The sequence below is a fragment of the Dermacentor silvarum genome, chromosome 2 (assembly GCF_013339745.2).
Source record: "Dermacentor silvarum isolate Dsil-2018 chromosome 2, BIME_Dsil_1.4, whole genome shotgun sequence".
NCBI lineage: Eukaryota > Metazoa > Arthropoda > Arachnida > Ixodida > Ixodidae > Dermacentor > Dermacentor silvarum.
In genome coordinates, this window is record NC_051155.1 from 73642686 (window position 1) to 73778263 (window position 135578).

The 135578-nt window shown below is 46.0% G+C and overlaps 5 protein-coding genes across 13 annotated transcripts; 3 read left to right on the forward strand and 2 right to left on the reverse strand.

Moving 5' to 3' along the window:
* The first annotated feature begins 8188 nt into the window (after positions 1–8188).
* Positions 8189–33915, forward strand: LOC125943064 (neuropeptide-like protein 31). Of its 7 annotated transcripts, none has more exons than XM_049661405.1 (3): positions 8189–8264; positions 23678–23927; positions 33756–33915. In XM_049661405.1, the coding sequence occupies exons 1-3, from the start codon at positions 8253–8255 to the stop codon at positions 33854–33856; spliced, it is 363 nt and encodes a 120-aa protein (XP_049517362.1). In that variant the 5' UTR covers positions 8189–8252; the 3' UTR covers positions 33857–33915. The 7 variants fall into 7 exon arrangements, with proteins under 7 accessions (XP_049517362.1, XP_049517367.1, XP_049517364.1 ...); XM_049661410.1 differs by having other exon boundaries at positions 23678–23900; XM_049661407.1 differs by having other exon boundaries at positions 23678–23759; positions 33606–33915.
* An 8071-nt stretch (positions 33916–41986) lies between these two features.
* Positions 41987–101430, forward strand: LOC119441564 (neuropeptide-like protein 31). 3 transcript variants are annotated; one of them, XM_049661403.1, is made up of 4 exons: positions 41987–42106; positions 67555–67681; positions 67715–67756; positions 101174–101430. In XM_049661403.1, exons 1-4 carry the CDS (start codon positions 42095–42097, stop codon positions 101389–101391), a joined length of 399 nt encoding a protein of 132 aa, XP_049517360.1. In that variant the 5' UTR covers positions 41987–42094; the 3' UTR covers positions 101392–101430. The 3 variants fall into 3 exon arrangements, with proteins under 3 accessions (XP_049517360.1, XP_049517359.1, XP_049517361.1); XM_049661402.1 differs by having other exon boundaries at positions 67555–67768; positions 101192–101430; XM_049661404.1 differs by lacking the exons at positions 41987–42106; positions 67555–67681; positions 67715–67756 and adding an exon at positions 99575–99656 and having other exon boundaries at positions 101068–101430.
* On the reverse strand, positions 57965–58815 carry LOC119440172 (neuropeptide-like protein 31). The gene is made up of 2 exons (XM_037705106.2): positions 58740–58815; positions 57965–58321 (listed from the first exon to the last, which is right to left on the reverse strand). Exons 1-2 carry the CDS (start codon positions 58749–58751, stop codon positions 58028–58030), a joined length of 306 nt encoding a protein of 101 aa, XP_037561034.1. The 5' UTR covers positions 58752–58815; the 3' UTR covers positions 57965–58027.
* LOC119441565 (shematrin-like protein 2) lies at positions 83065–89268 on the forward strand. Its single transcript, XM_037706174.2, has 2 exons — positions 83065–83250; positions 88981–89268. The coding sequence occupies exons 1-2, from the start codon at positions 83239–83241 to the stop codon at positions 89218–89220; spliced, it is 252 nt and encodes an 83-aa protein (XP_037562102.1). The 5' UTR covers positions 83065–83238; the 3' UTR covers positions 89221–89268.
* A 25079-nt stretch (positions 101431–126509) lies between the features above and the next one.
* Positions 126510–128401, reverse strand: LOC125943460 (uncharacterized). The gene is made up of 3 exons (XM_049662787.1): positions 128274–128401; positions 126889–127275; positions 126510–126776 (listed from the first exon to the last, which is right to left on the reverse strand). Exons 1-3 carry the CDS (start codon positions 128283–128285, stop codon positions 126510–126512), a joined length of 666 nt encoding a protein of 221 aa, XP_049518744.1. The 5' UTR covers positions 128286–128401.
* Between the last annotated feature and the right edge of the window lie 7177 nt (positions 128402–135578).

The following is a 135578-nucleotide window of genomic DNA, read 5'->3' on the forward strand; positions in this document are numbered from 1 at the left end:
CGGCACGAAGCTCAATTTCACTCGCTGCTGCGGCGCCGCGCTGACGCCCCAGTGTTTTGACTGCGAGCTTCCGCGCCTTCGAGTGAGATGCGCGTTCATGTTTGCTTGTGCGCGCGTTACACCATACTTGTTATTTAGTTAGTGGGCCTATGTTTACAAGTTTATACGGCCGATAAAGCTACTATTCTTACTATGTATAGCTGTTCACTAATTTGCTATCGCCATCGATGCTTCGCCTTTCGGGCGAAACAGCACCTTTGACTGTGCTGAACTCGAAGCATGTGAACTGCCACGAGTGCGGAGGTACAGAGACCTTCGTCAGGCTTTATTGCCTTTAGCTCTTGCCCATGCATGAGCTTGTAAATTGCTTACTTTAAATAAAGTACTTATTAAAAATAAACACCTGTTATAACGACGCAAACAAGATGCACGTTAACTTCTTTAGAAAATGTAATTAATTTCAACTTTCGATACAGAGTCAGCAAACTACGGTGTATTCAAATAAACCGCGGGGGCGTGAGGGGGGGGGGAGGAGGGCTAGAACTTTGGAACACGTGTATGCTTGTCACGTAGAAAGGTTCAAAATTTAAGCCGTCGCTGAACTTTCTCAAAATCGCCTGCATGAACTTGTGTGGCTGTATTATTCCACAAACTGGACGACATATACTGATATCGAATTCAAAAGACAAAACGCTTCATTTTCAGCAGTTTCTCTGTTTAGTAGATAACATCAACCGCGTCTGAACAAGGGACGCCTTAGCCCAGACCGAACTTTCCGACAAAGTAATTTTCCTGGGGTCGAAAATTCCGCTCCCTACCAATACATCGCTTATTCGCGCACTGGTGCTAAATTGAAGCCTCCGCCGTCTTGCTACTCCGTTGCCTCGTTTAAATTTCGTGGAGTGTAATTTTGCTGAGGATGATTGCTATTCGAGGTGAGCTGTATCGAACTATTCTTACGAAAAATTATCCGTGGGGTTTTATGTGCAAAAACCACGATCTGATAATGAGGCACGCCGTAGTGGGAGACTCCGGATAAGTTTTGACCACTTGTGGTTCTGAATCGCGCAACTAAATCTATATACACGAGATTGTACGCCTTTCGCCCCCATCAAAATGCTGCCGCCACGACCGGGATGGAAGCCGCGGCCAAGAACGTAGCAGCGCAAAAGCATTGAGCTACCGCGGAGGGTCGTTGAACGGCTTTAAGTTTTTCTCATTAAGAATAGAAGATAGCTCGCCGTTCCTTTGTCTATGCCACGTATCAGCTAGGACTAGCTGGGCGCCTGTCCACGAAATGAAAAGATCCACCGCAAACCTTAAAGAGCAAGTCACTGACGTTCGTGTGCTACACTCTGAGCGAAGGCTACAAAATTGTTGGAACCAGGTAGTGGTTTGGTCTTAACTGCGCAGGTAAATTGAAATGTTAAAATCCCTAGCATGAGAGCAGTTAAACTTGAAAGCAGTTAGCATAAAAGCAGATAGCTCTACTACTCCACGTACAAACCCGGAAAACGCCTGGTTCCGTAAATCTGACTTTCAAGCTGAGCCAAGGTCAAATTGGGACTTAGCCTGCCTAATGCGTTTTGGACACGCGTGCACCACGGGATAACAGCAAACAATTAATAAAATAATTGAAAAGAGGTCCTATGACCTTTATATTTTGATATAAGACGGCTCATATTGCCCCTAAAATGTCTTCACAGCAATGCATTTGTGTTTAAAAGTGAGGCTGACTATAAGGGAATAGGTGTAAGCTTGGTCTTTGTAAGCTCGCTTTCCCACATTGTGTATTGCCGTGAAGCATACTTCTAAAGCAAAATGCTATGCGAACGGGAAACGATAACGCTGTCGCGTTCCACTCTTAAAGGCGAAGCCTCAGCGTCTTTTAATTACCACATATTTGTAGACTATGGCAAACGAGGAAGACGTGTTGAAAAACACCTTTGAGCTAAAACAGCGACTCGGGCATGTTCTCGACGTTCAGGATTTCGACGATTCCCCATGAATAGCTTCCTTCGCGCTGAAGCGAGATGATAAACAACTCATTGTTTCACACAGTGCGAACGCTGTCTAACGCACAGTTTGCGTGCATTGCTGGTGTTCTAGAAGGCGCGGAGGAGAGTAACTGATTTATTTTTGTAACAGCTGATGCCGAAGACGCAACGCAGCCAGAGGACAAGCACACCACTACAGACAGCGGAGTCAACGGAGCAGGAGCCGGGGAAGACGAGGCAGTGGGCGAGGACGATCGCGAGCAGCGAGTCATTCCAGTTAGGAGGCAGGAGCTGGTGGACATCGTGTCGCACGCCAAGATCACCCGCGTCATCATCGGCGAGCAGGTCGCGGTTCCAGTCGTAAAGCGCCGCCGAACTCTGGTTCACCAAAAGCGCCCGCGTGGTCGTGAACGCAACCATGTGCACATTCTTGCGGAAAGTGCATAAGCCGCCAGAATGTCCAGTGAAGTAGACGAGAAATAAATGAACAACTAATTTGACGAAAAATAAAACTAAACAAAAAGAAAACAGCGACGTTGCCGTTAGGAGAGCAAGTGGACCGACCCTTTCTTACTTTCTATACTGTGTTGACAGACAACACCACGCCTAGACAATGATACAGAATGAGAAACTGTGTTATTGTTTCAACGTTAATGTAAATTCGCTAAACGAAAAACAAATGCATCAGAAGAGGCGAGCCTGCCAACAGCGCTACAAAATCTCGAGCTGTTGATCTCATCGACAAGTATTTCCGCTCGGCGAACACGTTCTTCAGTGCTGCTCGTTGCCCACCGCTGTGGTTCATTGGCTACGGCGTTGTGGTGCAAATAACCAAGTTGAGAGTTCAGCTCTCAGATACCGCAGCCGCATTCATTAGGCAGGATTGGTAACATGCCTGAAATATGTCAGTTTATAATAGGTTTTCGCCTGACTGCCGCGAAGTGTTCAAAATAAAGCCAGCTCGTCTCCTGAAAGAAAGCAATCGCTGCAACTGATGAAACATTCGTCCTGTTCGCGAAACTGAATCCGAAACTAAGTGACAGGCGCGGTCCTTCTGCAATGAATACGTGTACCAGGAGCTCAGCAGGCGGCAATGTGAGAAATATTTAATCGACATGTTCAAGCGAGAACGGATTAAATTTATTTAATTAACCAGATCATTTGTCTGGAAATTCGCATAACTAGAAATCCGCGACGAATTCGTAAATATAACCAGCTTTCCAATTATTTCACCTCGCACCTTCATCTGCTAGCCAATTGGCCCCTTCAGTTAGTAGAGCACTTGGACCCGCGAAGTGGAGGTCCTGGGTTCTATTTCATACAAGGGTTGAATTATAACCAGCGTTTGTTTTTCGAGGAAGTTAAGTTATTCCCAATGCGGCGCTCCGTCATCTCCAAGTACAACCTCGTATTTTGAGCCGCAGTCAGTTGCGTATACGAGCTCAAGCGCGTGTTCTGTCATTGGAATATCGAAGCTATTTGACTCAGTACGCACTTCGAGCACACGGAAGTCATAAGCCCGTTAAACAGGCGATGAGAAATATAACTCCTTACTTTAGACATAAACATGGAAGGCCGAATTCAGAAAGGTTATCGTTCATAATGTAGTGAGGAAGAACAACACTTTTGTGCTTTCTCTGTCTTACTATCCCCTTGCATAAGTTCTGTTCGCCAGTGGCAGTGAATGAAAGCGCGCGTGGGTGCGAGTGAAAGTGAAAGCGAAGTGTGCGAGTGAAGCGCGCGTGGGACGCGCGCTATCACGGAGAGCGAGCGCACGGCGGAAAGCAAACGCGACTTCCGTGGCGCGAAACGCCGTGGTGGTGTAGGAGGGAGGGAGGGGGGGGGGGGGGGGGGGGCGACGCTTTGCTGCGGCACCAAATGCGTATCTTGCATCCGAGCGCAAAGGGAACTGGCGACGCAATCTCCCACGGGAAAGGCGCTAAGCGAGAAGGCAGCGCCGAAGGGCGGGGGGGTCGGCTTTTCTACTCTGCCAACAAATGCGTTCATGTACTTTGCGCTTTGCGCTTGGTTCTTTATTATGTTTGCGCTAGGACGGGTTGCCGGTGTTGTCGCGCGCGCCGTATCTTGCAAGCGATCGCCACACGGCTCTGACATTTGTATGCGCTGCGCATTCGGCCGCTCAATTTCAGTTGAAGCGATAGACCACACGAACCTTCGCTCGCTGCGGCGGCTGCGCTTGCTGCCAGCGTTTTGACAGAGGTTGTCTGCGGTCGTCGAGTGTGATGTATTCATGTGTGCTTGTGCGCGCTGACATCACGCTTGTTAATTCAGTTAGTAAGTGAATGTGTCCAACTTTATGCAGCCGATAAAACTACTATCCCTACTCCGAATAGCTCTCTTATCTTATCGTCCTTATCGTTCAGCTGGGTTATTCGATGAGGCAGACATTATTATCACGAGAAATCGAAACACATACTCAACTAATTGACAAAAGTTCACTGTATAAAAAACGGTATAAAAACAGATTGCTGCCAGGCAATGACAAATAGCACTTACAAACGAAAAACGTTTTTGAATTCACCCTTTGAACATTTAGAATTTTTTTAATGCGCACGTAGCGAAAAAAATTTTAATATATTCATACAAACTTGTAGGTTTGAGAACGTTGGAAGAGTAGCTATCAGTAACATAGTGCGCAGCTTTAACGGAGGTGATATGCACGGGACGACGATATCTGCTGGAGGGCGTACTCCAGCAATGAGGTCATTCGCAGGCTGCCGAAGGAAAGCGTTTGTGTCGTTTCGCCTTCTTCGAAGGGTCGCGAGAGCTACAGAGAGCTTAGCGAGAAACATTTACTGTGGAAAGTATGCATTCAGTGGCTTTGAGAAGTACTTCTGTGACGGTGAGAAAGCTCAATGCCTGATCGCGCGCAGCCGAAGTGCTTTCTCTATCAAAAAAGACCACCAAATTCAAATGAAAATCTCATTAAAATTGTGCAACGGTAACTCACAAGCAAAATTTTGTCATACGCAAAGAGACTATGAAGTTATTTCCTTCGAACTCCGTCCAGTTAGCCCTGGAAGTAAGCGAAAATGGCAGTCACAGTCGTGATGCGCTCTTTCGCTTTGTATACTTAGCAGTCATCTCCGCCATTTCATTTACAAACATCAATATCTATTCTGTATATCCAAGGCCACATTATTAGAACGAGATCGAAGAGATTCATGGACACGTTTTGCGGGACTGTCGTCGATACAGCGTACACAGACGATAGCTCGGGACTGTCTGAGTTCGCGTTGGTGGTAGAGCATTGCCGGAACAAACCATTTCGGAATATCGACCTGAGAAGCTGTCGCAGCAAAGAACTACGGAAACATTGTCACAATTCTTGAGGACACAAGCCTGCACAAGCGATGGACTTTAGCATTGACTAGTGTTAACTTTTTTTCTGTGTTGTGAAAGGCTGACATCGTATGTCTGTGCTACCCCATCTGCACCTTCCTCCTCCGTTTCCCAGTGCAGCGTAGTTAACCGGAGCTTTCTGCCGGATAGCCTCCCTGCATTTGTCCTTTCATTTGCTTTTCTCTACGTTTGCCTTTTACCCTTTAAAAGCACGATTATTGCTTTGCGTATTGAAGATCACGCCCATCACACTTGCACAGTGAAGTTACGTTGACAAATATTACGTTGACGTAATATTTGCTATCTGTAGGGCCAATTTGTTGGCTGCTAAACAAACACCGACATCAGGTCCCGAACTAAAAATTACATAAATACAAAAAATTATTTGATCTCTCGCGTTATCTCAAGTTATGTTGTTCGTCCCGTAATGCACAACCTCTCGCATCGTTTGCGAAACCATTTTGTAAAAGAAATGGGAACACTAAAATGTTGTCAGTGGAATTAAAGCTGCCGTACGGATTTTATAGAATTCATAATCATCGGAAACGCCCTGTGTAAACATACCTTAGTAGTGCAAAAACCCGTAAAAGAAAGGCTAGCAGTGAGAGGGACTAGAGGAAAGAAAGGGCGAGTGCTATATATATATATATATATATATATATATATATATATATATATATATATATATATATATATATATATACTGACTAGCCCTCGTCTTTCCTTTCGTTCCTCTCACTGTTATCTTTCTTTTATGGGGTTTTTGCACTACTACGATCTCGCTAAGCAAACACCAACTCACCCAAGAACATGTAATTCTGAATTACATCCCTTTGTAAACATTCATGTGCGAAAGGAAAACTTGCTGACGTGTTCTTGCTATAAGAACTGAGGTCATTTACGGATGCACCCTTCTATAACGATTCTGTACCTCGTGCTCGCTATGTTTCGAAGTCACACACGCACACACTGAGAAGGAGAAGGGTAAGGAAAGAAAGGGTATGTAATGATGGTCAAGCCTGGTTGGCTGTAATTATGCTCGAGGAAGCAGAAAGAAAGGTAAGAAAGAAGGAGACGGTATCTGAGACACTGGCCCTGGCTTCTGAAACCATATCGGATCTTGGGTACCCTGGCCGAAGTGCTCTTACTTGCAGAAGGTCAATGAAGCGCTGATGCACTTCTTCGAGATAGACAACTAGGCGGTATGACCGTTCGTGACTATGTGACTGAATGTTCCTCTGCGAAATCATAAGGAGTCAGAACAGGCCAGAGACCGCCAGCGACAAAAGGCTGAAGCAATGTGTGTGATAGGCTTGTACTTGTGTTCATCTCTCATGTCAGTCCTCTGTCCGCTGGTACAGTGTTATATTGTATTGTAATAGAAGGCACCTTGTTTCGGTCACCCTTTAATTCGTTAAAAGTGCTGCTCAAAAATGTCGAGGCATATACGAAGGGCAACCTCACTTTATGCTAAGCCTGACTTGATATAATAGATGCCGTCATCTCGCTACTGTACACGCAAGTTAGTCAAATCAAGTGCGAGCGTCTTGTTAATCAGTGGTATACGTGTACTTTGATCATGCCCCCATACTGTGAGTGTCCGTCACCTCGGTTTTGTATCTCTTCTAACGATATTACTTAATGGAGTACGAACTTGCACATATTGTAGACGTTGTTGGACCTCTACCACACGCTTGTTGCGTTTAGAAGGATGACACATAGCCATTTTAAAGGTTGGGAAACACTTGTAAAGTATTAGTAATTTGATACCAAACTTGGTCTTGAATTACGGACCTGGGAATATCGACACTTTCTTGCGTCCTGACACAGAACACAATTTTCTCACGTCATGTAACAATAACGCAAGGTTTGAAGACGTTGCTCGTAAGTACAATAAGCGAAGAATGCTGCGCGCGTTTCTTTTAACTGCACTCGCATGCTGGCAACAGCCGTGATCGAAATTATGCAGTGAGCCAGTGCATGATTGCTTCATGACGCATCTAACTACTCGGCAACGAGATTGGACTGGTTCGTATGAACAAGTATTATAAGTAAATTACTGAGAGCACTCCTGACGCTTGCCAGCATATTTTAAGGGTTCAAAACCTTGAACCTTAATTCATTCAAAGAAAAGATAAAACACAAGCATTGAATCATTGAAATTTGTAACCATGCTAACTTGTGCAATATTTTGTTAAAGCCTACTCCTCTATGTAGTGTCTTCGGTCTTGAAAGTAGATAAATGAAATGAAGTGAAGTCGAAAATGTCACACCGATACTTCTCTAATGCGAATACATCCGGACATCTGTGGTCATTTACAAAGGTTTTGCTTTTGCAAGCTGCTCGCCTCATACCATTGTATAAGGGACAACTGTTTGAAAATAACTGAAAAGGCGTGCGCACCATTTCCCAAACAGGCCATCGCTGTGCCATTGGCCCCGTTGCAGAAGATATTTGATCGGTGGCCGTGAGGGGCAGTACTCTATAGGTTGAATGACGACGGTAACGCCAGCGGAAGTTAGAACGACGCCTGCTGATTTCTCGCCTTTCGCCACTTTCCTCTTTTTTTTTCTTAAACACGACAACAAGGCGTTTCCCGGGGCCTATGGGAACGAACAAAACAGCAAATAACAGTAAAGAGGGCAACGTATACGTGCCAGAGTGCTTTCGTCGTATGCTCCTTTCCCCTGAAACGTCTGTGAGCTGGCCTTTCTTCTCGGATTGCCGAGTGAGAGAGGGTATTCGGGCGTGGAAAGACTTGACACTAGCTCCACAAGCTGGCTTATATATAAGGGCTTTACAGCCTTCTTGAGTCAAGACATCGTCTCCACGCTGACAGCTGTGCAAGCCCCGTACTCGGATACCCCGCACCGCAGAGTGACAACGGAAACATGAAGGCCATCGTAGGGAACGCTGTTTGCGATTTGAACTTGACGCGCACGTCATATGAGATCCATAGTGGTCTAACAAGGGATGTCCAAGACTGAAGCCACTGTTTTGACAAGGAGACTTCTCATTGTTAGGAGTTGACGAATACAAGTCCTCTTGTCAAAACGTTGATTCCAGCCTGGACATTCCTTCTTTTGCCAGTTTTGAGCACTTCAAGTCTTCATACTTCCGTGAATCTTTGTCTGGTTCGCACGTCATATACCAGTAATTTGACTTGACAAGACGAGCGTTGCTGTCGTACTGGCGTCGTTCTTTGTGAACGTCGTCACTTCGAATCTACAGTTACTGATACTTTATACTGCTATGTATGTGCATATACACAAATCATTCAGACAAGAACAGCACTCGCACTTCGATGTGCAACGCAGGCGTAATTGTTTGTCCGTAGATGGTATGAAGTAGTTGTAATAATGAGTTACATCTAAAAAATTTGTGCTGTGACGTTTAGGATTTTAATTGAGTATTTCCGCCTTTGTTTTCAGTTGTCACTGCTGATTCTATCCGTCGCCATTGCTGTTGTGGCGGCTGGCTACGGCTATGGGCATGGCTATGGTGGCTACGGAGGTTATGGAGGTTACGGTGGCTACGGCGGATACGGCGGCTATGGTGGCTACGGCGGATATGGCGGCTACGGCGGCTACGGGGGATATGGCGGCTATGGTCATGGTGGCTATGGTGGATACGGCGGCTACGGCGGTTATGGAGGATACGGAGGCTATGGTGGTTATGGAGGATACGGTCACGGGGGCTACGGGCATGGATACAAAGTCATCAGCTACGGACACGGACATGGTTACCACGGATAAATATTTCAAAGAAGTGTATTTATTGATTGTATATATAAATAAAGGTAACTAGCAATGATTGCAGTTCGGCTCGCCTTCTTTTTTGCTAGTGCGAAATGAATTCACAGCAGCACCATTCCCAGACTCCACATTGTGAAGAAGTTAAAGAAAAATGCTGTCGAAATTGCCAAATATTAAATCATACCATCAAATCCTTGCCAAAGTGTTGCCACTGAGAGCACCGAGCACCCATTACATGAAAACCCTAATTTAGACAAGCATATTTCAGAATAAATTGATCTCAGCCCCGTGGGCATTATAAAATTGATCGCGAGTACATCATTAGATATTAACTTTAAAATTTTTGCCAATTCGTTTAATGACTTTATCGTCGGAAACATTACAAATGATAAGTACGTTTACTTTTCATTGAACAGGTGTCGCTGTACAGGTGTCGGGCAGTAGCACAAAGCTGTCATTAACTTTGGTGATTACACGTGCGGCGGTAGTGTCTGCTTTCTTTTTCTAAAAAAAAAAAAGATGTGTGCTAGGATATGAAGTCATCATTTTCCTTTGTCTTCGTCCATGCGTAACAGGTAACACGGCCTTCGGGATCGGTCTAGTACACTTCCTGAAATAGTGCAAAAGACGGATAGGAATTGGACTGCATAAAAGGCATTTGATTGAAAATGTGCAGTCTATATTTATTGCGAGCATAATTTTGGTTGCTACTAGCACCGCCAACGGTGTGCTCTCATCGCTTAAAGGTGTTCAAGTCCCGAAACGCCAAAGGTTGCGTGTTTGGTTTAACATACTCACCCGTTCTCCCGGTATCCTGCTAGTGGCTTCCCGGCACGTGGTTCTGCATACTATTCTGGTGCCGGGCTCTTGGGTTAGCGTGAACTTCATGGACCTGCGGCTAAGCCTCTTGAGGAAATACGACGTCCTCAAATATCGCACTACCACGAATTGAGTGAGGCGTCTAACTTAGAGCAAGGAAATCACATGACGACGTTTAGGTAAGACGATACTACGCGTTTATCTGAGCATTGTGACGTAGTGAAAGAAAAAAAGATTGCGAAGTTTAGTGAAAAAATAAATGCACCCACATGGTTCCTACAAGCTTTCAGTTTTACCAAACTGGCTGTTTTGTGACGCTTCGGTTTAAGACACACGTGCTGGTATTAGTGGCAGAACCTCTCCTCTTTGCACATAAAGTATTACACGCCAATGGGACTCCTTCTTCAACCGCCAATGGGGCTTTTGAGAGACAAGTAAAGAAAACAAGGTCGCCATGGGGCCATGGATGTTTGGAACACCACAGAGATTAAGAGATATATAGATAACGTTAAAATATAAAAGTAGCTTATTTTTTTCTACACTGAAAATGTCGTCCTGCACCGGAAAGCGCTTAAATCAAGGCGGAGCAGGAAAATCATGGACCTTATTTACAAAACTTGAATTTTAACTCTAGACATTTTTATGGCTTCTTCTATGGAATTAATCGTGATGTTGGACATACTATTAGCATAGGTGGCCAGCCAATAGCAAATAGCTCTTACGAAAAAATCTCGTGTGCTCGAGACATGCGTTATCATGACTTTAATTTCCTTCTAACATAAAGACTCTTCTCACCTCTAAGATCAATTTGCTATTGGCAGGCTGCATGCGCTAATAGTTCGCCCACCATCACGATCAGCTTCTAACTTCTCTTCTGAACAGTTCGCAATGCACTTGTGGTCACGCGGATGAGGATATACAGGGTCTTCTATTATAATATTCGCGACACAACACTGAGAAACAGCGCTTATTACATGATTTATTGACATTATACCCAAAGCCTTTCAGCCTCAGAAAGGTCAAAGATCAATGCCCCAAATATTCATCTCAAACAGGATCCTTCAGGGCCTTCCAGAGACCTCTGGAAGCGAGGAACGTCTTAGGTAAATATTCAGTGAGGTTCTTTTAATCTATTGTAAATATACGGTGTATTGGCAGCATACGTAAAAGCACGTGTTTTATGTGGCCTGAATTGTTCCACTTTGCGCCTCCCTTCATGTGCCTGCCTGCGAACTTATTCAAGCGAAGCTTGTTACAAGTCACAGATTTCGGTTATCATCATTAGCATTGGCTTTAGCGTCGTCATCATCTTTTCTGCAGCTGGCTCGTGGGCGCCCCTCGGTTTGCACTCGTGCTCGACACGCGCTCGTGCCCCTGCTGCCACGTTCATCGTCATCGTCGTCTGCTTCCACAGCAGGCTGCGTTGCCGCTAATCATTCAATCGTAGAATTTCACTTGTGTTCTGTCGTCGTAGTGGGGAAGCCGTGTTTACGGGGGTATTAGCTATTGCTTACGGGGGTATGAGTCATTGATTGTCTTACGCAGCGGACATGTTTAATTTTGAAGCTATTTTATGGAAATCAATCCAGAATGAACATGCTCGGCAATGGGCTCGTCGTCGACTTCCGATTCTAGCGTGAGGGCTTCCGAAGCCTAGGCCAAACGTCGGCGAAGAGCCGCCGACCCCGAGCTGCAGGAGCGCGATGTTGAGGCCAAACGTCAGCGTAGTCTTGCCCTCCAGGGACCCGACAACGGTGGTGAACGCTTCGGCAACGCTAGCGCCAATTTCCCCGGTGCCATGGCCAGGTTTCAGCGCGATTTTCTCAACCGAAATTTCGGAGCCAGCTGCAGTGCGTGGGACCACTTGTGGTTCGGCTAATTTATGTGAGCTGACTTTAATATTAAGTGTGTTTGACCTATTTATGTGAGTTGACTTGAGGCTTCAGTGCGTCTTTATGTAATTTTTGTCTACTTCTGTTGCCATCATTATGTGTATTCCTATGAAGGAGTAGTCACCTGCGTTTAAAGACGCCAACATCTACTGAACATTATATATTCAAAAAAACAGTTCACATGTAAGCAATTTTATGTGAATACAGGCCCTGACATCTTCAGGGGATAATCTTAATTGTGCTTTTTCCATTGACTCTGCATGTCACTATTCTGTTTTCTGCTTAAATTTCACCGCAGTTTAAGGACACTCTGTGCAGACCAGTCGTGCAGGCCGACGCTCGCTGTATTTCACTTGTTTTTCGGCATGTTTTTAGCATTTTATCTTGATGATTTCTCGTTTAGCGTTCTTGCCGTAGACTGATATGACATGCAGATTTTTGTATATCTTATGTACTAGCCGGGTTTCTTTTAAATGATTTGACTGTGATGATATGTATGGCCCTCGTGCTGCCAATAAAAGTTAGCTGAGAACAATATCTGCTCGCGTCTTTCATTCTCTCGAGTCCTTACTTGTGCTGCTACTTTTCAATCTACTTCACCAAAACAGAATGACGTTTAGCACGATGCCTCCATCACTCGCTAAAGGCGGTACAGATATATAAAAAACGCAAAGATTAGGTTATATTTAACACCATTGAAGCCTTCAAAATTTTCAAAAAAGGGGGTGAGCAAAGCAAACGTATACGATCGGTAATGTATGGTGAAACCCTACGCCGCCTGAAATTGTAATTTGTGGTTCTGCGCATGTTGATTGCGTCACCTAGTCACGGTTTATTCTGTCAACTGTAAATTGGTGACATAAGTACGTCAGACGAAATGGCATCAGAACTTTGCGAGAAAATGTGACGTGCACGTAATTTGTCGCTCGCTGAACAACGGTAACAGGAAACTTATGCTTCGGCCAGTTCAGGAAAAAAAAAATAATTATAACACATGCAGCTGCGTGCACCCGAAAAGCAGTTTCACGCGACAGTGTGCGAGTATTTACAGGCCTGTATAACATTTCACCGCATTCTGAATTGTCATTCTGCATTGAAGATAGCCTTGACAAGTGTAACGTGATTCCGTTCTAGACACAGGCGGGCGCGTGATTATAGTTTTTTTTTTTTTTAGCTCTACCTCTTGTTTATTTTCATGCCACATTTATTTACTGGGACGATGTAGTGCACACTTGCCGTATACGGCGCGATTTTAAATTACCCTGGCGCCGTCTACAGCCAGCACCCGAGTGACGTGTAAAGCTAGATCACGTGCGGCGCCTCTGCTACGGCGGCGGCGGAAGGTTTAACGTTTCGCATAGCATGGGCGCGCAACTTTGGCCGATTGTATCGAGTATTCTACGCACGAGGGCAATTTGCCTTGATTCGACTGTTTTGTATGCTATATGAGAAAACCCTGCCCTTTTCAATGACATTTTTTGTAAAATTTACTGCGAATGCCGCCAGCACGGCTACGGTACTCTGCGGTAATGGGCAGACACGCTGGCTCTCACCAACCTGAGTGTTTTTCAGACCCAGATGACTCATTTTAAAGCAAACAACTATATGCACAACGTCAATGTCACCAGGTCTTATTAAAAGCTTTAACATCAGGATTTTTTTTAATAAGGGCGAAAGCTCTTAGCTAGAGTCGTTTGTAAGAGCAAATTCCAGCCCATCCCGCTGCTAATCATGTTGTATTTAAACGAAGGCTGCCAGGGAATGACAAATAGCACTGACAAATGAAAAAAATTTACGAATTTACCCTTTCAAAATTTCTAAAATTGTTTTTACACGCGCACGTAGCGAAAAAAAGTATATTCATGCAAACTTTTAGGTTTGAGAACGTTGCAAAAAGTAGCTATCAGTAATAAAGAGCGCAGCTTTAACGCAGGTGATATGCACGGGTTGACGATATCGGCTGGAGGGCGTATTCCAGAAATGAGTAAAAAAGAATCTGGGGTTTTACGTTCCAAAATTACGATCTGATTATGAGTCACGCCGTAGTGGGGGACTCCGGAAATTTGGACCACCTGGGGTTCTTCGACGTACACCTAAATCTACAGAAATAAGGTCATGTGCAGGCTGCCGAAGGAAAGCGTTTGTGTCGTGTCACTCTCTTCGAAGGATAGCGATAGCAACACAAAGCATAGTGAGAAACATTTACTGCGGAAATTATGGATTGAGTGGCTTTGCGAAGTACTGCTGTGAAAGTGAGAAAGCTCAAAACTTGATCGCGCGTAGCCGAAGTGCTTTATCTATCGGAAAAGACCACCATATTCAAAAGCAAATCTCGTGAAAATTAAGTAACGGTAACTCAGAAGCAAATTTTTGTCATATGCAAAGAGACCGCGAAGATATTTCCTTCGAACTCCGTCCAGTTAGCCCTGGAAGTAAGCGAAAATGGCAGTCACAGTCGTGATGCGCTCTTTCGCTTTGTATACTTAGCAGTCATCTCCGCCATTTCATTTACAAACATCAATATCTATTCTGTATATCCAAGGCCACATTATTAGAACGAGATCAAAGAGATCCAGGGACACGTTTTGCGGGACTGTCGTCGATACAGCGTACACAGACGATAGCTCGGGACTGTCTGAGTTCGCGTTGGTGGTAGAGCATTGCCGGAACAAACCATTTCGGAATACCGACCTGAGAAGCTGTCGCAGCAAAGAACTACGGAAACATTGTCACAATTCTTGAGGACACAAGCCTCCACAAGCGATGGACTTTAGCATTGACTAGTGTTAACTTTTTTTTCCGTGTTGTGAAAGGCTGACATCGTATGTCTGTGCTACCCCATCTGCACCTTCCTCCTCTATTGCCCAGTGTAGTGTAGCTAACCGGAGCTTTGTGCCGGATAGCCTCCCTGCATTTATAATTTCATTTGCTTTTCTCTACATTTGCCTTTTACGCCTTAAAAGCACGATTATTGTTTTGCGTATTGAAGATCACGCTCATCATCACACTTACACAGTGACGTTACGTTGACAAATATTCCGTTGACGTAATATTTGCTATCTCTAGGGCCAATTTGTTGGCTGCTAAAAAAACACCGACATCAGGTCCCCAACTAAAAATTACATAATTACAAAAAATTGTTTGATCTCTCGCGTTATCTCAAATTATGTTGTTCGTCCCGTAATAGACAACCTCTCGCATCCTTTGCGAAAACATTTTGTAAAAGAAATGGGAACACTAAAATGTTGTCAGTGGAATTAAAGCTGCCGTACGGACTTCATAGAATTCATAATCATCGGAAACTCCCTCCTGTGTAAACATAACCTTAGTAGTGAAAAAGCCAGTAAAAGAAAGGTAGCAATTAGAGGGACTAGAGGAAAGGAAGGACGAGTGCTTTATATATATATATATATATATATATATATATATATATATATATATATATATACACACAGACTAGCCCTCGCCTTTCCTTTCGTACCTCTCACTGTTATCTTTCTTTCTTTTACGGGTTTTTGCACTACTACGATCTCGTTAAGCGAACACCAACTCACCCAAGAACATGTAATTCTGAATTACATCCCTTTGTAAACATTCATCTGCGAAAGGAAAACTTGCTAACGTGTTCTTGCTATAAGAACTGAGGTCATTTACGGATGCACCCTTCTATAACGACTCTGTACCTCGTGCTCGCTATGTTTGAAGTCACACACGCACACGCTGAGAAGGAGAAGGGTAAGGAAAGAAAGGGTATGTAATGATGGTCAAGCCTGGTTGGCTGTAATTATGCTCGAGGAAGCAGAAAGAAAGGTAAGAAAGAAGGAGACGGTATCTGAGACACTGGCCCTGCCTTCTGAAACCATATCGGATCTTCGGTACCCTGGCCGAAGTGCTCTTACTTGCAGAAGGTCAATAAAGCGCTGATGCACTTCTTCAAGACAGACAACTAGGCTGTATGACCGTTCGTGACTATGTGACTGAATGTTCCTCTGCGAAACCATAAGGAGTCAGAACAGGTGAGAGACCGCCAGCGACAGAAGGCTGAAGTAATGTGTGTGATAGGCTTGTACTTGTGTTCATCTCTCATGTCAGTCCTCTGTCCGCTGGTACACTGTTATATTGTATTGTAATAGAAGACACCTTGTTTGGTCACCCATTGCTTCGTTCAAAGTGCCGCTCAAAAATGTCGAGGCATATACGAAGGGCAACCTCACTTTATGCTAAGCCTGACTTGATATAATAGATGCCGTCATCTCGCTACTGTACACGCAAGTTAGTCAAATCAAGTGCGAGCGTCGTGTTAATCAGTGGTATGCGTGTACTTTGATCATGCCCCAATACTGTGAGTGTCCGTCACCTCGGTTTTGTATCTCTTCTAACGATATTACTTAATGGAGTACCGACTTGCACATATTGTAGACATTGTAGGACCTCTACCACACGCTTGTCGCGTTTAGAAGGATGACACGAAGCCATTATAAAGGTTGGGAAACACTTGTAAAGTATTAGTAATTTGATACCAAACTTGGTCTTGAAATTGCGGACCTGGGAATATCGACACTTTCTTGCGTCCTGACATAGAACACAATTTTCTCACGTCATGTAACAATAATGCAAGGTTTGAAGACGTTGCTCGTAAGTACAATATGCGAAGAGTGCTGCGTGCGTTTCTTTTAGCTGCACTCGCATGTGGCAGCAGCCGTGATCGAAATTATGCAGTGAGCCAGTGCCTGATTGCTTCATGACGCATCTAACTACTCGGAAACGAGATTGGACTGGTTCGTATGAACAAGTATTATAAATAAATTACTGAGAGCACTACTGACGCTTGCCAGCATATTTTAAGGGTTCAAAACCTTGAACCTTAATTCATTCAAAGTAAAGATAGAAACACAAGCATTGAATCATTGAAATTTGTAACCATGATAACTTGTGCAATATTTTGTTAAAGCCTACTCCTCTATGTAGTGTCTTCGGTCTTGAAAGTAGATAAATGAAATGAAGTGAAAGTCGAAAATGTCACACCGATACTTCTCTAATGCGAATACATCCGGACATCTGTGGTCATTTACAAAGGTTTTGCTTTTGCAAGCTGCTCGCCTCATACTATTGTATAAGGGACAACTGTTTGAAAATAACTGAAAAGGCGTGCGCACCATTTCCCAAACAGGCCATCGCTGTGCCATTGGCCCCGTTGCAGCAGATATTTGATCCGTGGCCGTGAGGGGCGGTACTCTATTGGTTGAATGGCTACGGTAACGCCAGCGGAAGTTGAACGACGCTTGCTGATTTCTCGCCTTTCGCCACTTTCCTATTTTTTTTTCTTAAACACGACAACAAGGCGTTTCCCGGGGCCTATGGAAACGAACAAAACCGCAAATAACACTAAAGAGGGCAACGTATACGTGCCAGAGTGCTTTCGTCGTATGCTCCTTTCCTCTGAAACGTCTGTGAGCTGGCCTTTCTTCGGCGGACGTGGGAACTTCGGCTCCCGCTTCTTGACATGTTTTCGACCGGATATTTTGCTCACAGCGTCAAAAAGTTGGTGTCACTCGACGCCTAACGTTCTCAGGATCACGCTGATACCAAGTTTGCTACGGTGGGTGGACTTTTCCCCATTTTCAAGAGGACTGTCAGTGTGACCACGACGCGGGCGCGCTAAGCCTAGCGCTCTCCGGCGGATCCGCGCTCGGCGTCGTCACGATGGCGACGGCCATGCAAATCACCGTGGAAGGGGAGGACATCTCCTCCGATGAGTTTGAAAACAGCGTCGGATGGACTACGGCGGTCAGCAAGCGCAAGTCTGCTACGAAGAACGCGCCCAGGCAAGGTGACCGCGCCTCGCATGCATCACGTGGCGAGAAACGAAGCCGTACTCCGGCTAGTGTGAAGAAACGTATCACTACTGCTTCGAGGCTGCCCCACTTGCCAAGGGAGCACATTCGAGTCATTGTTCGCCCCCGCGGAGGCCTGGACATCAAGAAGGTGGGACATCTTAGGGTCGCCCAAGCCCTAACCGTCGCCGCAAACCTACAAGCGATTGATATCACGGAGGACATCATATGCCCCAACATGATGCAAAACATCATGATCGTGAGCACCCCCTTGAGAAGTAACGCCATGGCGTACGCAGGGGTGGAGGCAATCACCATTGGCGAAGCCAACTACGAGCTTAATGCTTACTTCGCCGCCCCCGAGAACTCATGCAAGGGGGTCATCCACGGCGTCGATCCCGCCATAGAGCAGGAAGAATTACAGCGCCTCATCATCCAGCCCAAGAACCCAAGCGCTCTCGAGGTGCGGCGAATTAAGAACACAAGCACCGTCATCATTCTCTTCGACGGCCTTAAAGTGCCCGATTACATCAAATGCGGCCCAAGCCTGATGAAATGCTCACTCTACCGCCGCCAAACCGACATCTGTTACGTCTGTGGTAGACTAGGTCATCGAGCCGATGTCTGTCCGGCACCGGAAAATGTCATCTGCAGGGGGTGCGGTATGAACAACCCCGAAGATAATCACATATGTTCTCCCAAATGCACCCTCTGTGGAGGGCCTCACATCACGGCAGACAAGGCCTGCAAGCAACGCTACCAGATGCCCTACGTAGTCCGTCGACGCCGTAGAAGACGACGACAAAACAAGCAAACAGTCCGGCTGACGAATTCGCCGGCTCCCTTGAAGTCAGCGCTAATCGGAGGTTCCACGTCACGGAGTCGTTCACGTGACCGCGTCTGCACCTGCGGCGGATCCCGCGGGCGCTCGGCGGAGCGCTCGACTTCCCGGAGACGCACGGCTTCGCGAACCAGATCCGGCTCCAGAGGGCGGTCTCGCTCTCGCGTTCGGGCGCACACCAGCAGCAGCAGCGGCGGCGGCAGTCCGGGATCCAGCTGGGCCGACCGAGTCAGGAACCCGCCGCCCCCACCGAAAAAGGTAACGGGGGGTCCATCTCCAGAGCATAATAGAATCACACAACTAGAAAAGGAAAACAGATTACTAAAGCAGGCACTTGACCAGCTCCGGTCTGAAGTAGCCGCACTCAAAAAAGACGATCGGAAGACGGGAGAAGAGTGCACGAGTCAATCTGCGCTGCCGCCTACCCCTGTGGTCGAGGATACCATAGAAGTTCAAGTAGCAGAACCGGTGATTCCAGTAGAAGTTCCAGTCGCAGAACCTGTGGTTAATGGTCAAACCAAAAAGAGAGCACTATCTCTGGCGGGCGGACAGTCGAAAAGCGCCCTCTCCAACCGCTTGACAAATTCGAAAACGCCACCAACAGCCGTTTAGACAAGCTTGAGGCTGTATTAGACAAGGTTGTAGAGGCAATACATACCCTAGTGGCCAGGTGCGACAAGCTGGAGACGGCAGTCTCGAACATGTGCCTGATGCAAGGACACCAGACTGGTGTCAACACTAACACACAACATGGCGGTACACCAAAATAATATGGAAATATGGCAATGGAACTGCAGAGGCTTCCAACCAAAAGGAATGTCCTCCAACAGTTCATTCGGTCCACAGTAAAAAAGCCACACGTCATTCTACTACAGGAAACTCTCATAAACACGGTGTCAATACCCGGCTATACAGCACACACATGTCAGGAGGTAGGAAAACGAGGCGTCAGTACCCTGGTAGCCAATCAATTCACTTTTATCATACACGACATTGGCTGTAACTCCAACAAGGTCGAGCATTTGCTCATTGAAATTATTCCTGGGAGGTACCTCAAAGAGAGCATCTTCATCCTCAACATGTACAGCTCGCCCAACGACCATAAACAGAGATTTACCAACATCATCAATAAGGCAGTGAGCCGGGCCAAGGCGTGTCCGTTACTGGTGGCAGGGGACTGCAACGCCCCGCACCAAGCGTGGGGCTATCCCCAGTCCCGCCTCAAAGGGATAGACTTGTGGCAGGTCACAACCAACCACAACCTCCTCCTTCTCACAGATCCGGCGTTCCCCACAAGAACCGGAAACTCCTGTACGCGCGACACTACTCCCGACCTGTGCTTCGTCAGGGGCTTCAAATCGGCCTCCTGGACCAATCTCAACGAGAATCTAGGAAGTGATCATAACATTCTGGTCACAACCCTAGAGGTTGGATGTAAACCTCTACGTGAATTTGTGTTTAATGACTGGGAAGCCTTTAGAAAAATCCGGAAAACGCGCTGCCAGCAAGAGCACCAGAGCACGATAGTTAACCTGGATCAATGGACCGAGCAGCTCAGGGCAGATATTAAAGCGGCGACTAGGAAGATAAAGACCAACCTCGAAGTCGACCGGGTGGATAGTCGGCTGGCACACCTACTCGAAGCAAAAACATCGCTACTGAACAGGTGGAAAGGGCAAAGGCTAAATCGGCGGCTTAGAAAAAAGATCGCAGAGCTTAACAAAGCCATTGAGGAGCACTGTCGGGTACTAAGCCAACAGCAGTGGGATGAAATATGCAATTCGGTTGACGGACAAATGAGAGTGGGCGCCAAGTGGAATCTCCTCAAGCACCTCCTAGACGCAACCAATGCTAGATCCAACCAAAGTAAAGTACTAGAGAGAATCGTACATGAGACCACTCGCCAAGAAGACGTGTCGAAAACCCTGGATAACCTCGCTTGCCGGTACCTCCCCCTGGGCTTGGCCAACCCAGACGACTACCCAACGTATAGGGGCGGTTCGTGCCCAGAGTTGGACGCCCCCTTCAAAGTCTACGAGGTCAGGGAGGCCCTACACTGCCTCAATGCCAGGTCCGCGCCAGGGCCTGATCAAATCACCAATAAGGCTCTTAGAAACCTTGACGACGACTCCATAGCGTGGCTTACAGAAGAAATCAACAAGGCCTGGCAAACAGGTGAAGTCCCACGAGGTTGGAAAGAGGCTCTGGTAATCCTCATTCCGAAGCCCGGCAAAGCTCCAAACCTATCCAACCTCAGACCGATTTCCCTTACATCCTGCGTAGGAAAGGTAGCGGAACACGTAATTCACAATCGGATTTCTAAGCATGTCGAACGGAGCGGTCTCCTTCCCTACAACATGGTGGGCTTCCGACCAGGCCTCTCGACACAAGATGCAATGAAATTAATCAAGACTCAAATCATAGACCAAGATACGAGAGACGTGCGGGGAATTCTCGGGCTTGACCTAGAGAAGGCATTCGACAACATATCACACCGACATATTCTGGAATCCATCTCGGATCTTAACTTAGGACAAGCCTTTCACGGTTACGTAAGATCATTCCTGGAGAACCGCAAAGCCACGTTAAAGCTTGGAGACCAGAAATCAGAAGAGTATTCACTCGGACCGAAAGGCACGCCTCAGGGAGCAGTGCTATCGCCCCTGTTGTTCAACCTAGCCCTCAGGCAACTGTCGGTATCCTTGTCGGGAATCGAAAGAGTTCACCACACGATATACGCCGATGACATCACTATCTGGTGCACCGGCGGCAGCGAAGGGCAAGTGGAATCCAGCCTACAAGAAGCAGTCGACCGTACTGAAACCTTCCTCGATGGCACAGGCCTACGATGCTCGACAACGAAGTCTGAACTACTACTCTACAGACCGGTCCGCAAAGGTCCTAAACCCAGGGGTTGGAAGCCCCTGGACGAAGTTGACATAGAACTACACACCAAAAGCGGGGCGAGCATTCCTAGGGTCGACACCCTAAAGGTGCTGGGAATGTTCATCGAGTCCACCGGAGGTAACATCACGACGCTCAGAAAAATCACGACCAAGACGGAGTGCATGATTGGATTAATCAATAGAATCTCCAACAAGAGGGGCGGTATAAAGGAGGACAATCTCCTACGGCTATTCCACGCATTCTTAATGAGTCACATAATTTACGTGGCTGCAATGCACAAGTGGTACGCTTCTGAAAGGCACAAGCTGGACACACTCATCCGTAAAAGCATCAAAAAAGTGATAGGAGTACCAATAAACGCCAGCACGGACCGCCTTCTTCAACTAGGTGTACATAATACACTCGATGAAATCATCGAAGCTCAGGAAACGGCTCAAGTATCACGACTCTCTAGCACCCCTGCTGGGAGGGAGATTCTCGCGATCTTAGGAATCGGCTCCACTGTAGCGATGGAACGCACATGTGAAATGCCAGATTACCTACGGGACAACATTACGGTTGCTCCTTTTCCCAAAAACGTGCATCCACAACACAATGCGAGCAGGCGCAAAGCTAGGGCTGTGGCATTGCTCCGGAGCATAAAAGCCTCGCCTCACACGGTCACTTTCGTTGACGCGGCCCAGTACGAGCACACATCGGACTTCGTCGCAACGGTGGTCAATCACGACGGGCACGTCACTTGTGCGGCCTCCATCAGAGACAGCACCCCGGCTAGGGCAGAGCAGGCTGCGGTCGCTCTTGCACTTCTCGACGATGAGAGAGCTGAAATATTTACTGACTCGAGGGCGGCGGTTCGGGCATTTGCCTCTGGTGCCATCGCCAAGGAAGCTCATCGAATTCTCCAAGGCAAAGTCATCCAGCCACATACAATCACGTGGTTCCCGGCCCATCTCGAACCCCAACTCGACTCCCTCCGCAACCTCAATGACATCGCACACGTCCAAGCGCGCGAACTAACCCTCCGTGCGGACGCCACTGCAAGTCGAGGTTCCGTCGATTCTGGGCTCGTCGAGTTCCGTGACACTCTCTCCACCTTCAACGAGGTTACCAAACACTACTACCTTGGTAGAAGACTATACCCTCCCCCACACGGGACACTAACCAGACCTCAAGCTGTCACACTACGCATGCTTCAGACGGGATCATATCCCAACCTGAATTTATTCCACTACATCAATCCAGACTGCTTTAGTCCAGACTGCCCTAGCTGCGGACAATGTAGTACTTTGGAACACATGCTCTGGGGATGCCCCTCGTTACAGAGGGGCCCGCATCGATGCACTGCAGAGGAGTGGAGCTCTGCTCTTCGGAGCTCCGACCATTCACGCCAATTTTGGGCTGTCCAGAGAGCCCACGATGCGGCGCTGGAGCTTGGTCTCCCCGTCCCGACGTGGGTGCGGCCCGCGGCTTCGTCGCCTCCCTGAGAGGGGGCAACAGAGCTTCTCAGGACCTCCATTAAAGTTCTTTGTCTGTCTGTCTGGCCTTTCTTCTCGGATTGCCGAGTGAGAGAGGGTATTCGGGCGTGGAAATACTTGACACTAGCTCCACAAGCTGGGGTATATATATAAGGGCTTTACAGCCTCCTTGAGTCAGGAGTTCATCTGGAAATCGACAGCTGTGCAGGCCCCGTACTTGGATACCCCGCACCCCCACCGTGACAGCGGAAACATGAAGGCCGTCGTAGGGAACACTGTTTGCGATTTGAACTTGACGCGCACGTCATATGAGATATATACGGGTCTAACAAGGCATGTCCAAGGCTGAAGCCAATGTTTCGACAAGGGGACTTCTCATTGTCAGGAGCTGACGAATACAAGTCCTCTTGTCAAAACGTTGGCTCCAGCCTGGACATTCCTTCTTTTGCCAGTTTTGAGCACTTCAAGTCTTCATACTTCCGTGAATCTTTGTCTGGTTCGCACGTCATATACCAGTAATTTGACTTGACAAGACGAGCGTTACTGTCGTACTGGCGCCGTTCTTTGTGAACGTCGTCGCTTCGAATCTACAGTTAGTGATACTTTATACTGCTATGTATGTGCATATACACAAATAATTCAGACAAGAACAGCACTCGCACTTCGATGTGCAACGCAGGCGTAATTGTTTGTCCGTAGATGGCATGAAGTAGTTGTAATAATGAGTTATATCTCAAAAATTTGTGCTGTGACGTTTAGGATTTTAATTGAGTATTTCCGCCTTTTTTTTCAGTTGTCACTGCTGATTCTATCAGTCGCCATTGCTGTTGTGGCGGCTGGCTACGGCTATGGGCATGGCTATGGTGGCTACGGAGGTTATGGAGGTTACGGCGGATACGGCGGCTATGGCGGCTACGGCGGATATGGCGGCTACGGCGGTTATGGCGGCTACGGCGGCTACGGGGGATATGGCGGCTATGGTCATGGTGGCTATGGTGGATACGGCGGCTACGGCGGTTATGGAGGATACGGAGGCTATGGTGGTTATGGAGGATACGGTCACGGGGGCTACGGGCATGGGTACAAAGTCATCAGCTACGGACACGGACATGGTTACCACGGATAAATATTTCAAAGAAGTGTATTTATTGATTGTATATATAAATAAAGGTATCTAGCAATGACTGCAGTTCGGCTCGCCTTGTTTTTGCTAGTGCGAAATGAATTCACAGCAGAACCATTCCCAGACTCCACAGTGTGAAGAATTTATAGAAAAATGCTGCCGAAATTGCCAATTATTAAATTGTATCATTAAATCCTTGCCAAAGTGTACCCACTGAGAGCACCGAGCACCCATTACATAAGAGCCCTAATTCACACGTACATATTTCAGAATAAATTGATCTCAGCCCCGTGGGCTATTTAAAATATATCGCGAGTACATCATTGGATATTAACTTAAAAATCTTTGCCAATTCGTTTAATGAATTTGTCGTCGGAAACATTACAAATGATAAGTCCGTTTATTTTTCACTGAAAAGGTGTCGCTACCCACCTACTTGCAATTTAGGCAGCAGCACAGCGCAGTCATTGGCTTTCGTGAGAACACGTGCGGCGGTAGTGTCTCCTTTCTTTTTCTAAAACAAAAAGTGTGCTAGAATATGAAGTCATCATCTTCCTTTGTCTTCGTCCGTGCGTAACAGGTAACACGGCCTTCGGGATCGGTCTAGTACACTTCCTGAAATAGTGCAAAAGACGGATAGGAATTGGACTGCATAAAAGGCATTTGATTGAAAATGTTCAGTCTATATTTATTGCGAGCATAATTTTGGTTGCTACTAGCACCGCCAACGGTGAGCTCTCATCGCTTAAAGGTGTTCAAGTCACGAAACGCCAAATAGGTTGCGTGTTTGGTTCAACATACTCACCCGTTCTCCCGTTATCCTGCTAGTGGCTTCCCGGCACGTGGTTCTGCATACTATTCTGGTGCCGGGCTCTTGGGTTAGCGTGAACTTCATTGACCTGCGGCTAAGCCTCTTGAGGAAATACGACGTCCTCAAATATCACACTACCACGAATTGAGTGAGGCGTCTAACTTAGAGCAAGGAAATCACATGACGACGTTTACGTAAGACGATACTACGCGTTTATCTGAGCATTGTGACGTAGTGAAAAGAAAAAAAAAGGTTGCGAAGTTTAGTGAAAAAATAAATGCACCCACATGGTTCGTACAAGCTTTCAATACCAAACTGGCTGTTTTGTAAGGCTTCGGTTTAAGACACACGCGCTGGTATTAGTGGCAGAACCTCTCCTCTTTGCACATGAAGTATTACACGCCAATATACAGCATATACCGTGTATTCTATTATAATATTCGCGGCACGACACTGAGAAACAGCGCTTATTACATGATTTATTGACATTGTACCCAAAGCCTTTCCGCCTCAGAAAGGTCCCAGATCAATGCCCAAATATTCATCTCAAACAGGATCCTTAAGGGCCCTCCAGAGACCTCTGGAAGTGAGGGACGTCTTAGGTAAATATTCAGTGAGGTTCTTTTAATCTATTGTAAATATACGGTGTATTGGCAGCATACGTAAGACCATGTGTTTTATGGGACCTGAATCGTTCCATTTTGTGCCTCCCTTCATGTGCCTGCCTGCGAACTTATTCAAGCGAAGCTTGTTACAAGTCACAGATTTCGGATATCGTCATCAGCAATGGCTTGAGCGTCGTCGTCATCTTCTGCAGCTGGCTCGTTGGCGCCCCTCGGTTTGCACTCGTGCTCGACACGCGCTCGTGCCCCTGCTGCCGCGTTCGTCGTCATCGTCGTCTGCTTCCGAAGCAGGCTGCGTTGCCGCTAATCATTCCATCGTAGAATTTCACTTGTGTTCTGTCGTCGTAGTGGGGAAGCCGTGTTTACGGGGGTATTAGCTATTGCTTAAGGGGGTATGAGTCATTGATAGGATAGGATAGGAATAAAATTTATTTGTCCAGCGGTTAAGGCTGTTGGTGCCCGGGGCTAGGCTGCCAGGGGTCCATCGCCGGAGAAAAATCTTTCGAGATCCTCGGCAATGGCCCTGGCCCGCTGGACGGCCCACTCCTGTGTCTTACGCAACGGACAGATTTAATTTTGAAGCTACTTTATGGAAATCAATCCAGAATGAACATGCTCGGGAAAGGGCTCGTCGTCGACTTCCGATTCTAGCGTGAGGGCTTCCGAAGCCTAGGCCAAACGTCGCCGAAGAGCCGCCGACCCCGAGCTGCAGGAGCGCGATGTTGAGGCCAAACGTCAGCGTAGTCTTGCCCTCCAGGAACCCGACAACGGTGGTGAATGCCTCTGCAACGCTAGCGCCAACTTCCTCGGTGCCACGGCCAGGTTTCAACGCGATTTTCTCAACCGAAACTTCGAAGCCAGCTGCAGTACGTGTGACCACTTGTTGTTCGAGCACAACATGGTACTCACCAGTGCAATTCGTTCGGAGGAACACCGAAGAAATACACAATCTTCGCTGATCCCCATTTCTCTACAGGGGAAGGGCTACTAATTTTTCTGTATTTTCTTCTGTGACCAGACTGTTAGTGTAGTTGTATGATATGACATTGTGTTTTAGTGGTTTCACTGTTTTGTTTTTATGACTCGCTTTTCGCGAGGTGTTTCTTGTGTAATTACGTGACTTGACTTTCGGAGTCATTCTTGTTAAGTTATTTATGTAACCTGACTTTAATATTAAGTCTGTTTGACCTATTTATGTGAGTTGACTTGAGGTTTCAGTGCATCTTTATGTAATTGTTTCTACATCTGTTGCCATCATTGTGAATTCCTATGAAGGAGTAGTCGCCTCCATTTAAAGGCGCTAACATCTACTGAACATTATATATATTTAAAAAAACAGGTCTAATGTAAGCAATTTTATGTGAACACAGGCCCTGACATCTTCAGAGGATAATCTTAATTGTGCTTTTTCCATTGACTGTGCATGTCACTATTCTGTTTTCTGCTTAAATTTCACCGCAGTTTAAGGACACTCTGTGCAGACCAGTCGTGCAGGCAGACGCTCGCTGTATATCACTTGTTTTTCGGCATGTTTTTAGCATTTACTTGATGATTTATCGTTTAGCGTTCTTGCCGTAGACTGATATTCATGCAGATTTTTGTATACCTTATGTACTATCCGGGTTTCTTTTAAATGATTTGACTGTGATGATATGTATGGCCCTCGTGCTGCCAATAAAAGTTAGCTGAGAACAATATCTGCTCGCGTCTTTCGTTCTCTCGTGTCCTTGCTTGTACTGCTTCTTTTCAATCTACTTCACCAAAACAGAAAAACATTCAGCACGATGCCTCCAGCATTCGCTAAATGTGGTACAGAATATAAAAAACGCAAAGATTATGTTATGTTGAGCACCATCGAAGCCTTCAAAGATTCAAAAAAAAAAAAAAGGGTGTGAGCAAAGCAAAGGAATCTATGTTGAAACCCTATACGCCGGCTGTAATTGTAATTTGCGGTTCTGCGCATGTTCATTCCGTCACCTAGTTACGATTTATCCTGTCAAGTAAATTGGTGGCATAAGTACGTCCGACGAAATGACATTACAACTTTGCGAGAAAATGTGACGTGCACATAATTTGTCGCTCGCTGAACAACGGTAACAGGAAACTTATGCTTCGGCCAGTTCAGGAAAAAAAAATAATTATAACACGTGCAGTTGCGTGCACCCGAAAAGCAGTTTCATGCGACATTGTGCAAGTATTTACAGGCCTGTATAACATTTCACTGCATTCTGAATTGTCATTCTGCATTGAAGATAGCATTGACAAGTGTAACGTGATTCGGTTCTAGACACAGGCGGGCGCGTGATTCTAGTTTTTTTTTTTTTTTTTTAGCTCTACCTCTTGTTTATTTTCATGCCACATTTATTTACTGGGACGATGTAGTGCACACTTGCCGTATACGGCGCGAGTCTAAATTACCCTGGCGCCGTCTACAGCCAGCACCCGAGTGACGTGTAAAGCTAGATCACGTGCGGAGCCTCTGCTACGGCGGCGGCGGAAGGTTTAACGTTCCGCATAGCATGGGCGCGCAACTTTGGCCGATTGTATCGAGTATTCTACCCACGAGGGTAATTTGCCTTGATTCGACTGTTTTGTATGCTATATGAGAAAATCCTGCCCTTTTCCATGACATTTTTGTAAAATTTGCTGTGAATGCCGCCTACACGGCTACTGTACTCTGCGGGAATGGAACGACACGCTAGCTCTCAGAAACCTGAGTGCTTTTCAGACCCAGGTGACTCATTTAAAGCAAACAAATATATGGACAACTTGAATGTCACCAGGTCTTACCAAAAGCGTTAACATCAGGATTTTTTTTAATAAGCGCGAAAACTCTTAGCTAGAGCTGTTTGTAAAAGCAAATTCCAGCCAATCCCGCTGCTAATCATACTGTATAAAAACGAAGGCTGCTAGGCCGTGAGAAATAGCACTGAAAAACGAAAACCTTTTGGAATTCAGCCTTTGAAGATTTCGAAAAATCTTTTTAAGTGCGCACGTAGGGAAAAAATTTTGAATATATTCATACAAACTTGTATGTTTGAGAATGTTGCAAAAGTAGCTATCAGTAATATAGAGTGCAGCTTAACCGAGGTGATATGAACGGGACGACGATATCGGCTTGAGGGTGTATTACAGAAATGAGGTCATTCGCAGGCTGCCGAAGGAAAGCGTTGGTGTCGTGTCACTCTCTTCGAAGGGTCGCGAGAGGCAACACAGAGCATAGAGAGAAACATTTACTACTGCGAAAATTGTGGATTGAGTGGCTCTGAGAAGTACCGCTGTGAAAGTGAGAAAGCTCAAAGTTTGATCGCGCGTAGCAGAAGTGCTTTATCTATCGAAAGAGACCACCAAATTCAAATGACATTCTCGTGAAAATTACGTAACACGAACTCACACGCAACCCTTTGTCATATTGCAAAGAGACCGCGAAGGTATTTTCTTCGAACTCCGTCGAGTTAGCCATGGAAGTAAGCGCAAATGGCAGACACGGTCGTGATGCCTTCTTTCCCCCGGTACTTAGCAGTCATCTCCGCCGTTTCAATTACAAACATCAAAATCTATTCATATATCCAGAGCCACATTATTACAAAAAGATCGAGGAGATCCATGGACACGTTTTGTGCGACTGTCGTCGATACGGAGTACAGAGACGATCACTCAGAACAAACCATTTCGGAATACCGACCTGTAAAGCTATCGCAGCAGAGGGCTATGAAAATATTGTCACAATTCTTGAGGACAACAAGCCTGCACAAGCGATCGACTTAAGCATTGACTAGTGTTAACTCTCAATCTGTGAGGTGAAAGGCTGACATCATGTGTCTGTGCTACCTCCTCTGCATATTCGTCCCCCGTTGCCCAATGCAGTGTAGCTAACCGGAGTTTTGTACCGTTCGCCTCTATGCCTTTCTCACTTCTTTTGTTTTTCTCTTTGCTTGTCTTTAACCCATTAAAAACAGGATTATTGTTTTGCTATTGGAGATCATGTCCATTACGCTTAAACAGTGTTTCTGTAGCGGGAACCATCATAGACAGTTGTCGTAATATTTGCCGTCCCTGCTAAAGAAAAACCGACATCAGGCTTTTCATGAAAATCTTTTCATTTCTCGCTTTATCGATATCACATTATATTGTTCGGCCCGTAACTCACGTCTAGCATCGTTCGCGAAAACAATTTGTAAAATAAAGGGGAACAGTAAAATTTTCTCAGTATAAATGAAGCCGCCGTACGGATTTCATGGAATTCACCACCGTCGGAAACTTCCTTTGTAAAGATTCATTTACGAAAGAAAAACCGGCTGATACGTTTTAACAGCGGAGCTGTTTAAGGTCGAGGTTGATCCCTTCGGTGCGATGGTATTCGCAGTTTCGAGCGAAGTGGAGAGAGCGTGAAATGAGGAAAAGGGGGTGCAGAGAGAGAAAGAATGAGAGACAGACAGAGAGTGAAATAAATAAATAAATAAAGCAAAATAATATTTCTTGGCGAGGAGGGATGCGAATCCAGGTGCCCACGGTCCGAAGGCGAGCGTCATAACCACAAGGCTATACACCAACTCTTGCAGAACATGCATTTATGGGAACTATATTATTGCGTTGTACCGACGATTGTAACGCAACTAGCTATGGACGAGAGAAAGGGAAAACGAGAGCGAGAGAGAAACACACAAAGGGGGAAAAAAGAGAGAGAGAGAGAAAGAGGTGGAACTTGAACCCGTGTACTCACGGTCCGAAGGCGAGCCTCATTCCCATTACGCTATACATCCACGCTTGCAGAGCTCCGCTGTTTCATGAAATTTCACAAGCGTGGAAGTGGCTCAAATTTTTATTATAAGAACAGAGGTCATATAAGAATGCAGCCGTCTCCTACGATTTTGGACCTCGTGATCGGTATGTTTTGAAGGCGCACACGCACGCAATGATATGGAGAAGGGTAAGGAAAGGAGTGGGGTTGAAGATTAATATGCAGAAGACAAAGATAATGTTCAATAGCCTGTAAAGGAACCATGAATTCCGGATCGCTAGTCAACATCTACAGTCTGTAAAGGAGTACGCTTATTTAGGTAAATTACTAACAGGGGAACCTGATCATGCGAAGGAAACTTACAGAAAAATGGAATTAGCTTGGAGTGCATACGGCGGGCATTTCCAAGACCTAACTGGGAGTTTTCCACTGTCGTTGAAAAGAAAAGTGTACAATCATTACGTTCTACCGGTGCTAACCTATGGGGCAGAAACTTGGAGGTTAACAAAGAAGCTCGAGAACAAGTTAAGGACCGCAGAGAGAGCGATGGAACGAAACATAGTATAGGCCTAACGTTAAGAGACAGGTCACGGTGTGGATCAGAGAGTGAACGGGGATAGCCGATGTTCTAATTGACATTAAGAGAAAAAAAATTGAGCGGGGCAGGCCATGTAATGCGTACGATGGATAACCGGTGGACCATTAGACTTACCGAATGGGTACCAAGAGAAGAAAAGCGCAGTGTAGGATGACAGAAAACTAGGTGAGGTGACGAAGTTAGGAAATCTGCTGGCGAAAGTTGTTTTCAGCTAGCGCAAGACAAGTGTAATTGAAGATCACAGGGAGAAGCCTTCAATCTGCGGTGGACATAAATATAGGCTGCTGCTGATAATGATGAAGGAAAGGCAGGGGCTTTAATAATTGACACGCACGGTTTTCTCTAGTTAAACTTGCGGAAGGAGAAAGAAAGGTAAGAAAGAAGGAGACGGTATCTGAGACACTGGCCCTGGATTCTGAAACCGTATCGGATCTTGGGTACCCTGGCCGAAGTGCTCTTGCTTGCAGAAGGTCAATAAAACGCTGGTGCACTTCTTCAAGACACCAAGACTGTATGACCGTTCGGGACTATGTGACTGAATGTTCCTCTGCGAAATCACAAGGAGTAAGAACAGGTTAGAGACCGCCAGCGACAGAAGGCTGAAGCAATGTGGGTGACAGGCTTGTGCTTGTGTTCATCTCTCATGTCTTCATGTCAGTCCTCTGTCCGCTGGTGCGCTGTTATTATATCGTATTGTGGTAGAAGACACCTTGTTTCGTCACCGTTTGTTTCATTCAAAGTGTTACTAAAAGATGTCGAGGGATATCCGAAGGGCAACCTCATTCTACGCTAAGGATGACTTAATGTAATAGATGCCGTCATCTCGCTGCTGTACACGCAAGTTAGTTAAATCAAGTGCAGTGTCGTGTTAATCAGCTGCATACATGTACCTTGATCACGCCCCCATACTGTGAGCGTCCGTTACCTCGGTTTTGTCTCTTCCAAAGATATTACTTAATGGAGTACCCGCTTACACATATTGTATAAGTTGTAGGCCGGAACTCTACCACACGATGACACGTAGCCATTATAAAGGTCAGGAAACACTTGCAAGGTATTATTAATTTCGCACCAAACTTGATATTGAGATTCCGGACCTGGGAATATCGACACTTTCTTGCGTGCAGACAAAGAACAAAATTTGCTGATGGCGTGTAACAATAAAGCAAGGTTTGACGACGTTGCTCGTAAGAACAATGAGCGAGAATGCTACCCGCCTTTCTGTTAGCTGCACTCAGCTTGTGCCAACTGCCACCATCGCAATTATGGAGCGAACCAGTCTATGATTACATCATCACGCATCCAACTCCTCGGCAACTGAAACCTGGAACGGGTTCGCATGCGAAAGTATCATAAGCAAATTATTTTCGGCCAGTCTGACGCTTTTCAGCATTATTATGGGTTCAAAGCGCTTGAACCTTCCTTTATTACAAAAAGAAAAGAAAAAAAAACAAACACTGCAACATTTAATCTTGTAATCATGCTAACTTACGCAATATTTGCTAAAACCCACTCCTTTCTGTAATGTCTTCGTCCTTAAAAGAAAATAAATAAAATGTAGTAAAAGTGGAAAATATCGCTTCGATAGTCCTCTAATACGAATACATCCGGATATCTGTGGCGGTTTACAAAGCTCTTGCTTTTCAAGCTGCTCACCTCATAGAATCCTATCAGGGAGAAATGTTTGAAACGAAGTGAAAGGGTGCGCGCACCATTTCTGAAATCGGTCATCGCTGCGCCATATTGGCCCCGTTGCTAGTGAATATTTGATCTGTGGCCGTGAGGGGCGGTACTCTATTAGTTGAATGGCGACGTTAACGCGGCAGCGGAAGTTAGAACGGCGCTTGCTGATTTCTGGCCTTTCGCCACTTACATTTTTTCTTAAACACGGCTACAAGGCGTTCCCCAGGGTTTCTGGAAACCGAAGGACGGACAAAACAACAAATAAGCAGTAAGTAGGGCAACATATACGGGCCAAAATGCTTCCGTATTATGCTCCTTTCCCCTGAAACGTCTTTGAGCTGGCCTTTCGTCTCGGATTGCCGAGTGAGAGAGGGTATTCGGGCGTGGAAAGACTTGACACTGGCTCCACAAGATGGCGTATATATAAGAACCTTACAGCCTTCTTGAGTCAAGACATCACCTCCAGGCTGACAGCTGTGCAAGCCCCGTACTCGGATACCCCGCACCGCAGAGTGACAACGGAAACATGAAGGCCATCGTAGGGAACGCTGTTGGCGATTTGAACTTGACGCGCACAGTCATATGAGATCTATAGTGGTCTAACAATGGATGTCCAAGACTGAAGCCAATCTTTCGACAAGGAGACTTCTCATTGTTACGAGCTGACGAATACAAGTCCTCTTGTCAAAACGTTGGCTCCTAGCCTGGACATTCCTTCTTCTGTTAGTTTTGATACTTCGGTGAATCTTTGTCTAGGTTTGCACGTCAAATATCAGTCATTTGACTTGACAATACGAGCGTTGCTAGTCGTACTGGCGTCGTTCTTTGTCCCCAACGTCGTCACTTCGAATCTACAGTTAATTATACTTCATAGTGCTACATATGCGAATATACACAAATAATTCAGGACAAGAACAGCACTCGCATTTCCATGTCCAACGCAGGCGTAATTGTTTGTCCGTAGATGGTATGAGGAAGTTGTAATAATGAGTTACATCTAAAAAATTCATGCTGTGAAGTTTAGGATGTAAGCACAGACCCCACCCCCTATTTTTTTCAGTTGTCACTGCTGATTCTATCAGTCGCCATCGCTGTTGTGGCGGCTGGCTATGGCTATGGTCATGGATATGGTGGCTACGGAGGTTATGGAGGTTACGGCGGCTACGGTGGATACGGCGGATACGGCGGCTACGGCGGCTATGGTGGCTACGGCGGCTACGGCGGCTACGGGGGATATGGCGGCTACGGTCACGGTGGCTATGGTGGATACGGCGGTTACGGCGGTTATGGAGGCTACGGAGGCTATGGTGGCTATGGAGGATATGGTCAGGGTGGCTACGGGCATGGATACAAAGTCATCAGCTACGGACACGGACATGGTTACCACGGATAAATATTTCAGAGAAGTGTATTTATTGATTGTAAATAAAGGTAACTAGCAATGACTGCAGCTCGGCTCTAATTTTTTTTTTTGCAAGTGCGAAATGAAATCACAGCCGCACCGTTCCCAGACTCCACATTGTGAAGAAGGTATAGAAATGTATTGCCGAAATTTCCAAATGTTAAATCATATCATTAAACCCTTGCCAAAGTGTAGCCACCGAGAGCACCGAGCACCCATTACATAAGAGCCCTAATTCACACGTACATATTTCAGAATACATTGATATCAGCCCCATGGGCATTATAAAATTGATCGCGAGTACACCATTAGGTATTAACTTCTTGAATGCGTTTGAAATTGTTGCCAATTCTTTTAATGACTATATCGTCGGAAACATTACAAACCGTAATTACGCTTATTTTTCATTGCAATGTTTTCGGTAGCTACCTACTGGCAATTTAGGCAGCAGCACAGCGCAGTCAATGGCTTTCGTGAGAACACGTGCGGCGGTAGTGTCTCCTTTCTTTTTCTAAAACAAAAACTGCGCTAGAATATGAAGTCATCACCTTTCTTCGCCTTCGTCCGTGTGTAACAGGTAACACGGCCTTCGGGATCGGTCCAGTACACTTCCTGAAATAGTGCAAAAGACGGAAAGGAATTGGACGGCATAAAATGCATTTGGTTGAAACTTTGCAGTCTATATTATTGTGAGCATAATTTTGGTTGCTACTATCACAGCCAGCGGCGCGCTGTCATCGCATAAAGAGGTTCAAGTCACGAAACGCCAAGTAGGTTGCGTGTTTGGTTCAACATACTCACCCGTTCTCCCGTTATCCTGCTAGTGGCTTCCCGGCACGTGCTTCTGCATACTATTTTGGTGCCGGGTTCTTCGGTCATCGTGAACTTCAGACGCCTGCGGCCAAGCCTCTTGTGGAAATATGACGTCCTCACATATCACGCTACCACGAATTGAGTGAGGAGTCTAACTTATAGCAAGCAAATCAAATGACGACGATTACGTAAGACGATACTACGTGTTTATTTGAGCATTCGAACGTAGTGAAAAGAAAAAAAGAATGCGAAGTCCAGTGAATAAATAAATGCCCTGGAAAAGTCCTGCACCCACACAGTTCCTATACAAGTTTTCAGTACCAAACTGGCTGTTTTGTAGCGCTTGAGTTTAAGACACACGTGCTGGTATTAGGGGCACAATGTCTCCTTTTGCACATAAAGTATTACCCGCAAATGGAGCTCCTTATTCACCCGGCAATGCGGCTCCTGGGAGACAAAGAAAAGCAATGTTGTCATGGTGTCACGCATGTATGGAATACCGCACAGGTTTAGAGATGCTCGAAAATGTTAAAATATAAAAGTAGGCTATTTTCTAAAATGTTAAATATAAATGTTGTCCTTCGTCAGAAACACCTAAATCAAGGCGAAGCAGCAAAATCAGGGACAGTATTCACAAAACATTAATCTTCACTCTATAGTTTCCGTAACAGCCTATTCTATGCAATTAATTGTGATGTTGGACATACTATTAGCGTAGGTGGCCGGTCAGTAGGAAACAGCTCTTAAAATAAAAAAAAAATGTTGCCGATTCATCACTATAGGTTGCGACAGGAATCGCCGCAAAAGAGTTGCTCCTTGTGCAAAAAGTGTTGCGTATTCGCTGCCAGTTTCATGGGGGCGCAAATGTGTAGGACAACCTGGACTCAGCTTACACTATTAGTTATAACAGCAGGATAATGATGTCTTACTGCTGTTACTGGACATGCGAATATTCACTGTCGTGATTTTGGTTGTAAGCCAATGTATGTGAAATGCTCCATCATTAGCACAAACAATTCCCAAGTAACGTGAGACATTGCTGACACGGATGAGACCAGGTGCCCTCCAGACATGCGTTAGCATGACCTCAATTTCCTTCTTGCACAAAGAAACTTCTCGCCTTTAAGGGCAGTTTGCTATTGGCAGGCTGCATGCGCTAATAGTATGTCCAACATCCCAATCAGCTATGACTCTCTCTTACGAACAGCGCGCAATACACCTATGGTCACGTGGATAAGGATATACAGTACCTTCTATTAGAATATTCGCTACACGACGCAGAAAAACAACGCCTAATAGATGATTTATTGGCATTACACCGAGGGCCCTTCAGCCTCAGAAAAGTCCTAGGTCAATTCCCAACATATTCATTGCAAGGAGAATGGTTAATGACCCTCCAAATATTTCTGGAAGCGAGGGATATCCTTGGTAAATATTCAGTAACCTTCTTTTAATCTATTGCAAGCATAGGGGTGCATTGTAAGCGTACATAAAACTACGTTTCTTATGTGGCTTGATTTGTTCCATTTTGTGCTTCCTCTCATGCGCCTTCCTGCGAGCTTATTATGTATTTTCTTATATGCCGTGACTTTATATGCCGTGACTTAATGCAGTTGTGTGATTGAACATTGCGTTTTAGTGGTTTGACTGCTTCGTTTTCATGACTCACGTTTTGCGAGCTGTTTCGGTAGCACATGAATCGACAACTGTAGCATACGATGGAGGGAGTGACGTAACTACACTTTTCTATCTGAAAGAAGGACCCACCTAGCAAATGATTTCTGTTGTGACAGTGCTATGTGGGGGGGGCCACGTATAGTGAGGACTCCTGAAGAGCAGCGTGCACACGAGGCGCGGCGAAAGTGCAGTTAAGTGCATTTCTATTCTCTCTGGTCCACTCTTTGTAGGTGCACGAAGTAGCAGCAAAAGCCAAGTCGCAGGCCGTTGAAATGTCTTAGGCTAATAATTAGGTAAAGTGCATGTGAATGTCATCGTCTGAATAATTTCAAGCTACGTCGCAATGGGTAATTGTTCTAGTTGCCGTTTACAGCTTCGCTGTTCAACCACCTTCACAGCGTGGATTGGAGACCAATTTTTTTATTTATTGCCTCGCATGTCACAGAGCTTAAGAGTTCAAAAGAACAGAACAACAAGACCACATTACGGTGAGCCGTCAGCTGTTTGCTTACTTCAAGTCATCAGTATTGCGGCATGGTATATGCAACAAGAGATCCAATCTGGGAACCCACTCCGGTACATACGCATTCCGCCACGGACGCATGCATCGCCAAGCGGCATAGAATGCCCTTATGAGTTTCTCGCGGGAAGCCAGCGTTTTGAGACGCTTGGCGCGTTTCGATTTGGCCATTTCGACAGGCTGAACCACTGCAATTAGTAGCGATTGTTCGCGTCCGCAGGAGTCTCCTGTACTTAGAAAAGTTTATATTGCTCCGAAATTTAGAACAATGAAGAAAGATAAAACGTAATAAACAAAGCCACAAGAACGCCTGACAAGCACGAAGATCAGACACATCCATGTACTTCCCATCATTCCCATGGTGGTTGAACGATCGCAGTAGCTGAGTTCCCTCTAGTAATTGTTCTGTGAAACTCTCTGGATACGCTGGTCTGGGTGGAGCGGATCGGAAACACGCTGCTAAATCAGTTTATCACGGTGCTGCATCTAGTTAGGAGTGGCTTTTACGAAAGCCTACTCAATCCTTGTCAGACACATCTATCTGTGACACATTCAACTGTGAAGAGACGATCGAACACGTGTTGTGTTCTTGTGATCGTTATTACATCAAACTTGACATTCTTCAGAGTGTGATAAACCGATTAGATAGCAGATCATTCTCAGGGACAAACATTCTTGAACCATGGCCCCACACGTCCCTTGCTAACAAAGTGACGCGGGCGTTGCTACGATTCATGAAATGGACTGGCCTCAGTGACCGATTGTAGGCGTGATGTGATGGACAACTGCACGCGTTCGCATTAATAGTACCTCCCTCCCTCTACTTTCTTTCTTTTCATCTCTTAGCACCCTTCCTGCCGTGCAGGGTTGCAAACCGGACGCGCGTCTGGTTGGCTTCCCTATTCTTCCTTATTTTCCTCGTCCTCCTACTACGAACAAGATAACCTTTGTCTTGCTTTACGGGATTCAATAATCGGTGGTTTTCAGAACTTCTAGGTTCCGCATCGAACAAAATCAGAACTTAGATAAGGTTGTGTTTGGCTTTACACTACTTACACCGGAAGAAGGTATAAGAAAATCTGCAGGAGGAGGAGTAAAAAACTTTATTCAAAATTTCAGACAGTAGATCTGAAGGCATTGGCCCCTAGGTGGCCTCGGTTGAGGTGACCTGCAGAGCCAAGGTCGTGAGATTTTCTCGGATGGTCTTGTCTTCTGACCTTAAGAGGGCCTCCCACGCTTCCTCTGACGGAGCTGGCAGTAGTTTTCCGGAGGGGACTTGGCAGAGCATTCCCATAAGATATGATTTTGTGTGGCCAGCTGATTCCGGCCGCAATTTAGGCAAATTGAGTCCACCTGTCCGCACGTAATACACGCCAATCTGTGTGGGCAGGGGAAAGAGTTTGTATGTGACGTAAAATCGTGGCCTGTTCCCTGCATAGCTCCTTATTAGGAACTGGACAGATATTCCTAACCTCCTTGAAAATTTTGGTAAGTTCATTAAATGTGGTCACTGCTTCGCTCCGAAGTCCACCGAGTCTGACGAGCACCCCGCCCGGTTGGTTAAACCTCGGGCTGTTTAGAGCGCTGCCTCGTTCCCGGCATTTCCCGAGTGAGCAGGGACCCATACTAGTTCTGTGGTGCGGTTGGTTTGGAGACAGTTGATGATACTATTCGAATGTTTGCCTACGTATCCCTTAGCGTAATTTGTGACGGCACGCTTGGAATCACTAAGGATTTTTTTTCGGTTTGAGAGTGAGTGCTAGTGCTATGGCCGCCTCCTCTGCTTCTAGGGTGGAGAGTGATTTTACGGATACCGCAGTCCCGACGATACCGTCTCTAGTCACCGCACAGGTAATGTAATTTTGGAGGCGCAGTTTGGCCGCATCTACATAGACCACTTCGGTGTGATGTTAAGTTTTTCGTCCAGTGCCTCGGCCCTTGCTTTGCGTCTATGATCACGTCTACCGGCCAGCATGTGTTTCGCAAGGGGCGCACCAGTAAGCGTCGTCGTATCTCGTCTGATAACCTTTTTAGCCCGCTGAGCTTACAACGGGGTCAACTCGCAGCCATCCTAGGATGTATCTGCAGGCCGCAGAAGCTTGAGTGCCTACGTGAGTCGACGTTGCTTAAATGGCAGTAAGCAGGAACTATATTGAACATACGGCAGAGGCATTACACCGTTCACTGTTTGCACAAAAAGCAACCCGTGAATCGTCGCGTTTTTCTTTTGTTATTTTTTAGATGAAATAGCCATCGAGTTCTCCTCTAAGAACACGTACATTTCATCTGCGACTTTTGCTAATCACGGGAACGGGTATATCAAAGGGTATATCAAACCACCCGATCGAAGAAACATTCACCGAACTCGTCTTGGACTGTTGGCATCCTGCAACAGATTTTGTGAGAGCAGATGCTTTTCAAAAAGCGTTCCGCCTCAGTAGCAAATTAAGGGTAGTCTTCAGAGAGCCAGTAGCTTTTAAGTAACATGCGTTTGAAAATATAAATATTACAACGAATTACTTTCAAAACCAGTCACACAATGTCTTCTGAATAGACCTGTCGTCGATGTCCGATCTCTCGAGCGTTGTCCTGTTATTAAAATGCGTCACGCTCTACGAGCCTATTGGCCCAGCCGAGCACGTCAGTCGTGACGGCTGGGCATCTACACTTCATGGGGGAGAGAGTGCTATGAGTATGAGAGTCTGCTTCTTAATTGATCTCAAACACGAGTGCATTTCCAAATCCTACAGCAATGTACTTACAATCGACGACAGACGTCGATGGCCGCTCATTAGTTGTACAAGATTATAAAATCAAATTTGTAGTAATAGCAACTTGGTGAGGGCTAGGTGGGTAATCTTCAATATAAGCTCTTCAAAAAACACGCACTCCCGACAAGCACTGTCCTGCACTTGTCCTATGCATGGTGCGTGCTTTTCTTTCTGTCCTCGTTTGAATCGCGCTGTATCAGCTTACTTCGTATACAAAAAGGACACCTGTTTCAATTTTCTTCTGAAAAAATACTACCGAAATAGTCAATTCCCGCCAACCTCATGAAAACTCTCACCGCAGCCAATGTGGAAGTTTATTAATACGCAAAACATGGGTACATAAATCTAGGGCGCTCTAACGTAAAATGATTCCAAACTATTTTGATTCCAAACACCTGACGTCTAATTTACGTAACCACCGACGCAAGCATCGGGCGGTGACCCGCAGCGTTGTCTGAACAGCCCAATCAAACACTCTCCTCGTTTAGAGGAGGTCACCTTTTCCGCTTTCAAATCCAATAACATTGTCTACACTAAGCGGTTTTTGTTATCTAATTGGCAGACAAGAGGCGAGGAGCACGCTCTAGTGGAGAGGGTTTCAATGGGGCCGAGCCAGCACAGTGAAAATAGATAACCGCATGAAGAGGGCGGTGCCGGCTTCTCCGATTGGTCCACTTCGCCTTACTTAGCTTGCGGTGGCTGATCGAAAATCGCGGTGGCGTGCAACGGAAGGATTAGAATGCCGCTAAAACGGATCCTCAGCAAGGAAGAGTTGGTAGAGCGATGCCGTATGCATGCCGAAAGGGCTGGATAATGTTTTACTGCCCCGCAAAAAGGTTTATTACGCGCAAATAAATACATGCTCACCGGCAGGTGCGAGTAGCGAGGGCCTAAGCGATCGGCGGGCAGCCATCTTCTATTCGTTTCGGAATGGGGCAGTCTGTGGCTATTCAGAAAATTTTTCAGTTTTGTTCGGCATATTAATGCATTTTTTTCGCGTACGCGTCACTTTGACGCGGTGAGTTATCGCGGTTTTGTGAGGTCGCGTGACAGACAGGAGAAGTGGGCGTAGCCAGAAAACAATGCACCAATAGCAGAGGGCTGATGGTGGACAGGGCGTCGAATCAGGAATGATTATTTTTCTTTTGTGCGGTTTAATCATGCATAATCAGTGTGCACACGTTATATCAGTTGGGGATCTATCGCGGTTTTCGTGACGTCTAGGGACAGAGAGGCGAAGTTGGGAGTGGCCCGAAAATGTTTTGACCAATCGTGGAGGCTGATTGCAGAAATTGGAATCAAAACAGTTTGGAATCATTTTCCGTTATAACGCCCCTAATATACAGAGGAGGGTCCCAAAGTATTAATACTGTAAACGGGACCCTCAGTTAAAAACTACAACAGCATTGTACAATTGTTGGCAGCATAACAGTGGATGGGATAATAGTATATTAGTTGCAAGAAAGGAAATGATAATAAAGAAACAAAACCCAACAAACAATGCTCTGATGTGAAGTAGTGTGACAGAAATAACAACGTAAGTGTAAAAATTATACAATCTTTAAAGGTAGAAGGAAAAACAAGAACGAACAAAGAAAAATATGGCGCTGTGTCAACACTGGAACAAAAAAAAGAACAGAAATATCATCATTTTCTGATAATAATAGCAACCCTCTGGATAAATTTCACTGAGCTGTGCAAGAAAATGAAAGCATGAAGAACGTGTATAAAAATAATAGCTTCTTTGGAGACACACGCTAACCAATAAATCATCAGAGTACACATGTCACAGTGAAGGTGCCCAACTTCCTGTTCTTATTTTGGCACTATTAGTTCGCTAACACAAAAGGTATTCATGAAAGAAATAACACGTCCCTGGAGAGAGAAAAGGCAACAGGCAAACGCGGTCAGTGCTTGCAGGGTTTTCGGCAACGGGTCAATAGTCACGATAGCGAATAACAGAAACAAGAAGGCGTGGACGGGGCCAGCGGCATTCGCGGAGCCAAGAACAAGGTCAACATAGCGAGCACGGAAAAAGCCCCGGCTGCAGGGAAACCCAGTTTTTACTTTTCTTCCCTCGTCTGCCGTTGCTCGCCATTTTGCGATGGAATTCACGGTCTCTCGGTAGGCTTTAATGCACCAAGCGTTGAGGCCATGTTAAAAGTGCAAAGATAACAGCGTTTCAGAGAGGGCTGCAAAGCGGCTTCCGGATTTTGTTTCCACTTCGTGAACTACCAACGCCCATTCCAGCTCTCCAGCAGGCTACGTTGTCTCGCTGTGCATTGGGGCGCTCGACGTAGGCACCGAGGTATATATACTTGCCCGCTTGCCATTCGATGACAGACGTCACCCGCTCCTTGTCTGCAGAGCAAGGACCTTCTCCTGCAACCCGCTCCCCCCCCCCTCGTATAACATATAGCAACGCTTTAGCACATATCGAGAAAGACCATGAAGGCTCTGGTAAGATGTATTCCTTAGAGTTTATTTATACTTCTAACTTCAGAATTCAATCGTTCTCAAGTTTTTCGGACTTCATGGTCTCAGAAACTATACGTAGCTCCAATGCTTCAAGCATTCGGCTTGCCTTTTAGGTTAGGGAAACTAATAAGTTTCGTAACGCCTAAAGTAAACTTTAGGCTGCCGTTCTTTAGAAGAACCAGATTCGAAATGAATATTAAGGGCAACAATTCAATAGTTCAAGCTATATAACCTAACAATATTAGAAGTACGAATCGGATGCTCGGCAGCGTTGACAATAAGCCAGAAACCTAAATATATATAAAGAGAAGCCGAACCAAATGACCAGAGATTCCCTTTTCACACAGTAGATTTATAACTTTGAAAGAAAAACTAATTTGCGATCATAAAATTTGCAAGCTGTTGTTGTCTGCACGTTCACACTCGCCATATTGGAAAAGGCGTCCTTAGCTGTGGCCTATTTATTTTAAGACACTATAGTCTAACTGCATGCTTTTTACAGCTTCCGAGTGAAGGCGCAATGCGGAAGCTGCCGAAATACGTACTAGTGTAGGAACACAGATTTCAAAGATCGATATCACTCTAAACGTCGGTGAATGGGGGAGCAAGACAAAAACAGCTACAATATTTATTCGTGATCGTTGTGCAAATGTTTTGGGAAACTATTTCCTATTGTTCGATATTTTCGCTTTCAAGGCTAATCTTGAGATCGTTTCTGCGCTGTTGACTGCACTGGCCTCCCGAAGGGGACAAAACTGTTTCCATGTACGCTGATTTCACATTGACTGTCTGTAATTGTACCACAGACAAAATCAACGCAGTCGTTTGAGGAATGTACCATTTGACTCTGAAAAAAAGTAATGGCCACGATTTTTAGCAATGCTATTTTCCTGTAAAATCTGCAGTTGCGAGACGAGAGACAGCGTTGTTGCAAATAATGTTGCCAGTGGAAAAGTCTTGTGTTAGTTCAGCATGTATACTTTCAGACATCAAATTATAAAAAATGTGACGAACAGACAGTTCACATTAAGAATCCACTCTCAGGTTTGATCATTGCATTACGTTTGCCTCTTTCGCATGGAAAGCACAGATATTCAAAACTATAAGCGCACATTGTGGCCGTGGTCCTAGATCGTGAAATCTGTTCGTTTCCTTTCAGATGTCATTGCTTGCCCTCTCGGCTATGATTGCTGTTGTGACGGCTGGCTATGGCTATGGACACGGCTACGGAGGCTACGGTGGATACGGCGGCTACGGCGGCTACGGCGGCTACGGCGGCTATGGCGGCTATGGCGGCTATGGCGGATATGGTGGCTATGGTGGTTACGGCGGCTATGGAGGCTATGGCCACGGTGGATACGGTGGCTACTGGAGGATATGGGGGCTACGGAGGATACGGCGGCTACGGAGGATACGGTCATGGTGGTTACGGCGGTTACGGGCATGGATACAAGCTCATTAGCTATGGACATGGCTACCACGGATAGCTTTTTCATAAAGCCGTATTTATAAACTGTCAATAAACATACCTGTGGTTTCAACATCGCTTGGTCTTGCCATCTGTTCTATTATATTAAAGACTCGGCATTACTATTTCTCCCCGCAAAGGAGACAATGCAGCCTACATATTCTAGTAGTACCACTAAAATTTTTCTCAGCAAAGTTAGATAAAAAATTAAAATAAATTGCCGCAAGTGCACAATTTATATCAATGCATGTGGGGAAGATATTTTTGAGCCGTCAGATTATTGATCTGTTTTACACATGTGGGGTCAACTAAATTTTTTGCTGAGGGAATAGATTTTGGGCTTTTGTGGGCCTGTGCGCTTTGTGCCAGGGCGCTTGCGGATTGGAGGTAATATAGCGATTAGGAATGTACTTTGTGATGAGTTCGTCTGCTTTTCAGTTGACCCACCCCAAATTTTATTTGGCCCACTCCCTAATTCAAGTTCGCCCCTTCCACACGCATTTCCTGTGGAGCACTATGTATCCCTATGGGTATGCATAAATCATATCATATTGGTAGTCTCTCGGATCATTTTTTTTCAATTGCTTCTTACCATTTATGAAGCTACGAATCATTTACATTTACACTATTAGAACGCTTAAATGTCTTAACTACGCAAATTACGAATTTTGTGCCGATACATAGCATTACACTTTTCGCGTGAGACAGATTTTGCTGGGGTAGTCCACAAAGAATCCTTACAAATTAAAAACAGAATACTATACACTTCGCAGAGAAAATTTATCTAACCAATGTTTACAAGTGACAAACACACTTCCCTTTGTATATGAGGATTGAAAATGCTTCAGTGCAGCAAGATACTTTAGGACAGATATCCATTCGGGCTGATCTTCTCCTCAATTATGTACATCCCTGATAAAGCGTAACATTAAACGTCTTGCGCTCAGCACAGATTCTGAGAGCAGTGGCCTTTGTGCATGTATTTTGGAGGCGAGAACGGGCAATATTGTAGCGTACGAGGATTACGTTATGTGGATCGAATAGAATCGTTTTTTACAAAATGTCGGTGTGTTTGCGAGTAATTTTTCCATGTCATGCTCATGATAACAACGTCGGCGCCACAAAGAAGGGGCACACGACAATGACTATGATAAGCCTCAATCAAGGATGCGTTGAGAATACGGTTGTTGGTGAAAAAAAATGTCACAGTTTCGCCCTAAGGGCGAAGCAATGAATGCGATAGCAACACAGTAATGTCATACGAAGTAAGGTGAGCGGCTTTGGTAGCAATATGAATTGTAGTAAACATGAGCTGATTAGGAGGAGGAGGAGGAGAGAAAGAGAAGGCAGGGATGTTAACCAGAAATGCGTCTGGTTGGCTACCCTACTCTGGGGGACGGGAAAGAGGGAATAGAAAGATGAGCTGATTAAGTAAGCAGGTGTGCTGCGGCGTAAGTAGACCGACATGAAGAGAGACTCGATGACCACGAGAAGGCACGTGTGAAACGGTGGTGTTGATGAGAAGCGCTTCCCGTGGGCAGCGCGTGCGAAGGGACACACCTGTAGCGCTGCACTGCCGATCCGGGCAGCATTGCATGTGTAGCGTGCGTTGGAAAATGTGGCCCGACTATTACTAACTGAATGAACAAGCGTGGCGTAAGCGCGCACAAACAAACATGAATAGATCACACTGAATGACTGCAGACAACGACTGTCAAAACGCTGGCAGCAAGCGCATACGCCGCAGCGGGCGAAGGTACGTGCGGTCTATCGCTGCAACGGAAACTGAGCGGCGAATCCACAGCGCATACAAAGGTCAGAGCCGTGTGGAGATAAGAGACGGTGCGGGCGAGCGACGAGCGTGGTTGTTGGCAGAGTAGAAGTGCGCCCCCCCCCCCCCCCCCCCGCTCCCTCCGGCGCTCGCTTCCCGCTTCCTTGCTTGCGCGTGGGAGATTGAGTGCGTTCGCTCTCCGTGATAGCGTGCGTCCCCGCACGCTTCCGCTCGGGCATACGGCGCGCGGCGAAGATTTTATCTATACGGAACCTCACGGCGATGGCGACGGCGACGCCGACGGCAGAAATCCGGTGGAATGTCCATATACTTGCTATCGCAATAAAATATCGCCGAAAGCATAGACAATGTCGATTGCCAACAGTGAGATAGCAGCGATAACGTAACCTTGTTTACATAGTAGCTCACAGTATTCACAGGCGCCAAGTGCCCTATATAGTAGTCCTGCAAAAGTACACAGAAAGTAGGCAGCTCTGCGTACGCATGGAATCCTAGGAGGCAGCAGTGCGCATGCGCTGAACGCAGGATCACGCCTGGCGTATTGCGCGCGTCCGCAGCTTTCATGACACTGCGTAACGGCCGCTGCGACTGCTGCGGGCTCTGCGTGGCGTTCTTGCGTGTTTTCGCGTGCCCAAGAGTGCGCATTTTTCTGGATTGCTCTGAACAAAGGAAGGCGCGTGAGTTAGCTACAGCAGTTTCCGAAACTTGACGTATATGGCGACGCTGAGCAGCACGCAACCGGCTCCTCCGCGTGCCAATGAACGATCAACTCTGAACATTTGCGTCTGGCTAACCATTGCAGCTTCGCGGGCACCCGCTTCGCTACAGCCACACACTCTCTGGCGCTGCATACGTTGGTGCTTATTGCGAACGCACAACTCAACCTGCCTACTGAAATCGCTGAAATCTCTTAGGTGGCCCTGCGTCGGTTTGCTCCTGATGTCAGTTGCAGCAGAAGGTTTGGCCTCAGAATCTATATGATGGTCCAGGCGGTACCTTCAAAACCAGTCATCAAGCCCTAAAAGCATCAAGCTTTTAACACGACTGCCTGCTCAGCTGCGGCCTATATACTGATTTGCACAAAAACGGAATTTAAGAAATGGCACATTCGAAGATCTTCTCAAATGTCACGTTTCAGTCACGGCTGAAAGGTTGTCTTACTAAACTTCGGGTACAAAGAAATGTGACTGTTTTACACAAAAGAAACAAGAATAAACATGATTCAGTAAGTTTATCTGAATCGAATATATTTAAATAGTAAAGTACTGAACCCCCGCGAGCAAATAAATAAGATTAGCATAAGCCTTTGGCCAAACAGCTGTGAATAAAAGGTTCTATAAAGCAATTCATTTTAACTAAATAAGTATAGCCTACTTAGACAGGCAGAGTCTGAGAGTGTTAAAATCTGTGCTAGTGCGTAGTTCGAATTCCACAACATGCAATGGTACGTCATAAAGAAAGGAAGTTGTTGTTGCCTCCACACGCCAACAAGTTGGGTGCACCACGAAGATGAAATCGTCATAGCTTATCTATATTCTTTCTGTACTACCACACAATTATAATTACCTCTAACGCAGGGCTCTTTTCCAGTTCCTCTTAGTAGGTGAATGCAATTATTTTGGGAAGAAGCAGGCAACCAACAACGAACTATTCGGTCCTTGGCCAATCCTCCAGAGTTGGTATGTGCCACTAACACCTAGGCTCTACTCTACGGCTTGGCGAAGACAGCATCGAAGTCAAAAAACGATGCAGGCTACTTTCCTGTCCGAACAAAATGGCGGCTGAGCAGGATGCTTGGAAAGTCCACAGGAAGGTTGTCTGCGTACAAGAAAACGTTAACACGCTATCCTACGCCCTTAATGTAAGTCACATCGAGTTTTTTATTGGTTCACAGAGGTAAATACTTAAAAATACAGAAATAATGCGTCCTTTTCTCGACTTTTTCTTGTCGGCGCAAGATGGCGTCACGTCGCAGAAGCGTGTAAGGATAAGACGAGCTCGTACAGGCCAGTTACAGTAACGTCGGTGATATATAGAATGGCAATGCAAGCCATAAAATTAGAACTGTCGAAGTGGGTGGAGGAAAACGGTGTATTGGGGGAACTACACAATGGGTTCAGGCCAGGCAGACGCTTAGAAGACAATATGTTTGTACTAACTCAGTCCATAGAGATTTCAGTAGCTCAGAAAATACCTTTATGGATAGAATTTCTAGATATTAAAGGAGCTTATGACAACGTAGACAGGGAATTGTTGTGGGATATTCTTCAATACGAAGGCATAGATGACGATTTCGTGGAGCTGCTGAGGGAGATATATCGATACAACCAAGTACAAGTGGCATGGGAAGGCCGAAAAGGAAATGAAATGGTGGGAATTCACCAAGGATTGAAGCAAGGATGCCCTCTGTCACCATTGTTGTTCACGCTTTACGTCAAGGGTATAGAAAGACGACTGGAAAACAGCGAATTAGGTTTTGATTTATCCTACATGCGTAATGGACAAATGGTGCAACAGAAGGTCCCTGGACTGATGTACGCAGACGACATTGTGCTACTAGCGGACAATAAAAAAGATTTACAGATACTTGTGAATATCTGTGGGAACGCAGCGACAAATCTAGGCCTTAAGTTTAGCACAGAGAAATCAGGGATTATGATCTTTTATGAACACACGAGTAACTTCGTGGTGTCAATTCAACAGCAAGTAATACCCATAGTGAAGCAATATAAGTACCTCGGCGTACACATAAACGAAGGAAAGAATTACTCGGGCAACCACCAAGATAATCTGAAAATAAAGGGGAAGCGGAATGCAGCAATAATGAAACACAGAGCACTGTGGAGCCACAATAAGTATGCGGTGGTGCGTGGAATCTGGAAAGGAGTAATGGTGCCAGCGCTAACATTCGAAAATGCCATTATATCCTTAAAATCGGATATATTGGCGGGTTTGGAAGTTAACCAAAGATCAGTAGGCCGGTTGGCTTTGGGAGCACACGGTAATACGACAAATGAGGCAGTGCATGGTGACATGGGTTGGGCCTCTTTTGAAGTCAGAGAAGCACAAAGCAAAATTAGTTTTGAAGAACGGCTCAGGAACATGGATGAAAATAAATGGGCGGCTAAAGTGCACAAATATCTCTACATGACAAGCGTGGACACAGAATGGAGGAAGAGGTCAAGGAAGTTGGCAACCAAGTACAGGATAATCGAAACTGTAAATAGACAACCAGGGGTCATCAGAAAGAAAGTGAGAGAAATAGAGACCGTGAATTGGATGCAAAGAATGGAAACGAAAAGGACAATGGAGATTTACAAGAGTGAGAAGACAGAAATTAGAAGGGAAAATCTGTACGATAACACAAAGGGCAGTGCCTTGCTATTTGAGGCTCGAGCCGGTTGCCTAAGGACGAAAACATATCGCAACAAATATTCGGAACTAGATGAGACATGTGTATGCTGCAGTAAAGTTCCAGAGACCACTCAGCACATCCTAATGGAATGCGACGGGATCCACCCAGCGAGAATCGTAGGTAACGTGCAACTCCCAGAAGCGCTTGGGTTTAAAGTGGAAGGAAACATAAACAGATCAGCCGTAGAGATCAGCAAGAGACGATTAGAGTACTGGTGGAAAAAAAGCAGGGAAAAGATGGATACGACCTGATCTCTTAAAATCATAGGCAGCGGTACAAGGTAAATTTTTGAAAAAGAAAAATAATGAGAGGTATACAAAAATGCTAGATAAAGAACATGTATAGTATACCTGATTAAATCAAGCAGGCTAGGTGACTATTTGTCGCCGCCCCGTTTCAAAGGGGATGCCAATAAAAAAAAATCAATCATCGTGTTCCATACGTCTTCCAGACGGTTCTAAACACGTTCCATTGCATGGCCTCGAAGCTGCCTCGGTTGCCGGGAGACAGTCTTCGCAGACTGTCTCACATGCCGGCCAGAATTGGAACACACCCTACATCTACAACAAACTGCCACATAGTCGATAGACCACAACAAAAAATAACATGGTGATCTTCAATGTGGGAGAATGCTGCTGTCAAAGTAAATGAGTTCAGAACCGTCTCAATCACTGAAGTCTATCTTCTTCAATGAACCTTGATCTGGACTTCGGGATCTGGAAAAGAAAAAAATTGTCATCCACCTGAACTGTAGCACGAAGCTCCAAAGGAAACCCATCCGGGTTTCTCAGAAAGAACAGAGTTTCTCGCTGATCTGATTTGCCACTGCGTGATCAATCGTTTCACTATGTTCGAATGCTCAGATAAACATATTTTAACGCCTAATATAAGCATCGCTATTTCATCTTCTTGGTCTCAGTAAGACATTTCGCTCAATTCGTGGTAGTGTGGTATTTCAGAAAGCTGTATTTCCACAAGAGGCCTGGCTGCAGGCACACGAAGCTCATGATCACCGAAGAAAGAGCCGGGTAACAAAACAGTATGCACAACCGCATGCCGGGAAGCCACTGGCAGGATGCCGGAACACTTGGTGAGTATGTAGGACGTAACACTCAGCCTACTTCGCCTTTCGTGGTTTGAACTCCCTTAAACGATGACAGTGCACCGCTGGTGGGGCTAGCAGCGAGCAAAATTATGCTCACAACACTATAGACTCTTGTCACGACGATGCCATGGGCGCCGCCATGTTTGATAATGCTGTGACGCGTCCATTGGTTGCTTCAGCTGCCTCCATTGCTTTCTTGTTTACAATGAATGTGCTTGACGCCGGTGCAGCTCAGCAAACTTCTGGCTTGGCGGATATCGTACACGGTTATTGGGTAGACGACACGAAGCTTTGGTCGCAGCTTTAGAGGACATGTAAGTGCTTTCTGAGCTCATTACGCCTTGTCAAAACGTTGCGAGCAGCGTATACAGTGCTAGAACTAGAAGCTGGACTAGAAATGTATTCGAAGCTGTCCAAGCTTCTCGCTTCAGAATTAAATGAGGTTTATAGTGTCTTTTGCTCATATTTTTTTATTCGTCAATCACTTTGTAGCAGTGCCTTGTTATGTTTCCGACTTAGTAATGTTCCTGGGTGCGGTCGCTCTCTGATTGTTTATTTTCTGCCTAATCGCTTGCGTGTATGGTCAGTTGCGGCAGATTCGTTCTTGCCCCGTGCAATTAGGGCTTGGAATGCAGATGGTCTGTACTTTGAAATAGCTTCCAGGAAAGACGTATTATCGCTAGTCAGATCGCTAACTCTGAGGACCGTCACGCAACGATCAGCTTCGAACATTCATGTGCTGTCTGTGTAGTCGTCACCCCCGCCTCAGAGCATTGATTCTGTTCACTTCTTGACACGTGTGCAATAGAGTGCGCGTATGTTCGAGTGCGGACTCGCTGGCTGGCTTCAGGAAAGAATATTGTACAATGGATCACATCCATGTCATCAATCAGGTAATCGAGAAATCTGCGGAGCACAATAAACCTCTATATATGGCTTTCATAGATTGTGAAAAGGCATTCGATTCAGTAGAAATACCAGCAGCCATAGAGACGTTGCGTAATCAAGGAGCACAGGAGGCATGCGTGAATATCTTGGGAAATGTCTACAAAGCTTCCACAGCTACACTGGTTCTCCTCAAGAAAAGTAGAAAGTTACCTATCAAGAAATGGTCAGGCAAGGAAACACAGTCTCTCCAACGCTATTCACTGTATGCTTAGAAGAAGTATTCAAGCTCTTAGACTGGGAAGGCTTAGGAGTGAGGATCAACCGCGAACGTCTGAGCAACCTCCGCTTTCCAGATGACATTGTCCTATTCAGCAACAATTGGGACGAATTACAACAAATGATTGAGGACCTTGACCGAGAAAGTGTAAGATTGGAGTTGAAGATTAATATGCAGAAGACGAAAATAATGTTCAATAGCCTGGCAAGAAAACAAGAATTCAGGATCGCCAGTGAGCCTCTAGAGTCTGTAAAGGAGTGCATTTATCAATTACTCACAGGGGACCCTGATCACAGATATTTTATCTTGAGTGTGCCTCCACAGCGATTGGCGTTAACGAGAGCACACAACACCATGACATGAACCAGACACATTACAGCAGAAAGAAAATTACAAAAAAATATAGACAATAAAACAATCACCTAAACAGAGCGATGAAAAACAGCAGTTTAGGCAAATATGTCCGCACTATGAAATGTTGAATTATAGGTGATCTGAAAATGAATCATGGGACAAATGGCACGCATCCCAGGATAAAATGTATCAGAATATTTGGCGGCTTTTGCATGGGCACGCGAAATCGCAGTGACATCAATAACTGGTCATAATCGATGGACCCACGTACAACTTTATGAAGAAACTGCATGTCACGCGCAAGTCACCTGTCATGAAGAGTAGACATACTAAGGTCTGCTAGGAGAGAATCATAGTTATAGAAACGCCGGCGACCAATATATCTATCATAAAGGATGCGTACGAACTTACGCTGAACACTTTCGATTCGATTGCAATAGCTAACGCAGACGCTATTCCAGGCTACTGACGTGAAATCGAAACGTGGTCTCACGAGAGCACAGTGAAGAGCACGCAGACAATCGTATCGACGAAATTTTCGTGTTAACCTAGAAATAGCACCATATGTCTCAGTGCGTGCAAAACAATTGAAGATACATGCAACCGGGAATTGATCCTTGAGTCAACATTAACACCAAGATCTCGTACACGGGCAGCACAAGATATTTTTCTGCCATGAAGAGTATAATTAAACATAACTGTGTCATGTTTTCTAATGAGAAACAAAACAGAAGTTTTTTTAATGTTCAATTTGAGCCTATTTATCAAGCACCATTCCTCGATGTTGCCAATGACAGCTTGCAAACGGCGGCAGTCCTCGAAGTTCTCAATCTTACGGAATAATTTTAAATCATCTGCAAGCAACAAAGCCCTCGAGTTCATGACATGTAGCGGCAAATCATTGATGCAAAATAAAAACACCACCCAAGTACTCCGTTTCAGCTCCGCTGGTTAACCAGCGAAGCTGAAACGTGCGGCCCGGTTTTTAGCAGTGGGTTAATCCCGACGCTGTATTGAAGCGTTTCTCAATTATTGGTTACATGTTTGTGTTTCTAGTGGAACACAAGCGCCAATGGCGGATGGATGCTGCTAACCACGACGCCGAGCTAACTCGAGATATCGAACGCATTCGACAACGGCGAGCCGATGAGGACGGGGTTGCGGGCAGAGCTGCGTCAACGTGGCAATGACGGGAACGCGTTCGCGGGACCAACGCGCACGTTCGGCGGGACTTTCTCGAGCAGTACTTTGGCTTCGGCTGCGAAGAAACGTCCACGTTGACATCGCGAAGTGGAACGCAAACGCCAATGGCGGGCGGATGCTGCTAACCACGACGCTAACTCGAGATATCGAACGCATGCGACAACGGCGAGCTGAGGAGCCGGCGTCGCGGGCAGAGCAGGTACGACGCAGAGAACGACGTCACTAACGGCGCTGCCAATGGCGCGCGCGCTTGGTTGCGACGTACAGAACGACGTAGCTGGCGGCGCAGTCAATGAAGACGTTTAGCGAAGCATGGGACGAACGGTTTTTCGTGTCGCCTAGCCCTATACAGCCCCCCCCCCCCCCCCCTTTCGCTGTAACACTAGAAACAACAACGGCCCAAGGTTAGAGCCTTGAGGCACTCCCGATGATGATACAAATTCGTCGGACACAGAGCCAGAAAATCTGACCAGATTACGGTGGCTGCCAAGGTACCTTTTGAGCCATTTGCAGTACATGCGGCAAAGTCCGTATTTTTTCATTATCATCAGAAGTACCTCATGGGAATCCGTGTCGAAAGCCTTACTCATGTCAAAGTAGATTGTGTCTACCTCACTGCAATTAAACACGTGAGACCCACTATATCCAAGAAAGGAGCATAAATCCGATACTATGGATCGCCCTTTAAAAAAAAACCCGTGTTGCAAAGACGAGATCTTTTGTTTGAAATATGAACTGATGCGGTCATACATTACCATTTCAAAATCCTTTGCAAAAAAAACAAATAAGTGACACTGGTCGAAAATTATTCACATCACAAGCATTGCTGGATTTAAATAAAGGAACAACTACTGATAGCTTCCAGCGGCAAGGAAAAACACCAGTGCTCAAAGATAAGTTGAACAAATACGTAAACAGGACTAAAAATATCAGCGCATCCCGTGATTATGAAGCTGGAAATTTTATCTACTCCTGTTGAAAGTTTTGGCATAAGCTTCTGAATCGCCGATAAAACCTCATGCTTATCGACACTTTCATACACCAAGCATTCAGTGCTGTCATCAACGGTGATAACAGCGGTTGTGGTGTCAGGGCGCACAACGCAAGAGCTGAAGTGTTCAACGAAACATTTGCATACATCTTGCGGTTTGAAACAAATACTGTCACGTATCTACAACACAGCAGCGCAGACCTTCTATGTACTTTGCTTCCGCACAAAAGTCCAAAAAGAGTTGGTTCTTTCGTGAAGTTCTCTTCAAGAAGTATATGGCATTCAGCTTCATCGCGTACAATAAGTTTTTTTCCACAATTTGTATACATAATGAATATCTTTGGTACCAATACTCACTTTCTGATTTTACGTAGTTTGTGGTACGGCAGTTTTTTTTTTTTTTTTTTTCAAGTAGAGTTTCAAATCGCAAGAAATCCAGCAAGGGAGTCTAGACTTCCTCGGAGGACATCGTGGTGTACATTTTTTCATTAATCCTTGTACAACTGATATCAGTAGCTCAACACATGAGTCAACATTCCCGATCTGAAAGAATCGAGACCAATCGTAGTTCTGAAGCTCAGTGTACAGCCCAGGGTAATCGCCGAAGTATATCTAAATTTTTCTGCGTTTCAGTTCACGCACTGGACGAAAACACAGAAAGAATGACAGAGTAAACGGGCAATGAAGCTCATCTACAAGAACAAGAGGATCACGTATCGCTTGAACATGAAAAATAGGCACGTTAGATATAACTAGATTTGAAATGTTACCAGCGCAGTTCGTCGTGTTTTATTGACGTGACCCATGAAAGTTAATAAAATCGCTGAGACATCCGGCTTTTTCTCGTACGGCTGTGCAATCAATGTTGACCAAACCAGTTGCCCATTCGATTTTAGGAAGATTAAAGTCCCCGTAAATGTGAACCTTCTACTTTGAAAAATCATTTTTCCCCAATATCAAAGCATGACTCGTGAAAAGGTTATGATCCGAAGTAGGCGGAAAATAATAACGGCCAACGTGACTGTTTGATATGTCCTGTGTTGGAATTTCCAACCACACACATTCATCGTACGTCTCCAGATCTTACCTTCTAAATGCACCGAATAGAGAACGGCACGCTATCAGAACTCCGCCACCGTATTTAACCTGGTCAGAGTAAATTTTATCGGCTCTGAAAATTGCGTACTCATCTGAGAAATAAGAGGCACTTGTACACGATGACTTTAGCCATGTTTCTGTCAGGCATACAATATGATGCTCACGCTGGTATGCATTCGCGAAGAACACCTCACTTTTAGTTCAAAGCCCCCTCGTGTGTTGATAATACAACTTAACTTCCTGTGCCATTCTCGGACGAGATTTGAGCACTGTTAGAATCACCAAAGTGTCGTGAGGACCGCAGGCTTCGGTATAAGGGGTGAAATACGCAAATATCAGGCCACACTTCAGGTTTATTGAGAAGTCCTAGCAAATGCTCATCCAGAGATACATGGAAGGAACAATACGTATCGTACCTCGTTTTCAGTCTTGTTCAGTACACCTAATCACCTTGTCACCCACGATATCCGCCAAAAGTGTCTATGTCCGATGCTGTGGTAGTGGTGTCGAGGCGAGGAATAAATAGGCCCTTCTTTGGCGGTAGTTTCGGCGCTACCCTAACCATCGACTGCTTAGCTGTGCCAAACGTCGCTCAAAGCCGTGATGGCTGGCTTACCGTTTTAGATGAGCGTTGGAAAATATTACACTGGTGCTGAGCAAGAGGCTTCGGTGGGGCGCCAGAATTTGTGGCAGCAAGGTTTGTTGCCACAGCAGACGTGTAGTTGCGATATTTCGAAGAGTCGGAGAGCGAGCGCTCATTCTGGTGGGCGGTATACGCACCTGAACAAATGCACTCAGGCCACTCACAGCCTCACGCAGGAGCGCATTTTCAGCTCGAAGCTGTTGCACCTCAGCGGCCAAAGCATATTCATTCGACTAGCATTGTTTGCATCATCTGAATAACACTAGACGAAGCGCTGATGAAAGCCGCGTCTTGAAGATCGAGGGAAGACGTAGAATCCTTCGGTGGGGGGGGGGGGGGGGGGGGGGGGGGGTTGGTGCAGCCGGTATTGCAGATAAGCTCTGTCGACGAAGGAATGGTGCCGCTTCCCCACACTGAACACATTTGTACTTGCTGGTTCCGGATTTCATGAGGATATTGCATTCCTCGGCCTGTAGTGTTGAGGCATTTGCAATGGAAACGCTGCGGCAAGATACGCACGGCAGAAATTACTGCCTACCACTACTGGGCTGGGAGCAGCGCACATCATCCGTTTGCCTCAGGCGCCGTCCGCAAACTTCAGGAAGGAAATCATGAGAAAGATATTTGCAGAAGAATAAAATTAGGTTGGAGTGCATACGGCCGTGATTACCAAATCCTTATTGGGAGCTTGCCACTGTCATTAAAAAAAGTGTACAATCATTGCATTCGACCGGCGCTAACATATGGGGCAGAAACTTGGAGGTTAACAAAGAAGCTTGAGAACAAGTTAAGACCGCACAAAGAGCGATGGAACGAAAAATGTTAGGCCTAACGTTAAGAGACAGGAAAAGAGCGGTGTGGATCGGAGAGGAAGCGGGGATAGCCGATGTTTTAATTGACATTAGGAGAAAAACATGGAGCTGGGCAGGCCATGTAATGCGTAGAATGGATAACCGGTGGACCATTAGAGTTACAGAATGAATACCAAGAAAAGGGAAGCGCAGTCGAGGACGGGAGAAAACTAGGTGGGGTGAAGTTAGAAAATTTGCAGGCGCAAGTTAAAATCGGCTAGCGCAAGACAGGGGTAATTGGAGATCGCAGGGAGAGGCCTTCAACATTAATATAGGCTGATGATGATGAAGTTTGAGTATGTGCTGGGGTGGATCTATGTAGATAATGTGCGAGGAATTCATTATGCGAGGAAACGGCACTACTCATTTGTCACTGTGTAACGAGCGGCACTCACTCTTGCCGACGTTACAGAATGGAAGTCCTTGATGTGGAAGTTAGCGATAGAGCGTTGGCAGATGAGTGAATATTTTTATCCTCGAGGAAAGCCGTGCATCAAGAAAGGCCGGCAACACAGTCAGTCCTTGTGGAGCAGCGTTCCGTCGACTTGGTCACGCAAATTTATTCGATTCTTCTATATATGCCAGTCACGATCATTGCAGCCAACTACTGCAAAGGTCTTGCCTCTTCCGCGCAACATTTTGCAGCATCATTGAAGCACAGTGCGTTAGCGATCACCCAATTGCATACCCGACAGTTGATCGCACAGTAGAAGTGTAGAATCGGTAATGGTTTCGCACGCGTGTGCTTTTGCATGCTACTGTCGGCAACGCGCGACGCAGCTGCCGATAGTACCATCTCGTTTATCTAGGGCTAAGTGCTCCCGCGTGAATCGTCTCTACACTATAAAAATCTTTAACCGGAGCCCATTTCAAGAAGTCTCATCATTTTTCATTTTGTTTTCACTGTTTCAGGAAGTGAACTTGACCTATCCCAAGGGAGGTGTTTCCTGTTACGCAAGGACGAAGGCACTTTATATCCTAACACAGCTTCTACAAAAATAAAAAAAATAAAGAAAGACACGACAGTCACAAGTGTAATTCTCACGAAAGCAAAAAAAAATGCATATGAAATGCTGCCTGAAGTTAAGTTAAATTCAGGGTTTCACATGCCAAAACCACAATATGATTATGAGGCACGCTGTAGTTGGGGACTCCAGATGAGTTTCTTTAACGTGCACTAAATGCACGGTATACAGGCGTTCTTTTAGATTTCGCCCCCACCGAAATGCGGCCGTCCGCGGCCTGGATTTGATCCCGCGCCTTCGGGTTTGTCAGCCCCACGCGAAAGCTTCTTCGCCACCGCAGCGGGTCGGCCTAAAGTGCAGGTATGTGTGTAGAGATAACTTTACAATAAAAAATAAGAAAAAAGCTTTTTTAATGAATAGTTAATGTTCTGGTGACGAAGTTACTGAAACAAGAGGCAACAAGTTCTAATACTTTCAAGAAGTTAATTCCCAGTGACGTACTAGTGACAAATTAATGACATTGTGGATGTTCTCAATGTATCGTGAAATTTGGACATGTAAATTAGTATCTTTATGTAATGAGTACTTGGTGTCCTAAGTCCTGCTCAGAACAAAATAGGAGTGGCTACACGTTCGCAAAGATTTTATATTACGATTTAATACTTGCCATTTTCAGCATGCAGAATCTTTATATAACTATAGACTTCACTGTGTGGTACCTGGCAAAGGTGCTGCTGCTGATTTGTTTCGCAGCAGCAGCAGTAGCAGCAGCAGCAGCAGATAATTTTAGGAGAATTGCAGCCATTGTTAGTTACCTTTATTTACAGTAAATAAATACACTCTTCAGTGATATCTATCCGTAGTATCCGTGGCCATAACCTCCATAGCCACCATAGCCTCCGTAACCACCGTAGCCACCGTATCCACCATAACCGCCGTGACCGTAGCCGCCGTAGCCACCGTAGCCGCCATATCCACCGTAGCCGCCGTAGCCTCCGTATCCACCATATCCCCCGTAGCCACCGTAGCCGCCAAGACCACCGTAGCCGCCGTAGCCTCCATATCCTCCGTACCCACCATAGCCATGCCCATAGCCGTAGCCAGCCGCCACAACAGCGATAACAATGAATAGAGTCAGGAGCGACAACTGAAAAAAATGAACAAGGCGAACATACGCTGTTAACATCCTAAACGTCAAAGCGGAAGTTTTCTAAATGTGACATTATTTCCACTTCTGGTAGCATCTTTGCACGACTTCCTCGTACTATCTGCGGACATTTAATGATGCCTGCATTGCACACGAAAGTACGAGCGCTGTTCCTGTCTCAGTGTTTTGGATATATGTACATATATTGCAGTATATAGTTCAAATAACTGTATATATCGAAGTGACAAGGTTAACAAAGACGCACGCCAGTATGACAGCAAAGCTCAGCATGAAGCCAAATGTCTCTTATTTGTCGTTATCCTGAAACGGTGGCTCCTGTTTCGGACATCCCTTCTTCGACCACCATAAAACTTATATGACGCACGCGTCAATTACAAATTGCAAACAGCGTTCTTACGAGGGCCTTCATGTTTCCGTTGTCACTGTGGGGGTGCGGTGCGTGGTATCCGAGTACGGTGCTTGCACAGCTGTGGACGTGGAGATGATGTCCTGACTTTAGAAGGCTGTAAGGTTCTTATATATACGCCAGCTTATGGAGCCAGTGTCAAGTCTTTCCACGCCCGAATAACCTCTTTCACCCGGCAATCCGAGAAGAAAGGCCAGCTCGTAGAAGTTTCACGGGAAAGGAGCATAATACGGAAGCATTTTGGCACGTATACTTTGCCCTCTTTACTGTTATTTGCTGTTTTGTTCATCGCAAGGTTTCCAGAAACCCGGGGAAACACCTTGCCGTCTTGTTTAAAAAAAAGGAAAATGGCGAAAGGCCCGAAATCAGCACAGGCCGTTTAAACTTCGGCGGTCATTGCGAGGACCGCCCTTCACTGGCCGAGGATCAAGTGTCCACTTACAACGAGGCCAATGACACAACGATGGCCGATTCGAGAAGGGGTGCGCGCCTTTTAAAGTGTTTTCAAACAGTACTGCATTATAGAATGTGTGAGGCGAGCACTGTGAAAAACAGGATGTCAATAAACGGCAACCGATTTCCGGATGTATTTGGATTTGAAAAAGTACTGACGTGATAACTCCGACATATCTTTTTTTTGTAATAAATGGAGATTCAAGTCCTCTAAACATAACATATGCTGGCAAGCGTCAGGGTCCCCTAAATAATTTACTAGAATAGTTGTTTATGGAAACCTGGCCGAGTATTCCCAAAATCTTACGAGGCTATAGTGGTTCATAAGAGCGAATTCCAGCAAATGCTAACGCTGGAGAGAGAATTAGCTATGGTGGCCTTTCAATGGTAAACATCTCTCAGTTTCGGCCAAGTTTGGTTTCGCTGCCAAGGAGTTGGATGAGTCGTGACGACATTATACACTGGCTCACCCCATCACTGCGATCACTGCGGCTGTCACACGCGAGCGCCGCAAGAAAACGTGCATAGCAATGTTCTTTATTGCTCTTATGAGCAATGTCATGAAAACTCGCCGTATTGCGGCACGACGTCAGAACATTTTGCTCTGCGTCATGACATGACAAAGTGTCGATGATGTCATGTCCGGCATTTCGGTAACAACATTATAATCAAATTAATAATACCTTGTAAGCGTTGCCCAACCTTTGCAGTAGAGCTCCAAGTCGGGCTAGTTGGTTGACATGCATGGTATAATTTTTTAACTGCGCTAACACACACTGACAAGGACGAGGCAGACAAGACGTGCGCAGACTCGCAACTGAATGTTTAATGGGTGAAAATGACATATATACAGAGAAAAATGAACACATCTGATTGGCAATCCAACCATGGATACGTTGACGTCACACAGTAGCATCTAAAAACGCCATCTCGCTATCAGCTAGTGACACCGAAGGTTCGCTTACACACCCACGTGTAGCTTTTTATCTTAAATGCCTCAAACAGTTCCCTAGTACTACGGTCCCTATGACGGTACAAAATTCTAGTTTGTTTAAGAAGTGGGAGGCAAGTTTCCTTGTTTAGTTTTTTACAGTCATTACAATGCTTAGCCACGTGGGAATAACCATCTGAAGTGCTGGTTGTTTTATGTTCTTTCAGCCGAACGTTAATACACCTAGCCGTCTGGCCGATGTATACACACCCACAAGAAAAAGGAAATTCATACACAACTGCGCAGGCACAGGGGACAATGGTTGACCCTTGCTTATGCTCAATCTTGCAGACAAAAGGGCTGTGGTTAGATGTCCCTGTCAATTACATTCATTGCTCTAGCACATAAAAGCTCAGGGTAGGGTGGCCCCTACCCTGAGCAACATCTTCCTGGCTAAAGTGGATAGGGCTATTAATACAACAGTCTGTAGTGTGGCTTCCCGTGTCTTTCGTTATGTCGACGATTACCTGATTTTTGTAGATGGAAGTAGGCTTGAAGAACTGTCTCTTCAAGTAAAGGAAGTTTTTTGTAGGTCGGGACTATGCCTCAATCAGGTCCCTCTTGAATGCCGCACTCTATAAATACAACAGTCATGTTCGCAGACACAAATGCTACATGAACACGAAAACACAATACACATGTAATCAAGTGCCTGTTAATAATAACAAGGTGAGCAATAACTGTTATCTGACAGTATTTTTGTGATATTTTTTATTCTTCCAAATAATTGTACTAAGGCACGCGCAGCGATGCTTTCAAGTTTTTCTGTTGGCCCCGAAGCAAACATTTTTCCCGAGGATAGTGGCCGTCTATCCAAGCCATGTAGTTTTTCCGAAAGTTTCTTACGGGGAGCATCATGTTTTTTACAGTGTAGAAGAAGGTGTTCTATGTCTTCTTCAGCCTTTTCACATGAGCGTGTAGCACTGTTAGTCTTTCTTATCCTATACAGCAAGCTTTTAGTATAGGCAGTGCCTAGCCGAAGCCTATGCACTGTTGTTTCAACATATCGGCTAATTTTAAACAGAATATTGAATTCTATTCCAGGAAGTAGTGATAATTCATTCTCTTGATGCGCTGCACATGGCATGTGACTAGCTGTTACATTTCCTATGATTTCACAGTGACTTGTAATCCACTGGAAAGTTATATCGTGTTCTAGATCTTTCGTTATGGCGTATGTCTTCTGTATTTCATATGTCAATGTGCTGTTTGCTTTTCTTAAGCTGATTTCATTTAAGCACATCAATAAGGCTTGTGAGTCACTCAGAACTACCCAACGAAGAGGTGCTGATTGTTGACATATGTAACGTAAAGCAGAAAGTATTGCGTAAAGTTCTGCCGTTGTGGACGTTAGAAATTAGCAAAGCTGATAAGCTGTTTTCTTTTGGTATGCAGGTATATAAAACGCTGATGTAGAGCTTTGTTTCCAGTATGATCCATCGGTATATACGTGAGTGCGATCTACGTACTTTGTGTAAAGATGTGATAAAGTTAATTGCTTTATCGCAACTACGGGCATATCACACTTACGACCTACTCCAGGAATTGAAGTGACCATTTCTGGAATTGCAAGTCGTCATGGGGGATGAGTTGCGCATGCAGGTCAGTATTCGTAAGCAGGCAGTAAGTTTTTGCACCTCCGTATACCTTCATGTATGCGTGCAGCGGTTCTATCTTGGAGGTCTTGGCATAGCGGATGATTAGCGTGTTGTGTTGCCAAACGAAAAAAGTGACCACAAGTTTCCGTAAATCTTAGTGCATGAAAAGTTGGTTGGCGGGACTCAGCAATTACCAAAGCACTGACAGATGCACGCGGAACGTCAAGACATATGCGAAGGCTTCTGGCCAGCAATCTTTGAATTGTTATCTAAATTACGGGATATTCCATGCAGCACAGGAGCAGAGCATGCCATTCTTTGTCTAATGATCACCGAGTGAATGCGTAATAAAGAAGAGGTTGAATTACCCGATGTCACTCCAGCAAATCGGCAAAAAATGTTGATTAGGGAGTTGACTTTCCCCTCTAATGCATTTATTTGGGGAGCCCATGATAGCCGTCTGTCTCAGCAAACGCTGAGAGTCTAGCACGAGCTGGAATCTCTTGAGGCATTTCCTTGTGAAAGGAAGTACAGCAGTTGTCTCATGTGAATTAATCATACGTTTTCTTTTCAAAAAACCATTGAAAATTGTTAGGCCAGCTTGTAGCTATTGCTGAACGGCTTGAGTGCTCGAGTCAGATGCCTATATGCACAATCCGTCTGCATATAGTGAATAATTCGAGGTAGCAGGCAAGATATGGGGTAATTCAGCCATAACACAGTTAAATAGAAATGGACTGAGTAAACTATCTTGTGGAGCGCACTGATTCACTTTATGCTCTGTGCTTTTGCCATCACCAGTTTCAATAAAGACTTTCCTGTTTCATAAGAATTCCGCAATTTATCTCAGTCTCTGGGGAACTCTGCCCAACTGAATTAACCCATGTAGTACGTGAGTATGGCTGGCTTTGTCAAATGCACGCTTTATGTCTAGAAACACTGCAATGGTGATTCTTTCACAGTTCCTCGTTTTACTTATATTCCCCTGGTGTTATTTTTTAAGTATGCATGCGCCAGCACTCAGACCGCATGATTGTTCCTGGGTGCGATAAACAAATGATTGATTGATTGATTGATTGATTGATTGATTGATTGATTGATTATTGGGTATGTGCCACATTGTATGGGGCCATTCTAAGCCAATCCTCAAGAAGCGGTATGTGCCACTGTGACAAAGCGCACTTAGAATCTGTAAACGTATTACGATAGGTGTCGTACCCTCTCCATGCCATGCGTCTCTGATTGCCATTCTTTCCTCGGCAAGCGTAATACATCACCTTAGTCCTCGTGACGTCATTGCGTCGGTGTCTCGCACTGCGCAGCCGCCTTATTTCAGCTTGTGAATGGTGTAATGCATAAACACGAACACTAGCAAATCAGTTCTGCGAGATCCCGCAAGGTGGCGGAAGTATTGTGAAAGGGAAATATTGTCATCCACCCAAATGTATCACGAAGCCACAAACTTTTCTTCAACTGCGAAGTGTTCTTTCTAAGAAACCCATGTGGGTTTCCCTGTAGATTCGTGCTACATTCGGGTGGATGACAACTTTTCCCTTTCAAACACGAACACTGCATGGCATTCAAGCTGCAGACAGGTGCTGTGCATATAAACGCAAATATTGCATGAGATCACGCGTTGCGTAGGATGAAAATAAAGGAAATTGTACACACCACATTTAGTTGTTCAGCCTTTATTTAGGCGCTTCGTCAAGCTTCGTTTCACACAGATTCCAACATATGCATTGCATCTGCATAATATTTTTTGTGTCCACAGTGAATGCAGATATTTTTTATTATATACTGCTTACATACGTGACTATAAAACAACTCAGCACAAAATGTTTGGATAGCGACAATTACTAGACTGAAACCGCCATATTGTGCAGATAAAAGTACTATACAGTATCAATGCTTGAGAACTTTGATAGGAACAAAAGGTGCTTGACGAAACGCGGCCCTTCCCCATGGCACTTATTGTTACTATTATCAATACAAAAAAATTACATGCCACTGGAGAATTAAAAGTGTGCCATGAAATCTGTGAACATTTGCGATCGCTTCAGCGACGAGATCTTAAGTACATTTCAGATAATCTTCCCGTCGCCATTCTTTATAGTCGTCAGTGAGTCCAGGACACCACCGCCGACGTGATCAACTATATTCTTCGTGCACGCTCCTAATTTCCTCAAGGCACTGAATAAACGTCCGATGAATTGTTCCTCAACCTGCAACAGCAACGAGGCACGGCGATTAGAACACTGTGCGGTGATGTATACTGAGAAGATATCTGTAACGACCAACTTTGTGCTTTTTATGTGCTTTACTTGGAACTGAATAATTTCAGCATGAGTAGAGGCTACGCATGCTTGCTACAGGTCATGCGCTGACTCTGCATTATGCATTATGCGGGGTGCTCTTTCTTTTTTTATCTTACAGGATTTCAAGAAATCGTCTGTTGCAGATAGCGTAGTTGTAGTCTTTGAGCTGGATTACTCAAGTGGCGCACATCACTCGCACGAGCATTCGAAATTCATTATATTCTACTTAACAAAATATGACTAATTAATGTACGAATTAATTACTTTACGGCTCATAGTGGAAATTACTAATTGTAGTCACAAAGTTTGCAAGACATGTGCACTTGGTGTGACTTCTAATGATCGCACGAGTTTAGAAGTATTCGCTGTGAAACTTGCGGTAAAAATGTACTTTTCTTTGACTTACTTTCTTTTAACCAACCGCCGTTTTATGCATTGAAGCACAAACGTAACGGGAAAAATCTATGTCTTTTATCGCACAATTTGGGGATGCATATCTCAAAACTGGTGTCATCCTGAAAATTCGTTCCAAGTGGATACGTCTTGCAAACTCAGGCGCTACAATTCGTATATTGCACTATGGGCCGTGAAGGAAATTATTTTTTTTTAATTTTATTCACATACCCTAAAGGCCCTTTTACAGGCATGACATAGGGGATGACAAAAAAAAAGCAATGAATGAACATTATATATAGCACCGCAAGTAAAAATTAAACAGTTCATTATTGAATTTTCATTAATTATTCGATGATTCATGTTGATTTCTCAAGCAAATAATGCCCGCCTGTTTGAGCAATTCAGTTCAATGACTAAAATTATGCTATCAACCACAGGTGAAATTTAAAAAAAATCTGTCAGATCTATAAAAAAACACCTGGTATATATTTGCCATTTGGTGTCAAGTTCTTCGTATGGAGTCTGTTTCTTTTAATCTATGCGATTGTGAAAGGTTTAGCTTGTTTCTGATAGTCCCATTGTATTAACATTGCATTTATTATCGTCATGAACTGCTACAAGGACGATTTTGGAAATATTTTGGGAAACTTCCAGCGGCAACGCCAACAGATGTCGTAGGTAATTTGAAGGACGACTTTTTTAAGCAATATTTCCAACGCAGCCAATTCCAGCATGCGGCCAACCTCATGAAAGCTCTCACCGCAACTAATGTCAACGTTTTGTGCCCTTTAATAGCAGATCTCTGCATAAATTTTACACAGCTGTGCAAGAAAATGATATAGACTAGCGGCAAGCACGTGTAAAAATCAACAGCTCATTCGCACACAAACCGTCGCATACTAACCAAGATACTATCAGAACCCACAGGCCACACTGAAAGTCTACAACTTCCTGTTTCTATTTCCTTTTTGTACTATTGATTAGCTAACGCACAAGGTATTCATGACTCAAATAACAGGTCCCTGGAGAGATAAATAGGAAGGCGCAAACGCGGTCAGTGCTAGCACGGCATTCCGTAACGAGCAAACAGTTGCGATAGCGACTAACAGAAACAAGAACGCGTGGACGAGGTCCAGCGGCATTCGGGGAGCCAAGAACAAGGTAGACATAGCGAGCACGCGAAAAGCCCCGGCTGCAGGGAAACCCAGTTTTTACTTTTCCTCCCTCGTCGCCGTTGCTCGCCATTTTGCGATGGAATTCACGGTCTCTCGGTAGGCTTTAATGCACCAAGCGTTGAGGCCATGTTAAAAGTGCAAAGATAACAGCGTTTCAGAGAGGGCTGCAAAGCGGCTTCCGGATTTTGTTTCCACTTCGTGAACTACCAACGCCCATTCCAGCTCTCCAGCAGGCTGCGTTGTCTCGCTGTGCATCGGGGCGCTCGACGTAGGCACCGAGGTATATATACTTGCCCGCTTGCCATTCGATGACAGACGTCACCCGCGCCTTGTCTGCTGAGCAAGGACCTTCTCCTGCAACCCCCTCCCCCCCACTCGTATAACATATAGCAACGCTTTAGCACACATCGAAAAAAAAACTATGAAGACACTGGTAAGATATATTGCTTAGAGTTTATTTATACTTCTGCCTTCAGAATTCAATCCTTCTCAAGTTTGTCAGACTTCATAGTCTCAGAAAATATTCGTAGCCCATATGATCCAGACATTCGGCTTGCTAGTTAGCTTATGGAATCTAATACGCTTAAAGCGCTTAAATCTAATACGCTTAATACGCTTAAAATGAACATTAAGATGTGTTTCTCTAGAAGCACCATATTCGAAATGAATATTAAGAACAACCATTCAATAGCTCAAGCTATAGAGCCTAAAATATTAAAACTACGAATCGGGTGCTTGGTAGAGTTGTAAATACGCCACAAATTTAAATGTATAAACAGAGAAGCCGAACCAAATGGTCATAGATTAGGTTTTCAGTACAGTAGTTTTATGACTTTGAAAGCAAAACTAATTACTGATCATAAAATTTGCAAGCTGTTATAGAGTGCTCGTTCTAACTCGCAATTTTAGAAAAGGCGTCTTTAGCTGTTGCCTATTTATTTCAAGAGGCTAAGTCTAACCGCATGCTTTTTACAGCTTCCGAGTGAAGACGCAGTCGTTACCCGCCGTGGTGGCGCAATGGCTAGGGCGTTGCGTTACTAAGCACGAGGTCGCGGGATCGAATCCCGCCGCGGCGGCCGCATTTCGATGGTGGTGAAATGCAAAAACGCCCCTGTACCGTGCATTTGGTGCACGTTAAAGAACCCCAGGTGGTCTAAATTAATCTGGAGTCCCTCGCTACGGCGTGCCTCATAATCAAATCGTGGTTTTGGCACCTAAAACCCCAATTTTAAATACGCAGTCGTGAAAGTGCGGAAGCTGCCAAAATACATACTGGTGCATAAACACAGATTTCAAATATCGATATCACCCCAGAAATTGGTAAATTGGTAAAGAAGACGAAAGCGGCTGTGATATTTGTTCGTGGTTGTGCGAATATTTTAGTAAGCCCATTTTCTGTTGTTGCAGATTTTCACTTTCAAGGCTAATCTTGAGGCCCTTTCTGCGCAGTTCACTGCACTGGCGTCCCGAAGGGGGACAAAGCTATTTCTGTGCACGCTGATTTCACCTTAACTTTCTTTAGTTGTACCACAGATAAAATCAACGTAGTCATGAAAGGAATGGACCATTTCACTTCAAATAAAATTAATAGACACGATTTTAAGCGCTGCTATTTTCCTGTAAAATGTGCAGTGGCGCGACAAAAGACAGCGTCATTGCAAATAGTGTTGCAGCTGCAAAAGTTCCTATATGGCATTCGTTCAGCAAGTATACTTGCGGATATCCCATTATAAAAAAAGTGAGGAACAGACGGTTGATACTAAATATCCAGTGCATTACGTTTGCCTCTTTCGCATGGAAAGTACAGATATTCATAACATAAGTGCACATTGTGGCCGTGGTCCTAGATCATGAAATCTGTTCGTTTCCTTTCAGATGTCATTGCTTGCCCTCTCGGCTATGATTGCTGTTGTGACGGCTGGCTATGGCTATGGACACGGCTATGGTGGCTACGGTGGCTATGGAGGATACGGCGGCTACGGCGGCTACGGCGGCTATGGTGGTTACGGCGGCTACGGAGGGTATGGCCATGGAGGATACGGTGGCTACGGAGGATACGGCGGCTACGGAGGATACGGTGGCTACGGAGGTTACGGTGGTTACGGAGGATATGGTCATGGTGGTTACGGCGGTTACGGGCACGGATACAAGCTCATTAGCTATGGACATGGCTACCACGGATAGCTTTTTCATAAAGCCGTAATTATTATATTTTAAGGGCTGAAATTTGGCCGAGTTTGTGAGACTGCATATTTGATTTGAAGCGCAAAGAACTGTATTTATTGAACTGTAAATAAACATACCTGTGGTTTCAACATCGCTTTGTGTAGCAGTCTGTTCCGCGATATAGGAGATGCAGCATCAGCATTATTCACTGAAATCTCGAGAACGCAACAGAAACATTCCATTTGTACCACCCGATGCTTCTCAACAAAGTTGCACAAAGAGGTAAATACACTGCGACAATATAGAATTTATAGATTTTGCTTCCGACATTTTGGCGGAGCAAGCAATGCGGCACAGTAAAATGTTTACACCCCAGAGGGTGTTTCCCGATTTTGCACCCTCAGTTGCACCTATCAAGCACCGATTTAGTTAATCACAACCTGCAATATAAGGTCTTGGGCAATGACATCATCCAACAATACGAAATTATTATTCGTAAGGGTGGTAAAATGGGGGTTGAGATCCAGTTGAGATCCAGTTGAGATCCGTTTGAGAAGGGTGTTCTTATACCCGTAAGTGTATACAATCGAAACCTAAGGCTGCTAAATACAAGTTGCAAGCATGCATAACGAATGCTGTTGCTGCGATGCAGGATACGATCTGATGCAAAATGTATTATGAAAAAATTCGTGGTGCCGCAACATTCATATGGGAACGGATTACAAGAGAAGATGTTTATGCTGCATACATGGACTGCATACATTATAAAATTATACTTTTTTTATATAACACCGCACTACACCTACACAAGCACCACGGCGGTCACCGCACCTCCCGTGCATCTGCCACAACCGCTGCAGCGATAACATCACCTCCGACGCGCGTGAGGTTTTAACCACCGAATCACAGGCCACGTGCACAGGCGCTGTCGCCACATTCTTTCCTCCTCTCCCCTTACCCGTCTCCATTTCTGTCCACGCGCCGTGTCCCCGATGCGGACGTAAGCCGCCTAAAGTAGCGCCCTGGGAACGCATGCGGGAGATGCATACGGGGGCTAGAGGTAAACAGCTTCGCTGTAATAAAGACGCTTAATAACATAAAAGCTTGATTTAGGAACCATTTGATCATTGTGATGATGTGGATAGTGGCGTGCGGTGGAGAGAAGACCAGCTTGGAATGATGATTGTATGGCAGCACCAAGAAGAGGATTGATGATGGTGATAATGGATGATGACCACGTGCCATGAACAAAGAAGTGGTACGAGAGCACGCAGAGCGTGAGAGCGAGCGGCAGCTTCGAACGCAAGCTCGCAAAACGGCGGCTCCAGGCTCTGGTACCGGTGACCGGGTGTCCAGCTACCGTGCGGACCTGGTCGAGGATCCAGTTCGTGGCTGGGCCTTCCTGCGCGCCAGCGGCCTGCTGTGATAGCGGCCTGGTGCAGTGCTTCCTGCTTGGACCGGGACGCCTGAGCTACCAGCTACCAGCCTGCTGAGCGAGCCCGAGGACTGGCGACCGGGCGTCCTGCTACCGTGCGGACCTGGTCGTGGATCCCGCCCGTGGCTCTGCTCTCTTGTGTACCAGCGGCCTGCTGTGACAGCGGCCTGGTGCAGTGCTTCCTGCTGGCCACCGGGGCGCCTGAGCTACCTGTCCGCCGACCGAGCCCGACGTTATAGCGGCCGAGGCGTGACAGGCCAGGCGTTACTGGCCAGCTACAGCAGTGGCCTTTTATTCTACCGGCCTCCTGTTTTCCTCTTGCTTCCGCGTCGCGACAAGGTGCGGCGCGACAGCAGCGACGTAGCCACAACGACGCTCCACCGTCACAACCACCGTCACGGGCACCGCAACGACGAGGCACACGGGCGAGTGGTGGCGCATGAGTGCTAGGCACATGTTTATTTAGGACAAACGATTCGCGAACTATAGCCCACGTACATGTGCATGTAAATAGTCTGTATCGTTTAGCGTGTCTGTATAAAGTCTGTGTTTCGTGTAGCAAGCTCCCGTCTGCCGTGTCATTATTAAACGGATCCTGGGCCCAACTGGAAACCGGCAAGTCTGTCGTTTCCATCACAATCTGGCGAGCCTGCCAGGATCCGCCAGTAACATCCCAAACGCGGAGACCGGCATTCGGGTGTATACACGCAGCACTAGACCGATATGGATTTAGACAAGTTAGCCGCCACTGCAGCACAGTTAGGCTTGTCTGGCGCTGAACTGCGCGAATGGATGGAAAGAGAACAGGCTAGGCAGCGGGACGAACGAGCAGCTGAGCGCGAAGCAGCAAAAGAAGCAGCAGAAAGTCAGCGGTTAGCCGACGAAAGACAGCTACAAATCTTGCAGCTGAAGCTCAAGCTGCAAGAAGGAGCGCAGAGCCAGACATCTGCCCCAACCGCGCCTGTAACGTCACCAAACCTACCCTACTTCAATCCCCAGAAGCTACTGCCGCTGTTCGACGAACGACGCGACGACCTCCATGCGTATCTGCAGAGGTTTGAACGCGTAGCCACTGGACAGGACTGGCCTAGTGATAAATGGGCGGTCGCCATAAGCATGTGCCTGACTGGTGAGGCATTAACTGTGATTGGGCGTATGACTGCTGCAGACTCCCTGGATTACGAGAAGGTGAAGAGGGCGCTTCTTCAACGCTTCAGATTCACAGCCCAAGGGTACAAAGAGAAATTTCGTAAAGTTCGACCAGAAGATGGCGAAACAGGAAAACAGTTTGCCGCACGGATCTCAAGCTACTTTGATAACTGGATCGCGATGGCTGAGGTTTCTAAAACCTTTGAAGGCCTCCGGGATCACGTTATCGCTGAGCAGTTCTTGCGTTGCTGCCACCCCAAGCTTGCCATCTTCCTCAAGGAAAGGGAATGCAAAACCCTTACATCTCTTGCGGACACAACAGACTGTTTCCTCGAAGCCCAGGGCATCAACAATATTGGGAGAGTAGCAGACGACGCCAAGAGGGTCAATCAACCCAGTGTTGTACCCCAGAACAAGCAACAGCAAACTTGTTTTCTTTGCAACCGCAAAGGACATATGGCGCCTGATTGTCGAAGCGCTTCAAGAGAGGCTGATAAATGCAACTCATGCGGGCGGCTTGGGCACAAAACAGCTGACTGCAAGTCTAAGCCTAAGGAGAAGCACGCATCTTGCGTCATAGCAGACAATGCGGAAAATCTAGATTCTGGTCCGCTAGCTGAATCCACGAAAAAAACATGCGCGACAATTCACTGCCGCGAAACGATCGAGAAGCCGTCCATGTTCGTAGTGGATAATATGCCAGTTGTAGAGGGACGAGTACTAGGACAAGCAGCACACGTTCTGCGAGATACGGGCAGCAACACAACCATTGTCCGACGGGATTTGGTTCCGGATGAGTGCCTAACTGGTAAAACCAGGAAAGTTGTACTGTTGGATGGCAATGGCAAGGACTTGCCCGAGGCACACATCCGAATTCATACACCATACTTCACTGGGGACGTAAATGCACTATGCATGAGTAATCCTCTATATGATCTCGTGCTTGGCAATATTCCGGGAGTCAAGGAACCACACGAGCCAGATCCTGATTGGGAATGTGGACACGTTCCTCCCGAAGCAAATGCTTCAAGTCAACCACCGGCATCTGGAGGAATGTCGGACATGACTTCTGCCGTCGCATGGACGCAGAAGAAAACGAACTCCGTGATCAATGCGCCAATCACAGATTCGTTAGAAGTTACTCCAGCAAAACTTGCCGAGGAACAGAAAAAGGACCCAAGTCTTAAGAGTAGCTTCCGTAAGATTGGCAAGCGATTTTATTCCAAGAAAGACACGGAGTATTATTTTTCTGAAGAGGCAGGTCTTTTGTACCGTCACTACCGTATATCTACGGGAAGAACTTTTAAACAAATAGTCGTCCCAACAAGGTTTCGGCTTCATATTCTGAAAGTTGCTCATGAAAGCATCATGGCTGGTCACCAGGGTGTTCGACGTACTACCGACCGTATCCTCGGAGATTTCTACTGGCCTGGGATGCATGAAGACATCAAGCGTTTTGTCCGATCTTGCGATGTGTGCCAGAGGACAACGCCGAAAGGAAAAGTTGGTGTCGCCCCTTTGGGCAACATGCCTCTTATACGGACACCATTTCAAAGAGTCGCGGTTGATCTGATCGGTCCACTATCACCAAGGTCAGATAAAGGAAATCGCTATGTCCTGACCCTTATTGACTTTGCGACACGCTATCCTGATGCCATAGCGCTCGCTAATATCGATTCTGTTAGTGTCGCCGAAGCACTACTTGAAATGTTTTCCAGAGTGGGCTTGCCACGAGAGGTAGTCACCGATCAAGGTACAAGTTTCACTTCTGAGCTCATGCAGGAAGTCGGTCGACTGCTTTCGGTCAAGTTTTTCCGGACCACTCCGTACCACGCCATGGCCAACGGTTTGGTTGAAAAGTTCAACGGCACTCTGAAGGCCATGCTCAAAAGAATGTGCCAAGAAAAGCCACGTTCTTGGGATCGATACCTAGCTCCTCTTCTTTTCGCGTATCGAGAGGTGCCGCAAGCCAGTTTGGGCTTTTCGCCGTTTGAATTAATATACGGCAGGCACGTACGCGGACCTTTAAGCGTTTTGAAAGAGCTGTGGACAAAAGATGACATCGACGATGAGGTGCGCACAACCTACACCTATCTTGTGGACCTCAAGAACCGACTCGAGGAGACATGTCACCTTGCCCACGAAGAGCTTAGTAAGGCCCATAAAAAACAGAAGTTTTATTATGATCGCAAGAGCAGACAACGCAGACTACGACCCGGGGACAAGGTCTTGATCCTATTACCGACTGATTCCAACAAGCTACTCATGAAATGGAAAGGCCCATTTACGGTCTCTGAAGTCAGGAATGACGTCGACTATGCCATTGACATAGGTGGAAAGACAAAGGTCTTCCATGTTAACATGCTAAAGAAGTACGAAGAGCGGGAAGTACCAAACACCCAAGTGTCAACAGCCACCGTTGTCAACGACAAAAACACGGAGTCAGAAGTTACTGACGACAATGATTCGGAAGACAGTATCCCTTCTCTAAGCCTACGCCAAACTCAGACCACCGCGGACGTCAAGGTATCGCCAAGCTTACATCTCGAACAACACGAACAAGTTCAAGAATTGTGCAATGAGTTCGCAGATATATTTTCTGATCTCCCTGGCAAAACAAAACTCGTTGAATGTTCGCTGGAGTTGATATCCGAGCAACCTGTTCACGTACCCCGGTACTCTATTCCCCTGGCTCTGCGTGAGAAGGTGGAGAGCGAGGTACAAGAGATGCTGCGATTGGGCATAATTGAGAAGTCCAAGTCCCCATATCACGCACCGATCGTTGTCGTTAAGAAACCCGACAACACTATTCGTTTGTGCATCGATTTCCGCGAACTGAACAAAAAGTTGGTTTTCGACAGTGAACCGATCCCAAGGATTGACATTGTCCTTGCGCTGGCAGGGAAACAAAAATATTTTTCGAAATTTGACTTTACAAAGGGCTACTGGCAAGTACCCATGGCTGCAGAGAGCCGCGAAAAAACGGCCTTTTCAAGCATGTCGGGGCTCTACCACTTCAAATATATGCCTTTTGGGATCAAGACTGCCCCAGCTGTCTTTGCGCGCCTAATGAGGACAGTTTTAGGAGACCTACCCAACGTCTATCACTACTTTGACGACGTGGTAATCGCCACCACTACCTGGCAAGAACACGTCGATGCCCTGCGACGTGTTTTCCAAAGGATACGCAATGCGAACCTCACGATCAAACCTAGCAAGTGTGAGATCGGGCAAAATAATATTACCTTCCTCGGACACCGCATTGGAGATGCGAAAGTGGAACCAATGCTAAAAACACTGGACAAGATCTTAGCCTCTAAGAGGCCAACCACGAAGAAAGCCGTGCAGTCATTTCTCGGCTTAACCGGCTACTACAGAAAGTTTATCCCCAACTACGCCGAGATCGCCAAGCCCCTGACTGACCTCACAAAAAAAGGTCAAAGCCACATTGTATCTTGGGGACCAACACAAGAAAACGCCTTCGCCGTCCTCAAGGACAAGCTCGCCGCAAGTCCAATACTTCAAGCTCCGGACCTCACGAAGCCTTTCGTGCTCCGCACGGATGCCTCGAATACGAGTCTAGGCGCAGTACTCCTACAGACCAGCGAAGACAGTGTGTTACACCCTGTTGCTTATGCTAGTCGCAACCTGCTGCCTAGAGAAACCCGTTATTCCACCATTGAACGTGAGTGTTTAGCGCTTGTCTGGGCTGTGCAGAAGTTCCACATTTACCTTTGCGGGAAACCTTTCGTTATTCAGTGCGACCATCAGCCATTGCAGTACTTGCAGTCGGCCAAACACGTAAACAATCGTGTTTTACGGTGGAGCTTATTAATGCAGGAGTATTCGTTTACTGTGGAATACATCAAAGGGTCGAACAATGTAGGCGCAGATTACTTAAGTCGTATCTGAACTGTGTCACCTCTTGGGACGGCACTTGTTGGAACTTTGGCTTGTGTTCCAAAGTCTCGACGCGTTTGTGATCAGTGTGTATACATGAATTGTTTCTGTGGACCACGAACTTTTCTTAAACTATTCGCACGTGCCTGCACTCATGCACCCCTCCTCCTGTGTTGTTTAGAATAGTTGCGGGCAACTATCTTAAGTGGGGGGCCCTTGTGATGATGTGGATAGTGGCGTGCGGTGGAGAGAAGACCAGCTTGGAATGATGATTGTATGGCAGCACCAAGAAGAGGATTGATGATGGTGATAATGGATGATGACCACGTGCCATGAACAAAGAAGTGGTACGAGAGCACGCAGAGCGTGAGAGCGAGCGGCAGCTTCGAACGCAAGCTCGCAAAACGGCGGCTCCAGGCTCGGGTACCGGCGACCGGGTGTCCAGCTACCGTGCGGACCTGGTCGGAGATCCAGCTCGTGGCTGGGCCTTCCTGCGCGCCAGCGGCCTGCTGTGATAGCGGCCTGGTGCAGTGCTTCCTGCTTGGACCGGGACGCCTGAGCTACCAGCTACCAGCCTGCTGAGCGAGCCCGAGGACTGGCGACCGGGCGTCCTGCTACCGTGCGGACCTGGTCGTGGATCCCGCCCGTGGCTCTGCTCTCTTGTGTACCAGCGGCCTGCTGTGACAGCGGCCTGGTGCAGTGCTTCCTGCTGGCCACCGGGGCGCCTGAGCTACCTGTCCGCCGACCGAGCCCGACGTTATAGCGGCCGAGGCGTGACAGGCCAGGCGTTACTGGCCAGCTACAGCAGTGGCCTTTTATTCTACCGGCCTCCTGTTTTCCTCTTGCTTCCGCGTCGCGACAAGGTGCGGCGCGACAGCAGCGACGTAGCCACAACGACGCTCCACCGTCACAACCACCGTCACGGGCACCGCAACGACGAGGCACACGGGCGAGTGGTGGCGCATGAGTGCTAGGCACATGTTTATTTAGGACAAACGATTCGCGAACTATAGCCCACGTACATGTGCATGTAAATAGTCTGTATCGTTTAGCGTGTCTGTATAAAGTCTGTGTTTCGTGTAGCAAGCTCCCGTCTGCCGTGTCATTATTAAACGGATCCTGGGCCCAACTGGAAACCGGCAAGTCTGTCGTTTCCATCACAATCATATAACAAATAAAAATCATATTTCCGAATATTTCTGCGAATCAATTCATTTATTACTTTCGAGGGCTGCTTTTGTTTTTAATAACCACACTAAAGTTTCCCCATTCATTGACGGCTCCAACCTAACAACAAATTATAAATCTCTTCGATATGTATCTATACTCCGTTAAATACATAGCAGTCAACGCTGTGGAAGCTACGCAAGTCCGGTCAAGAAAAGTTATCCCTCCGCGCGTTCCGTCTATGCTTCGCTCGGCGTTCCGTTCCGTCCATACTTCGCTGCGCGCCAACAGCGTTCGCTCGCGCGAGCATGCACGTGAGGCTCCTCGCGACGGGTTGCAAATAAAAAACCCGGAAAGAACAACACAAATGAAAATGATCTAAAGCAGCGCATTAGCAGCCGTATACCACAGTCTGTTTATAAGAATTAAAACTGGTTTCATTCAATACTGAGCCTATATAAAAACCAGTTGCGCGCAATTGCGGTTAAATAACATCGAACTATATCCAAGTGCGAACAAGGCCACTGCAAGAAGTCTCTCTAGCTTCCACAGCGTTGACTGCTATGTATGGAACGAGAGGCATAGTTGGTATAAACGAGTCATCCCACTGCCGTCGCTCACAGACGTACATATGTTGCGTTTCTGGCCACTTACGACCAACTGTCATTTCATCAAAAGATATACTGAACTTTGGCAGTGCTTGAATTGCACTAGAGGTTCACGCACTTTCTTTAGAAGCTATACCTGGTGTTTCATTTTCTTTTTCAGGCTGCACACAATTTTTCAAAATCGATTGCGGCCGATAGCATAATTCTAGTCCTTGAGCCGGATTATTCGAACAGACACTCAATACGCTCGCAAGAAAGTAGTAATACACCTAAGGGTGGTAAATGGGTGTCGAGCACCGTTTGAGCACCCTATAAGAAGTGCGTTCTTATACCCATTAGTGTGTACGACTGAAACCTAAAGTTGTTAAGGACAACTTGCAAGCATAACGAACGATCTTGCTGCGATGCAGGATGCGATGTGATGCAAGATTTTTTATGAAATAACATTTCATAATGCAGTCGAACCAGGATATACCGAATCTGAAAAGGATCACAAAAGAGTTCCATATATAGGTAAATCGATATATAAAATAAAAAAGATATTTAAAAATCTTCAATGGGATTTCAGTGCCGTTCATTATACACAATAATTCGTTATATGTGGGTTTGATATATCCGGGTTCGACTGTAATAACAATAACATATTATACTCGACTAATTAGCAAACGTGACTAATTACGTTTTCCCATTAATTACTTTATGGCACATATTGCAATCTACGAGTTGTATCCGATGCGTTCGCAAGGCGTATCCACTTGAAACTAATTTTCAGGATGACACCGCTTTCGGTATGTTCATTCCCAAAATGTGCGACGAAATACATGAGCGTCCCACTTCTTTTTGAGCTTCAATGGCCGAAAACGGCGCTTTGTTAAAAACAAGTAAGCGGAACAGCAGCGTGTGTATTTTAACGGAAGTTTGATGGAGCTTATCTCGAAACCAGCGTCGTCCTAAGAATTCGTCGCGAGTGAATATACCCTGCAAATTCACCAGCTACAACTCGTAGATTACAAGACGTGCTGTAAGGCAGTAAGTTCAAAACATAACTAGTAAAGCTTTATTAATTACTCGATTATTGATATCAATTTCTCGTGCAAGTATTGTTCACCTTCTCGAGTGATCCAGCTTCAAGACTATAGGATTAGGTTATCCGCCGCAGGCAATTTTAAAATTCTGTATGATTTAACACAAAAGAAAAGCACCCAATATGTATAGTTACCAATATCTTAACAACTCCAACGTGGTCGCTCTGTGGTGCAATAGTTATATATAGTGCCCGACTTCCACGTGAACTTCGTCGGGGCGCGTAGCATCGCGTTATTGCGTGAATTTTTATCAGTTTATTGCTTTTCTACCATCTTTTGTTTCCTTTAACCCTTTCCCCAGCACAGGGTAGCCAACCCGTACTTACCCTGCCTAACCTCCCTGTCCTTTCATCCCTTATTTCTCGCCTCCTTTGGTGAGAATCCGCCAGCGCGTAATAACAACGGTACTGCAACGCTTGCCAATGTTTTTTCTTTCTTTCTTTTTTTAATGATTGCGCACCTTTTGCGTGCACGCTGTAGTTCAGAAAAATGCTCTTCATTTCACGGAAAGTACTGCTTGGCATTTAATGACTAGTGGCATGTCTGATAAGCGGTTGGAAGCGTGAATGGACAGCACACACTACACTTGTATATACAAGTCAAACCGACAAAACTTTCGTTTCGAGTTTCGAAGTTTCGGTCAAGTCGCGGAGAATACATTTGGGAAGGTTCCATGCAGACATTTTTATTCGTGGGTGTCACAACTCTGTGTAAACTTAAGAAGCATTTCAGAATCAGAAGCATTTTAGTCAGAATTCATGTGTAATAAGCATAACAACTTTCGTGAACATGTATCTGGCCGCGGTGCACTTGTTTTAGTCGTGAGCTGAGGTGGCCCTGAGAGCATGTGTAAGCAACCGCGTCCGAACATTCGTTGATTGATTGCTCGGTTGATTGATTGATTGTTTGATTTTAGGGTTTCAAAGCAACACCACCGCTATGAGAGAGTGCTCTGGCTTAGTTTAAAGACGGGTAACATGCACCCAAAACTCCGTACATGAGCGTTCCTGCTTTTCGCCCCCATCGGACCGGAAGTCGAACCCGTAACCTCGTGCTCACCAGCCGAACGCCGTAGTCGCGCACCGAGCTGCCGCGGTGAGCTACTCCCTCATATAAATTATCACTTTGTACAGCCTTGTGGCGTTAAGCACGCACGGGTCTTTTTAACTCACAGGGATTATAATTTGTGAATGCCTATTTTAGGCCTGTTTTTATTATTATAGGAGAGCATTATATTCCCTCAGAAGGATAATACACAATAGTTCAGTGATGAGAGATTACTTGCGGGCGAAAAAGTTTCAGTGTCATGCGCCCCTCCGCACAGTAAAACAAATAGAGCTCATGGCTCCTACAAACAAGAACCTATCCGAACCCGCTATTAATAAACAAGATCTATCCGGAGATCTCTACTCCTACAACATGCGATAAATAACGACACCATAGATCTAAGTCATATACTCTGGCGTTGCTCCGCGTTACGCAGCGACAAGGACAACACTGAAGAGCGGTGGAACGCAGTTCTACGCCGTCTCACATTAGATGAACAGCTATGGGCAGTCCAACGGGCCCGCGATGCGACCGATAGGCTATAGGCCTTTCCGTCCCAACGTGCACGAGCGGTCCGCTTCGGTATAGGAAACTAGCGCGACCCAATGGACCATAATAAAGTTTTTCCATCCATCCATCCATCGTGCGCGCATAAGTGGTATAATCGCAGGCGACGTGGAAGCGATCTCTTTATAGGGAAGCTTTAGAGCAGCTTCGGCGCGCCTTTCGTGCGGCGGTGAAGGTCGGCGTGCGACGGCCTGGTCGATATCGAATGTAAATGCAATGCAACGTGTGGAGGAGCACCGAATATTTGCTTTGAAAGATGTTGATCAATAATTTAAAATAAAGGTAACCTTGCACATATTTCATTCGAAGAGAAAACAAGTTAGTACACGTTTTTATTTATTACGGTTATCCGCAACCAAAGGAAGGCCAATGTCTCACCGTGCCATTCCAACGGTAATACCTGGATCTCAACATGGCATTTTAAGTGCATCTTTGCACTTAAAATGCCATGTTGCCAAGTGCCAAGTGCAATTGTGCATTTGTGGCAATTCGTACACACTGATAGTCCAATTACCACCACTATAAGCTACGTTTATTCATTTATTTATTTACTTAATTATTTATATTTGTTCGTTACTCTCGATACCTACATTCGTCCGAAAGCATTAGAGTAGGCGGGGGAGGGGGGGGGGGGGGGTAACAATACAAGGGATTGTCGAATTGCGCTAAAATAACAGGCAAATGTTGCGATCCAAAGGGGAGCACGTGAATAAAAAACTTCAGAGCCAGAAGCCCTGCCGTGAAAATGGGGGCAAGCGAGGCTTGTGGTAAGACGACACCGTCGCAGGCGTTCCGCTTCGTCTGCCCTAAACTCAGGGTCGGCGACTCTTCGCTGACGTTTGGCCTGAACATCGCGCTCCCGCAACTCGGGGTGCGCGGCTCTTCGCTGGGGTTTCGCCTGGTCTTCGGAAGCCCTCACGCTAGAATCGGACGACAAGCTTCGCTTACCCCCATTTTCTCGACAAGGGAAGGGCTGGTGATTTTGTCTCTTTGGGTCCCACGTGTGACAAGGGTAGTTCAAGGGCGCGTTACAGGTCCCCGACTACACAGGGGTACGCGCCACTGAGCTTGGACCCTTTCTACACTATCACCGGGATCGACCCACTTTTCAGCGTGACACCACCACGACCGCCGACACTTGTGAGCCTATAAAGCTTCGCTTAAAAAAAAAGTAACAAGCGCGAGTGCCGCAGTGGTCGCTTGGAACATCACGCATAAGGAAGGGCCCACAAAAGCTGCTTCAAAGATAGCACTTAAAATGCAAAGAAGAAAGAGTGTCCCTATTGTAACACTAGCTCGAACAGAGCATAGAGTTTCATGCAATAATTACTAGAAGGAGCTCCGGCGCTAGTGTCCACTGGCGCTGCAAGCGGGGTGGTTCAGCTGGCTTGGGAATGACGTAATCATCATTAGCCGATCATTAAGACGAAGCAAATTCCACTTGGCTGGCGTGAATGCAGGATGTACCTTATCTTCAAGAGCAAAGGTGATAAAGATAACTCGAGCTCGTACAGGCAAGTTATAGTAACGTCACTGATATATAGAATGGCAATGCAAGATATAAAATCAGAGCTGTCCATATGGAAGGGGGGGGGGGGGGGGCGATATAACTGGGGGAGCTACAGAATAGGGTCAGATCAGGAAGAGGCTTAGAGGATAATATCTTTGTACTAACGACGAGCATACAGATTTCAATAGCTCAAAATGAACCTTCATGGATAGCATTTTTAGATATTAAGGGAAATTACGACCACGTAGACGGGGAATTGCTGCGGCATATTCTCAAGCACAAGAACATAGACGATGATTTCAAGGAGCTGTTAAATAATATTTATAGGGACAACTGAGTAGAAATTGTATAAGGCCAGAAATGCAATGATGTAGAAAATCACCGAGGACTGAAGCAAGGGTGTCCTGCCTGCAGTGCTGCTCATGCGTTACGTTAAGGGCATAGAAAGACGAGTGAAAAACAGTGACTTAAATTTTGCTCTATCTTACATCCGTAATGGGCAAAAGGTGCAACAGAACATCTCTGGGCCGATGTATGCGGACGACACCGTACTACTAGCGATTAATGCAAGTGATTTACAGCGACTATAGTGAATATAAGTACCAATGCGGCGACAAATCTGGGCCTTATGTCTAGCACATAGAAATCAGGAATTACGGTGTTTAATGAAGACACGAGGAATGACGTGGTATCAACTCAACAGGAATTCCAACTAATTGCCAAGCAATATACCTGAGGGTATATACATAAACGAAAGAAAGACCTGCTCAAGCGCCCACCAAGATAATCTAAAAATGAAAGGGAAGCGGGACGCAGAATAATCAAACGTAGAACACATAGAGGAGTTTCGAAAAGTGTAATGGTGCCAGCGCTAACGTTCACAAATGCAATTCTGTGCTATAAACCAGAAATCTTGTCGCGGTTAGAGGTTAACCAGACGGCGGTGCACCGAGTGGCTCTGGGATCCAGGGTAAAATCACAAATGAGGCAGTGCAAGGCTACATGGGTTGGGCTTCTTTTGAAGTTGTGGAGGCACAGAGCAAGATAAGTTTTCAAAGATGAAGGAGCATGGATGAAAAGAAATGGCCGGCGAAAATGCACAAATATCTGTACCTCAATAGCATGGACACGGAATAGGAGGAAGAGGCCAAGAAACTCGGAAACCAAATACGGGGCAATTCAACGTGTAAATAAGCAATCAGGAGTCGTGAAAACGATAGTCGAGAGAAACCGAGACGGCGATTTGAATGCAAAGGATGGAAACAAGAAGCTCACGGAGATTTACAAGAATGGCAAGAAAGAAATATCTGGAGGTAAAATCTGCATGATAAAGCAAACAGGGGTGCCTTGCTATTTGCGGGCCAAGCTGGCTGCTTGAGGACCAAAACGTACGGTAGCAAAGATGCGCCACAGGTTGAGGCATTAGTGTGCTGCAAAAAAATCCCGGAAAGGACTCGTCACATCGTAACGGAATGCCAAGATATATTGACCCCGCGAAACCCGTAGGGAGTGTCTACCTTCCAGAAGGGTTGGGATTCAAAGAAGATGGAAGGATTAACGGATTAGCAGTCGAGATAAGTAAGAGACAAATACGGTATTGGTGAAATAAAAAAAAGGAAGAGAATGATAGAACCGGAGTCATTGCAAGTACAGGTAACGGTATAATATAATGATAGATGTTTTAAATACGAAAGTAAAGATCGAGATCAGTAAGGCGAAAGGCTAGCTAGCGATAGATGTAGTAAAATGTGATTATATCAAGACGACTAGGGTACTATTTGTCCCAACCCCGTTTCAAAGGGTGTGCCAATAAACATCATTATCATCATCATCATCATTACGAGGGCGTTTGCAGCGCGCACTGACCACCGTACATAAATGGCGCGTGCTTCAGAGAATAGAAAAAAATGAACCGTAGGTTAGCTCTACGCATGCCAAAGTCTGTGTTTCTATATTTTGTTTTTCGCTCGCTACCTACCCGGAAACGTTCAGAGGGGATTACTGCTGACGCTTTCCGCTGTAGGTCGTGATAACGAGCTTGTTCCATGTTATTCATATGAGATTACGCCGGGTCAGATTTAAATAGTGAGACGGTGAAACCGTAAACAGGACAAGCGCATAGCATAGCACAGGAAAGATGCCGACAGGAAACGCGACACTCTAGCCACCAACGCCAGTGCATTTCAGACGTCTAGCCTAGAAAGACCCGAAATGCTTTCCGAAAAGTAGGGTCTTAGAACGAGTTCTCTAAAGACCGCCACGCCTTCCCCGTATATATATATTTTTTTTTCCTTTACACGCAAGCGAACGCGAGTGCGGAGATTGACCGTGATCCGGCGAAAGCGGTGCGGAGCGGCTTGCCCGAACGTTCGTCACGGGCCAGCGCCGCCGCGACAGCGGCTCAACGGCCAGCGTAGCCTGAAGGCCAGTCGGCGCAGCCAATATGGCTCGGGGGGGTGCAGCTGCGTTCGGCTTTTCAGGGCGGCGTGGCGCTAGAGTCCGTTCTCGTCAAAAGCGTGACGATTGATGCGACAAGAGTGAGAAGGCGAAAGACGCTTGTCGTGATACTCCCCTTCTAAGCCCCCTTTTTTGGCGGGTGACGCGTAAGCAAAGCGCGAGAACTATCTTCTATCTCAGTACTCTCGTGACGATCACCTGGCGCCGCGTCTCTTTTTAAGAACTCTTCGCTTTCTGAGGACCGCCCACAGAATATAAGATGGCCGGCCAACACCGGAGCGGCAAATATGTTTCCGGGTATATTGCTTGGAGGGAGAGCGGCGCGCTAAGTATGGGAGCCGGTATATAGGCAAAGGCTATAGCTCACTTGCCATCGCCTTTGAAGACGCCACCTGATCCTCGCTCGCACCGAACACTGCGCTCTCGGATAACACACGTCGGCCGCGCTCCTGCTTCTCGGGCGGAAACATGAAGACCGTGGTAAGGCTTAACTATAAAGGGGCTCTGTTTGCGAAACTACGCGAGTGATTCGAAGGGTGTAGTTAATTCCAAGAGTGTAGGATGACCTTTGTGACGTCATCGAAAACAGCATTTTCCTCAACGTTATGTCTGGCTTCTGAAATTTACGCTTTTTTTTCTTTTCTGCTTATAAAAACATAAAATGCTAACACGGTCGCTTCAGTCAGGCTTTGGAGAGGCTCTCTGCAAAGCACGGCGACGTCTACGAAATTTTGGGCTAGTACCGCGGTGCCATCTCGGTCGCACAGATCTCTCAAAACATGCCCATGGCCTCGCGGGGCCCTGTCGATCATTCTGGTCTTGCGAAATCTCGCTGGACAGTAGACTTCAGCGAATTCGCTGTTAACGTTTGGCCACTCATCTGCACTGACAATCATATCCTCGCACGCCTGAGGCAGTATTGCACGGCCGAATTTACGGAATCTAGAGAGGTACTGCTACGTTGTACCCTTGCTAAAAACAAAAAAAAATTTAAAATGAAGTTATGAGGTTTTACTGGCCAAAATCCCAATCTGATTATGAGGCACGCCGTAGTTGAGGCACTCCGGTTTAATTTAGACCACCTGGGGTTCTTTAACGTGCACCTAAATCTAAGTACACGGGTGTTTTCTGCATTTCGCCCCCATCGAAATACGGCCGCCATGGCTGCTATAAAACAACGTGACAGTGTTCACCATTGTCAGTGTGGGGATGCCACTTGGAATGCAAATGCCGTTCTTCTTGGTGTCAGACAAAATATTTTGAAACTAAAGGGGAAAAAATGCAACCCTAAAGTTAAGCAGTTTTGTTGCTTTTGCGCCTTTTTATCAGGGCGCTATCAATATTCGCGGATACACGTATAGTAGAACAAATCCGAGGACGTCACTGCACGCTTGTTCTGACGCTGGACAGCAGAAGTTAAATCAACGTAGCGACAGGAGTAGCACATAGGGCAGAATGCGATCAGAGTACAGCGGTGTGTAAGCGTAACAAATTAACGATTGCAATTTGCAGAGCCATTTCTGGGCACTCGCAGTGGCGTCATCCGGTAACGCTAATTTCTACCGGGTCATTTGGGAATGCAACCGAGTTCCATGTCTGCTGTATTTCCCTAATAATGAACACCGTCGCGTTGAAGCGTCGTTATACAGGCGACGGTAAATCGCGATTGACAGGTATGCGGTACTGTTCTCGCGTTTGTTTGTAGGACAAGAAGAAATATTTCTCGACTTTTATCCTTGCTAGTCACACCTCAACATTCGTTCGCGTTGTACAGTAACCAATATAACTGCTAATTATAACTTGCGCCATAATTTTGACGTGAAACGTCTTTAAAATCGGCCAAGGGGGTCACTTGCTATATATACAGGGCGTTTCAGCGAACAATTTCAAAAATGTTTAAAGCTTGCCTGTGGCAGATAGCACAATTCTAGTTCATGAGCTGGTCTACTCGAAGAGGCGCACATTACCTTCACAAAAATTGAAATGCATAATCGATGAATTAACAAAACTTCACTAATGAAGTTTTTAACTGATTACCTTATGGCCTATATTGCAATTTACAAATTCTAGTGGTGGAGTTCACAAGGCGGATCCACTTGGAACGAATTCTCAGGATGACACCATTTTCGCTATATTCGTTCCCGAACTTTGCGGAGAAAAGCATTGGCGTTCCAGTTAATTTCTTAACAAAACATCGTTCTATGCAGTGAAGCACAAAAGTAACTGGAACGCCAATGCATTTGTCCCCAAAGTTCGGGAATTATTATCACGAAACTGGTGTCATCATAAGAATCCGTTCCAAGTGGATTCGCCTTGCGAACCCCACGGCTATAATTTGTAAATTGCAATGGGCCATAAGGTAATCAGTTAGAAACTTAATTAGGGAAGTTGTGTTAATTAGTCGATTATGCATTTCAATTTTTTGTGAAGGTAATGTACACCTCTTCGAGTAGACCAGCTCATGAACTAGAATTGTGCTGCCTGCCGCAGGCAGCCTTTACAAATTTTTGAAAGTGCTCGCTGTAAACACCCGGTACATATAAGCGCATGTAACGAAGACATGGTATCCTATTGTCGCTTATATCATTACAACCGAACTACCCACGCCTCTTACTTTGATATCGTTGTGTAGAGGAAAAAGTTGTCGCAGTTTCACCTGAAAGGCGAAGCATCAATTGCGATAGCAAATTTGTAGAGAGCTATACGGAGTAATGATAGTAGCTTTATCAGCTGTATAAACTTGGACATGCAGCAGCACCGGCAGCACGCAGAACTGTTGTCGACGCTGTCGCCGTTTTGCCCGCGTTCGCACCGAACGCGCGCGGCGTTGGTGAGTGTTTCCGGAGCCTCTGATTTAAATAGGCACTTGGTGCTGCAGCTAAATGTCGCCCCCCCCCCTCCCCCACGGCCTCTCGCGCGTCGGAAGAAGGCGCGTTTGCTCTACATTGTAAAGGAGGAAAGAGACGTACGCCTACTTCTGCAGCCCTTAAGAGAGCACGGCACAGAACGCGCGTTTGATCTCCGCCGTGCGTTCACTCCCCGTGAAAGCGCGCGTCCCTCGCGCCCTTTCACTCGCACATACAGCGTTCGGCGGCGCGCGGCGACGATTTCATCTCCATTGACGTCATACGGAACCTCACGGCGACGGCGACGGCGACGACGACGGCGACGCCGACGGCAGAAATCTGCTTTGGAGTGTCCATATAATTGCTATCGCAATAAAAAGCCATTGCTCGATCATGCATGTGTCGTGTGCACAGATGACGCCGCTGCCGCGCCACGCATGACGCAATCGACGCTAAATTCAGTCTTTCGCTCGGAGTTCAGCTAGGAATACACAGCAGTGTGTTCGTTCATCCGAGGGGAAGTGCTCGCGTTTGAGAGAGCTCACTGAGCCATAGTAGGTATAATCCCTCAAACTCAAGCCTGAGATCATCAGGCGTTATAAGGCCTACAATTGTGTAATTTCTTTGCAAAGAATTCACGCTTTCTCGGTTATTGCGCCTCCGAGTTCGACACATATAGGGTCCACAATTAGCGTGTAGAGTCCGGCAGCTACACAAAAGGATGCCAATTTGAGCTCATCGCCTTTGACTACGGCGGGCCCCCGTACCCCCACTATAGCCGTATCTTAAGTTAAGCACGTAAGCTTTCTAATGCGTAAATAAATGTCCTGCGCTTTATTTTGGTATCATTGTGTAGAAGAAAGAAGCCATTACGCGGTCGCACATGTGCCGCGTGCGCAGATGGCGCCGTTGTCACGCCACGCATGACGTCATCGGAGCTAAATCTAGCCTGATGCACGGCGTTCAGAGAGGCACGGCTTGGCAATACATTTGTCGATCCGAGCACAAGTGTTCGCGTTTGAGAGAGCTCACTATGGCATAGTAGGTATATTTCGTTGAACTCAAACCGGTGCTCATCAGGAGTTATACTGAATTTGTTGCAGAAATTTGTTGTTGTTGTCGAGAAATTGTTGCGATTGCTCGGTTAGCCCCCGTGTTCGACATATCGCGTAGATGACGGAGAAATAAGCATTTGGGTAAATTAATGGCGTGAAGAGACCCCATCAGCAAAATAAGGGGGATACCCAACCCCTTCGACCGTGGTGGAACGTGTCCGTCTCCATAAGGAGCGCATGCGCAGGAACCCCAGCCACCTACGTGTGAGGCGGGCTCGAGCGGCGCCACCAGTAGGGTGGTCATTTCTGTACTCTAGTACCCAAACCCCCGCTGCAAAACAAACGGGCCCACCACGAATAGGGAGTGAGCACAATTAAAAATTTGACCGGAAGACCGCCCCACCAGCTTCAGCACACGTTAAGCATGTAAGCTTTCCAATGCATGAATAAATGTAACTTGCGTATTTGATTACGTCAATTCTGAGCCATAGTACCCATACATCCTAAACAACACGCACATGCAAGACGTTTCACGTACCCTACTGCGGCTGCGTCCCTAATACAGCCTACGCTTTTTCTTTTTTATATCATTCGTTACGCGGCCACTGTATAGCTTCTTCTTGAGCTTCTTTCTTAACCTGCTAGTTTCAACCCGATATGTTAGTATTGGTAGCATGCACTCATTGTATTTTTTTTATTCAAGGGCATCGGCAAGCTGCCAGTCATGGTTTGCGAATGCCATATGTGCTCAAACACATTTCCATTATTTCACGCTTACATTTTCGGGACAGAGATTTTATTTTCGTACAATCACGCGTCATGGAGCGAAGTGTAGTTGCTGCATCTGTTCATGAGAGTAGAATTGGTACTCATATGCAATTGTCGTGCGCAGAATGGATGGATTTGTCAGCGCGATCATTTTCGCTTACACCACAGTGTGCCGACAGCCACTGATAAAATACACGCTGTGTCTGTTCTGATGATCAATGATGTAAATGCAGTGTTGTACGGAACGGCGTTACTGGAACTAGTTCCTTTTGGGAGGTAAGGAGGAACGCCACCGTTCCATTAATGGTTGGTGCAACTGTAACGGTAACTCGTTAGGTTTACGAAGGAACGGCAGAGAGAACGGCGTTCCTTCTGTAAACGCTCCACGGCACTTAACAGACAGACGCACGCACGTACGCAACGCATTATGCAGGGTGGATGGACGACCGCGCGTGAGGCACAAAGAACTAACGCTTGCCTGCCACGTGACTATGGTGCATTTTCTTTCGTGAGCTCTCCATTATACTTTTGTTATGAGTAGGCTTAAAAATTCTCATGCGACGCTCCCTCCTGTAGTTTCTTTCCTCCATGCCGGCCTGTCGGACACTAACATTGAGATGTAACTCTTGCCGAGTTCCAGCAAGGCTTTTTACTCAATTGCGAATATCTATTCTGGACATTTCTATTTCCACTCATACTGCAATATTGTAATCAGCATTCATTAAACGCCTATGTATTGTTCCTTTTAATGCGGTTTCTTGTGCAAGAAATTTAATTATATTGGTGCATGTGAGTAACTTTCTATTTGCAGATCTGAAGCGCAGTATCCTGACTGCGCATTTGAAGGCCGAAGTGGAAAGTGCCATATGTATCGCACTTGTAATAGACGAGCACCAAAGTTGCAGTTAGACATGTCTGGAGTATGTCCGGTGCTCCCTGAAAAAATTCGTCTATGAGCGCTTCTTTGGATTTTTTCTATCTCCAGATAATCTGCCGCCGGCGATGTTCAAATTCGTATAATCTACGTAGTTCGATGTGAGCTTTAAATTGCTCACTTTATTTCGCCGCAGGATTATCCGACAATATATTCTCAAAAAATCAAAAAATCAAATGTAACGTTAATGTAACGACACGTTCCAATGTTCGAAGTGTAACTGGAACGCATTCCTTTCGAATTAAAGTAGCTTGTAACGCTAACTCGTTCCAAGATTGGGAAGGAACGAGGAACGAGCTTTCGTTCCTGTTTTAGAGTAACGTGTACACTGTGTAAATGTGGGCTGATTTCCGACTCGCTAATAATTTTTATCTCTTCCAATCTGTTTAAATCACTTTATCCTTTCTCACCATGCTGGTTAGCAAACCGCACTTTTTTTCTGGTTAACCTCACTACGTTTTTCTCTCTCTCTCTCTCTTGAGCTCTCAGCCTAAAGTGACCCTTCTGTCACTTCAAGAACGTAGCAGCGTTTAGTATATTCCTTGCTCGCCATTTTAAAATATGGCGTGCGGTAATCTTGGCGCTTATTTTATTTGTTTATTTTCAGCTGTCCCTGATGAGTTTCTGCTTAGCGGCTGCTGTCCTGCTGGCTGACTACGGCCGCGGATACGGCTTAGGAGTATATAATGGCTATGGAGGATACGGCGGCTACGGAGGTTACGGCGCAAATGGCCTCTACGGCGCATACGATTTGGCTGGGGGCTTAGGTGGGGTTGGCATCGGGGTTGGCGGCTACGGGGTGGGCGGCTACGGTGTCGGAGGCTTAGGTGCACTCGACTACTACTGACGGATCAGCTGCGCTATATTAAACGGACTGGCAATGTGCTCAAGCCACTCTTCGTGGATATTTTTGTCTGTCTCTGTTCTTCTTTTTATTTTTATTTTATGAAGCGAACACTTGGACGGGTGTTCCTGTCGTGTACCTCTTATCACTGAGATAGTAGAACGTTGTAAAATACCCGACGACACTCATGTGAGTGGTGGAAGCAACTTGAGGTGGTATAAGGCGTGTGTACATGGTAGCACTGCAATATTGCTTTCCTGGAATGCCACAAACGCAGGCAGGCTAACCCAGGTTGGCACAGTGCCAAGAACGCTGTTGCTTGCCGATGCCGAATGTGTTGGGGACATTTCGCGCGACTAGCGCTGGACGCGTCGGCGCCTACGAGCGACAGCGTTCCTGGCGCGCCACGAACGCAGGCAGGCTAACCAAGGTTGGCACAGTGCCAAGAGCGCTGTTGCTTGCCGACACCGAACGCGTTGGAGGCTAGCCAAACAATATCAATCGGTCAGATTCGCTGTGTCTTGGGATTTGCGCGGACAAGTGCAACATTTCGCTTTTTTTCGCGTGGCTCAGCGCGCCGTGGAGAGAGGAGAGGCGGGGTCGGGAAGGGAGTGAGCTGGCGAGGAGGAGACCGCGTGCGCCTACGACGCGCCGCCCTCCTCCTCCCTCCTGGTTTCCATTGCTATGGCGCGGCAGTTTCTTGATAACCTTAAATTACGACTTGCTTAAACAGCTTTGCTGTTAAAAGAGCATCATAAAAGGTTCACTACGAAAAGGTGATATAACAAGATGCATACAAGTACTGCTTCCGCTATCCTGAGTATCTTTCAAAATAGAAATTACATGGTAGCGCTGCAATCTTGCAGCGCTACCATGTTATTTCTATTTTGAAAGATACTCAGGATAGCGGAAGCGTATTCGTTCAGGCGGATAGCGGAATATATGCCGTGAGGCACATGCATAAGTCTCTTCTACCAGAGAGGGTCTTTTTTTCATTCCCTCCAAGCGGACAACAGCCCCGTCGGTTCAGCTCCGTCGCGTTTTCCTCCCAAGCCACCTCACGCCGTTTATCCTGAACTTGTTTCTACACCCAAATCGTTCTTTCTGCACGCAGCTAAAAAAATTATTGACGCCTTTCTTACTGTTTTAGTTTTTATTATTTATTACAGTTAGCACGAGTTAAGTCGTAGGCTTGGTTTGAGCGGTGAAATAAATGTTACGCTTAAGTGTCAAATGACCCATCGAGCGAAATGCAGAAGGAAGGAAGGAAAATAAGAGGTGAAAGGCAGAGAGGTTAACCAGGTGAAGTGTCCGGTTGGCTACTCTGCACAGGGGGATGGGGTAAGGGCAGAAAAGATTAGAAAACAAGAGAAGATTAAAAAGAAGAAAGAAAAAACAAAAAAAAACGAAAAAAAAAACACATCAGTCCGCACAATTCTATAGTTTTTCACGAAGTCCTGTTTCTTTTAAAAAGCGTACCAGCGCTTTTAAAGCAGTTCGTTCCGACGTCGGCTGGGACCAGGGACCAAGAATTCTGGTTTCCGTAAGGGGACGGCTGTCTATCTTGTCAAACGTGGTTCTGCGGACTTTCCTTTGTAAACTAAAACGACGACAATCACACAGAAGATGTGATATCGTCTCTTTGCACCCGCAAGTGTCACAGTCTGGACTTGTGGCCACTCCGATAAGGTAGGAGTACGCGTTGGTGCAAGCTACTCCAAGTCTTAGGCCACAAATGAGAGTTACCTCCCGTCGTGGTAAGCCATGTGGAAGCCGGAGCTTCAGATTAGGATCCAGGGAACAGAGGCGCTGGTTTTTAAAGTCCGTTGAATTCCAGTGGGCTAACGTAAGCTCGCGAGCAAGCGCACGGAGCTTTCGTGCTGCGTCTGTTCTGGACATAGGGATAGCAACGCAATCGGTACTGGTATGTGAAGATCGAGCGGCTGCGTCCGCTTGCTGGTTTCCAAAGATACTACAGTGACTTGGCAGCCATTGAAAGATGATGTCATGTCCTTTGTCAACTGCCTGATGGTAAATTTCGCGTGTGTCCGCGACAAGTCGTTCGTGGGGTCCACGGCGTAGTGCAGAGAACAAACTCTGGAGGGCGGCCTTGAAATCGCAGAAGATACACCATTTCTGGGGCGGTTCCTGGTCGATAAATTTCATTGCTGCACACAGAGCTGTAAGTTCCACAGCCGTCGTCGATGTCACGTGCGATGTCCGGAATTTTATTACAGTAGCTTGTGCAGGGACAAATGCAGCTCCACTAACGTGAAACCTGGGGAGGTGCGAAGCATGCAGTGATACACCGCTAATGGGCACACACTGCCCTAAGCAATGGTTCATAAGCGCGTAAACGCGGCCTCCCCATTAAGCCGACCGAAGAGAAGTGAAATTCTACGCTGGCATGATGAGCGGCAACGCAACCAGCTGTGGAAGACGACGACGAAAGGGGGCGCAGTGGCACGAGCGCGTGCCGAGCGCGAGCACGAGCCGCCTGCTTACCGTGACGACGATGACAGGAGACGCCGACAACCCGAGCGCATAAGGTGCTTCGCGAGCTCGCGCTTTACCGTGACGACTACGACAGGAGACGCGGACAGCCCGAGCGCATAAGGTGCTTCGCACCTAAAACTAGTAGAACATTCCCACCCACTCTGGCCTGACAACTGATCACTTTGTCTTCGAAGCCTCGACTGGGGCCGGCCACCATAATTGCGCCACGTGTTCCGCCACTTTAAACTCGAATACATCATAAAGTGCCTCACCGTGGAGCTCCTAACGCGTAATAAGGAAATAAAAAGATCAATCGACAATATGTGACAGTTTGTAAGCAGTCTTCCCCCACGTCACTGGTCTGAACCAAGATGACCGCCTTTCAGCACCGTTCAAGCTCAGACAAGTGTTTTGACCACGGCTATGTCAGCTGGTATACGCCCCAGGTAAACGGAAATTGTATCACGAGCGCCAATTTTCCCCCTGGTGCTTGGTAGGCCATGCTTCTGAGAAAAAAATGAAGCCTGCCGTTATGGCAACGGTTTTGCTGCTGCACGAGGTGGAGACGGCGATCCCGCTTATCTGGAATGCACTCGACGAGTGTGCGATTTTCTCGGCAGACGCAAGAGGAAACTAGCACGAGTTCCGTTTGCTGCTACAGTCTGCATTATTCTAACGGCTGTCATTTTCAGACTTTTCTTTTTGCTATGACAATTTTCTTTTGCGTGTGTGGTTGATGTATTGAATAAATGCCAGCAGCACATCTGTGTTTGCTAAAATTTTACCCTATTCCGTTATGATACGTGAGCCATCATGCCATAGCGCGTGGCTACTGCGTTTTGGCAGGAGAATAACAGGCAGTGAAATGTGCTTTATTTTGCAATTTTATTAGCAATTTTTTTACAGCAAGAGATACAATACACAAAACAGTATTGCAGACCTGAGTATCTAGCATCTACAGTACAAGCTGCACATTCAATAGGCGCATATACATAAAGCTTCTTAGAATTTCTGAATAGCAAAAGTCATGTTTTTTTTTACTTCGCATCAGATTATCCTACCAACGCAAATCGTTTGTCGCGGCAGTTATCTGTGGTTGCTCAGGCAGAAAAAAAAATCATTATGTGAGACCGGGTGTAAGATTGAAGGCAGCACATTTCGCATACCCAAACACAGACGAGGTGGAGTTGTCCGTGCTGGAGCTGAGGCCTGGAAAAACATGGAAGAATAAGTTTTATGCTTACACACAACGCAATTGCAGGAACAAATTACAGCACTCTTTCCGCAAAGCAGTGCTTTCAATTCATGTACCTAAATTCTTACTATATTTTGTCATGGGATTTATGATGCTAAAAATATGGCACTAAAATTTAACAATCCAAATGCTTATTTACTGCTACTATATTGAAGTAACAGGTTTGGTAACTGCTGCTTTCTCAACAGCTGTCTGAAAACACTGATCAGTTTCTTACAGCTAAAGTATATTGATCACTGATTTTCTTATTCACATGTCAATAAGGCTCTGACTGATTAGCTTGTTCAACCTTTTTGTATACTCCTTGTCTTCCTAGTTCTGCAGAATGTCTATCACTGGAAGACGATCTTCCAAAAGTTGTAATCCACTGGTCAACGGCCTATGAGCATTTTCTACTATAGAAGAATTTGTTTCGCACAGGGGGAGCAATACTTTGCGGAAACACCGGAGCGCGTGGCTCACTAAGCGCCGACGTAAGCACCTTCGTACGCATTGCGCGCCAGCGCGACTTGATCCGAAGGTAAATTCGTTCGTTCTAAGCAAAATCTGCTCGTTTGCTTTGTTCTCAGTTAACAACCACGAACATCTGCGATGTGCGATGTTCGATGTTTGTATCACCTGGGGTTCTTTAACGTGCACCTAAATCTAAGCGTTTGTTTTTGGTTATCGCACTACCAGCAAGAGCATTTCAGGAATGGCCGCATAGCCAGCTCGAGTCTCGCGCACTATAGCGATGGCAGATGTGTGTTATTCGATGAAGAATAACAGACAAGCAGGCGATTTCTTTTTTTTTTTTTCGCGACACATTTCGCTGCGCAACGTAAAATGCACCTGGTGCCTTCGCAGACAACGCGAAGAAAACAGCGCTTGCAGTGCTTTCTGCACTAGCGCAGCGCTCCTTCAATTGGTTTCCGCACCTTGTGAAGCTCTAGGTGACTTGCAATGTCTAAGCAAGAACAGGCAAGCGCAATGTTCTCTAACTTAACCCCTTCGTCCGTGCATCAAGCATTCAAGGATCGTCAGAAAAGATAAGTTATCAGTTTTTTATTCGATAAAGTGGGCAGCAGTCACCGAGATATAACGAAACGCCATTTCCGTCAGCGGGTCTGCTAGCACTCACTCGTCTCAAGAGCTGCTTCAATGTATTTACATACCACAGAGAAATATACCGCGTACGGAATACCCTTCCTTTCGTCTTACAGCCGTTTCTATAAAGTTAGCGGCTATTTGCTACATAACAACGGCATAAAAAGCGTGCTTACCTTTCATTCTCTTGGAAGCGAAAAAAAGTGGCCTTGATGTCCCTTGCCGTGTTGGCCCACCACATAGCCACGCAGAACGTATTGTGTCCTTTCTTATGTTTTTCGTACATCGCTGGAGCCGCTGGCCGACACAGAAACAGAATGTTGCAGCGCACAGTAGAAGGCAAAGGCGTGCACGTGTGCAGAGGTCAAAAGAGCGGCAGGAGCAGACGAACGGAATGGCAGCCGAAATGATAAGAGCGAAAGCGCCGCACGTTAGCGCAACAAGTGAAGCGACTAAATAGAGATATAGCATGCGTAAAAAGAAAATAGCCAAGAACACATTTGATTTCTACACATAATTTCGTCACTTTATTGCTCTGTAGGTTGAAAAGATAGAGCCACGTATGCAAAATTTACTAATTTTCCTTTGGCTACCAGTGTCATGGTGACGCTTTATTGCCAATACCGAAACTAGCCCCACTGTCCACCACTTGTTTTGACTGCTTGGACGGCGTAGGGAGGGAGCAGAGGTCAGCAGGAATGACGTCACCAGCCCGCTTGTTGACATCTTACTTACAATTCCAGACAGACGTCCGTCATCTGGGGCGGTATTCTGTAAGAGTCCAATTAGTGGACTGTCCATTTCGGCTGTCGCTGATTGGCTGCTGCTTCACGTACAGGAAGGTGCCAGCCAGTCTCCTTCCTGCACGTGAAGCAGCAGCAAATCAGCGACAGCCGAAATTGACAGTCCACTAATTGGACTCTTACAGAATACCGCCCCTGGTTAGGTCAACGGAGTAAGGTGGAGGAGCGCAGTTGCAGGTTTTCCGAAGATCGACTAAGATGTAAGCATAAGTTTCAACGCTTCTTAATAAGCTGAAAGATGATTCGCGTCATATTTCAACATTGGGTTGGACGTGCGCGTTTGTTTTTTATTTATTAAATTATGGAGTTTTACGTGCCAAAACCACCATCTGATTATCAGGCACGCCGTAGTGGGGGACTCCGGAAATTTGTACCACCTGGGGTTCTTTAACGTGCACCTAAATCTAAGCGTTTGTTTTTGGTTATCGCACTACCAGCAAGAGCATTTCAGGAATGGCCGCATAGCCAGCTCGAGTCTCGCGCACTAGCGATGGCAGAGGAGAACCTCTCGTTGCAATGGCCCCGGCGGCGATGAGGAGCCATCGCGGTCACGGAGGACGATAGGTCATTGATGGAGCCATGACAGGGCTTGTAGCTGCTGACGTGAACCATCTCGCATCCACAGAGGCGGTAGTCGGAAACAGGTGTCACCGGCTCTACGATGTAACTGACAAGCGTCGTGCATCGGAAGACCCGGTAAAAGTTCGTATTATCCCGCGACAAGATTAAAAAAAAAACAGATCTGGAGACTGAGGCCAAATTCAGAGCCACATGGGCGAGCCAACTGCGAACGCCTCAACAGTCTTATCGAATATTCACGTCGATCTTTGCCTGGCGCCGCAGAAGCAGAGGATCGTGCAAGTGGGCGTCCTTCAGCGCGCTGAGCGAGTTCCGAGGCAGGTTGTACTTTGAGACATCCGGCGAAACGGAGACTGGTGTCAAAAGTGCAAGGCGTTCTCGCGTTTGTACAGCAGAAATAGGAAATAAGAAGGAGTGCGTGTAGATAATTCGGCAGAGTGTGTGGTTAAATCACGTCAGGATTTTGGCTCAGGGATGACAACTATTAGTGGTACGGCGAACAACGGGGCACTCGGTTAGCAGTTCTTGACCTCAGATTGAAAGTTGCCCTCGGTGACTAAGCACCCCTCTTTCCGTTACCAGTCAGGTACCCAGCGTGTTACTGCAGATGACTGCGAGGTGAAGCCACTACAAGCACCCAAATTCATATCCATAGTGTAACTAGTAAAAGTAACGTGGTGGTGACTGTGGTGTGTGGAGTGCGCGACACGGTGCGGTGGCTAACACGTAGACTAACACAGGGACTAATACGTAGACAATATAAAAAACTGCAATCATATTGAGAAAGTGGAGGGAGGCAAAATTAATGTTCTATTTCTTATAAGAGAGCAACACCTAAAACAATTCAGAAGCAAAAAAAGAGAGAAAAGGAAAAAAAGAAATAGAACGCGTCATCATGAGCACTTCCGCAGTCTCAGTTTCTTATTTTCCTTTCCCGTACTCTTCCACAAAGGCCAGTGCTTCCGCCTGTTGCCTGAAAGAAGGCTACGACCCCCTCCCTCGTTTGCCTTCACGTGGACAATGCGTGGAATCCCACCCTTGGCGTACTGGCACGGCCATCACGGTGGCTTTCAGAACCCAATACCTTGCTATTTCATTGCACCAAACCAGTGGCACTTGCAACACTGGTAGAGCCACCCCAGCTCACCACGTGCTACGAACGGGCTCTAGCCTATCCGCACTGAGAAACATATGCCTTGCTGATCTACAGAGATCAGTCGTTACAAGAAACGACTGTATCCTTCAAAAGAGAAAACACCGGAGAACCACCTAAGACAGTTTGCTGTTATGCCAGCTGAGGGAGTATAACAACCTACCTAATCCAGGCACCCGACCGGAAGTACTACAAGGCTTGTCGTTTATATATTAAAGATCTTTCTCTCCCCACCTCTCTCGTATATTAAGATGAAGTTCAGAGATCCTCATGTTGCGAAAGCATATTTCAATGAACTCTTTATCCTGCATACTTTTGTGTTTCGTGTGAGTTCTTCAGACTGTTGAAATAAGGGCCACGACTTTGGTAATTATGCCATTTATTAATGTTATTCGTTTTCCCGCTTTTCGCGCTTCGTCAGTGGTTAGAGCGACGACCCGCCTACATTGTGAACAGGATGAGCGGCCCGTGAACGGCATGATTAGCATATTGGCAAGAGTGGCAAAGAATCGAGTGGTAGGCATCGCTACAAAAATCGCGGCCGTGGTATGCTACAAAAGAAAGCAGAAAGTTTTAGCTGACCGTTTATGGTCTGCTCCACTGAAACCGGAGTTTTCCAACAATCTGTATACAGCAGTTCAGCGAACACACTGAAGTGTGCACGCGCATAACGGTCATGCTGGCAGCGGAAGGCAGAACGCTCCCACCGTGCCGCGACACAGCCGATTGAGCCGAGGGTGACAGGGGCGTCCACTTGCCTTCCTTGTCGATTTGTCACCAGGCTGACAGCGCGTAGCAATTAAGCGTTTCAGGAAGACACGCTTATAAACAATGTGAAATCAACGCATTTGTCGGCAGTCTTAGCGCGTGAAATTCGGCGGAGCGTGCCGTAAGCGACGCTCTGCTAAAACGGGCTGATAACTTACAGAGATGCGCCTTCTTAACAATATTCATGCGCACCACGAAAGAACGAGCGCCCACCCTGTCACTTTGTGCGTGTGTTTGTGTTCGTGTGCATACATGCGTGTGTATGGGAATGTATAAGTATCTTTAAACTAAATAGCGCAACAGATGGGACAACGCACGCAGCAAACGAACACACACAGCGCATGCATAAGCGTGTGTGTGTGTGTGTGTGTGTGTGTGTGCGTGTGCGTGTGCGTGTGTGTGTGTGTGTGTGTGTGTGTGTGTGTGTGTGTGTGTGTGTGTGTGTGTGTGTGTGTGTGTGTGTGTGTGTGTGTGTGTGTGTGTGTGTGTGTGTGTGTGTGTGCGCGCGCGTATGTTTTACTTATACGTGCGTGTGTACATATGTCTGGGGTCATTTGCGTTTCTGTGAATGCGTGCGCATGTATTTGCCTGTGTATGTGTGCTTACATGTGTGTGTTTGTGTATGCGTCTATATGCGAGCTTGTGTGTACAAGTGTTCATGATGTGCGTGTGTGCGCGTGCGTGCGTGTTAATGTTTATGTATGTGTACGTCTGTGTTGTGTATATGAGTGAGCATGTGCGCATGTCTGTGCGTGGGTGTCTATGTGTGCACGGCTGTATATTACGTGGCTTTTTACTGTATGCCTATCTCAATGCCTGTGTATGTGTGTTTCTCTGAGTGTGTGTGTATGCTTTCCAGCATGTCTGTATGCATGTGTGTGCTTCTGTAAGTATGTGTGCATGTGCTTGCCTACGTGTGTAAGTCTCCGTATGTGTGCGTCCGTGAGCCGTGTACATGTGTGTCTGTGTGACTGTGCTAGCATGTGTGTGTCTGTGTAAATAATTGTGCTGGTATGTCTGTGTACGTTCGTCTGCGGTTGTGTGTAAGTGTGTGTACGTGTATACCGTGCAGCTTACGCGCGTGCATGCGCGTTGTTTTATGCCTGATCTCCCTTCCCACCGCCTCCAGCTCTCCTAAAATCTGTCCATGTAAGAGTAACGAGCGTGCATACTGAATAACGTTCACGTACGTTATTACAATAGGTTCATTATCTACTGCACAGAGGAACTTCCTTTGAAAAACTGGCGTAAGCAGCAGCTGGTGCTTTGAGGCACCCTGCAAGCGGTACCCAGGGCACAATTTCCACAGTCGCCAAGGGACGGCCAAACTGACAGAAGCGAAATCGCAGTATCTCAATAGAACTTCACTGAACCGATCAACCAATTTCAGGGAAAACAAGCAGCCCATACGCCGTCGACATATTCACCCGGCAGCTTTGTTCGAAGTGCCTACCAACGTCGCCCAACAACAAACTGCGCACCAGCGTAAACGCACGCTACCCACCTTGAAAAAACTGCAGTGTTTTATTCTTTTATGCTGCCAGTTTCACAGTCCCGAGCGATATAGTTGATTGAAAATCGGTGGCATGTGGGCGCGCATGGCGCGCGCCGAGCAATCGAGGGTGTCCAGAATTTGAGAACAATGAGGGTGCGGCTTGCGCGGCTGCGAATTCTGTAACGGGCCATCGACCACGGCGCTCAGCTGTGCGGTGCGCCCGACACCGATATCCTGAGAGGCCCGGCAGAACTGGAGAGGGGAACAAGGTTAACGCAACTCGTTCGGTTCCCGGCGTTCGGTCCGAAATGTGAGAGGGCCGCGTTGTAACAAATGCCTTTCTGTATGCTTCCAAGCAACTGCACAATTACGACGGTCAGTTTTGTGCTGAAGGGGACGGATACCATATCATTTCTTCTGCTTTCGAAATTGTTGTTTTTAGTTGGTCGGCGTGCGAATGCCGTCTGCTAGGTAGAGAAATAGGACGGAAGACCAAAATGGAAAAGAAAAGAAATATATTGACAAGGTAACAAAATGCTTCCGCACATTTCCACAGTCTAACCGCAAAAGTGCGGTTATATCCCTCTCTCTCTTTTTCTGAGGTTCTGTGAGAGGTTATGACGTAAGCTGCCGCATTTTGAGAGGAAAGGGTACTCGAGGCGTAGTGTGGGGGACTGGCATATATATATGGGCGCTAACGGTCCATGAGAATACACCGGCTTATCTTTGCCTGCAGTGCAAAGAACGCTCTCGGATAACACGCACCATCCGCCAGCTATACAAGGGAGAAACATGAAGGCCCTGGTAAGATCAAACCCATAGAATCGCTCGTAGAGAGTATAGCGCACTCGATACGCGCGTGTCGAAATTAGTGTTTACAAGAATGTGACCTCTATAGCGGCAAATTTGGTTCTCTTTGAAATCAAAGGGCTTCGACACTGAAACTCATCACTGCATTTCTAAACTCGGATGCTTAATTTTAAGAATCCCAAATCAACGTTTATGAAGCTAGCAAACCACACATTAGGTGTTTATGTAATCATTGATCTGGTGCCGCCAGAATCACTTGACTTCTCGAAGAACAGGGGCGAGACAAAACATGTGCCTGCAGGTTTTGGACAGTACTGGAACGAAGCAGTCGCTCTTTGTTTTAATCAACTTGCAACCTTACCGCGTTCATGTGCATGGAAAGTAAAAAAAAAATAAAAATAAAACACGATCACGGCTCCAAGAAGTAAGTCTCATCATCCCGACTGCATGCATCTCATGTGAGACATCAGCACGCGAACACTCCACTGGGGTGTTGTAGTTAAAGCAATTTGTAACGCACCCCGAAGCGCATCAATCAGTACACTGATGGTTCAGAAACCTCGTCTGAATGTTAATGATCGTGCTCCATTTCGAACGCGTTTCACTGTGGCTGATGATACGTGCACGCATCACCGCCGTTGTAGTGAATGAAGCGGTTTATGGATTGTAACTCGATGCGGTGGGAACGCCGAGAAAGCCGCTAGAAAAAATCCTGATTCTGTTACGAATGTCATGCTTAGCTGACCACCAAGCTGATCAAAGACTTTAGGCATTTACATCCCGATGGCGTTTAGTTTGTACTTCCGCTACTGAAATTTTTTAGCATTCATCAGCACCGTAAGCAGAACCCTCGCTTCTTTAATTTTATTTACTAAGGACGCTACATACCACCTAAAACAGCGACGTGCTTGAGTAGATTAAAAACCGTACGAAGTTATCTTTATTTTTTGACAAAGCAGCAGCTTGAAGAACGTGTTTCGCGGTACTTTTCGGTACTGCCTCCACCTTCCTTGGTACTTGTGTCCATCTCCCTATTCTTATTTCTGTTCTTGCTTTTCTAGCGTATATTCGGTTGTCGCACTCGTATCACTGTGGTCCGCTATGCCTTTGGTGAATTTTATGTGTAGCTTTCGATTATTCGCGTCCCTGCTGAGTTTACCACCGAACTGATCACAAATGCTTACCTGTTCTCTCTCGCTCTCTTGTGTACTATTGCAGACATTTGCTGTTGTTTGGTTTTTGGTGTTGCTGTATCCCAAACAGACGTAAAACCTGATTTCAGAGTTTTTCATCATGGGAAAGGTTGTGATTGAGGAGGAATTTGCGGCGTTAGGCGCCGACACTCCCAGTACAACCAAACAAATGTGCAGATCCAAAATCAAGTGAACGTATGGCACCTTTTCAGCTGTCTCTTCTGACCCTGTGCGTTGCATTTGCTGTCGCCATGGCTGGCTACCACGGAGGTTATGGAGGTTACGGTGGTTACGGAGGCTACGGCGGTGGTTACGGAGGATATGGCGGCTACGGAGGATACGGTGGCTACGGAGGATACGGCGGATACGGCCACGGTGGCTATGGAGGATACGGAGGTTACGGTGGATACGGCGGATACGGCGGCTACGGCGGGTACGGCCACGGGGGCTATGGAGGATACGGCCACGGCGGCTACGGTCACGGATACGGATACAAAGTCATCAGCTACGGACACGGCCACGGCTACCACGGCTAAAATGTGCCTGCTTGTAGAAATAAATTGTACAGTAGAAAACTTAACGGGTGCAAGTCATCACTTCTTGAAACGTCCCGCTACGCATTGCGAGAGCATTGCGCGAGCGAACAACTTCCTCGTCCTGCAACATTCTAGCTAAACGGCGCAGAGTTGGGTTTCCTATAAAAGACAAAGATTGTGCGGACATTTAAAACAAGACTACAAAGAGTAATGTTACAGCGAAGGTGTTTGTTAGCTGCCGAAGTTTCTCGCAGCCCTGCTAAGCGTTCGATAAAAGGCTCTTTGCTTATAAGCGTCAACCACCTAAAGCCAACAGTCAACAACAAGGAAATCACTGGCGGAATTACTTGTTTATTCAACTGAAACGTAGAAATTATAAATGAATGAAGATGAACGTGGACAAAAAGAAAGCTGGTCGCAGGTGGGATACGAACCCACATCGTCAAATTACGCGTGTGATGCTCTTACCGATTGAGCTACCACGGTGCCCGTTTTTCCGTCCACTTTCCTGGGTAATATTTACGTGTACTAGAGTTAACCGTGAGAGCGTTAGCCAGCGCCACTACTTACGGCCCTGTAGAACGTCCTTTCTGCCGCAAGGCGTAACACGTGGTACGTTAACTTCGGAGAGCACAACTGGCCAATAACACTCGTATGATGCCTGAAGGAGTCAAAGCTGTCGGAGACGCGACCCTAGCTATGTAACGAACGAGAATGAAAAGGAACAGAGGGGCCCCGTTTTCGCAAGTCACAACCACAGACATTCAATATACAATGACAACCGACGCAAAACAGGTTTGTAAAAAACTACTGACCAAAACCACCGTGCTCAAGCGAGCAACGAGATTCCGCAAGTCACAAAGACATTGTCACAGTCTGTTGGAAATAAAACCGGCCCCCTCTGTTCCTTTTCTTCTCGTTCTTTGCTTAGAAGCATATATACGTTGGCATACTCACTCACGCGTATACACTCACTCACTCACACTCAATTCAAAGGCGTGAGTGTGAGTGAGTAACGAAAGGTGTGAGTATGACCGTGAGTGAGTACCTGTGAACGTGAGTAGGCATGAGTGTGAATGAGTGCATGTTGGTGCGAGTGGGTACGAACGGGAAAGAGTGCCGGTGAGTGTGAGTGGTGTGTATGAAAGTGAGTGAGTGCGAAGCCTGAAAAAAAGTAATGATGAATGAGTATGAGTGAGTACTCACTTATACTGTCGGCCTATGCTTGGAAGTATTACCGAACTGTTTGATATATTTCGAACCTTGCTTAATGGTGGTCTTCTAACGCTTTCACAAGCTTTTTATTATGCTTTCTCAATATCTAATAAGCATTTCATACTTACCTTTACTTTTGTGACCCCCATAGCTAGTTTTACGGTCGCTTCTTTTAGTAAAGTATAAGCAGGCTCGACGGGCGACTTTGTAATAAGGCTTAACATGATACTTAGTAACGCGAAAACTCGAAATAAAAGGTAACAGTGAGAGGCGAGAGGATAGGAAAGACGAGAGTTTGCCACCGCTCTCGTGAAAGCAATCGGCGTGCTTCCGTCTTTTTTCCCCTCCACAACATGTTTTAGCATATAGCATGACCTGTTTCTGTCTCCTCCTTTCTGAAGAACAGGCAGGCGTTGTGCCCTTCCGGTGGCAGTTTCCAGCCTGCTCCTCTCTCTCATTTTCTTACAAATGCATATATGTGTTCAAATCAAATAATAATAATAGTAATAATAATATTAATCCTTATGGCCGCTTAGCTTACCTGTGAGGTCACGGTTGTGTAGTAAACCAATAAGGGACACTAAACGTCCCTGTCTTCTCCCTCGTAATCGCTTATTTTGAAGGAACAATTCCTCCAAGCTCCAATTATTTACAGTTTATTACGCACACTTAATTCTACCCGTGGTAGCCGAGCACGGGACCATGGCCCATGTGTCCTGGCATTTGTCCCATGAAGCCGGGTGCTTGGCCCATGTGCCTCATACCGGAGGCGCCGTAGCACGGGTGGTATCCGCAGTTTCCTCCGTAGTCTCCGTAATAGTCGTAGTAGTCACCGTAGCCTCCGTAAGCTCCGTGCGCCCCGTGTAGGCCATGCATGAGTCCCTGATGCATGTATGCGTCCGTCACCGCGTTAGTGAGCAGGTATAGAACAGCGAGAAAGAGCTGAAACGACACCGCCAAGCCAGGATTGTTCAACATTTCTAGGTTACTGTAACGGCTGTTGTCCTGCGAACGGCCCGGTATATTGCTGTTGTCGTGTAGCTATGTCTGCGCAAACGTACATAAACAATTTGGAAAAGGGTTGCTCCAAAGTAAGAAGTCTGACAAAAGATCTACACACACGCCCCTAGGCCAAAAACCATATATTTGACAACACAGGAAATACACGGTGAGGTTTATAGGTTGTGCATTTTTAGGCCTTGAGAAGCAAAAATGCGAAAATATTTCGCTGCCTAATAACTGAACTATTGACAATGGAACTAATGCTGCATTACGTCCTGGAGTAAGCTTTGGTTCTTACTCTATGCAAAAAAAAAAAAAAAAAACAAGACATCAGTGTTGTAAGGAAATAAAACTTCGCTCCACGTGTTGAAATGAAAACGAAAAAGAAATGAAATTTCGCACGACGGAGTGCTTCATGCAAAGCGCTATAAAAAGTTAACTGTTAGGAACCGCCGGCGCATAAATTGAAGTAGACGCGATATGCAAAAAAAATTAAGTTTTTGTCAGGTGCAATGTTACACACAATGTGAAATTGAGGTCCGGTCACTAGGGTCAAACGACAGATATTACGAAATTTAATGCAATAAGTTTCGTTGTAAACATGGCTTATTTTTGGATAAACAATAGCTTCGTTCGCGACGCTTTCGCCAAAAGCAATGATTTATTCTGCAATATAGGGGTTTTTCTTTTTGACCCTTAACTTTGTTTAAATTGTATGTACTAGAGAATGGAATTCTGCCTTTTGAGCAGGGTTTCACGAACAAACGAGCATATGCTACACGGCAAATCACTGATCAATAAAGGAGGAGCGGCAGTTCAATGGTTATTCTCCATTTGTATAACGCGCGTGCATGGGAGTGTTAGCCAGCGCCACCACTAGCGCTGTGGTAGTAGTTGCAGTATTAAAAACATAAATACCCCATAAAGTGGATGGGAACACGGCGCCGCGGTAGCTCAATGGTAAGAGCATTGCACGCGTAATACGAAGACGTGGGATCGTTCCCCACCTGCGGCAAGTTGATTAATCATCCACTTTAATTTCCAGTACTTTATCAGTTCTTTAATTCACTTTGTAAGAACAAGCAATTTCGCCTATGTTGTTCTTTGTATCATTATTTGTAGGCTTCTTGTGATATATATATATATATATATATATATATATATATATATATATATGGTGTTTTTTAGTTGAACTAACTTTCTTTAATGTTGCCTGCGGCAAATCCAGTGCTTACAAGTCGTCTCGTGTAAGCCCCATGACTCACCCGCAACCTGCTATTCGCGCAGCGACCATTGGCCCTTGGGCCGTCCGCGATGTCTTCAACGCACATCACCATCTATGGGACTTGACTTTGGTGTTTCGGCGCTTCACTGCACACAGTGCTCACTCTTCCTCTTTTCCTGTTTCTATTCATCCTTTCCCTTACGCCCAGAGTTGGGTAGCAAACCGAACGCTCTCTGGTTGACCTCCCTGCCTTGCCTCTCTTTGCTATATCTCTCTAACTAAATTACTCGAAGAGGAGGCCCATTACTTCTACGATAAATCGAAATGCTTAACTGAAAAGTGAACATAATTACACTAATTTCGTTTTTAAGTGATTACTTTACGGCATATATTTCCATCTACGCATTGTAGCTAGTGAGTTTGCAAGCCATAACGCCTTGGAACGAATCTAGAGATGGCACCAGTTTCGAGACTTGCGACAAAAAATTCACCGTTGTTCTACTTACATTTTTTAAAGAAAACGCTGTTGTACGCATTGAAGCGAAAAGTAACTCGAATGCATTTCGTCGGACGCATTGAGAATGAATATACTAAAACTAGTGTGTCCTGAGAATTCGTCCCAAGTGAATATGCCTTGCGAACTCACAGGGTACAATTCGTAGGTTGAAATATATGCCGCACAGTAATTATTATTATGTCGCACGCACAGGCAGCACTCAGAAGTGCTTTAAGAACCGCGCGCTAGCTCATACCCAACTCATACCCAATGGCATATTTTGCCTCCCCAATTTTGACTGAGTATCACACTTGGGTGACTGAGTGAAGTAAATATCACACTTGGTATTTACCTTCTCGGTAAATACGCCTATGGCGCTCTATCATCCAATGGGCTTGCATGGTCCAGAATTACGAGAATGTATTTCGCCTTCCAAGCGAAGGCATTGAGAAAGGGCATGTTCTGTAATTTCGCCACTACCGCAAACATTGCGGCAGCTGCCGTCAACCGTTTACAATCAATTACATGGTGAAACCAATGAGAACTCGCGAGTGCTGCGCACGGTGATCGGCGACCCGGTCAGCTTCCGTCGCAAGGGCCTCGCCGTGTAGGAGCCGCGGCTGTACAGGCCGGAAGAGGGCAAGCAATGGTTTGTAAGATTACACTTTCGAAGACATCACCTTCTTGAAGCCGTAAGCCTCCAATGCAAAACGTGGCGTATCTTTGTGGCCCATTAAGATGTACTACTCCAACTTCCCTCTTCAAATGCATATGAAATACAGAGATGTCTGATGCGTTTAAAGAAAAAAGGTCCATAGCCTACGTATTGTCCCCAGAACTTCGTGCTTTCAAATAGCTTTCTTTTATTAAGTTGACGAAAATTGCGAGACATCCGCATAACGCTAACACCAATGTAATCATTTCGTCAAAAACAGAGGCCTAATTCACAAAGCTTCTCATTTGTAAGTAATATTTGCCATTGGCAAGCAGCTTCCGTAAGTCCAGTGTCAGCATTGGCTAGCGTAAGAGCTTTTTGTGAATACGGGTCCAGAGTTTATTTACTCACTGTGCGATGGAGCATTAAAGGCGAACATCAAAAAGGGAGGTACCAGCGAATACACAAGGATGCGCACACAAGGAAAAGGCGTTAGACACGGACGGACGCTGGTCCGTGTCTAACGTCCGTATGCGGTCCGTAGCGTCCGTCCGTATGCGGTCTGTATGCGGTCATCATGTACCAAGTGGCCCAAGAGCTTGTGCTAAACCATTAAAGGCAACAGAGAGATTTTATGTATCCAAGGTGTGCTAAGCTACACTGGTACTGTGTGAATTTAACGTTTACACTTAGCTGACACATCACATGAATATGGCATGTAAGACTAAGATCTTATGCGGTCTTCAAACAATTCGGCTGTATCGGCAGCACGTTACTGCACAGTCACGTCAACAAATAAAATCATGAGATTTTACGTGCAAAAGCAACACACTGGCTATCAGAGACACCGCAAGTGCATGGGTGGGGATGGCTCCGGACTGGGCTTCTTTAATGAGCACCTAGTGCAGTACACGAGCGTTCTTGCACTTAGCTCCCATCGGAATGCGGCCAGTACTGCTGGGAATCGAACCAGCGACCTCATTGCTCACGCACTGTGGGATCTATAGAGTTATAGTTCTTTTCTGGAAAATCTTGAATTTTTTTGTTAACCCCTATATATTTTTCCAGGCCTAACGGAGTATTTTATGACCACTAGGCAATGGAAATTCACGTAACTTTTTTAATGCCACATAACGGAGCGATCGAAATAGTCACCTTGCAACTCCCTTGTTATCGTAATACATAGTGAGACTAAGGCCATCCTAAAAGCCAATGTTTTCTTTTTGTCCCAGTCCGTCTATTGTTTCATACAGTCCTTCAGACTTTTGGAAGACCATGCATAGCAGTGCAAAAATCCTAATTTTACCTCGGCTAATTTTACTTTTATAGAGCCACAACTTTAAAGAGTCCAGAGCATTCAACAGTTTTCGTGTTAAGTGACCAGGAGTGAAGTTAGCATTATTCACTTTGTGGATTTTGTAAGCTGCCCAGGAAAGGGTGGATGTGATATAAGTTCCCAAGTACTTGTAGAGTTCATATGCTTTAATGGAAGGTTGTTTAAATAGCACACGTTGGCTGTGTTGGGCTTTCTAGATATACGCATTATTTTACATGTATTGATGTAAATTTCACTAGCCAAAGACGGCACCAATTAGAAATAATATTTAAGTCAGATTAAAGGCGCTTAGTACGAAAATCACTAATAATTTCATAAAACATAACACAATCATCAGCAAATAGGCTAATGTTAAAATATAGTTGTGAGGGAAGGTAGTTACTTTATATTGAGAACAAGAGAACGAGAACCCTTTGGGCACATCAGAATCCACAGTTATAGGCGTTATCAGTAACGTATTGTGAGCGATTAACTGGAAAGCATTGTATCTATGTTAAAAGGTTAGCATAAATATTCAAATGGCTTAGTTTGGGAATTAGAAGTTTGTGACACACTTTAGTGCATGTTGTCACTGCCGTGAAACGAGCAACATATGTTCAAGGATTATCAGGTCGCAGCAGAACACCTGTCCTGGGCAGCTCGACCGCAAACTTTTGATCTCACTGAAGAGCACGGGTGGTCCCTGAGAAGGCGCACACATACAGCGCTTCGGCATAATGTTCCTCAGTTTCGTTTATTCAGTTATCGGCGAAGGGCCTGTTTTCCTACAGTCACTTCCAGAAGTTGAACTGCCTAAGACCACGTCGAAGTGCGCCTTTCACTGGCGCAACTCTGTTTCAAAGCTTCCAGAAACGCTTGCAGCAGTGACAGGCATTCATTGCAGCCTTGCACCTTCATTCTGCGTGTACGTTTACCTTGGCTCGTTTGCTTTTTATGAATTAAACAGCCAAGCGCGGGTTTTCTCTGATGCAAAACAGTAGAGCCACCGCATTTACCACCATGCTGAGCCCTATAATTTTAAATCTAAGCCTGGTATAGTGCCGACTGCAAAGAATTTGTTAAACGGTGTCGAACAACTCTGGCAACGTACATGTCAAAGGCATACTATTTATTTATATACGTATACCTTCGAGGTTTTCAGTCCAAACTTATTTTGTTCAAACCACCTCAGCTGTTGTTTATGATCTCATTTCGGCGTTTTACAATTATTGGAGTAAAAAGGAAGGCCAGAGCTACAGCTTCCTTTCAAAGTCTGAATCGGATTCCTCAGGACTAACAAGATTTATGTTATTTTATTCCTTGTGTGAAAGCGACTAAATTAACTATGTTATAGCTATTCGCAGCCCTCCATGGGGGCACATTTCAAGTGATTAACAACGCCAGCGGCCCATTACAGGGGAATCTCACCATTGTCCTCATGCTGCTCTTCCGCCGACCAGAACGCGAAGGCCGTTATCCGACAGTGCTCTTTCGACGATGCAGGATGGGATCAGCAGGGACGTCCATGGCGGTGGACACAGCGTGACCGCCGAATATATGGCGGTTTCCTGTCACGAGCCATGACTGTCCCCTGCCGATTCTTTTGACGCAGTTACAACACTTTTCCCGGAAGGCCGCGACACGGAGACGCAAGTTTTACGGCAAGCAAAGCCTTTCGCGAGAAAGCATTCAAGCACATTTCGTGCTGCCTAACTGCTCACCGCGCTTTTCACATCATAAGACCCTTTTATGTGGCCCATAGACCCTAAAGGCAGGTGAGATTTTTGTTACACAGAGTAGCAACCGGCAAAGGCAGAGAAAGGAGTCTTGCCTGGGGACCTCCACCGTTTTCGCTTCAATTGTACACGGATTTGTGCGCCTATTTTTGCATAAGAAAAGCGTTCGCCTCTAGTGTCGCAACTTTACTCGCGAACACTGAAGTTGATTCCGCCTCAGCTTCTCATACGGGATGTTTTCTAGTTTATTTATGTCATTACCCTAAAGGCCCATGAGGGCATTACATAGGGGGGTTTATACAATCATACTGTACAACTAAATTGCAAATACAAATGAGAACAGCAAAATACAAAAAAGCTATAGAAATGAAGCGTTTACAAATCAAAACAGGAAAGTACAAGAGATGTCATCTTACAATCAAGGGGTATACAATATACAATATAGCCTGCGTGCACATTGACGAGGTTAGGGTTGCTGCGTGTCAATTCGATCAAGATACATCAGCAATTCTGTCTTAAAGGACGACGTATCAGTAAGGGTCACTATTTGTTCCGGCAGATCGTTCCACTCCTTTACTGACAATACAAATGGCGAGTTCTGCCATTTCAAAGCTCTTGCGAAAATTGGTGCAACTTTTTAAGACGATGATCTCTGCGTGAAGAGATATGATGCGCCGAAGAATATTCGTAGTTGCAAAAACTGTATTGCTGTGATACATGGAGTGAAAAAAGGACAAAAGAGATATCCTGCGTCGTGTGTCAAGATTATGGAGATGGTCTTCGCTTCAATTAACACCGTTACAATTTGATAAGATGAATATGAAGATAAAATGAACCTGGCTGCCTTGTTCTGCACAGATTCAAGCTGGCTTGAAAGCTCAACACTATTTGGATTCCATATTATAGAAGCATATTCTAATGCTGACCTAATCAGCATTGTGTAGGCATGCAGCTTCGTTTCGGCATTGGCAGCTGACAAACGGCGCTTTAAGAGACCTAGTTTTTAAAGGCTTTACTTGTTATATGCTCTATATGAACGTTCCACGTTAGATTAGGCGAGAAGTGCACACCCAGATACTTAAAGGACTGTGTTTTTGCGATTATGCTGTTGTTAATCGAATAAGTATTCGCAGGAGTATTAGTGAGCGTATAAAACGTCATCAGCTTTGTTTTATCTATGTTGATCTCCATTTGCCACAGTATGCACCACTCATGTAAGCAGGTTATATCAGCCTGTAGGCGTGTTACGTCAAGCGGGTTAGTTATTTGTCTGTATATCACACAATCGTCGTCGAAAAGGCGTATGCTAGAAGTTATGTTGTTAGCTATGTCATTTATGTAAATTAAAAAGAGAAGCGGCCCTAATACTGATCCCTGTGGCACGCCTGATATTACCGCAGTACAGCTAGAAATGTGATCTCTAATCTTGACGTGTTGAAAGCGACTGTGCACCAATTCTTCGATCGAAAACGTGGTATTGTCATCAAGTTGTAGTTTACGAACCTTCTTATTTAATCTTCTGTGGGGAACCCGATCAAAAGCTTTTGATAAATCTACAAATATAGCATCAACGTAGTGCAAAGCATGCAAGAAGTCATGAAGATCGCTTACTAGTTCAAATAACTGCGTTTGACAGGACTTCTTGTATCTAAACCTGTGTTGTTGTTCAAGCAGCAGATAGTTATCGTTTAGGTGGGACATTACGTGCGTGTAAATGATATGTTCCAACAGTTTACAGCAAACTGACGTCAGCGAGATAGGTCTATAATTGTTAGGACAGGTGCTTACGCCTGATTTGAATATCGGAATGACGTGCGCTATCTTCCAGTCGTCGGGAAGACAAGCGGATGCTAAGGACTGCTGGAATATGAGTGCTAATAAAGTGGCTGACGTGTGGCATGTTAGTTTAAGTAGCTTATTGCTGATACCGTCAGGGCCCGGACTACTATTCTGCGGCAGTCTCTCGATTGCGCGTGCAACACTAGCTTGGCCTATTATAATCGATTGGCATTGGTGAAATATTACTGGGTCAGCGTCATCGGGTAACTCGTGTAGTGGAGCCTCTTTTGTAAATACTCGCGCAAAACGTTTGTTAAATAGTTCGCTTCTGGTTTCAATGGACATCACGTCACCGTTTTCATCCTTTAGCGTAGGTGTCTTGAATTCGGACTTGGGATTTATGTATTGCCAAAATTTTGATCGCTTGGTTCTCAATAAACTGGGCAAAGTTTTGTTAAAAAACTCGTCTTTCGCTGCAATAATTGAAGCCTCATCCTTAAATGAAGCCTCTTTATAGTTTTCCCAGTCCCGATATGAGTTTGTTTGCTTGGCCCTGCGGTATATATACTCTTTTCTTTCTATTTAGACACCTTTTTACCTCTTTCGTCAACCAAGGAGCATTGTCGCTTGTTTAATAGTTAACTTTGGTATGCAGGCACACGCAATATCTTTGAGTTTGTCACGAAACAGTAACCAGTTTTCATTAATTGTGCGGGTGAGGTAGGAATCTCCAAACGTCAGGCGAAATTCCTGCAACATACTACTCATTTTACCACAGTCGGCCTTAGAGTAGTTCAAAATTGTTTTTGTAATAATCGATTTATCAGGAATCAGAGCTGGAAGAACGCAATGCACTACTTTATGGTCGCTTAGTTCCTCTAGCACGTGGGTTTCAAAATTATCAGGTAGATTTGTCAGCAACAGGCCTAATATATTACTACCGCGTGTCGGCCTTTTGACAAGCTGATTGAGCTGAGACATGCTTAGTATATGTAAGCAATCTGGAACACTCAGAGCGATTTTCTGAGGAAGTGATGGACCGTGTGACCCAGTTAATACCCGGGTATTTAAAATCACCGCCTAAAACCACCGCCTTTTGATAAAGTGGCATAAAAAGTGTAAACGCTATTGAAGATGGGTTAACAACATTGTTGTTTAGATGTTCAGCCATATTTACTTATTTCCCACTCCGTAATAATTTTCTTTTTTTTAATTAAATGTATTTAAGGAGAGGTTGGTGCCTATATGTGGCGCCGGCTACTCCTCTTCTCTTGCATGATAGTTGTCCTCAGAATGTTGTCAAAACTCATATAACTCACAAAACTCACAAAACACATGTACGAACGTTCACGTAGAAAATCCTAACTGAAATATAAATAAATGTTCGCACTACAAAAGAGTTCACATAACATAAATACTCACAAAACTGAAGTGTTCACACACAACTTTCTTTTTTTCTTTTTCCAGCTGTATGCCAATCTGAGCAACTCATGCATCAAATACAACGAAGCTGTATGCAGTGACTTCTCACGCTCCTCGGAAGTGCCAAGCGTCTCCTGGTTAACGGTTCTTATGAATATTCATTACCGACGCCTTGGTCATACGGCCACTTCAGGGCTCCCGCACAGGCTGCGTTGCTGGACAACGTCATCAGCATTTCACCGCCGCAGTCGTACAAAATACTACAGCTGGCCTCCTACGTGGATGCAATGAAATGTGCATTGAGAAACAACAATTACGAATTACTCGCTATAAAAACCGCGCAATGAAGTTGCATATTTCAGTGAGGTGTACGAAATGTAAAATTGATATTAAAATAAATAATGAATAAATAAATAACAGAATGGATACCAAGAAAAGGAAAGCGCAGCCGAGGACGGCAGAAAACTTGGTAGGGCGATGAAGTTAGGAAATTTCCAGGCGCAAGTTGGAATCAGCTAGCGCAGGACAGGGGTAATTGGAGATCACAGGGAGAGGCATTCGTCCTGCAGTGGACATAAATATAGGATAATGATTATGATTAAATAATAATTTTGTTTTAGGTGAGCATCATGCTCAACAACACGGACGCTGGCCGATGCGACCTAAGCATATACTTACCGCACCTCGTCGGCTTTCGGCACTCGATGTATAGCTTTCATATCAATGCAGTCGCCTTTGCAGATAAATAATGTGCAGGTTCACCGGGATTTCGCATTTAGCTTGAGCACAGTTGGTACTGATGTTCGCTTTCTTGAGTTAGTATGGTTACCGCAACAAGACAAGCGCCGTGTTTGCGTTGCGGGTCTTGAAAAACATCGACCCAGAAAATAAACCATGGTCATTAATGCTTTATCGTGCGTTGAGATGATTCCATGTGCGTGTAGAAGTATGTAAACGCACTTTTTAAGCTAGATTTTTAACGAAACTTGAGCAATTACACGACTTTGTCATACGGAGGAGGCGCCATAACTCGAGCAGGCGACAGTCGCTGAAGACCGTAGATGCAAAATGGAATACATTTACTGCGGTTTTTCAGGCAGTGGTCTTTCATCATTGTTTCCACAGCGAATTAGTGTACAGAATGATACCATTGCTTACGATCGGCTGTCGGACAATAATCGGAGAGAGACATAGATATATAGAAATAGTGAGATAAAATCAATGAAAGGCAGGGAGGTTAACTTGGTTAACCAGACGGACATCCGGTTGGCTACCCTGCATGGAGGAGAGGGAATGAGGGGTTGAAAGAATGAAAAATAAAAAGGAAGAGGGAGTTCGCGTGCACAGTAATAGTGACAACATGTCTATAAGCGTCTTCTCAGGTCCGTTGATGTTAACGAAGTCCTAGAAGCACGCGTAGCTTTCTGGGTCGATTATGGGTGACGCCATGCATCCAGGATCTTCGCCTCTGTAAAGCTTCGGCCGTCCAATTGGCCGAGCGCTCTCTGAAGCAACTGGACGCCGAAGCGGGTGCAGTGGCAGAAGAGGTGCTCGATGTTCTCATCACAGTTGCATTGGTCGCATATGGGGTAGTCAGCCATGCCAATGAGGAATGGCTGACTACCCTAATTATGAAGGCTACATCCAATCGTAGGTGGCACAACACTGTAGCGTCACACCGGGACAGGACTGATGGTATAATCACCGTTGCAGTGACAGACAAACTGCGCGAACAAACGACGGTATGAATTCTCCAGAGTCTTCCAAAGAGCCAGCGTGATATCACAAGCCATTCGATAATCGTAGTGTCCTCATTGCGCCGTATGAGGCAACCTGAGAGTCGGCAAGGACTTGACTGGACTGCAGAAGAACGTGAGCTATCATTAGAGTTTTGTCGTGCACTTCCGGGCTGAGCGCAATAATTACTTGGCTGTGGTTTCGCGACAGCATTCTCTCTTGTCTAGTATTCCCTGCTACTGACATTCAGAAATTCTTAAACGGCATTGCGCTTTGAAACTTGGAGAGCACACGTTAGCACTTGTTCAAACTTCGAAGATGAAGGGGCATCAGGGGCTATGGTGTGCCCACCAGTAGACGACGTTAGGACCAGTTCATAGATCGACGCTTCAGAACCGAAGGTGCCCAGCTTGCTTTCGCTTCATGTGAGAAAAAGTTGCTGGCCAAAAAAGTTTGTCGTTATGTGACCACTAAGTGTCCTCGAATGAGGTCGCGAAGCGGCAAGCAATAAAACTCTTTCGGGAGACACCTTTATTTCAATTTTTTTTTTGTCAGGAGATGGCTTCATTCACGCCTACTCGAGCAGCCGTCTTGTAGTAGAAGGACATCCCGCAGCTTTGAAAACACGCGGTCTACGTGCGCAGAACGTGACAGCGGGCCCATAAGGCATTCCTCCCATAATGCAGGTGCAGTATTCGCTCCGTCCTGTTCTTTGACGTAATCTATCTAGTCACCTCTTGGGCGCAAATCTCTTCCTCGAAATTCATCCTCCACTTTATCCACCACATGCGTGCTGGCGCAAGCTTTCTTTTGATTCCTTCCCACCTCTCTTTCTTTTTTCTTCTTTCACTGGCGATTCGAGTCCGCGTCTGGGTTCTCTGAGCTAAGCCGCATACCTTTTATATAGCGTGCCTCACGAAGAAGGGCAGCCCGAATGAAGTGAATAAAGGGGTTGCTCAGACAGCTGCGAACGCGTCGTGCGCTCGCGCTTCTTTTCAGCTGCAAAGCACAGAAGCTGCATGCGCTGGGCGGTTTTCACGAGCGAAGCGCTCAGCCAGCTCGTCTGCATTTAGCCTTCCCTGATATTTTCTGCCTGCCTCAGCGACCTTCCTTTACGACACAGCTTTTTGCAAGCGGCGCCAAGTTTAGTGTCTCATGCCCTCAACATTGCCGCCGAAAGTTAGGTTTTTTTTTTTTCAAGTTCAATTTTAGCTTTGCCAGTGAAGTAAGCACGCATTTTCAGAATTATCCCTACAACTCAAAAGTTGGTCATTCTTTGAGTGCAAGGTACAGATGAAGTGGGACTGCATAGCCATTGTGGCAGATGAACGTGGTTGAATTCTAAAAAAGCGCCTTCAAATTTCCTGCTTCTTTTCTATCCTTTCTCCTTTCTTGTCGTTTCAAAAGCAGGCGCGTTGTAAGTACACACTCTTGTGAACTTCTTAACCGTGCGGTAGCACCTGTTCTTGCTTTTTATTTACTTCAACAGACTTTTTTTTTTAATAGCCTGTTACGGAATATCGCTGTACAATTTTGTCAGTTGAATTTTAGGAAGAGGTGGATATTACCCGAGCGCGAAATCGCAAAGGCCAGATATATAATTAAAATAGTCACTAATTACTTTTTAGATTATCTTATTATTATATGGTATTTAGGAAATCTTGACGCCTTTAATTGGCGTCGGCTACTCCTTTTCACATAGAGGTATGAAAGAAAAAAAAAGAATGAGCCTACACGCATTACAATTAAATGTCAACTGCAAATCACAATAACACAAAGTCCAGTCACATATGTGCACTAATACCACACTGATACAGAAAGTCAACTCAGAAACACAGCAACACAAAGTTCAGTCACAAAGGCGCATTAAGTTAAACACAAAATCCAGTCACATAAGTACACTAATGTCACACTAAAAGTGAAAGTCCAGTAAGAAAAAGGGCACACAGAGTTGACTCACATAGCTGCACTAAAGTAAACACAAAGTCCGGTCACGTAATTATACTAAAATCACGGCACATAAGATAGCATGGATTCGATTTAAAGGAAACTACATGAACCCAGGTGTCGAATTGACCATAGAGTGAGTTTATCACAGATAAACACTCTTTTCAATAGTTTCCGAGAATATTGCTCGCTTCTAGAAATCTTTGGAGGGCCATTAACGCTCGTCTTTGCAACGAATATGTTGGCCAAGGACCGAGGATCTTCCTGGATCTTCCTGAGGCGGAAGGGCCTGCGGTCTAATGTCTCTAAATAACGTACTAAACATTGTCTGTGTGTATCGTGTCGCGGACATTCTAACAGAAGATGCTGCACATCCTCATCCGCGTGGACACAAGTACATTCCGGACTATCAGCTCTTGAAATTTTTTGTAGAAAATGTTTTGTGTACGCGGTACCGAGCCACAGACGGTGAATAGGTGTTTCAAAGGCTCTGGTTGTATTTAATGTGGACGGGATTTTGAATTGAAGTGCAGGGTCAATGTGAAATAAATCTGAAGATTTCGAGTTCTGATCAAACCATGTCGCTTTGCAACCACGGGCTGAGATCTGTCTCAGTATGTGCCGCAATTCTCCTTGTGTTAGAGGGAGACCATGTGTGGCGGTATTAATATGTGCTTCTCTAGCAGCCATGTCTGCTGCAATATTCCCAGGGATATTGCAGTGGCCAGGTATCCACTGGAACATTATTGTGCGAGTTTTTTCACTTGCCTTTGTGAGCTCCTTTAGTGTCTCATAAACTAACGCCATGTTTTGGGAATTGCTGATGCCACCACGAAGTGACAACAAAGCTGCTTGTGAGTCACAAAGGATGACCCATTGGTTCCCTTTTTGCGTTGAATTTATGTATCGTAACTAAGACAATATAGCAAAAAGCTCTGCTGTAGTTGATGATGTCGTGTGAGAAAGTTTAAACATCTGTATTCGGTTCTATTCTGGAATGACAAAGGCAGCTGTAGAAGAATTTGTTTGACAAGAACCGTCTGTATACGCTTGAATATATCCAGGGTACCGAAAGTATGTCTGGTGCAGCGCCAGTTGTTATGCTGCTAGCATAAACATGTCTCGTTTGCGAATAATTCCGTCAACCGAAAGTCCAATCTTTGGGGCGACAAGTCGCCATGGAGGGTAGGAAATATCTGAGATCCAAAATTCGGTGTGCGGTAGTATATTTTTTTGCACCTGAATCACAGTACTGATGTTCACCCTGTCTCTCTCAATAAGTGTAATTGCTAGTGGGTTCCTTTTGTGCTGCACTGAAACACGAAAGTAGTGTCGACAGGTTTCAATCGTCCTCATAATTGGGGATGGAGGATGACGTGCCTCTGCAATTACTAAGGAACTTGAGATTGCTCGGGGAACACCTAAGCATACTCTAAGGCTCCTAGCTATTAACCGTTGTAGTGGCTCTTCAGATGAACGGGAGATTCCATGCAGAACAGGTGAAGAATAAGCTATTTTTTGCTTTATAAGTGCGTTATGTACTTTCAGTAGAGAAGAAACCGACCCTCCCCACGTCGTGCCTGCTACGCGGCGAAGAACATTTATTGTTGAGTTTATTTGTTCTTCGAGTGCTTTAATGTGAGCATTCCAAGATAATTCTATTTAAGGCACATGCGTTAATTTTAACATTGAATATGAGCAGTTGTGAAGTCAAATCCTCCCTGAAAATGTTCCAGAGGAACCTCTTCGAGGGTCCTCTAGAAGTCCAGGAAGATCATAACTAGAACGTCAATGTCTTTGTTTTGCAGATTTTAGGAACAAAACACTCTAAAGTGGTAATCGTCTTTTTTAGAATTTAGCTTAAGCAGGCATGACTTCACTATCCTAGGTTTCAATTTAGCGATTGCAACATATGTCTCCCATAGGGAATCATTAAATTTAGTTAGTGAGCATTTTCCCATTTGTACCTACTACTGCTCGCGTTTTCAGGAAATCCTTCTAAAGAAGGCCAAATTACGGTATGTACCAGGTAATTTTTTTAACATTTTTAATTTAAAAAGAAAACACCCGATATAGAATTTAAATTCATCTGAATTTTTAGAGGTATGCATCTTTATTAGATTAGGTTTATTAGATACAAGTGCTCTCGACGAATAATCCTTAATTATGGAATCGCACTTTTGTGAATTGTAATTGTGATCTTGTAACGATTTACTACAGCTTTTCCCCACGTATGTGCCACGCGTGAAATGTACTGTATTGCAAAAATAATACTCAAGAATCTACGTTCCGGTATGTATGTTACGTATTGCATGTTACGATGCACTTTATTAAATTCCACCTGCAACGATATCTCATTCTAGCCCAACATGAAAGTGGGTAGAAAAATTCTTATTTCTACTTTTTTTTCTTTTTCTATGATATTCAAACTCAAGAAATGGATTTGCTGAATCGATTTATACGTGCTCAGAGTAGACACAGCTTTCGGAGGGTTTTCTTGTAAACTCATCAGGCGGCAGAGTTGTGTTTAGCGATACGGGTTGTTGGAGCATTTAGTTGGACGGTGCACGAGTGGCTTGACGGCCGCGAATTCAGAGGAGAGAGTTAACATTACGTTCTGCGTTAGGCTTGGGTAAACATTTAGTGAGACATGGAACATGATTTGGAAAGGAAATGATGACGGAGTATTATTGAGTAAGCAGTGTGTTTGAACGGCACGACATGTTTCGGCGTTCCAAATATTCCGTGCAAAGCGATCCCACGTTCGGGCACGCTTCAACGTTTCATACAGCGCTGCAAACGTGGAACGTGCGAAGCAGTTACTGCATGATTGTGGCCGTGTTACGGTGCGCATTATATAAGAATATTTGAAATTTAGTAGAGATGCGTGTCGTCAGGTCTTAAGCAACAATTTAGCGAAACGGCCCCTACTGAATGCAAAAATCATCCCGCACACACCAAAACAAACCAGACAAACTATTACTGCTGAACTTTTGGAAAGGGCCAGAGGGGGGGGGGGGGGCTGGCCCTCCGTGATAGCGCGCGTCCCCCGCGCGCTTTCGCTCGCGCATACGGCGCGCGGCGACGATTTGATCGCCCTTGAAATCTATACGGAACCTCACGGTGACGGCGACGACGACGGCGACGGCGACGCCGACGGCAGAAATCCGCCAGAAGTGTCCATATAATTGCTATCGCAATAAAATTGGAGAACGCTGAAGCTTCGCCTTTAAGAGGGGAACGCGATGGCGTTATCTGGCTGCGTTCACATCACATTTTCCTTTGAGTAGGCTTCACTGCAACTCAAAACGTGGGAAAGCCAGGTTACAAAGACCAAGCTTACACTGATGCCCTTAAAGTCGGCTTCACTTCTAAACACATATGCATTGCTGGGAAGACATTTTACAGGAGCAATGTAAGTCGTTTTATATCAAAATGTGAAGGTCCTAGCACTTTTTTTATTATTTTATTAATTATTTGCTGCTCCCCCGAACCGCGCGCGTGTCCAAAATTTAGAAAGGTTTGGTTTTCAACATTCCCTTCAATGTTGCCTAGAACCAAAGTACAGCGAAACACCATGAGAATTGGAGGACGCTTAAGCTTCGCCTTAATTAGTGGAATGCGATAGCATTCAAAGATCTCTGGCTGCTTATCAGGCTTTTTTAGGGGCGAAGCTCCTTAAAGCGGCGCCCGTTCGTCCCTCGTCGTAGTCGTAGTGCGTAACCAGTCTGAGAAAAATGAGAAAAAAAATTCCGAAGTTGTGTCCGTAGCGCGGAATCGAACCAGGGACCCCTCGCTTCCGAGCGCGCGGCGTTAGCCCACTACGCCACGAAGCTTTTTTTTTTCTTTATTGCCGGAACTTTCACTTTGTGGACACCAATTTCAACAGTTCTTGCCAAAAAAACAAAATACATAATCATACATATACACATACTTTCACAGTTGCATGCATCCATGTTGTGCGGTCAGCCACATTTTGGCTGCCATGTCATGTCAGGTTTAAAATTCTTTTAAAGTTGCGAGGGGCTCAATCCTCGTCAGCCAATCCGGGGGGCATTCCTGATCTTTAATTACATCGATGAGCTTGGAAACATCCTCCCGGAAAAGTTGTCGCGCAGGCCTTCGGTCAGGCTCACAATAAAAACCTGCCATTCGAGCCCGCCATAAACAGTGGAGGCCCATTAGCATAATGAGATCCAAAGGCAGTCCGTCCTCATTTTCTACAGTTAAAATACCTAATGGATTTAAGGGCAATTCTTTCTGTAGTGTTCTTTGAAGAACGTCCCCAAAAATAAACCCCTTCCCAACAATGCAAAAAAACGTGGTCGATTGTTTCCAGTTGTTTACATATAAGGCCCGCCAGTTTGCTCCCCAAGGTAAATAAAAACCCTTTTCTTGTAAAAAGTCCCGTACTGGCAAAGTCCCGGTATGTAATTTAAAGAAAAAGGATTTTGTACCTGGCTGCACCTGCATTTTTTTAACACGCTTTAAAACGTCATGTCCCTGTCCTCCACTGTTTATGGCTCTATACATGGGAACCGGTATGATCATGTCAAGTGTATCCCTGTATAATTTCTTCCGTGACACCGAAAAAAGGTAATCATTAGAAAAACGTACGGATAGAAAACGGACACTGTCAACTACTTCCCTTAGGTACCCTCGAAGAGAACCAGGCATACTTGAATTGCTTACCACATAAGCCGGCAGATGCTTGCTCAGTCGCAACTGACACATGGTGCGCAGAAAGGGGTCGCGCACGTCTCGAAAGAATGTAAACCTGTTCACTAGCTGTTTAACGAAAAGATGGGACAGGCCTAGGCCCCCGTCTTTGACTCGCTTAAACAAGTTCATTCGGCTACAGCTCTCCCATTCTGATGCCCAAATGAACCCAGCAAAAACTCTGTGGATTTTTTTGCACATTTCTACGAGAACAGTATAAAACTTGCATGACGTACCATATCTTGCTTATTAAAAACAAGTTGCATACAGTGGCTTTCGCAAACATTGACAGATGAGTGCCTTTCCAATTAGTTGTTTTTTCCTTGATTCGCTTAGCTTCTTCAAGCCAGTAGTCCTCATTACGACGGTAATGTTCGAGTGGTACGCCCAAGTATTTAGCTGGCGATTTAATCCATCTAATGTTGGCGAATGTTTCCGGTGTTGACTGCCATTCACCATGCCAAAAACCCAGACACTTACTCCAATTTGCTGTGCTTCCTGTTGTGTTTCCAAAATGTTTAACAATGGTGGTTACTTCTGTAATGCTTTCTTTCGACGTACAGCACACTGCTACATCATCTGCATATGCTAAGAGTTTCACTTCGGCTTCCATAACTTTGAAGCCCCTTATGCTACTGTTCTGAATGATTGCCAAACAAAAGCTTTCTAGATAAATGGCAAACAAAAGCGGGCTCAGTGGACATCCCTGGCGAACGGAACGCTCTATTTTAATGGGGGCCCCCAGTGTCTTATTAATAATCAGCCGTGTTGAGCAGTTCCGGTACGCCAGAGCTACTCCATCAGTGATGATTGATCCTACATTCACATGTTCAAGAACACTACGCCACGAAGCGGGCATGGACACACGCACCATGATGGCAATAAATACCCAACATTAACGAAAGGCCGCGTTTCTAGCGCGTTTCTAACGCGTTTGTGCTAGCGCGTTACGGCCCGTGTAAGAAGCTGGTGTAAGACGATGTGGCCTCTCCGCCTTACCTTCAACGCGTTTCGAACGCGCTGCCCAAAGCGGTGGCAAGTCAAGTTCAAGTCGAGGAGCGTTTATGAATATGGGGGGTATGCTCTCTCGGCAGTCATGTGATGGCGTCGGCAAACGCGGTGCACGTTCCGGCATGTGTAAATGGCTGCGTAAGACGCTGTGGCCGCTCCCCCTTACTAGAGAGTACTGCACGTTTCTAACGCGTTTGTGCTAGCGTCCCCTTAAGCGGGAGATCCGATGATTCCCTCCGGAGCTTCGCCCACTCATCATCATTCACCCCGTGGATATGCTGTGAACTTTTTTCTCCTATATTCAAATTACAATCCGACGCTATCACGCCTGTAGGTTGCGGCTAAGTCGTACTTTAGGATTCTTCTGACGGATTTTACTTTGACAAATTCAGTTTTTGTTCACTAACGCCTGGCGCCACGCGGAGGGCCTGTGTGGTCGGGGTGGTTCGGGATGATGTGGTTCGGCATGATTGATTATTTCCGCCAGACGCCGATGCTTAACGCCGACGCCGAAGCCGACGCCGCATATTCTGCTACACGGGACCCTTAACGCGCGTTAAAACGCGTACCTCAGCTTTAACAGTGCTACTTGCAGGAACGCGACCATCTCCGTGGCAAAGCCTGCTTACCAACTTTTGCATGTCGGAAGTCTCCGGATGAATTTTTACGAACAGGGATTGTTAAATGAGCTCACATCATAGCACGATATACACACGGGGTTCTTTGCATCAGCCTCCATCGGAGTGCCGCCGCCGTGGCCTATAAAACCAAACCCGCCGCCTCGTACTCGGCAGTAGAACAGCACAGCCACTGGGTCATTGCGGTGGGTTGTCTTTGAAGTGACACTGAAGAAAAATATCCAGTCGCGCTAGATTGAAAAGGATCAGACTTGCGTAATAACGAATTGATCATTCGTCGCGAGAATCGAGCTAATTTCTAAGCGTGAAAGTGACCAGAATGAAAATTCGGAGCGCCGCGCCACCTATATATTTGGGTATGATACCTCTCGTGTGACGTCGGGACTGGTTGATTCATGGCGTGAATGCAGCGCAAAGCACCGAGGTGCGGGAAGGTACAAAAACAGGTGCTTTTATCGCTGAGACCATTTGCGGAATTCATCTGAGTTTACCAAATCGCTATTCTGGCGTAAGGGCGTAAGAGAAGTGGGTCACGTGAAGGTTACACCAACTCGACCAAACGTTTTAGTGCGTGCGATTCAAAATGAGCGGCAGCAGTGGGAGCTCCGGTGGCTGTTTCTTGCGCAAGAGTCGTATAATTGCACACAGTAAGCAATTATACCCACTGCGGTGGCTTAGCGGCTATAGCGTTGAGCTGCTAAGCAAGAGGTCGTGGGATCAAATCCCGGCAGCGGCCGCCGCATTTCGATGGGGGCGAAATGCAACAACGCCCGTTTCCCGTGCATTGGGGGCGTGTTAAAGATCCCGTGGTAGTCAAAATTAATCCGGAGTCCCCCACTGCGGCGTGCCTAATAATCAAATCATGGTTTTGGCTCGTATAAGACCCCCAGAATTGATTTATTATTGCGATAGCAATTATATGGACACTCCAAAGCAGATTTCTGCCGTCGGCGTCGCCGTGAGGTTCCGTATGACGTCAACGGCGATGAAATCGCCTCCGCGCTCCGGACGCTGTATGTGCGAGTGAAAGAGCTCGAGGGACGCGCGCTTTCACTGGGAGCGAACGCACGTCGGAGAGCAAACGCGTGTTCTGCGCCGTGCTCCCTGAAGGGCTGCAGAATTAAGCGTCTCTTTCCTCCTTTCCATATATAGACAGAAAACGCAACTTTTTTCCGTCGCGCGAAAGGCTGTGGGGGGACGGGAGGGAGGGAGGGGAGGCGACGTTTAGCTGCGGCACCAAATACGTATTTATATAAAAACGCCGCGCGCATTCGGTGCGAACGTGGGCAAAACGCCGACGGCGTCGACAACAGTTCTGCGCGTTGCTGGTGCTGCTGCATGTCCAAGTTTATACAGCTGATAAAACTACTATCCTTACTCCGTATAGCTCTCTACTAATTTGCTATCGCAATTGGTGCTTCGCCTTTAAGGTGAAACTGCGACACATTTTCATTCAGTAGGCAATTATAAATTTCTATAATAATCTACTGCTTTAACTCAGCTTAATATTTATTTTCTTGAGTGTCGCGTTAAGGCGCAGACAGTGACAAGGATGTGAGTTAATGGGAAAGGTCTCCCGAGCAACTGTTTCAGCTCTTCTATATGTTCATCTATGCTTATCGATAACTCACAAAAGTAAGTATTCTGAGCGTAAATAGGCTTACGCCTAAATATAAGAGTGCAGTTAACGTTAAGGACGTTACGAAGCTATCTCGTGACAAATACACTGTTTGGGCGTCAATTGATGCATAATTGCAAGTGAAATAATAGTAGATCACCTAGAGCAATTACTAGCATAATGCTGGCACACGAATAATCCTCGCGCACCCCACATAAGCCCTCAAAACTTACATATTTGTTTTTCATCTATAGCAATTATCGCACCCTCGCACGCCGACTGGCATGAGCAACATAACTTATAGCCACTTTATTTTTTATTGCGATAGCAATTATATGGACACTCAAAAGCAGATTTCTGCCGTCGGCGTCGCCGTCGCCGTCGCCGTCGCCGTGAGGTTCCGTATGACGTCAATGGAGATTAAATCGTCGCCGCGCGCCGAACGCTGTATGTGCGAGTGAAAGGGCGCGAGGGACGCGCGCTTTCACGGGGAGTGAACGCACGGCGGAGAACAAACGCGCGTTCTGCTCTGTGCTCTCTTTCCTCCTCTACAATCACCATATATGTAGAGCAAACGTGCCTTCTTCCGACGCACGAAAGGCCGTGGGGGGGGGGGGGGAGGGGGAGGGAAGGGAGGCGACGTTTAGCTGCGGCACCACGTGCCTATTTATATCAGAGGCTCCGGCAACAGTCACCAACGCCGCACGGATTTTGAGCGAACGCGGGCAAAACGCCGACGGCGTCGACAACAGTTCTGCGTGTTGCCGGTGCTGCTGCATGTCCAAGTTTATACAGCTGATAAAGCTGCTATCATTACTCCGTATAGCTCTCTTCAAGTTTGTTATCGCAATTGATGCTTCACCTTTCAGGTGAAACTGCGACAACTTTTTTTCATTTTCTCACTCAGCAGCGAGAAAGCGCTAGCGAAAAATGCTGGCCGCGTAATTATCACACCCCCTGAATTTTCATCAATTTCCCGCAAACAAACAAAGAAAAAATGTGCAAGCATAATGCGGGTAAGTACGGTAAAGAGGCTATCACACGGTCGTCCGATTATTGTCGGTTTATCATTGTAACTGAGAGCAAAGGGGCCAACATTACTATACGCACAAAAAACTGGGCTCTCAGCTCCGCATGTTAACCCTAAATTTCAATTTGAAATCGCTGCCTCTGAGACCCCCCCTTCCCCCAACTTCTTTCGCACTGAAAACCCACGATGGCAGCTGCTCACAGTTGTGTGCAAATTAGAAAGGTGCTGATCTGGGGAAGTTGGAATTATGAATTCATAGTATCAGTAAGAATCCATGCGTTGAAATTGAGCATCAGTTAGTGCTGACACGCGCGCATTGTTTACTTTTTTTTCCTTATTTATTTTTTCTTGCGGCGACCGCTTTCCACCGGGTAACCGCTACAGCTTTTACTATGTTATCGCTCGACACAAGACGCACATTTATCGGAACTTTTCCGAATGTAGTCGCTGGTTCTGTCTGTTGTCTATATATGTTGTCGCCGAACCTTGTGTAATCAGGTTGCACGCATGGCGTGAATAGTGTTGCACATTCTAGGTATATAATGCACGCGAGCACGCCGAGTCATTTATAAATAGCCGGTGCGTCGGAACCATAGATCACATCTTCGACAATCACTGTTTGTGCCGGTCGCCGCTATCGTTGTTCTTTGAGTGTAGCTTGATTTCCCGGGCACGAGTTCGTCCAAAAAAGATTTATGACATACCCGTGTGGTCGTTCCAGAGCGCGCTATAGCCAGCGCCGCAAAGATAATGTAAAAGAGCAACTAAGCCTTACTGCTTGCATAAGCATTCTTCATTGATAATAAGGAAGCCGCCGTGGTTGCTTAGTTGCTATGGTGTTGGGCTGCTAAGCACGAGGTTAGGGGATCAAATCCAGCCATGACGGCCGCATTTCGATGGGGGCGAAATGCAAAAACACCCGTGTACTTAGATTTAGGTGCACGTTAAAGAACCCCAGGTGGTCCAAATTATGCCACAGTCCCCCACTACGGCATGCCTCATAATCAGATCGTGGTTTTGGCACGTAAAATCCCATAATTTAATAATGAACTGAGATAATCGCTTCTGTACCCGGATGGTCTCCTAACACAGCTTTAAAGCTCTTCTTTTTTTCATCCGCTTCGTTGCACGGCCGGAGCACTCTCAAACAACCACCCGAATATGCCATTATAGTTGCGTGACTCACGGTTGTTTGCTAGTGTCTGAAGCTTCACCGTCACTAGCAAAGTGACAATATACAAGGCCGGGATAACGTAAGGATTTCTTTCACTCAATTTTATTCTACTATTTTGATCCATAGTTCACTCTATCAACTAATATTAGTGATAACGCGAGCGAGCGCTGCACGGACGGTTAACGAAGTACGAAAACGTAGAAATAGGTTCGTTACATTTTTCCGGCCTGGAATACTGCAACGATACATTTTCCAAGGTAACTTACATTTAATAAACAAGGCTGAAGCTTCGCGCACTTTCTTGTAACTGCACGTGGCTGTCCGTAGGTATTAACGTGGGCACCAACACCGAAGCAGCCATGTACGTGCTGGGAGCGGCGTAAACACCTGTCACAACGCTTACACAGGGACACCGGGGTATCCACCTCCACCGTACAAGCCTGGATAGCCGGATCCACCATACATGCCGTAGTTACCCAGGCCACCGGATCCGCCGTACAAGCCTGGATAGCCGGATCCACCATACATGCCGTAGTTACCCAGGCCACCGGATCCACCGTACAAGCCTGGATAGCCGGATCCACCATACATGCCGTAATTACCCAGGCCACCGGATCCACCGTACAAGCCTGGATAGCCGGATCCACCATACATGCCGTAGTTTACCTAGGCCACCGGACCCGCCGTACAAGCCTGGATAGCCGGATCCACCATACATGCCGTAGTTTCCTAGGCCACCGGATCCGCCGTACAAGCCTGGATAGCCGGATCCACATACATGCCGTAGTTTCCCTAGGCCACCGGATCCGCCGTACAAGCCTGGATAGCCGGATCCACCATACATGCCGTAGTTGCCCAGGCCACCGGATCCACCATACATGCCGTAGTTGCCCAGGCCACCGGATCCGCCGTACAAGCCCGGATAGCCGGATCCACCATAAAAATCAAAGTTTCCGTAGCCGCTGAGGCCACCATACAAGCCTTGGTTGTACGAGTTGTATAAGCCTAAGCCGTTGGAGCCGCCATACAAGCCTGGGTTGCTGAAGCCACTGTACAAACCATTGTTGCCGAATCCGCCGTAGCTACCGATGCCATTGTACATGTTTCCGTAGCCATAGTTAGCCTTGGAAACCGTGATTGCCAGGTAGGCCGTGAAGAGAGAGAGCTGAAAGAAGCGAAGTGCGTTTTTCGTAAGTGGTTTGAATTGGTGGCTGCTGGTCCGACAACATAGCGTTGTGACACTACTCAAGAAATAAGCACTGAAGGCAACTTCCATGCATGTTTTACGTCTAAAGTAGTGAAATACTTAACCAATTTGTAAAGCAGGTCGTTTAACGGCGCAGATATACCAAAAACGGTTGCACAGAAAACTTGAGCGATTTGTTGCAAAATATGGGCAACACAACGCTTAATTAAAGAGGATGGACTGGTAAAATATAGTTGGCATGGTATTCTGTATAGTACAGTGCAACCAGATCACGCAAATGCCACTTTCCCGTCTTTTCGGTCGTCTTCCCTGTTCTGGTTTCGCTTACATTACCACGTAGTCTTAACAACAGTTATAAGTCCTCACTTGTGAAACTGATTTTTTTCGTTTTGTTCGCTCACTGTGTGCAGCGCGCAATGTCGTTATGTTCCTAACTCTGCGGGACTTAATCCACAAGGCGTTCACTACAAAAAGCACACTTACAGCATGCCATATGGGCGTGTCATAAACATGGTCGCCACGAAAATCTCAGCTCCTCATTCCCTGCCTAAGCGCGTGTACAGAAACCTTAGTGCGATCTCTGCATAGGCCAGTAGGGTAAAACGCCTGTGTTCGAGACTGTTGGTGCGAACAGCGTTGGAATTGGATTTATTTCTCGACTTCCGCACTCCGAAAACCTTAAGTCGGCAGTCACACGGTATTAGTTTCAAAGAAATAAAAAAATACGTTTCAGAAGCCATACTATACCCATCAGCAGAGATACTTTAACGTGTATATAGGACCCCGTACACGGTGCATTAAGCCCCCATCAAAATATAGGTCACCGTGGCAGGGAGTCGAACTCGCGATCACGCGCCGCAGCAAACGTCATAGGCTGCCTCAACGCGCTCATTCTGTCCCTCTACAACGTCATAGCCACCGCGCGCGCGGCTACGTAGCTGTACGATGGATCTTACCAGAGTCTTCATGTTTCTCCCTTTTTTGACCGACGGACCGATGTATCGGCACCAGAGCAAACCCCTCACCGGAGGCGAGGATCTGCTAATTTTGCGAGCGCTGACCACGAATGCTCGGGTATATACCCGAGCGTAATGGGACGTTATGCACTCCTCCTACACACTCCCTCGCCGAGCACCGTGATTTGCGCGCACCACGAGGCACAGCGGGGGCCTGTCCTATACGATAAATGCGCAATAACCGGGAGCTTTTCTTCGCTGCCACCTACACCTTCCAATCCCGCCTACTAGCCTTTAGCTTGCTTCGTTCAACAACAACAACAACAAAAGAAAACTTTTGCTGCTTCTACTAGAGACGGGCACCCGAAAGCTCAAAAGCACGCCGAGGAACACGTGCAAAGAAAATCTCGAGTGTGCTAAGCAAGAAAGCGCACGACAGCGACCCGCGTAAATGGGAAACCTACCAGGAACTTGGCTGCTCCCTCACGTCATCTGAAAGCCCCCGTCACCGTGTTGAGCAACGCGTCCCACCCCAATGCCTCAAGAAGTTCCCAGGTAAATTTAAGTCCTGAATTTAAAAAAAACGCAGTTTCTTGAGGCCCCTATGTGGTTATTGCGGTAAAGTATACATGTAATTACTCGGCGTCTTGTGGGAAAGCCGGATATTCGGAAGAAACCTGCGCGTGTCTCTCCAGCCGAAAAACCGGAGCAAAACCGTTTCGTCGTCTCCACGTGACGTCACTATAACGGCGTCGTGACTTCTGCAGCGTAAATACTTCGCCATTGGTTCAGAGACACTCCGCCGGAGCTTGCGGTCCCGGCAGGAATGTGAAACCGTAGTGTTAATGCCTTGGCGGCAAGTCTTTATCGCAATAAAAAAAAAACTGTAGTGTTACAAACAGCTGAGGCGCATTCTATGCATTATAGTTCTGAATATATGGCCATTTTATTGAAGACTTGTAAGATGGAAACAATGCCCTTCAAAACTTGCGTCAGGTAGTGCACTAGCCTTGTGCACATCGTAATGGCATTTTTGTGGACACGCCAGCGGCTATGAACTTGCCTGGCAACGACTAATAATAGTCGCCGGGCACCTTGGTCAGCACTCCAGATCGAAACGGATCAAAGGGCTAAGCCGCATCAAATTATCTGTAATGTGTACTTCCCGCAACGCGACAAAGGCCGTTGCGAAGGGGCAAGAGCGATTTCTTGCACCCGTCCAAAAAATAAGCGCTAGAAGGTTGCTCAGACAACGCACCGAAGCTGCCGCAGTTTCGACTGAACGCCATCTAAAGCTTATATAACCTTAAAGAATCACAATAATGGCGCTGACTCTTATGTTTGTGCACCGACTTTTGTCCAAAACCAACCACCAACATGTAGATGGCTGCATGCCAACAAAACGAACTGCAATGAATCATTTCGAACATCGGCCCACACTTTACCACCACGACTATAGCAAATCCGGATTCAACAAAAGATTTCGCCATATGAAAGTTTGTGAGGTTGTGTTGAAGCGCAATCATGCAATTTTTAACGTTAACAAAATTTTAATCGCCTGTAGCATATATAGAAAAATCTACCCATTCACCTGGATTACTCGAAGGTGCGGACATACCTTGCGCACGAAATTAATAGGCCCTGAGGCACCGCTGTTAGTTGCTTTACATCGTTTGCCTGTTACGCTTGTTCCCCTTACAAGGAAACATGACATTTGCCTTCAACTCCTGATGATGATGGTACTGCTGTTTTAACCCACACGATAAACGATGACCTCACTGTTGCGCAGAAAGAAGACCTTTTAATGCTGGTCCAAAAACACATACCTTCTCGGCCGTACTTCCGTCGCCGTGCATCCAATTGAAGCGGATGGTAGCTTCATTGTACGCCATCGCCCATACCGCGCGTCATCTGCGGAACGTAATATCGTCGACGAAGACGTCACCGGCATGCTCAAACGCGACATTATACGGACGTCATCAAGCTCTTGGTCGTCGCCTGTTGTGCTAGTCCGGAAGAAGGACGGTTCTGTACGATTTTGTGCCGATTGTAGAGCACTGAATAAGATCACGCGCAAAGACGTGTAACCGATGCCACGAATCAACGACGCCCTTGACTCCCTCCAGGGAGCTGAATATTTCTCAAGTCTCGACCTCCGATAGGGTTATTGGCAAATACCTATGCACGATGCACACAAGGACAAAACCGCCTTTTGTAGCACCAGACGGACTGTACGAATTCAACGCAATGCCCTTCGGGTTGTGTAACGCTCCTGCAACCTTTGAACGTATGAGAGACACAGTTCTACGTGGCCTGAAGCGGAAAACCTGTTTGTGTTATCTGGACGACATCGTAATTTTTTCTTCCTCTTTTCGCCAGCACCTTCAGCGTTTGGACGAAGTTTTGACCTGCATTTCGAACGTTGGTCTTCAGCTGAACACTAAAAAGCGCCGATTTGCCAGCAAGAAACTCAAAGTGCTGGGCCACCTCGTCAGCAAGGGCGGCGTCCGACCAGACCATGACAAGATTGCCGTTGTGCTTCGGTTTCTTCGCCCAAAATATCAGAAACACTTACGAAGTTACCTTCACCTCGCGTCCTATTTCCGGCGCTTTATCCGGCACTTCGCAAGTGTAGCGTCGCCACTGCACAAGCTGTTGCCCTCGGGCACTCCTTTCACTTTGACTGGCGACTGTGAGTCTTTTGTTCAAGCCCTCAAGCTTGTCTTGACATCCGACCTCATTTTATTCCATTTTGATGAAAGCGCGCCTACCCTTTTGCACACCAATGCAAATGGTCACGGGATCGGTGCCATCCTCCTGCAACGTGACAACACTTCACCAGAGAGAGTTGTTGCGCATGCCAGTCGCACACTAGCGGCCACGGAACAGAACCACTCGATAAGCGAGCAGGAATGCCTCGCTGTAGTGGGGGCTGTGCGAAAATTCCGGCCATATATTTATGGACGCCACTTTAGCGTATACTTACTGACCATCACGCACTATGCTGTTTGTCATCGCTGAAAATTTTGTCGGGTTGTCTTGTGCGCTGCATTCGCCGGTTGTTAGAGTTTGATTTTGACGTGATCTACAAGTCCGGCAAGAAACATCAAGATGCCGGCGCTCTCTCTCGCTGCCCCCTGCCGCTATCATCTCCGAGCATATCTCTGCATTACCCTTCACGGGGCCATGAGACTACGTACGCTGTCACCACTAGCGCCTATCAATACGCTGCCCTCCAACCGCTACACTGAGTTCACGCCTTATTAACGTGCTGACTCATACTGCCACCGAATCATACAACGTTTATGCAGAACTTCACATCCGCCTAATGCCAGGCTTCGTCGCCAAGTGAAGCACTTTAAGCTCGAGAACCATGTGCTGCACCGTTACATTTACCATTCTGATGGACACCGTTGGGTTCCAGTTCGATCTCCCTCGTTCGCTGCGCACACAGGTCCTCGAAGCCTTCCACGACGACCCCTCTGCTGGATACTTCGGTTTTCACAAAACCTACAACCGGATCAAGAGCCGTTTCTTCTGGCCTGGCCTTTCTACCTTTGTGGCTAAGTACGTCGCATTTTGCACGCTTTGCCAACTGGGGAAGCGACCAACAACGCCTCCTGCTGGCATGCTACAACCAATTCCATGTCTGAAGACACCTTTCCACATCATTGGAATAGCCCTCTTCGGACCTCTTCCTATCACGCCGACAGGACATCGATTGATTGCGACTGCTGTCGACCTTACACGCTACGCAGAGACTGCTCCTCAACGCTCTGGCTCTGCTACAGACGTCGCCACCTTCTTTCTGGAAGCCACCGTGTTACGTCATGGAGCACCTCGCGTCCTGTTGAATGACCGTATCAAGACTTTTTCGTCGACAGCCCTCGAAAAAGTACTGCGAACCTGTCCCAGAGTTCATAAGACGACGTCTGCTTACCACCCACAAACAAATGGCTTGTCAGAGCGATTTCATCGCACATTAGCTGATATCTGTGTATATGGGACCAGACCACAACAACTGTGACACAATTCTTCCATTTGTGACGTTTGCTCACAACACGGCTATTCAACGACCCACTGGGTAGTCCCCTTCCTACCTTGTTTACGGTCGTTCCTCGACAATTATGCTCGAAGCCTCTTTATGTAATGCCCCTACTAACTCCTCGGTGTCTGTGTCCGAACAGTTCGTCTCAAGAGTTAAAAAGTGTCGACAACGTGCTCGACTCAATACAGAAGCCCGCCAACAAGACCGCAAGCAGCGTTACGACAGCTCTCACTGTGACGTTTCCTTTCGTCCCGGAGATGAGGTGCTGGTCTGGACGCCCGTTCATACCCCGGGCTTGTGTGAGAAGTTCCGCTCCCGTTTTCTACGACCTCATATACATCATTTCAGAACAACCCTACCCTGTGAATTACCATGTCTCTCCCGTTGAAGTTCCTTCTGACCGTCGTTACCGTGGTTCCGAGATTGTTCGCGTTTCGCGTCTAAAACCATTTGTTTGGCGTCTCTTGCCGCCGGGCTGCCCGCTTCAGCGCGCGGGCAAAATTAGTCTGAGCGCTGCGTGTGCATTTCGTCTTCCTCATCTGTACATACTCACCATCACCACTCGAGCTCTAATAGTGAGACGCTCGCTGGCTGAAATAAAAGGAAGACCAGGAGGAGGACGAGGAGGAATAAACTTTATTGTCGAACCAGCACTTTATGATGGCCGGGCCTAAGCCTCCCATGAGGGGACGTCGAGGGCTTGCCTCGCTGCCGCCTCACGGGCGTGCTGGGTGGCCCAGGTTTGGTCGTCGAGGGCGGAGCTCCGCAGAGCGTCATCAGCGGTCGAACCATTTTCTTTATTTCTTTCTTTCTGGGGTTTTACGTGCCAAAACCAGTTCTGATTATGAGGCACGCCGTAGTGGAGGGCTCCGGAAAAATTTTGAACACCTGGGGTTCTTTGTCTCTTAGTATACTTAATTGACTGATTAGATAAGTTTGCGTGATCTACTTTCAACTGATTACCTTACAGCGCGAATTGCAATCTAGGAATTGAAGCCAGTCATTTCACAATTTACTCCATTCAGAATAAATTTTTGAAAGTAGCTTAAGAAAATGAGGTACTGAGTGATGTCGAAATTGCGATAAAAATGCACTGTCGTTCCACTTACTTTTTTTTTAACAAAATGCATTTTTATGCATTGCATCTCAATATCAACTGGACCACTATTACATTTCGTCGTCTATTTCGAGAACGCATATCTCGAAACTGCTGTCAACCTCATAATTCGTTCCAAGTGGATATGATTTGCGAACTCACCGGCTACCATCCGTAAATTGCAATGTATGGCGTAAAGTAATTAATTAGCTATGGTAATTTGGTGATTAGTCAAAATACACTTCGATTTCTTGTGAAAATTATGTCCGCATTTTAGAGTAATCCAGCTCAAGAAGAACTGTCTGTGCTACATGCGGTGGGCAATTTTAATCCGAAGTATTCTTCATCCCAAGCAACTTGCGGTTAGGTGTAACGGTTTCAGTTTCCTCGCCTCTTTTCGGGATTCTTCGCACACACACACAAAAAAAAATTTTGCTTTCGATGAGGGATTTAGCCCCTGATTCCCAGCACAGCAGCCGCATACTCTAACCATTCGACCACTATATATTTTTAATGCGGAATCATTATATATCGCTCATGAAGCGGAAAATCCGGCGGCGTGGCCGGAGATGCTACAAAAAGTCACGTAATCATAGCCAATCAACGGGAGGCGCGAGCCGCGTGGGCACGTGTGTTTCTTGAAGCACCACTAGATGGCGCTCACCTCTGCGCATCCGCAGTGGTGAGCAGCAGGAAATAAGACAAAACACGGTAAAAGAAATTGTTGGATTGGAAAGAGGAAACCACGTAAATGTTGGAACCATGGAAATAAAGCAGGCTATAGAAGAGGGTAAGCAGGCGTCTAGGAATCATCGAGAGGCAAAAAAGTTGGGATTACACGAAGAAGAGGTGCTCCTTAAATGGAACAAATACCGAGAAAAGAAAAGGGTGACGTGCAAAAGAAAATTAAATACGCAAGTGAACGTTGGTTACATAACATTCGCAAGAGACAAAGGCGCCCCAAAAAGATTCTGGAACCATATAAAATCACTAGGAGCTCCAACAAAAAGCTCGCAAACGGCTATAAGGGATGAAGACGGTACATCTACAAAGAAGAGGATGCGCTGCGGTACATTAGAGACGTTATTAGGGATAACTTCGGCATTGAAAGAAGGCGTAGTTCAGACAACAGATCCAGCAACACAAAGAAGCCCGAGAGATTAAAATGTAGCACAGAAAACGTTTAGTGGAAAAGGGCAGCATGAAATGTGCCTAATAACACGGCAGTGGGACCCGATGAAATCACAATACAACTAATCGAAAGAGCAGGTCCAAAGATCAAGGCACTGCTGACTAATGTCATAGAGCAAGTGATTAGAACGAAGAAAATGCCGGTTGGATGGCGCGAAAGCAAGATGAACCTCATCTACAAAGGCAGGCAAAGGAGATAAGGACAAGACGAGCTCGTACAGGTCAGTTATAGTAACGTCGGTGATATATAGAAGGGCAATACAAGCCATAAAATTAGAACTCTTGTAGTGGTGGAGAAAAATGATTTAACTGTGGAAACTACAGAATGGGTTAACCCTTTGCGGTCAAACCTTTACCCACTTTCTGGCTGTCCTGGTCCGAAACTATTTTTGCCAGTTTGTGGCGCCGCAAGGAAAACCACAAAACTGTAGACGAAAAACTACAGGATATTTATTTTTCCCTCGCATTCTGCAGGCAACTCCTCTACCATTACTTGAGCAGCGTGTGATACCGCTCGAAGCATCCTCCTGGGTGGAGACCAGCGTTGTTACTGCAGGTTTGCAGAAAAAACAGTTTCCCTCCTGCCTCCGTTTGTTTTTCAATCGCTACAAACAGCACAGTCCTTGCTGCTTCGACCTGGGAGCTGTAGATGAAATGGCTCCTCCCATCTAGCCTTTCCTCGCACTCTTTCCGCGCAGACGGACCCCGCTTTTTCGCTCTAGCCATCACGTCACCCACAGCTGTTGGATGAGCTTGCGGCGGTACTACAGGTGTCGCTGTTCTTTATCACATGACTCTGAGTGCAGCTGTGCGCCTCAAAAATAAAGCTATTGACAATGGAAACCTAGAAGCTTTCATAAATGCACCACCGTAAAACGCACGCGGTGACAAAACGGTCAGGCTTCTCGGTGAAACCCGCGAACGTGCGGTTACGCCGGCCAATGAGGACGCTCGGGTGTCCAGAAGCCTG

What these genes read in the sequence shown, in the direction of transcription:
- LOC119441564 (XM_049661402.1), top strand. An exon ending in AGGATACGGTGGCTACGGAG is followed by an intron (nt 67,769 to 101,191) that starts GTTACGGTGGTT and finishes GCGGCTACGGAG; the next exon opens with GATACGGTGGCTACGGAGGA.
- LOC125943460 (XM_049662787.1), bottom strand. An exon ending in GCCTAGGGAAACTACGGCAT is followed by an intron (nt 126,777 to 126,888) that starts GTATGTGGATCC and finishes CCGGTGGCCTAG; the next exon opens with GTAAACTACGGCATGTATGG.
- LOC125943064 (XM_049661405.1), top strand. An exon ending in AGGATACGGAGGCTATGGTG is followed by an intron (nt 23,928 to 33,755) that starts GTTATGGAGGAT and finishes GCGGTTATGGAG; the next exon opens with GCTACGGAGGCTATGGTGGC.